The 121,896-nt window shown below is 37.8% G+C and overlaps 7 protein-coding genes and 1 long non-coding RNA gene across 19 annotated transcripts in view; 4 read left to right on the plus strand and 4 right to left on the minus strand.

The window, feature by feature from the left end:
- The window catches only part of LOC128022482 (uncharacterized), a 38,072-nt gene extending 37,624 nt beyond the window's left edge, over window positions 1-448 (minus strand). For all 6 annotated transcript variants that reach the window (XR_008185926.1, XR_008185927.1, XR_008185929.1 and 3 more), the window contains exon 1: window positions 347-448. This is a non-coding gene — a long non-coding RNA (uncharacterized LOC128022482). The remainder of the gene's footprint in view (window positions 1-346) is intronic.
- A 1,804-nt stretch (window positions 449-2,252) lies between these two features.
- Window positions 2,253-7,884, plus strand: LOC128022487 (bcl-2-like protein 15). The gene is made up of 4 exons (XM_052610112.1): window positions 2,253-2,390; window positions 2,944-3,059; window positions 3,422-3,640; window positions 7,254-7,884. Exons 1-4 carry the CDS (start codon window positions 2,288-2,290, stop codon window positions 7,281-7,283), a joined length of 468 nt encoding a protein of 155 aa, XP_052466072.1. The 5' UTR covers window positions 2,253-2,287; the 3' UTR covers window positions 7,284-7,884.
- A 188-nt stretch (window positions 7,885-8,072) lies between these two features.
- LOC128022486 (adenosine receptor A1) lies at window positions 8,073-13,942 on the minus strand. The gene is made up of 2 exons (XM_052610111.1): window positions 13,010-13,942; window positions 8,073-10,560 (listed from the first exon to the last, which is right to left on the minus strand). Exons 1-2 carry the CDS (start codon window positions 13,336-13,338, stop codon window positions 9,900-9,902), a joined length of 990 nt encoding a protein of 329 aa, XP_052466071.1. The 5' UTR covers window positions 13,339-13,942; the 3' UTR covers window positions 8,073-9,899.
- A 37,776-nt stretch (window positions 13,943-51,718) lies between these two features.
- LOC128022488 (small glutamine-rich tetratricopeptide repeat-containing protein alpha-like) lies at window positions 51,719-56,525 on the plus strand. 2 transcript variants are annotated; one of them, XM_052610113.1, is made up of 12 exons: window positions 51,719-51,850; window positions 52,434-52,579; window positions 52,667-52,770; window positions 52,857-52,941; window positions 53,023-53,122; window positions 53,287-53,391; window positions 53,561-53,702; window positions 53,790-53,852; window positions 53,933-53,970; window positions 54,872-55,003; window positions 55,120-55,242; window positions 55,968-56,525. In XM_052610113.1, the coding sequence occupies exons 2-11, from the start codon at window positions 52,480-52,482 to the stop codon at window positions 55,229-55,231; spliced, it is 981 nt and encodes a 326-aa protein (XP_052466073.1). In that variant the 5' UTR covers window positions 51,719-51,850; window positions 52,434-52,479; the 3' UTR covers window positions 55,232-55,242; window positions 55,968-56,525. The 2 variants fall into 2 exon arrangements, with proteins under 2 accessions (XP_052466073.1, XP_052466075.1); XM_052610115.1 differs by having other exon boundaries at window positions 51,733-51,850; window positions 52,860-52,941.
- A 1,699-nt stretch (window positions 56,526-58,224) lies between these two features.
- On the plus strand, window positions 58,225-62,397 carry LOC128022489 (zinc transporter ZIP3). Of its 2 annotated transcripts, none has more exons than XM_052610116.1 (3): window positions 58,225-58,499; window positions 59,031-59,355; window positions 61,456-62,397. In XM_052610116.1, the coding sequence occupies exons 2-3, from the start codon at window positions 59,149-59,151 to the stop codon at window positions 62,191-62,193; spliced, it is 945 nt and encodes a 314-aa protein (XP_052466076.1). In that variant the 5' UTR covers window positions 58,225-58,499; window positions 59,031-59,148; the 3' UTR covers window positions 62,194-62,397. The 2 variants fall into 2 exon arrangements, with proteins under 2 accessions (XP_052466076.1, XP_052466077.1); XM_052610117.1 differs by lacking the exon at window positions 58,225-58,499 and adding an exon at window positions 58,705-58,897.
- Window positions 62,398-74,257: 11,860 nt separating this feature from the next.
- Window positions 74,258-82,559, plus strand: LOC128022490 (excitatory amino acid transporter 5-like). Its single transcript, XM_052610118.1, has 11 exons — window positions 74,258-74,551; window positions 76,168-76,247; window positions 76,361-76,576; window positions 77,270-77,312; window positions 78,983-79,190; window positions 79,279-79,378; window positions 79,923-80,156; window positions 80,268-80,462; window positions 80,738-80,872; window positions 81,099-81,195; window positions 81,868-82,559. The coding sequence occupies exons 1-11, from the start codon at window positions 74,297-74,299 to the stop codon at window positions 82,030-82,032; spliced, it is 1,728 nt and encodes a 575-aa protein (XP_052466078.1). The 5' UTR covers window positions 74,258-74,296; the 3' UTR covers window positions 82,033-82,559.
- A 1,645-nt stretch (window positions 82,560-84,204) lies between these two features.
- Window positions 84,205-99,535, minus strand: LOC128022491 (ELAV-like protein 1-B). 5 transcript variants are annotated; one of them, XM_052610120.1, is made up of 8 exons: window positions 99,376-99,535; window positions 98,723-98,780; window positions 96,479-96,541; window positions 96,155-96,332; window positions 87,715-87,818; window positions 86,800-86,953; window positions 86,486-86,711; window positions 84,205-85,777 (listed from the first exon to the last, which is right to left on the minus strand). In XM_052610120.1, the coding sequence occupies exons 2-8, from the start codon at window positions 98,756-98,758 to the stop codon at window positions 85,447-85,449; spliced, it is 1,092 nt and encodes a 363-aa protein (XP_052466080.1). In that variant the 5' UTR covers window positions 98,759-98,780; window positions 99,376-99,535; the 3' UTR covers window positions 84,205-85,446. The 5 variants fall into 5 exon arrangements, with proteins under 5 accessions (XP_052466080.1, XP_052466079.1, XP_052466082.1 ...); XM_052610119.1 differs by having other exon boundaries at window positions 96,155-96,335; XM_052610122.1 differs by lacking the exon at window positions 96,479-96,541.
- Window positions 99,536-103,326: 3,791 nt separating this feature from the next.
- On the minus strand, window positions 103,327-120,499 carry LOC128022492 (calcium/calmodulin-dependent protein kinase type IV-like). Its single transcript, XM_052610125.1, has 11 exons — window positions 119,737-120,499; window positions 118,139-118,217; window positions 117,991-118,053; window positions 117,787-117,869; window positions 116,000-116,072; window positions 107,945-108,035; window positions 107,779-107,853; window positions 107,505-107,580; window positions 107,154-107,280; window positions 106,777-106,929; window positions 103,327-105,968 (listed from the first exon to the last, which is right to left on the minus strand). The coding sequence occupies exons 1-11, from the start codon at window positions 119,841-119,843 to the stop codon at window positions 105,489-105,491; spliced, it is 1,407 nt and encodes a 468-aa protein (XP_052466085.1). The 5' UTR covers window positions 119,844-120,499; the 3' UTR covers window positions 103,327-105,488.
- Window positions 120,500-121,896: the final 1,397 nt, after the last annotated feature.

Consider the following 121,896-nt stretch of genomic DNA (forward strand, 5'->3'; position numbering starts at 1 on the left):
TAACAGAAAAAAAACTTACTGTGTACATCTGTTCGTCACTTGCATTGGAAGCAGCCTACGTTTCTACTGAATCTATCTGGCAACCTCGAGTCAGGGGGTAGGGGATACACCACTCTACAGTATTTTTATAGTGAGTGCAGTACCAGTTTAGGCCACAATCCTACATATGGCTCCTTTAATGTAGGCCTCTTTGTTAATATATCAATCTATCTCTCTCCGGATGCTTTGCTGAGAGATGGAGAGGCAGTGACAGGAACCTCTGAACCAGGAGAGGAACTTCTGGGATCACGACAACCATCAAGCTCCCCCAGGAGCACCATATCGATACCGAACTTAGTGTGGACACCTGATCAACATAGTCCACTGCAGCCCAGAACCCCTGAACTCAAGCGATCCGCCAGCCTCAGTCTCCCAGCAGCTTGGATTACAGGCGCGCGCCACTGCACCCGACGAGAGCTGCGAGCATCAATCTAACGCAATATCACAACCAATTAGTAAATTTTTTACAAGGTGGCTAATTCGTACCGATTTGTACGACCTCACTCACCTAAACTTCAGTGTTGATTAGCAGTATAGCGTAGTCCTAGTCAGTGATCTCTAGATTGAGTATCAGCGCTGATGCTGCAGCTCTCGTCGGGTGCAGTGGCGCGCGCCTGTAATCCAAGCTGCTGGGAGACTGAGGCTGGCGGATCGCTTGAGTTCAGGGGTTCTGGGCTGCAGTGGACTATGTTGATCAGGTGTCCACACTAAGTTCGGTATCGATATGGTGCTCCTGGGGGAGCTCGGGACCACCAGGTCGTCTAAGGAGGGGTGAACCGGCCCAGGTCGGAGACGGAGCAGGTCAAAGCCCCCGTGTCGATCAGTAGTGGGATCACACCTGTGAATAGACACTGCAGTGCAGCCTGAGCGATACAGTGAGACCCAGACTTTTGGGTTTGTTCCTGCAGGTGGACAGGTAGATTAAGAATTCAATGATAATCAAATCGTTTCTCTCTTATCTGTCAACTCCAGATTTTGTAGAATTTTTACAAATTTGCAAGCGGTTTTAAAAAAGAAATTCAGCAATTAAATTTGCCACGTTGCACTTGTTTTCAATTAACCCATTTGTGCCCAAATTTATCTGAATGGTTTCATGCATATAGTCATGTCAATAGTGTCTTATATGTGAACATGTTCTTCATTTATTTTTCCCAGGGTTTCGTTTTTTTTTTCTCTCTCTCTTGAAAATCATATTTGAATATAGTTGCAGGTGGGCATTTGCCCATATTTATGTTGTATTTACCATTTGGCATCTAACTCAAAATAACTGCTTTCAGCAGATCAATCTTTATTCATGAACAAATTTATCATTCATAAAAGTCAAAGAACATTTGATGCAAACCCCAAAAAAGGCTGCATCTAGCTTATAATCTATATGATAAAAGATCAAATCCATTTGTCTTAAAATGGTGGAACATAGTGCAGAACAAAATGCAGCCATTGAGTTGGCCCAACAGGGTATTGTGTATCAATAAGTTAAATGAATGAATAAATAAATATAATTAATAAAATATTATCTATGTTATAAAAAGGGTATTCCTTAATTAAGCACATTTAACATATTTAATATTCAAAACAGAATCCTCATATTTGTCTTAGTCAAGTAGTGTTTACTGTGATTTATCAAGAAGCAACCTTTGAAAGTTTAAGACAGTGAACACATCATACAAACAGGTCATATTAGTATTATTATGTTGTTTGGCTCTATTGCCTCTATTGGTCAGGGGCCACTGGTAGGCTACTTACACCAATTTCTTTAACGGTAATGTATTATGGTTAGATCGGGGAGTTTTATACCATTTATACCGTTACACACACACATATATATAAAGCATAAAAACTGTTTTCATCATTGATAGGAAGAAATGTTGTTTGAGCAACAAATCAGCATATTAGAATGATCACGTGGCACTGAAGGCTGGAGTAACTGAAAATTCAGAGTGGCCATTGGAGGAATAAAATACATTTTAATAAATATTAAAAAAGGAAATTAACTTCTTTTTTTTTACTGTACTCCTAATCAAATAATAGAACATTAAAATTAAACTTTTCATAAATTCACAACCCTCAGTTTGGGAAACCCTGTTGTAGGGTATATAAAATATAAGTTTAAATAAATGTCACAAGGAAAGAAGCACAGCCCCGTTGGTTTGCGTGTTTACGGCGTCTCAGGGACACGCCCCCAATATGAATATTCATACAGACACCACCCAGTGGAAAACAATATATTGTAACACCGTTAAACGCGATGGCGGCAGCTGGCATTCAGACACAAACATACCATGTCATACACTGCCTATTACAAAATGAACACGATATTAATATGATGGAGACTGATGGTCCTGAAGATGGTAAGTGTTCGACTTTGGTTTCTGAGCATAATTCGAGTCATTCTACGAAAAGGCGATGCCTCTTTTGAACGTAGGCTATGTGTAAACAATGACTTGCTCACACCTTAGCTGTCTCTTTGGGTTAGCTCACCTTGTTTTTGAAACGCATCAATTTTATATGTAATAATTTAAACTCAAATAAAATGCACACAAGGCAGTTTTTTATATCAACCTCTTTCAATTCCGTTGTTTAATTGTGAATATTTAAACATCATAATATGTTTTCCTGACAGATTTTCAACACACAATAAATATCACTAACAGGTTAAGTAAAAATATAATGAATATATAACATAGTGCGTGTTTTTATTCAAATGTAACGTTGTGTGACATTGGTTACAAGCTGATTTATTGCTGTTGTACACCGCTGAAACACTGATTTGACGATGTAAGCACCTTAATAAAATTATGTAAAAAAAAAAATGCACACAATTTAACAAAATTGCTGTTATGAAAAGATCACAATAACCAGATGCATTATTTGAAGTCTATCATAAATGTACTTGTTCTGCAGATAACTCATTTGACCCTGTAAAAATAGCCTCTAAGCTCAGGGAACTGGGTGATGATTATGATGAGAAAGTGATCCAGCCACTGATGAAGAATGTACAGAGTGCTTCAGCCGATCAGGTGAGTACAAACGGTCCTTCTTCAGAAACTGATCAACTAATCTGAAGAATGTTTGTATCACTTTGTGAACATTGGATATTTTATTAGTGTAACTTTGTTCCTGGTCCACTCATAATTACAGGCAATAACTGTACAGGCTGCTGTAAAGCAGTGCAGTTGATAGCTGCATGTTTCATTTTCTTCTCTGAACCTACTAGTAAAAGTGAAACTGCTTGAGCAGCCTCCAAAACTATGCAGTATTTCCTGTTTGGCTCTGATAGCTAAGCCTTTTTGCTTTAATTGCATGGCAACTACGTGTTTTTAACCACATGTTTTTTACCACGCTTGACATCTGTAGCCTCTGACATGTGTCTGTCCTCTAGGTGTTGACTGTGTTCAGTGATAGCGTGGACAGCCTGTGTAAGACGTGGGTTGTGGAAAGAGCAGAAGTGGTCTCAGAGAAGCAGCTCCTCAAGGCTGCCATCACCCTGGGACTCTTTATGAAGAAAAACTGCCCTTCCATGACGAATGTAGTTGAGGATGCTATGATGGGATTTGTCAACAACCGTCTAACAAACTGGATTGCAGAGCAAGGGGGCTGGGTAAAGATACTTTTATCAGATTTGCTTTAACCATTTCCTTAGTCCAAGACCAAGAGGCTTGGGTACATCAATGCACTTTCACATATAACCACACACATGGTTACTTGACCTCATCCGGTTTCTCCAATGTATTATATTATCAGAAACACAATCACTGCTTTCTGAAAGCTGGTAGGACTCAAAATCTTCTCAAAAGCTGTTATTCTTAATATTAATGCCAACAAATCCATTATATTCATGTCTTTTTATCAAAACAACAAAAAAAGACTTTACTAAAGAAAATAAAGAGAAATCTTAGTTATAGAGTGCTTTTATTTTTTTTATTTATCTTTTTTTTTTCAATGATATTGCATGCTGATATAGTTACAGTTAGTGTTTAATGATGTCAGTATGATCTTGTCTTCATTTCATCTTAGTCATGGAAAAAAGGTAATTAACATTTTTCATCATAATTTTCATTAAGGAAATTAACACTAAGCCAAAAGTATCTGAAGCAGGGCTGTACAGTCTTGTTCATGGAGGGCCACCTTCCAGCAGGGTTTAGCTCTAGCCCTAGTTGTAGAAAGTGGTACTCCCGGACCAGAATTGGATGTGAAATAGGGACATGTCAACATTCACACATGATTAAGACTAAGTTAACCCGAGAGTTTGGGAGCCAAATGTGCAAAAGCTCTTCCTCTTTTAGTGGACTTTGCTATCCTAGGAACTACCAAAAGTCCAGCATTTTGTGACCTTAGGGAGCGTGATGGGTTGTAGCGTGGTAGAAGGCTAGTTAGGTACGCAGGAGCTAAACCATTTAGGGCCTTATAGATAAGTAATGATAATTTGTAACTGATACGGAACTTAATAGGTAGCCAGTGCTACCTTTTACAGAGACTGTAAAATTGGGGTAATATGATCATATTTTCTTGACCTTTTAAATAAGCCTATAATTTGTCAGTTCACTAGGATCTAGTTTTGGTTTCTTAATAAGAGGCTTAATAACTGCCAGCTTAAATGGTTTTGGGAAGTGACCTAAAGATAACAACGGGTTAATAATATTGAGAAGCGGTTCTTCGGCTACAGGTAACAACTCTTTCAGTAATTTAGTTGGTACTGGATCTAATAAACATGAAGTTGGTTTAGTTAACATAACCGATTCAGATGACCAACTCTTTAGAAGTGAGCTATGAACTGTGTTCAAATAGATAAGATCCCTACGCCATGTTCATTGCTCCCTACTCCCTGAGCAGGGGTTTACTTCACTTTGGAACATGGACGGGAATTGGGAACCACTAGCCGCGTTTCCACTGTCGGGCTAAAAGCGGGCGTGCTACTGCGTGCCAGGGCCAGTCACATTTCCACTGTCACTTCCGGGGCTTGATCGTGCCTCGTCGGGGCTTCCTTGGGGCCAACAGCCAGGGTTTTTTGGCCCGACGAAACATACTTCACACATACTTCATCTACAGTGTATATGCAGTCCGTGTGTGTTACATATGTGGAGCAGAAGCAGCACAGGCTCATTGTGCTTTCACACAGGACCGGTTTGCAGTCCGCCACTCGGTACGCAAACGATCGCTGCGCTGCTGCAGACGCACCAATCCTGGAACGCACTGACGGAACGCAACCACGTGAACGCTGGAAACCATTAACATGAGTGCGTAAAAAAATATTGCAGACGGAGTATGTGTGAAACAGGCGTAAGGTTGTTTGCACCTTGTGCAATGCGGAATTAGTTTACAGCTTTCTCAAGCAAGTTTGTGATGCATTTTGGAAACAGGAGATGAGCCCCTGGTCTAATGCGCCACCTGGCTTGAAAAACCCGTTCTCAAAGACTTAACATTACTTTCATTGGGTAGCACATATACCTACCTTCGGCAGAATTCAAATGAGCCATTTTAATCTAGATTAATTCCAAGATTACAGTGAAATTAGTAAAGATTAAAAAAAAATGTATCTATGACCACCACTAACTTATTTAGTAACTTATATTATCGGTCATAAGTCTTGTCTCGAGAGTTTAGCTCTATTATAAAAATATAAAAACATTTTTTTGTTCGGGAGCTTTTATAAAAATAGAGAAATTATAATTCTTTCTAAATGTGACTTATATTGGCTACTGTGGCTACAAATAAACAAAAACAGACTCGGCTGAAAAAGCAAGCTATTTACATAACGCTTAAGCATTAAAAATAAATAAATAAAACAGAAATACATTTATTTTTGTGTGACTAATTTTGAGTCCTGATAAATTAATTCATTATGATCAATGTAATGTCACAATCCCTTATTCTATAGTAAAATATTGATGCTTTTGAATTTAAATATTGAACAAAGCATGCAAACAAATGGCCGCTTTTATCATGTTCGTTTTGTGATAACACTAGTTCCAGTGACTTATTTCTTAGCTTTCTAATAACTTCTCTATGTTGGTGAAATTATGAGGTTGTATGACGTTGTTGTGAGAGGTGTGTAAAGGGCGTGTTTTAGTGACGCGCAGCGGAGCTTCAGGCTCGACTGTGGAAACGCTGCGCTATTCTGGCCTTGTGCTACTGGCCCGAGGCTATTAGCCCGCCCAGCCCGTTTTAAGCCCTGGCTCGCACTGGTCCGACAGTGGAAAAGCGGCTATTGATGTAGCCTATTGTAGTAATTTTGTCTCCGGTATTCTGATCTGTGAGCATAAATGCATTCAGGGGCCGTGGCTTTTAACGAAAAATTACGCTGCAACTCTTTTTTCCCCTGATTGGCTAAGTATGAGCAGACTGTGTATCAATCATTGCATTGGAGAATACAGTAAACACAAATTAAAAGTAGCCTATAACAAAGTTGCTTGTCATGTTTGTCAATCCAAAAAAAAACAACCCGCCACCCAGGATTTTTTCAACACAACTTTACAAAAAAAAAACAGCCCAAAGTCACGTATAATCAGACCTCTGGCCTTATCAACTCTCGCCCTCACCGTCATGGCACAAAAACACTAATAGAACTTATAGTTTTGGGAAAATACTTGGTATTACAAATCTTTATACTATTTTGATTTCTATTAATATAATACAATGAATCACAGTAAAAGCTAACACCATGTTTCCTGATGATATCTCCCAAGGGTAGCATGTGAAGCTTGAAGACCAGTCTCAGTACTATTATAAAGTCTAAATTTCATCAAAAATATCTTAATTTGAGTTCTGCTGATGAATGAAGGTTTTACAGGTTTGGAACGAGTAATTAATGACATAATTTTCATTTCTGGTGGTGAGCTATACTGAAGTCTTTACAGTGGCACACACTGTATAAATGGCCTGAATCATGTTATTTTCAGACCCTCACAGTCTAATTTTCATTCCTGTCAAAAATTGAAAATAAGGCGCTGCACTGAATGAGCTCAGTGTAGTTCATCTCAGTTTTTTATGTATCACTAAACAGATTCTTATTGTATTCTACACTTTTTACAAATAAAGCTGCATGTTAGGCTCCAAATCCCATCACACGACCATAATAAATAAGTACTGCATTCTTAACTCTGATATACTTCTGTCATACTTGTGGTATATCCATTATGATTCATTTTTCCCCAGATTTATTTTACTATTGGTAAACACACAAATTGTCTAATGTTGTTGTTTTTCTTTTCCAGGTCTCTGTGGCTAAGAACAGCATGTGTTGAGGCCGGAGCTCATTGTCTCATTCTCTGAAAGATTCTCAATCATTTCTCTAAAGTTTGATTTGTAATACAGGATAAACTGTAAATGGTGCTCTTTTCAGACAATCACAGAGTGTAACTCTAATACAGATATTTGTTCGACTGTTTCAACTGATGCATGGATTCTCAATCAACAATGTTTTTTTAAATAATATACTTGTTTATCTTCTGATTTAGTCAGATTCTGACATCATATTTCTTTACATCACTGATGTAACTCACAAGTGTGCATCTGTAGTAAAACCTGAATGCTATTTGAAATCCTTTGAAATGATCACTTTGAACAAATGTATCAGTCTCATAGGGACATGTGTGTTGTAATAAACTTTTATGACATTTTTAAATGTTAGTCTTCCTTCACAAGAGATCAAATAAATATGGGGTGGTCATGTTCAGCATTTTATTCTTAGTAGTTAATGGTTTTATTAGTAACATAGTAACAGTAAGGTAATAACAATTACTCGCTAATGACCTCACTACACTAATAATGACTGGGTCTCTTTGATATGTATTCAAAATAAGCATGGTTATTTTTACTTTAATAAAAATAAGTCAATGTGTCTTATTCTTAGTTATGGACTCTTGAATGATTTCCAATGAAATTATGATCATAATGCGCTTTTCCAAACCTTCACAAGGGGGCACCACAGTGCCGAGTTACCATCTGTTGACTGCTGTTCACACAAGAAAAGCAAATAAAACCCTTGCTTCTGAAGACTTTGTCAGTAAACAAAATCACACATAGAGGAAGTATCAGTTTATCTGATTACACTTTAATCACATCACTTTGTGCTATTACGGGTATCTTTAAGTTACAGTTTTTAACAGGTATTAGATTAAGAGCTTCAACTCATCTGTGTAGGTACTTGTAGCTTTGATTCATTTGAACTAGATATTAAAATAATGAATCCAGAGTGTTTATACCATGACGTATAAACTTAAACTAGTTAAATTCTTAGTTGGCACACACTAAAGGAAAAACAGGTCAGCTAAATAACATTGATGAAGCAGAAACACGAGTCACTGCATAAACTCTGATTCAGGATCCAAGCTTGAGAGAGGTTGTTGCAAGAATTGTGTGAATTGATCGTACTCTCTGAAATTGACCGGTCTGAAAAGGTCAGACCTTGTCCAAAGGACACTTTAATCACTGTCACCTATTTTCAAGGACATCAAGTCAAAAGCAGGGTCCGTTCAGAGGACATCACAATTTCAATGACTCAGTTTTCAGTTTCTTCCAATATAGTTGAGAAATGAGCAATTTCGGTGAAGCTCTGAATGTCCTTACCTTATTAAAACTTAAAGAGAGCCCTGAATATTTGAGAGACTCAACTGCAATCGTCCTCACAGGTTATGCATGATTTATTTTAGCAACACATCTCAATAAAACAAAGACAAACAAAAAACACACACACATTAGACCTCCGGCAGTATCACGCAATCTAGATTTATTTGTAGTTCCTTCTCATCTATGTTTGCATATCTTTTCTCAGGTTCATAGTTTTGAGCAGTCTAAATATTAAATGTGAACCGCCTATTGTTTCATTTTAACATCATGTGGTGAAAATGATGGCTGCATTACTTATTTTCCCACAAAAGCATGCTATTCTTGAATATGATTCGTCAATTTCCAGTGATCATTCAGTTAAGCATACAGTATTAATATGGCAAATAATTTAGCTAATTGAGACTGGAACATCTTAAAAAAGAAATAAAAAGAAAAAAAGTTTTCTAACATGGCAAAAGCAACTTCGCTGATACTGGACCAATTTGATCACGCAAAGTTCTGCTTAAAGGGATAATTCACTTAAAAATGAAAGTTCTGTTATCTTCTATTCAAACCTGTATGATTTTCTTCTGCCAAACAACAATATTTTCATGAATGTTCTGCTGTTCGGAAAGAAATTCAATGGGGTCCAAAACAATTCTGAACCCGACTGACTTTCATTTTATAGACATTGAAAAAAAAAAAAAACTATTCATACAGGTTTGGAATGACACAAGGGTGTGTGAATGATGACATATTTTTTAATTGTCCCTTGAAGACGAAGTGGGCCTAGTTGCCTCCAATGCCTCCAAAAAAGCATTAAGTGACAAATAACTCCATATCCCATATTTCCCAACATTAATGTGTTGGCATACATAAATAACTTCAGATCACATCCTCAATGTCCTTTCTCAAAGTCTTCAGATGCGTTAATGCTACTGACTAAAGACGAGTGTGGTTTAGTGCACTCATACGCACTGAGTCTGCAGTTTTGCACTCATTATATGAAGCCCTTTATGAGATAGCTGCATTCAAATGAACCACAACAAAAAAGGAAATCATAATCAAATAAAGATTTTCCCACAGATGTGAATGCCGGGTGAACTGTGTGGCTGTTCCTCTAAAACAGGCCAGTTTCATTTATTTAATGGTCCCTCGCTAATGATGCAACTCATGACATGCACCATTGACTGAGTTTTCAAGGAAACCTTTCCAGTAATGTTCGATCGTCTCCCTTTCTGTGGCAAATGTATTCTCACAACTGACAGCATACATCTCAGACTGCATTTCCCATTGCCATATTTTAAAAAGTGTCAGATGTCATTGCCCCCCAGTCTTCTCTCTTTGCTATCTATGCGAAAGCTGGACCGTTCACTCAGACGGGGATCCTCTGTGCAACACACATATTGTTTCCAGATCTTAACGAATGCATTCTGGAATTTCTTAATGCGGAATGCATAAACAATGGGATTGACAACGGAGTTGCCATGACTGAGTAAGATAGCCACATAAAGAATTGTCATTGAATATTTACAGCTAGGGCAGAAGAGAGTGATGCAATTCAGGATATGCAACGGTAACCAGCTGAGTGCAAACAAGAAGAGCACCAGTGCGAGTGATTTCGCCAGCTTGAGTTCTTTCCCGTAATATCGAGTGGGGTCGGTCTGGTTGGTGGTGATCTTCTTATTGAGCTGCTTGTGGATCATGTAGAAGATCTCAGCGTAGATGAGCAACATGAGGACGAGAGGTGGCAGGACCCATCCGAAGAAGTTGAAGTAGACCATGTACTCCATGCTGATGACGTTCTCGAACTTACAGGTTACAAGAAGGTCAGCACCCACGGTGCCGTTGGTCTGTCGTAGCTTCTCCAGATTGTTCCAGCCCAACATGGGCATCAGGCCGACTACGATGGCCACCATCCAGCACACAATCACTGCAATTCCTGCACGCTTTGGAGTCACCACTCTTTTATATCTGTGGGAAAGAAATGGCATCTTTAAAACAAGTATGAGACAGTGTAAGTATTTGAAAATTGGACAAAAAGACAAAGGTACAAGATTGTGTAGTGTACTTAATGGCTTTAATTTGTTGCATAATACTCATATATTTAAGTAAATGTTTTTTGTAGTTTCATTAACTGAGAGCAAACTGATGCAAATTAAGTCATTTACACTACTTTATATAGTGAGAATGCTCTTAAGAGTTACCCTGCACAATTATCTTCTTTTGATTTTGAATTCTGCAGTTGAAAATTATTATTTTAAAAATGCCAAATTATGCAGACTGTTAGCTTCAACAAAACCACATACCAACAACCTCGTAGTTCACAGTAAGCATGTCTTTAAAGGTGTAAAAGTTCTTGTTTAAAATCAAACACCCAATATCCTGTTACAATTGATACACTCTTCAACACTGAGAGAAAAGAGGAAGCTTCGTAAAGGATGCTGAACCATGAAACTTACTAAAATTATGCCGGTTTCCGAGGAAGCACGAACCCCAATTTTTCTTTTTTTTTTATATCTTTTTTAGAATATCAAGTGTGATTTATCTGGAATAAATAATCCCTGTGATAAATTGCATGGAATTTAGAAGTGGTCATCTGACTACACAAACTCTGTTGTGAAGGATTACATTTTGATTTAGTCACAATCCCTTCTCTGTGGAGAGCAGAAGGTCTTTTAAGACAACACAATTGAAGTTAGCGAAGCATGCCATCCACTCAGCTGGCAAATTGGCACTAGTTGCTTGTTTGACAAACTATGTATTTGTCCAGTGTAATTACCTCAGACTGGAATGGCATAATCTTATTTGATATTTATAAAGGACGGGTAAGTAATTTAGCTGTTCTTCTATGCAATCATCAGAAGTACTGCTCTATTACTAGTAATAAGCTAGTCTTTCTACCTAATTGTTTTGTCTCATATAATTTGTAAACTATATAACTCCAACTTCACATTAAATGAGAGGCCATGGTCAGGACAGGAAAAAAAGGACTGTGAGACAGTCATGGTTTGAAGGTGCCTTTGAAAGTGGATTCCATGTCACAGCAATAATTTCAGAAACATTGCAGCCCACGGCAAACCCACTCAGGTCAAACTTTATTCCACGACCTGAAAGCAAAGATGCCACGCCTCAGCATTTCTCATTTGCTGCAATGTTTCTTGATTCTCTTTCTAAGATTGTAATGTGATGAACAATTGTGATAACATTCTAATCAAAGAATATGCATGTCTGTTTTCTGTTTTAAATAAATTTGACATGAAGGGATAGTTCACCCCAATATTAAACTCACCCTCATGTTTCAATCTGCAGGACTTTCTTCCGTCAAGAGAAAGGAGACACTTTAAAGATTGTAATGGCAATGAAATGTAAATGAAGATGTCAGGGCTCAAATAAAGAAATAAATCATTATACAAATGGTTCATATGTACTATATTTAGAGTTATAGCACATAAAGTTTTTTGAAGTCAAAGCTATTTTTTTTTAACATCCCATTGCCCTGTTCATAAGAGTTCACAACAATTTGTGATTTCTGAACAAAACATTAACTTAAATAGGAAACATACTAAAATTGTATGATTCTGCCACAAAATAGAGTTATATTAAAAGAAAGAACAGTATGCATTTCTAATACAGCCATTATGTTGTTTCTTTCTAATGATTTGATTGATGGTATTGTCTCAATAAGGTGGTATCCATTTAATGATCTGAATTAAAATGATAATTTACAATCAATACGTTATTACTGCATATTGTTTTATTATGTACTATAATACTGAGGAGCAGATAATTGCCACTATTTGCAGTGTGTAGTAGGCATATAAATAGCAGACAATCCTGCTATTTTGACAGTGTAAATAGAATCTATCGCTTTCTGCACTTAGTGTAAATAACATATTGTTGAAAATAATCTACTGCTATTTTCACTTAATGTAAATAGAACTCACTGCATATAATTCATTCATCACTTAGTGTAAATAGAGTCCATTACTATTTGCACTTAGTGTAAATAGCATTCATCACTATTTGCAAATAGTAAATAGCCTCAATCGCTATTTGCACTTAAAGTAAATAGGATCTATGGCTAAGAATATATGCTATTCTTAGTGTAAATAGCTGCTGCATTTTATTACATTTCGTAGTGATTTGGGATTCGTTTTTGCTCGACATGACAACATTAATTACATTAGTTATATTAACATTCTTTAAAAAGTTCTCATCTGAATGAAAAATATTGATACGGGTTTGGAACCACTTTCATTTCGTTTTGGGTTAAATATCCCTTTAAGAATTGTGATATCACAATCAACTTCAATACAGCCTCGATACTCATGACTCGAAACCATCATGCATAAAAAAAGGAAAACAGAACAGGAAATATGAAATGAAAATTCTTGTGAAATGAATAAGAAACCAACATTACCTCATTGGTATCTTGACCCTAAGATAGCGGTCAATAGCAATAGCCAGGAGAGCGAGTATTGAACTTTGCGTTAGTACCAGTACAGTACATGCAACGAGCAGACAGCTGTAAAAATGAGTCTTCAGTCCGATGCTTATGGTTATAGCCAGAGGAATGACAAGTGCCCCGACCGCAATGTCTGCCAGAGCCAGGCTGACGATGAAATAAGTGGTCGTGTCCCGTAGAGATCGGTTGATTCTCACAGCCCAGACCACCATCACATTCCCAATGACTGAGGAAAGGGCGATCAGCACCTCCATCCCAATGTACAGACCCAGGACACCAGGCATCTTTGCTAGGAGTACACGTCCTTGTGTTGAACAGGATAAAAGATTCCCTTTTTTAATAAGAAGACAGCCGGTGCGTCAAACGAGTCCAAACAGTCGCTTTATTCTGGTTCACATGTCGGTGCCAAAGTTACATGGGGCAGGAAGAAAACAGAAGTTGCGTTTCCTCTCCGAAATGCGTCCGCGGCACCGTGATCATCCATGTCAGCTCCACAGTGAACAAGCATGAGTCACTTCAGAACCAGACCCACCACGAGCATCACAATCAAAGTTCATCAGAAGCGATCTGCGCGTGACAACACCTGTGCCCGACAATCAGTCAAGACAGAGGGCTTCCATTTGGTTTAAAAACAAGACCTTACATAAGTCTCTCGATGTCGAAAAGTCCTGCAAGGTCTGACGGTCACCTTAACTTTTAAACACGGTAAGGCTCCTCGGGCACGCTGGGCCAAACAATGCAAGTTTCACCAATTAGTAGTGAACTAGTGATGTCCAGTTCGCGAACGAAACGTTCGATTTAACCGGTTCTTCTTAGTGAACCGGTTGAACCAGTTCACCAAACAGGACTTAATTGTTTTAAACGGGTCCCATCTCCAGTAAGCACTGATCCATAAATGACTTAAATAAACCTGACTGAAACTCCCTCTGAATAGAAATGAACCAATAGCAAGGAGTAATTCATTTACTCAAACTGCACCACTGACTGAACTGGCAGGGTGTTTTCATGGGGTGGCCAGTCTGGTGTGGCACAGAAATCTTTATTAATATAAAAATGTGTTTGACTATAATGTACTGGACTGTTTAACTGTATTTACCGCCATGCCCTGATGACTGAGGTAATGTTAATTCAGCTCTTAGGTGATGCAGATGTAGTCAAAAGTTTACACACACCTTGCAGAATATACTGCTTCATCAGAGTAGTTATTGCTTTTGTTGATACTGCAAGGTGTATATCAACTTTAAACTGCAACTGTGTCTATTGCTTATGGCTTTATATGTTTTTTGACAATTGTTCTTCTTTCTTTCCTCAAGGAATTTTTTGGATCATTTTTCCGTTCACACAGATTGTAGAGAGATGGTGTGCAGCTTCATGACGTGAAGTTTAGTGCCGATGGAGAGCTTCTGGGACATTGACAGAGAGCACGTCCCAGCAAGTTCATTTGGAGTTCTTTTTTTAATTTATATATTTATTTAGTCAAACTTGCATTCACTAATGCTGGAGTAAGATTTTAGAAGAAAAATTTCAGTCCTGTTTAATAGGTGCTAGTGAAGGTTTGAGAACTAATGACCTGGTTTCACAGACAGGGCTTAGACTAAGCCAGGATCATAGTTCAATAAGGACATTTAAGTAATTTTCCTTGACATGCCTTAGAAAAAACATTACTGGTGTGCATCTTGAGACGAAACAAAGGCACTGGTCTTTTTTAAGATCAGTCAGTGCAAGTTTCTATCAGTTGAAACAGCTCAGAATTACATTTTAGCCTGGGGCTGGTCTTAAGCCTTTTCTGTGAAACCAGGGGTACAAGTAACCCTCTTTGGTAATGTTTTATAATAAGGTCTCATTTGTTGTACGTGGATAGATAATTTTCTTTCTTTTTTTGTATTAAATGTGTGTCTGTTTGTGTGTTAGTAATCCTATATGTTATGGCGACCAAATGACTCCACAAGTATAGTAATACCAGTAAATTTTGACCTTGTGGACATTTTTAGGTCCCCGGTGAGGAAACAGGTTTAAACATCTTACAGAATGATGTTTTCTGTGATGGTGAAATTAGCATTGTTCTCCAGACTCTTTCTAATAAGTGAGTTGAAGTGTTGTAACTGTATAGTGTTGGGTTTTTCTTGTACATCAGCAAAAAGTCTTTTTGTGTATTTGTTTTAGAGATTGATTTGTCAATAAATGTAGAGGGTTTACCATTTTGTGTTTCTGCTTTGATAGTAACTAGGTTATTAAAAGGTTATTTTTATTTAATATACTAAATTTCAACTTAATTGCCAGAGATATATGACATTGAAGTATATTTTACTTCACATTAATTGCTTATTCAGAAGTACATATTTACCATATTTCAAATCACATATAAAATATACTAAAGTCCCACTGAAGTTGTTAAAAAAAAAATCACTCAAAAGTTAAACTTATTGCATTTAATATAACTTTAAAATGTGATACATTTGAAATTAATTACAAATACAATGTACTTAAGCGGCGAAAATAACATTTAATTTGCATTTATGTGTGTTCTTTTAAACTATATTATTTCTGTAATAAGTGAACTTTATAAAAGTATACTGTACTTCAGTTCACTTCTTTTTCACAAGAGCCCCTTTCACACTGCACGTCGGACCCGCAATATTTCCGGAACATTGCCGGGTCGCCTTCTGTGTGAAAGCAACCACGTACCGGGATTAATTACCGAATTGAACCCGGGTCGGGGACCTAGTAACAATACGGGGTTGGACCCAGGACGAGCGCTGTGTGAACAAAAGCCAGATCTAATTCCGTGTCGAAGAGATGACGCGCGTTATCGCTCGACTCTTTTACCGGCTGTTTTCACGGAAGATCAACGTTCGCGACGAAAACATATGTGCAAACTGTAATGAAGCAGAGGTCAGTTAGTTCCTCACTTTCCGTGCTGACGCCATCGTTTGCTTGCTTCAGTGAAAGTATAACGTGCTTAGCGTTTTCGACTCGTACATTACACGTCACGCGCTGATGTCACGTGTCGTTACGGGATCTTCAAGGGTTGTGTGTGAAAGCACGCACATATACCGGGTTATCACTGACAGTGTGAAAGTGCAAAATCTAGCAACCCGGGAACAATTGCAGGAACACTTTACCCCTGTATTTGCCGGAATCAAAATCTCAAAAGTCATAATTCTGACTGTACAGTATTGTTCAAAATAATAGCAGTACAATGTGACTAACCAGAATAATCAAGGTTTTTAGTATATTTTTTATTGCTACGTGGCAAACAAGTTACCAGTAGGTTCAGTAGATTGTCAGAAAACAAACAAGACCCAGCATTCATGATTTGCACGCTCTTAAGGCTGTGCAATTGGGCAATTAGTTGAAAGGGGTGTGTTCAAAAAAATAGCAGTGTCTACCTTTGACTGTACAAACTCAAAACTATTTTGTACAAACATTTTTTTTTTCTGGGATTTAGCAATCCTGTGAATCACTAAACTAATATTTAGTTGTATGACCACAGTTTTTTAAAACTGCTTGACATCTGTGTGGCATGGAGTCAACCAACGTGTGGCACCTCTCAGCTGTTATTCCACTCCATGATTCTTTAACAACATTCCACAATTCATTCACATTTCTTGGTTTTGCTTCAGAAACAGCATTTTTGATATCACCCCACAAGTTCTCAATTGGATTAAGGTCTGGAGATTGGGCTGGCCACTCCATAACATTAATTTTGTTGGTTTGGAACCAAGACTTTGCCCGTTTACTAGTGTGTTTTGGGTCATTGTCTTGTTGAAACAACCATTTCAAGGGCATGTCCTCTTCAGCATAGGGCAACATGACCTCTTCAAGTATTTTAACATATGCAAACTGATCCATGATCCCTGGTATGCGATAAATAGGCCCAACACCATAGTAGGAGAAACATGCCCATATCATGATGCTTGCACCTCCATGCTTCACTGTCTTCACTGTGTACTGTGGCTTGAATTCAGAGTTTGGGGGTCGTCTCACAAACTGCCTGTGGCCCTTGGACCCAAAAAGAACAATTTTACTCTCATCAGTCCACAAAATGTTCCTCCATTTCTCTTTAGGCCAGTTGATGTGTTCTTTGGCAAATTGTAACCTCTTCTGCACATGCCTTTTTTTTAACAGAGGGACTTTGCGGGGGATTCTTGAAAATAGATTAGCTTCACACAGACGTCTTCTAACTGTCACAGTACTTACAGGTAACTCCAGACTGTCTTTGATCATCCTGGAGGTGATCATTGGCTGAGCCTTTGCCATTCTGGTTATTCTTCTATCCATTTTGATGGTTGTCTTCTGTTTCTTCCACGTCTCTCTGGTTTTGCTCTCCATTTTAAGGCATTGGAGATCATTTTAGCTGAACAGCCTATCATTTTTTGCACCTCTTTATAGGTTTTCCCCTCTCTAATCAACTTTTTAATCAAAGTACGCTGTTCTTCTGAACAATGTCTTGAACGACCCATTTTCCTCAGCTTTCAAATGCATGTTCAACAAGTGTTGGCTTCATCCTTAAATAGGGGCCACCTGATTCACACCTGTTTCTTCACAAAATTGATGACCTCAGTGATTGAATGCCACACTGCTATTTTTTTGAACACACCCCTTTCAACTAATTCAACTAATTGCCCAATTGCACAGCCTTAAGAGCGTGCATATCATGAATGCTGGGTCTCATTTGTTTTCTGAGAATCTACTGAACCTACTGGTAACTTGTTTGCCACGTAGCAATAAAAAAATATACGAAAAACCTTGATTATTCTGGTTAGTCACATTGTACTGCTATTATTTTGAACAATACTGTATATCTCGCAATTCTGATTTTGTAACTCGCAGTTGCGTTTATATCATGCAGTTCTGAGAAAAAAAGTATTGAGTGTTGAGATAAAACTCGCAATAACCATTTTTATTTTTTATTCAGTGGTGAAAACAGGCTTGCATAGTTCTGTGGGGGAATTCACATTGAAATGTAAGTATTGTGTTTTCATTCACTCAAATACCTAACAAAAAAAGTGTTAAAAGCCAGGTTCATATGTATCATTACATTATTTAAGTAAGCTCCAAGCCAATACTTGAATTTAAAGTTGAAATCCAACAATGGACACAGCAAACCAGTGTAACTTAGCTGGCTAAGCATGAAGTACATCACCGTCCCCCCCCATTATGACGTAAAACATAAAAACAAAAATGTCCTGGTAGGATTGTCCTCTCATCATCTCTCCTCTAGCACCATTGTTATGGGACAGAGCGCTAATCGGGAACCTCTGGTGGCACAAATAGTATATCCTGTGAAGGCGGAGGATCCTTCATGCACTTCGGCGGTGTGGCCTCCAAAGTCCGTGCTCTTCGAAGTGTGTGCACTTAACTTTGGGACACAGCTTACCAGAGCGTGACAGATGAATGCAACAGCTGATAAACCTATCTACTGGATTATTACAATTAATGAAATGTAATGTAAACTGATATTCCCTACCAACACACTACAGCAAAATATAGAAATAACTCACTTAAACCATTTTTTTAGCTGGTGAAAACACTAGTGTCCTACTAATTTTGGCCACCACTGTATATTACCTTTACATATAAATATATAGCAGTCATTTTTTACTTACATTTTAAGGATACATATTTTTCATATTTTTTTCAGCTGTATTTTGAAGAAAAATGGTGACGAACATGAGAAAGTCAGATGATCAGTCGTTTTTCAATAGGAATATAAAAGTTAGATAATATTGATTTTGAAGGTAAATCATAGTTAGATGCTAATGCTTGCATTTTAATGCAAATAGACAAAGGGATCAGTGCTATCAAGACAATTTTAGGGTGCGGCAATGTGTCTGAAAGAATTACTGCACCACTCGCTTAAAACCTATAACCTACAAAAGATGGGATTTAGAGTGCGTCTTAATTTAAACTTGGACAAATATTTACATTACTGGTTCTTGAACAGGACAAAACTGAAAGTAAAATGTAAAAGTTTGTGCAAATTAAAAAGTTATAATCAGATTTTGCATATCACACATTGTGAACATTATGAATAAATATCAAGTCTTTTCTCCCTCCAACATTTATACAAAAAAGAAAGACAGCGTGGCGTCTATATCACACGATACACACCAGATTTCATGAATTTTGAATAGAATTTATTATATGAGCCAATCACTTTTCATGGATGGCAGGATAGTGCCCACGCATTGGTCTTTCAGTAAACCCCTTCTCAAAAGCCTCTATAACAGAAAAGCAGCCTGGTGTGTGTGGCCGTTCTAATTGTGTCCACCGAAAATTAGATGTTTCGAGCCAGATTCCCCTTTGAGAAGTGATGCTAAGCAGGGTTTCCATCAGCGGGGTACAGATGAGGCACAGCGGGGCTGCTTATAAACAGACAGATCATAAATTTACAACCGGATGTTTTCTTGCCATTCATTACTGTGCCTGTAACCCCGTACAGGAAAATGTTCAATATACCACAGCGGTCAGAGGTGTAATCTAAGACAATGGACAGTGCATATCAGAAAGGATCAACATTATTAGATCTCGTCAGAAAGGATCTTATGCGCTCATTGGCTCCTACCGCAATCAAACAGAAACTGTATGAAGTGGTTGAGAAAATGAATAGAGGTTCATTTTAAAACTCTCCTGGGCAGGAAGACTAAATAAATAAATCACTACAGACTAAATAAATAAATCACTACAGGGTTCAGCTGTTAAAATAACGTAATCACTCTATAGGTCATAATATGCCTTGAATGTCAGAGGTGCTTTGATCATATTGAAGGACAATGAATACAGGTAGAAGAACCAGAGAAAGGGCAGATATTGTGTTTTGTATTTGCCTGACGTCATTCAGTGTTTTTCTAGAGTGGCTACTGTACATTTCATGTGTGCTATTTTGATAGATGGTGTGCAATTTGAGACTTTGTTCCAGGAATTTACATATTCTCCTTTCCAAATGGGCTGCTGTAATGGGCCGTAATAAGCAGAGCCTCTCTGTCTTCACATATATTAAATGGAATGGATTATTGAATTAAATGGAGTTTTAGAGACACAGCAGCCAAAAAAATTTAAAATAAATAATTAAATAAATAGATTAAAAATTACAAATGAAAATTAAGAGTCAGAGAGACGGTATTAAATCTAAATTGAAAATATATAAAAATAAAAATGTAGAGGAAAGATCAATTTTGTTGGCTTTTGTAGAACAACATAATTAGGCATGTTTTATTCAGCACTCACCAGGGCAGCAATTTAATGCCATTAAATTATGTCATCACTGCTTTTTACAAAAGAAAGCTGTTATCAGTCCACAGCATAAAAGGCTTTAAATCAGCAAGAGCTTTGTTACTGACCCTTTGAAGTGTAAAAGGGTTTAAGATACAGGGGTTGGACAAAAGAAATGTAAGCACCTTTTCTTTATTAGGGTGTTTCATCACCATTTGCTACTGTGGCAAGGGGTGGACAGGTAGAGGGAGTTACCAGTAACAAAAGAAACAGATCCCTTACATCAGGACATACATAACATCCCTATGTAAGGGCACACAGGTTCATTGCCAAATGCAGGGTGAGAATAGAGATGTAGATATATAGATAAATCATTTTTATTCAAGCATATCATTTTTTAAATAGAACAAGTCAATCAATACAATTTCACACAAGGTCTCAGAAATCACAGCACAAACAACATAAGAAACATATAATAAGATAAAACAAAAGAGGAAGGAGGCTAGCAGAAACCCTCAGAGGTCTACCCCACACTCAATACCCACAACACACCTGTGAAAGCAAAAGCAAAAATGTTAAGCACAGCACTCCATGTAGACAAACAAGTACAGGATACCATGGGCAACCCATTCCACTTTAAAGACTTAAAGATCCACACACAAACACAAGACGGAAACAAACCATAAAGCACATACAAATCAAGTCAATTCAATGATAATTTAAACACAAAATACTACAAACACTGACACAAAGGAGGGAAACAAAGTATCCAAAAGTTACACGGCCAGATTACATAAATTTAGCCAGCCAGCTAACTCACGCGCTGACCAGCACAATCTTGTGCCAGTCATTCTAACTCAAATAAAACAAAGCAGACCAAGGTGATTTGACAAAACTATTAAAACTGCAACGAAACTAAAACAAAACATAGCAGCAGTGCAGTCACTTTATGTACCCTTTTCTCCAATTAAAATCATTTTAAATCCCTGGACGAACCAAGAGAACTTTACACTACTGCAATGTGTATGGTCGGTGGCCACACAGGATTGGAGCTACATAACAACTAAGTTAACAGATGCTCCTGATAAATGGGATTCCATGTATTGCCACATTTCACCCACTCTTACTGAGCGCTACTATTGCAATTACTTTATCTTTTAGCGGGACATAATACATTCCAGATATAAAACTAAAGCAGTACTCAGATGACACATACAACACATTTATGTCTGGGAATTCAGGCTGTAAGCTTCAGGTTGGATAGTACACTGGACTTTGAACTCAGTTAAAATTGCTTGGAATAACTCATTATTACTGTAAAACATTTATATGTATGAGTCATACCAATGTCTACCAATAGTAAATAACATCAGAGAACATGGCAACAATACTTGTTCAGAGGAATTTAAAGGAACTTTGCAGGTTAAATACCAAGATCAAGGTAAAATCAGAGTGTCTATAATTAAAGAAAAATAATGTTCTAGATTAAACGTCCTACATTCATAAACATTTACTCTTTGTGTTTATGTTGCCATGGTCATGGAAGAATCTTTATATTTTCAAGAAAAAAAATATAAATAGTGTCAAGTTAGGGTTCATTGATGATCCAAAATGGCGTCACTGTGTTTGCCGGTTTGCCATCATCTTCTGTCTCTGCAACGTTTAGTTTGTTTGTCTTAACTTTGATTCTTGTTAAGTGCCTATCAATGCATAATGTGTTAGCATCAATTACATATGATCATCAGTTTCTGCTTGACTTTCAGTCTTTGTCTATTGATTCCATTTGTATGGGCTACGACGAATGTGGACGTGGATCTTCTAATCCCCTATTCGTAGTCGGATTCCATCTACTATGTGTCTTGTGCCTGGCTGTTTCTTACATAGAGAGAGGCGACCGAGAAGATGGGGAAAATGCAGCGGTAACTTAGTGCGGTTAAGGAGGGCTGTGATGACAAGGAGACAGAGGATGAGGGAGTGGTTAAGGGATGACACAAAAAGGCAGAGGGCTACTGGAGGAGGCTTTGGAGGGAGACGGATGACTAGGAGGAATGAACAGAAAATCCAGGGAGGTGATGATGGTGGAGAGCCAGGGAAGCAACATGAACAGGAGAGGACAGATTGAAACACAGGCTACAGCCAGGACTGTGCTCCATGGTGGTGCAGCTGGAGGGAAGAGCCAAGGTGTGATGGGAACCCATGCCCATAGATGAGACCAGACAAGGCCTGTGTGTGAGGTGCTGGCTTTTTGAAGAGTTGATGAGGATCATGGCAGACAGGTGTGGTGATTGTGAAGTGTGTGCAGGTGAAAGCCAAGGGGTATTGTGGGAGATGTAGTGTGCAGAGGTGACAGACAAGGTGACTGATGATCCTGACAGTACTTCCTCCTTCCGGAAGGCATGACTTTGTGCAACAGATTTCATCCTGGGAGAGTCAGAGGGCATCCTGGAGGCAGTTACAGGCAGGTGAAAAGGTAGATATGGGCATGACAGAAAAGCTTTAGGATAGTATAGGCAACTTGCGGAAATGGTGTGTGCCAACCAAACATACCCAATAGCTTATACCTGCTGACTCAAGGCTGCACTCTTTGGACACTGGGGAGAGCTCTGGGAAATAATTGGACTCTAGGTTTAGCTCCTGGACAAGACCTGGCAGAGTGTTAAGCTCAGGAAACAGTTTAGTGAATTGAGTAAAGTCCCAGCTGAGATCGGAGTAGTGAGTAGACTCTTCACTGAGTTTGGAGAAGTGACAGGACTCCTGGCTGTGCTCGGGGAAAAGAGCTGATTTTGTCTGTCTCTAGACTGAACTCTTGAGCTGACTTGTTATTGAACTCTAGAGCATGAGCGGGCTCTTGAACTGACTGAGGGGTTACAGTAGACTCAGGAGAGGACTTGTGGTCTGGAGTTAATTCTCGGATAGACTAATGGACTGGAATAGAGAGAACTCACAGGAAGAAGCAGGCTTTAGAGCAGACTCAGGGGCTGGAACCGACATTGGAGCGGACTCAGTGGTTGGAGCCATCAGTGGGCTGTACTCAGGGGCTGTAGCAGAAGAGGATTGTTTCCTTTTCCTCAGCCTCCTCCTTTGGGCTGAGGATTAAGAGTGTGCTGAGGGTTTGGCTGTCTCCTGCAGGGCCGTCACTAGTGGGGTGAAAGGTGATTATAGGGGCCCATGGCTGAGGGGTAGGCTCCCCAGCAATCTCAACCGTCTGGCTAAGGCCATCCTAAAAAGACAATCAGGACAGTTGACAGGCCACTGCTGCGTGTAGTCATGAAAGCTTATCATTTTCACGTTTTTAAGCCTTGCCTCTTGCCAATTTAAACATTCAAAAGAGTTTAAAGCATTCAAACACACAACGCGGAAAAGCTCTACTGAGTAGCTGGTTACTCGCATGCTGTGTTCAGTGCACATGTAGAGAGCCATGTCTCACAGACATCAACACTGAACCATGCTCTCCTTTGTGAAGTTCTTGTCAAAGTTCCCCCTGCACCTGAACCAACAAATACATATTGCAGTTGTTTAAACAAACAGAAAAGGATGTGAAAGAGAACAATTCAGCACCCGTGGTGTTCTGGTGTTCAGGCCTCATGCAGAGAGTGGTATCTCAAAACGCTTGAACACCGAATTTGAAGAATAAAAGAATAGGGATTCTGATTTCTGACAACTTATAGAGTCTCAGACATTACGCATCTCTCTGGCACATAAATCGCAAGTGGAATACAGATGAAATTTCAAATATGTGCAGTGTTCGAGTCTGCCAGTGGGCATCTGTTCTTTTATTCAATATGGCTCTGTCCCCTTGTTTCATTTGCTGATGAGCTGGCTATATACATTCACTCTGATGTGTTTTATTGCATCAAGCGACATTCACCAATATCCTTAAGTGCTGGATGAAGTACAAATTCTGTGCTTGAAACATTACTCTGTAAAGAATACATTTTCCCTTGCATAATAAAAAATAAAAAAAAACTGATAAGTTAAGTTATATTTGAGTAGATAGGGGTCTAATGACATATAGAGCTTAGGTTAGAGCTCAGTCTGAAATTAATTATCAGCTTTAGCAAACAATATTAAATTAGGAGGGCTTGAATGGATACACAAAACTGGGCATTGAAATGCCTCGTCACAAGCAACTCAATACCCAGATTTCCCCAGTGTTAACTATGTAAATGACAAATAAATGGCTCTTGACTCTTGACTCTAAAACTTTTCAGACCCTAAGGGTCCTATCAATTCAATTCAATTCAAGTTTATTTGTATACCGCTTTTTACAATACAAATCGTTACAAAGCAACTTTACAGAAAATTATGTTTCTACAATATTTATTTGTTGATCCAGGGTTAGCATCCTCTGGGGTCCTCTGAGGGTCAGCATCATCTCTTCTCAGGTGTTCTGGATCCAGACTAGAGCTTTTGGGAGCCAAATGTGAGAAAGCTCTACCTCCCTTAGTGGATTTTGCTATCCTAGGAACTACCAAAAGTCCAGCGTTTTGTGACCTTAGGGAGTGTGATGGGTTGTAGCGTGGTAGAAGACTAGTTAGGTACGCTGGAGCTAAACCATTTAGTTCCTTATAGGTAAGTAATGATAATTTGTAACTGATACAGAACTTAATAGGTAGCCAGTGCAGAGACTGTAGGATTGGTATAATATGATCATACTTTCTTGACCTGGTAAGGACTCTAGCTGCTGCATTTTGGACTACCTGTGGCTTGTTTATTGAAGAAGCAGGACAACCACCTAGAAGTGCATTACAATAGTCCAGTCTAGAGGTCATGAATGCATGCACTAGCTTTTCTGCATCAGAAACAGATAACATGTTTCTTAGCTTGGCAATGTTTCTAAGATGGAAGAATGCCGTTTTTGTAACATGGGAAATATGATTTTCAAAAGAAAAATTGCTGTCTAATATTACACCCAGATTTCTGACTGTAGAGGAAGTAACAGTACATCCTTCTAGTTGTAGATTGTAATCTACAAGATTCTGTGTAGTGTTTTTTGGTCCAATAATTAATATATCTGTCTTATCCGAATTTAATTGGAGAAAATTATTGGTCATCCAATCTTTTACATTTTTAACACACTCTGTTAGCTTAGATAATTGAGAAGTTTCGTCTGGTCTCGTTGAGATATATAGCTGAGTATCATCAGCATAACAGTGGAAGCTAATTCTATATTTTCTAATAATATTACCAAGGGGCAACATGTATATTGAAAATAGAAGGGGACCTAGGACGGATCCTTGTGGCACTCCATATTTTACTGATGATAAAAGAGATGACTCCCCATTTAAGTAAAGCTGATGGCTTTAGAAGTTATGAAATATAGTGCACAAGTTATGTGATCACTTTTTTGATGCTGTTATTGTGCCTTAAAGTTTGATAAGCTCAGTCCTTATTTGCTTTCATTATATTAACAAGAAGAACCAGAATATTCTTAATGCATTACCTTTTGTATTCAACAAATGAAAGTCATACAGGTTTGAAATTACAGAATTTAAGAAAATAATAACATAATTTTCATTTTTAGTTCAACACTCCCCATTAACAGAGTAAATTCTTTAAATTCTGAAAGGTGTCATTTCTCTCATTAGAAATAGATCTGTTTTATAAATAATAAAAATAAATAAATACAAATATATATATTTATAAATTAACTGTGAGCCACACCAACCATGCAATAAGAGTCTGAGATGTATTTCTGTCAGCTGAATAAATGTTATGTGTAAATGTAAAGAATTCAGTAAATGTCCTGCAGACTAAATAGATCTCAGCAAGAATCTTTTTGTTTCAGTGTTTGCATGGATGGACTGCTTGGACTGATGGTTATCTCACATCATCCTATCAGGCCAAGAGATCCAAATCACACACTGAACTGCCTCTGTTTAATAAAGGCAGCTAGTGGCAGTTCACTTTAGACCTTTTCTAGAGTCACATTTCCCACAACAAGCGTGGCTGGTCAGATTTTCCTGCATTATCCTCTGAGCTCCCATACGAGATGAATGCTGAGAGACAGAAGAATCTGTGTTCATTTCATTCATCATTTATCACCCTCATGTTTGTTGGTGATAAATCATAGGGAAAGAGTTTTGAAATTGTGAGGTCGAGATAAGCCTGTATGTTTAAATGAAACAGAAAACAGGATCAAACAGAAGTTTTACTCACCTCATTCACCTCACCCTCATTTGATTCCTCATTTGAATCTTTTTTTTTTTTTTCATGGAAGACAGAATGAATTATAGTTGAATTACACTGAATAATAAAGCCAGTTTTATTTAAGATAAAGTAAATGGGCACTGGAGCTGTCAGGCCTAAATGATCAGAAATTTAGGAAATTCGTATTATATCAGTCCAATTGCATGGAAAATAGTGACCCCCTTCTGTGTTTCACAAAAGGAAACCTTACAGGCTTAAAATTACATGAGGTTAAGAAAATAATGACAGAATTTAGAGTTGAACTAACTACACATTTAGATCCTTGCAATATTTAAGCCTTTTTTAACTAATTGCTTTAATATCTCTCTACTGATTGATTTTCACCACTGAATGCAGTGGAGGTCTGAATGCATTGACCCGCTGAGTGATGATGTGGAGAGGTCTTGTTTGTCACTGTTTGTTATTCTCCACAAAGGATGCAGCTAATGGCCTGCACATATTTAGATGGCACGCCAACTGTGACACACACATAGAATACGGACAGGTAATGACAGCTTTATAAGTCATCACAAAAAGATGGGGACATGAAATTGGATATGTTGCACATTATGCTTATTTTCTATTTCAGATGTAATGCGTCCTCTATGAAATTACTACATTTCTAAACCATTTCACATTGCAAAATTTATAATAGCAGCCTTCAGAATTGTTAGCTGCTGAGAAACTGTTGCAAATTTTCTGAATTTTAACGTTGCTTCACTCTGCACACAAAAAAACTCATGCATTCATGATGCTAGTCAAGAGAATACATCTTCTATTTTACAGATTTATTATTTGATTTAATATTTTTGAATGTTGGTAATGAAAATTAAGAAATTAACTTATCATTGACTTGCTGAAGTGCACGAAATCCAGCTATTTACTGGATCTGGAAATAACGTCTCTCTCTCTCTCTCTCTCTCTCTCTCTCTATACTGTATATAAAGTATATAATATATTATTATGTAAAGTATAATATTATACACTATATTGTAATATAATATTGTATTGTATTACAGTTATTATATCCAAGTTGTCTGTCTGGAACGCAGAATTAGGTTAATAAATTGTGCACAATTGTCCACTGTACAAGTACTACTCCAAATACAGTTTAATTATAATATTTATATCAGTCTCAAGTCTCAAATGACATGTCCGTAAATATGTCAATAGATTTGAACTATACTTAGTATGAAATAAAACTAACACCATAAAGGGTTAAGGTGGTAATATACATATATGTCTAGACATGTGCAGTGCCTTTTGTTTTGATAAATCACTGAAATGTGAAGTTTGTTTGAAGCAGGTTGCCAGCTGTGGTTTGTAAAACTTCAGTGAAGTTGGAGGCCCATTTGCTCAGATCCAAAACTCTCTGGCAACATAATTTACATTGTTTAAAAATGCTTTATTTATTTCCCTGTTGCACTTTTCATTTAAAGAGAGCTTTTAATGTACCATCAACGCAGCCATGAAATAAAATATGCATTATATACACTCACCTAAAGGATTATTAGGAACACTTGTTCAATTTCTCATTAATGCAATTATCTAATGGACCAATCACATGGCAGTTGCTTCAATGTATTTATGGGTGTGGTCCTGGTCAAGACAATCTCCTGAACTCCAAACTGAATGTCAGAATGGGAAAGAAAGGTGATTTAAGCAATTTTGAGCATGTCATGGTTGTTGGTGCCAGACGGGCCGGTCTGACTATTTCACAATCTGCTCAATTACTGGGATTTTCACGCACAAGCATTTCTAGGGTTTACAAAGAATGGTGTGAAAAGGGAAAAACATCCAGTATGCGTCAGTCCTGTGGGAGAAAATGCCTTGTTGATGCTAGAGGTCAGAGGAGAATAGGCCGACTGATTCAAGCTGATAGAAGAGCAACTTTGACTCAAATAACCACTCGTTCCAACCGAGGTATTCAGCAAAGCATTTGTGGTACCACTCATCTCCACTACAAATAGGAAAAAGAGGCTACAATTTGCACAAGTTCACCAAAATTGGACAGTTGTAGACTGGAAAAATGTTAGAGTCAGAAATGGTAGAGTCAGAATTTGGCGTAAACAGAATGAGAACATGGATCCATCATGCCTTGCTACCACTGTGCAGGCTGCTGGTGGTGGTGGTGTAATGGTGTGGGGATGTTTTCTTGGCACACTTTAGGCCCCTTAGTGCCAATTGGGCATGATTTAAATGCCACGGCCTACCTGAGCATTGTTTCTGATGATCCATTCATTGTTTCCCATCCTCTGATGTCTACTTCCAGCAGGATAATGCACCATGTCACAAAGCTCGAATCATTTCAAATTGGTTTCTTGAACATGAAAATGAGTTCACTGTACTAAAACAGTGGCCCCCACAGACACCAGATCACAACCCAATAGAGCATCTTTGGGATGTGGTGGAACGGGAGCTTCATGCCCTGGATGTGCATCCCACAAATCTCCATCAACTGCAAGATGAAATCACATCAATATGGGGCAACATTTCTAAAGAATGCTTTCAGCACCTTGTTGAATCAGTACCACGTAGAATTAAGGGCAGTTCTGAAGGTGAAAGGGGGTCAAACACAGTATTAGTCTGGTGTTCCTAATAATCCTTTAGGTGAGTGTATAACAGCATATATCTATGGGTGGGTTATTGACCATTTGTACGGTATTAATAACAAAAAATAATGGATTCCAAAGTGTGAGGTGTGAAAAGTTCTGCCCAAAAACAGAGTCAGGCACAGATGAGATCGCTGGAACAAACTTGTACAGTACCATATGATGCTGTTCTCCTTACACATTGAAATATCTAACGTTTATTTACACTTAAGCTTGATGAAATATATCAAAAATGTTGCCAAAACCATCGAAAGTCAAGTACAACATGTTAACATACAAATCACACAGTCACTTACGTTGGCACAACTGAATGATATTGATTGTAGTTGTCATCTTACATGAAAACTCTAGATGACTACAGGCTAAGGGTAATTGGCTTGAACATTATTTTATTGTATTTGCAAAGCAGGCAATAGTGTATTGTTTTAGAAGACTGCTTTCATTAACATTGCAACTCGGCATTATAGCAACAAAAGCAATCAATCCCATGTGTTCCCTTGCATGAAATGATAAGTCATTTCCCGATGGACATGTTCTGGAGACAACCCAGGCTCAACCAGTCATCTGTCAGATGGGAAACCATGCATCATAATAAACATCTTCAGTGGTGCCAGACCTATTGAAAGTCTGAAACTGACATTTCCATCCATGTATATTAATTATAGGATGAGAGGAAGGACTGATTTATATGCCTATTAATGAAGAGACTGAATCCCTCTAGCTGCTTCAAAACAGCAAAGATGGACATATTCTCTATAATGTATCACTTAATGATAAAGCAAGAAAAGGTCAAGCAACTTTCAAATAGTGGGTTGCGACCCAGAAATGAATCTGTTAGGATCGCAGATAGCAGGGAAAAAACTATGCAAATTTATAAAGTGTAATATAATGTGCATAGAACAGAAAAATGTATAGGCTCAAACATTTTAAAACTAGCATAAAAGGAAAGCATTCGATCAAACTGGTAAAATCTAGACGCCAACAAAAGCAGGTCGTCCCCTTGGAATTATAAGGTTCTATCTGCGTTCTGAGTAGTTTTGAGATATTGAGCTTTAAAGTTTTTGTGTTCCATAGACTTCTGAAGATAGAACCTTTTTGTTTTTTCAATAAAAAATCCCAAAATGTACATAACTTAAAACATCACATAATGTAAATAAACTGTCACAGAATAAGAATATGTGAATAACTCAATTTTGACAAAAATGTCAGATAGAACCTTATAATTCCAAGGGGACGATACACTTTTGTCAGTAGCATTTGAGGACAATGACTTAAACACATAAAAACAACTGTAATTATTCATTTAGGTGTCAGCTATAATGCACAATTGAATTGAATGTTTAATATTTTTTAAATAAACTGTAAATCATATGTAAAGTATGCTACTTTTACTCATGAGCTCAAACGCAAATTTGAAGCTCAATAGCATTTGAGGAGAAAGACTTGCAGTCATAAAACTATTGTAATGTGTTCATTTAGGTGTCAGCTACAATGCACTCCTTATACATTTTTAATATATATTAAAATAAATTATAAATTATTTAGGTAAAAACGAGGCCCGTTTATCACTTTCAGGCACTGTGAAATTTTTTTTTTTTTTTCAGGTCCCCTTACGAAAATTACCCATGGTTTTAACAATAACACCACAAATCATCGTTCTTGTAGCCATGGTGACTGCAAATTAACCATGGTTTTGTTACTTCAAATAATAATTTACAAAGTATTGATATACGGCAATATGTTTTTGATGTTGTTGTTGCTATAAAAACAGACCTATGTAATCAATAGCCTTTAAAATGACTTAATATGCATTATATAAAAAACAACGAGGCAATAATGATTGGTAATAATAACACTGTTAAAATACATAATGTAGGCAAATACAAAATGAACAATTTATGTATACATGTTATTACAAATGCCATGCAATTGCTGCTGTTACACTTCCAGGACAATCAAATCCTTGTTTAGGCTACTGACCATACATTTAAATCAAATATTCACTTAATCTTTCATATTTGGCCACCTTTTTATTATAGATGACACAGCCTTTATAATTTATTTTCCGGTCTGGACAAGAAAAACTAGATAACCAAACTAAGTGTTAACACACCCTAAACCACATCTCCTCATTTGGACATATGAAGAAAACAGTGCAGTGTTTAAAAGACATCTTGGTACTGATGAGTGAATAGTATCTTTACAGTAAAAAGATGGAACACCATTGCTTTTGTGAACAGACTGTATTATTTACCAGAAGAAGAAAAAAATCTGGTCATTTTAAAGTAATTTACAGTGTTTAAAGTGTGAAACCAGCTAATGACTAAACTGCATCACTGTTTTATTGTCAGAAGGGCAAAAGCCTGTCTAAAATGTTAATGTCTAGTCTGTATTTTCATTATAATTCAAATCAGACTAAAGCTATACACAAGGGATTGACTTGAATGTTGTATGTCCTCTGAGACGGCAGCGGAAGTTAGATGGGAATGAGAGGAGATGCCTTCTATTCACGTATCAATTATTTTAAACAAACTTAACTCCCAGGATAGAAGTGTGAGACAAAACAGTAATCTGTCTCCACCCTGGTCAGCTCGTGTTCATGGGAAATGTGTTACTATAGTGCACACAGAAGATGACATTTTTAAATTTTTAGATATAATGGCTTTTTCCGTCTGAAATGAAATCCATTAAAGATGATTCTCCTGAGGACATTACTGTCAGTCTTATTAACATTCTGCCAGCTATTCATGCTTCACAATTTCATGTTTGGGGTGTCTTAGAAAAAAAATAAGCAATGGTTTTACTTTGATAAATGGTAAGACTTTGACATGTAATGATGGATTAGTAGGCCTCTTTAGAACTTGCTACTAAGTTTATGCCTTATGCATTCATTTGTGCACAGTATATCATAGCAAAGCAAACTTTGCTATCTACATCCTGCTTTATATTTGCCAGTGAGTATAACAAAGAATAAATAAATGAAGTGTCATGTTGAATAATACAAGCACTCTCTCAATTTACATAGTGTTAGCATCCAAGATAATGGGTTAAATTCCCACTGAACTCACCTAATGATAAAATGTATAGCTAAAATGCACAAGACTTGGATAAAAGCTTAAAGGGATACTCCATCCCAAAATATTTTTTTTTTTTTGTCATTAATCACTTACCCCCATGTTGTTCATAACTAAGGTTGGGAACCGAGAACCAGTTCTGAATAAGAATGTTTAGTTTTTTTAAAAGAACCAGAACCTTGAGCAATTTCTTCGTTTCAGTTCCGGTTCTGGTGCAACACGTGACCAGGCGATGTGAGCAGCCTTGTGCCAGTGTTTTTATGACTTGGTGTTTACTGTAAAGGATGTCACAAACCAAATAACAGAAACGCCGCCCTGCCTCTTTAATCACTGAGCACATTGTTTCCAGTGACGTGAACTCCACACAGACGCCTTAGCCCTCAAGGGATTATATTTTCACTATATGCTGAATTTTGACATTGTCAATCTTTAAATTAAGTTGATGTAATAAACAGTACTGAGCATTGAGTAGTTGAGTATTGTGCATTTTTTTTTTAGTTGTTTAATGATTTTGATGGAACCAAAATCAAAACCAGAACCGTTTATAAAATTTATAATGATTTCCAACCCTAACTGACCTGTAAAAGCTTTGTTCGTCTTCGGAAGACAATTTAAGATATTTTTGATAAAAACTGGGAGGCTTGTGACTGTCCCATAGACAACCAAGTAAGTTAAATCACTTTATTCAACAATTCCTTTCCTCTGTTTCTCTCCACATAACTGTAGAAGAGCGTACGCTGCCTGCATTAAGCTCATAAACTCCAAAATGGCACTACAGTGATGTGGAGAGAAACAGAGGAGAAAAATGTTCTTCTTGAACAAAAAATATTCTCCTTGCTTCATAATGTTACGATTGAACCACTAATGGCAGATGGACTATTTTGACAATAATGGGTGCTTTCAAAATGAAGTTGTAAGGAAAATGTTATTTTTACTTAATGGTTACACTACATGACATTAAAAATGTAAATTATTTTTTAAATATAGTTGAAATATTTTTCAAAGTTAAAGTACATGAAACCCACATGAATACAACAAATAGTACATTTCTAATAACCTGGTTACTAAATATTTTTTTTATTTATTATGGACGACTTTTCTTCTTTCTTTCTGTTCTGGACAGACGTGTCTGATGCACAACTAATTCAGTGATTTAGTCAAGGCTTATTTTGCTTCAGCAGTTTTGTATCATTAGTTAATACTGACCAAAAAGAGACAATCAGCTTTCTATGCTTTAATAGTAATAGTCAGTTCCTTGTTCATCCTGGCATTACTTCACAGAAATATTCCAGTAAATGATATAGCAGCTGTGAAAACTTCCTGTACATGCAGTCCCCGAGATAAAACGCACCAAACTAAAATAAAACAATGTTATGCTGTCTGCTTTTCATGACATTTGCATATGATAAACATTTTCATGATTTACATGAATTTCATGTGTATTCTTTTTTTAGCACAATAATGTATTGTACAGGCAGTAAATGCAAATCTAGTTTCTGTTTGCATTTGTTGTTGAACTATATTAGAACTGTTTTAGTAATCATACATTTTCAAAAAAATGTGTACAGCTGTTTTACTTCAGACATTCATAGAGATAAGAACCAGTGTTAATATAGCTAACTAAAACTGAAACTAAAATTAATAAAAATAATTAAATGAATAAAAAAGAAACTAAAAAAACTAAAAGAATAATTAATATAAATAAACACTGAAAACAACTAAAAATGACAAACATTTTAAATTTAAAATGAAAACAGAAAATATATAAACAAGAAACTATTCAAATTATTAATAAAAACGTCTCAGGTTACTTATGTGACCATGGTTCCCTGAGTAGGGAACAAGACACTGCGTCCTCTAGGTATCACTATGGGGAATGCCACGTTGTGACCCGTGTCTGAGGCATACATTGAAAACACCAACAACACGTTCTTGCTACTGGTGCTACTGGTGCGACTATAGCATAAATAGGTGCCGGGAGAACACGTCATCCACTTCTTCTTCTGAAGCTTGCATCTGGAGCATTGCAAGAAACCTAGAGGACGCAATGTCTCGTTACCTACTCAGGGAGCCATGGTAACATAGGTTACCTGAGAAGTTTCCTTTCAAGGGAACTTTGAACTGCGTCCTCTAGGGGTTACTATGGGGAACATTTTACCCACGCCACCATGCTAAGGGGAGTGCAGACCAGAACTATGGGAGCACTCGACAGGAAGCACCATGCTCACAAAAACCCTCAATCCTGAGGGGAGCAATGCTTCGAAGTCTGTTAACAGACACACTGGTTGAGTGGAGCCCAAGGTACCAGGGTCTTACCAACTCAGAAAAAGGGAACGAAGCTAATACGCATGTGTACATACTTAACACTTATGTGGATTTTAGAAAGTGTGCAAAGTGCTCAGCGTGCACACTTACCACTAATGTTGGTTTAGCGTGCAAGCATCTGATTACAGCTACCCAGAGATATTGAACCGAACGGGAGAGGCAAGCTCAAATACAACCCTCTTAGGAGAGGGGAGCGCTGCCTGAGACAGCATTACACAAGAAGGTTCTCACAAATTCCACCTATACTTCCTGCTCGATGATTCAGCAAGAGGGGATATCCTGGTGACCAGTTACTAGATTGAGTTCTCAGACATCTCCTGCTCTTCCTGGGCCGAACCCAGCAGAGCACTGGCCCCTGGATCAGTCAATGTTAGAGAAATAATATCATCCTCCAGCAGCTCTCTCTCGTCCACGGCCAATGAGCGTGAGTGGGAAAGCCTCTCTTTAAACTCGTCGGCCAGATCCACCTATGATCCCCACAAGGTCATTCTCCTCCATACCTCAGCAGCGGTGGGTCTTAAACCACAGGAAGCAGATGGCTTACCCTCTTTTTTTACTCGTCTGAAAGAAAGTCTGAAACCCTAGAGGACACAGTTCGAAGTTCCCTAGAAAGGGATCTACACACACTGGCCACTAGTACCTGGTTGGACCCCCTTTTGCCTTCAGAAATGCCTTTATTTTTCATGGCATAGATTCAACAAGGTGTTGGAAACATTCCTCAGAGATTTTGGTTCATATTGACATGATAGCATCACGCAGTTTCTGCAGATTTGTCGGCTGCACACCCATGATGCAAATCTCCTATTCCACCTCATCCCAAAACTGCTCTATTGGATTGAGATCTGGTGACTGTGGGGGCCATTTGAGTAACGTTAACTCCTTGTCATGTTCAAGAAACCAGTCTGAGATGATTTGAGCTTTGTGACATGTGCATTTTCCTGCTGGAAGTAGCCATCAGAAGATGGGTACACTGTAGTCATAAAGGGATGGACATTGTCAGCAACAATACTCAGGTAGGCTGTGACGTTTAAACGATGCTCAGTTGGTACTAAGGAGCCCAAAGTGTGCAAAGAAAATATGCCTTTACACCATTACACCAGCAGCCTGAACTGTTGAGACGAGGCAGGATGGATCCATGCTTTCATGTTCTTTACGCCAAATTCTGATTACCATCTGAATGTCGCAGCAGGAATCGAGACTCATCAGACCAGGCAACGAGTTTCCAATCTTCTATTGTCCAGTTTTGGTGAGTCTGTGTGAATAGTAGCCTCCGTTTCCTGTTATTAGCTATCTTTTTCTGCAATTTATTGTGACGAGTGGGGCGTGGAGTAATTGGAAATGGGCAAAACCTGCGCCACTCACCGTTCTCGAGTCCCACAGAGGAGCTCCGGAAGGATAAAAAGAGGAGTTACGACATTGAAGGACGAGAGACGACTAGGCCTGGGTTTTATTTTGTGTTTTAGTTTGAGGTGCTGTTGCGCAGTTTTGTGTTTATTTGGTTATTAAAGTTTGATTTGAATGTTCGCTGGTTCCTGTCTCCTTCTTCCTGTACTACGAACGTTGTTGCATTCATGATTAAAGAAACTGATTCATAGGAGTCATTTGCTCATGAATCAGACTACACATGTTGTGTTGTTTTTGCTTCCACTGCAGGGCTGTGTAATATGAAAAACTTTAAAAATCTTTTTTTAAAAAAGAGATGACTGGTTAATGCCCACCAACAAATTAACTAACTTGAATATTTCTATTTCTCAAACTTCTAACATGGCATTAAAAACGCCATTCTACCAGACTGAATCACTTCTCTGCATACAGTATTATTCAATGCCATGTCTTTTGTTGGAACCACGGGCAACAAATGATCAAAATGAGACCTGATGTGATGTGATATTGGAGAAGCAGCAATAATAATATAACCCATAATAATGTTGAAAGCAGGCATATTGTTTACTCCTGAACAGCAGACAGACACACGTTCCTTACCTGCACAGAAGGCTGAGGTGAGACATTGCTCGACCCAATGGGTTTCAGAGGCATCACATCAATGGGCTTTGACAGCTCTCTGAAAGAAAGGCCCTGACAAAATGTCTTGCCAGTTCATTCATTTGTGTACCACACAAGAGCCCCAGTGGGTTGCTTGCCCAGAATTCACTGTAGCTGTGCTGGATGGCACGTCTCTTCAATACCATTACTGTCTGAAGCATCCTCATAAAACCTAGGTCTATTTACTATAGACTATTTCAGGGGGAAAACAGGCATGGATGATTCAGTTCTGTCATAAAGGAATAATGCATATTTACGGAGTTCAGGTATATAACAAATCAAGACTCTCTGTTTTTTCCCCTTCCAGCTCAAACACTGTATGGATTTATTAGCTTAGCGGGATTACAGTTAATAATTCTGATGGAAGCTGAAGGAAACCATGACTGGTTCTTTAAAGCTGTTACTTTTTGAAATAGATATTTTTAGTAGAATTTACATTTAAAAAAATAAGTATTCCAGACTCAGATAGTTAAAGTCACGACGAAAAATGTGAGGCAGGGAATTATGAGGGGTTTTGCATCGGTTGTTGATTGAATGTCAAGATGGAGGCAGATGAATGTAGGGGCGGAGATTGAAGGGGCGGAGTTTAAGCAGATTCAGTAATTGGAGAATTCTGTCATTTTCACTGGAAGATCCTGGAAATAATTTCCGCATGGCTGGCTATATTATATTACATATCATTTTGTACTCTGAACTATGTTATGTCTCTCTGCTAGGAGAAAAACATTTGCACATGAACACAAGATGATTGTACTAGTTTGGTGTTCAGTGGCTGTTTTGCATGAAATTGTGTGTAGATTATGAAGCACAAAAACAGAAAGCAAATCTATTGTGACTTAATGGTCGCTTCACCGATATGAATGTGAGCATTCAGATGGTCAGTCTTTCTGTTTACACAACTCTTTCTGCTTCATTTGCATCAAAGCTGTATACTGTCCTACTTCAGTCTCACGCTCTAATGAGGTTGGTTGCTCAATCATCCTCATTTTTTCTCACATTCTTTCACTTTAATTAACTAAATCCATCACTTTCCATCACTCATGACTTTCTCTCTGTAACTTTCACTCTTTCCTCTTGCTGGCCTCTAAGAGAGGAGTGTTTGTGCATGTTGAGCTACAGTCTGTCTGGACTCAAGCTGTTCTTGGGACATTTACAGTTATGATTATTGCATATATATGAATATATATTTCATATAGATATAGGATAATTCATACTTTTTGGACAGTTCAGCTGAGTTTATGTAACAAAGACATTACCTTAAATATGTGTCTTTTTTGTTAGGCACCTAATCACTTTGATAATGGAACTCGGAACAATATATATATATATATATATATATATACACACACACACACACACACACACACACATATACATTATTGCTTGGCCAAGTTTTGGCACCAAGTTCAATAATAATAAAAATCATAAGATTTTCTATGTTCATTGTAAATTTTTTAGAAACAATATTTTGGACCAATTCGATTTCAGGTGGTGGGGTTACCAAGTTCAAGACTCCTGAAATAGAAAAAAAATTATAATAATTTAAGCAAAAAGACTGAAATAGTATTTTCTCATGAAGCATACACTACCAGTCAAAAGTTTTTGTACAGTAAAATTTGTAATGTTTTTTTTTATTAAAGAATTATCTTCTGCTCATCGAGCATGCATTTATTTGATTCAAAATACAGCAAAAGCAGTAATACTGTGAAATATATTTCTATTTAAAATAACTGCTTTCTGTTTCAATATAATTTAAAATGTAATTTATTCCTGTGATTTCAAAGCTGAATTTTCAGCATCATTACTCCAGACTTGTGTCACATGATCCTTCAGAAATCATTCTAATATTCTGATTTGCTGCTCAAAAAGACATTATAAATGTCTTTATCACAATTATCAATTAAAAGCATCCTTGCTAAATAAAAGTGTTTTTTTTTAATCAGCTTTGAATCACACGACAGGGTTTAGTGCAAAGTGAAGCCCCGGAGGGTGTATTTATTGAACGGTGCTCTGTGTAGTGCTGAATCCTGTAGTGTCCAGTGCTCGTCCTCGGTGCCACGTGATCCTGTTTGCCGGCCGGCTGAGTGCAAGGGAACTTGGTGTCCGGTGCTCGGGTGGCGGGCAGGTCGATCCGCAGCTTTCTAGAGGGACAAGAGACACAACGTTAGTTTCAGTCATCTGAAGATCCTCTCTTCCTTGTGTCACCTTCAGCCACAGCGTTTATACTCCTCTCCTCATCCGCTTCAGCTGGGACCGATCAGCCCGCTGTGATTGCGTGCAGATGAATCTCCCTCATTGCCAGGGCGACGCTGATAGGTGCCCAGGACACGGCTCACACCCCCCCTCCCCCCCCAAAGCGTCGCTCTGGTTCCTCGGGCGAGGGGGGAGGTGGGGGCTGGGGGAGGAAGAGTACCTGACAGACCTGCGAAAGCTGTCCACAGGCGGGAGAGTCCATCCGCATTGGCGTTGGCGGTTCCAGCTCGATGTCGCACGTCAAAGTGGAAGTCCTGGAGCGCTAGGAACCACCGCGTCACCCGGGCATTGGTGTCCTTAGCCCGGGCCATCCACTGTAACGGGGCATGATCGGTGAAGAGGGTGAATTTCCATCCCAGTAGGTAATATTTCAGCTCCAGGACTGCCCACTTGACGGCCAGCACCTCCTTCTCCACTGCCGCGTATCGTTGCTCGGTGGTGGACAGCTTTCGGCTGATGTAGACCACCGGGTGCTCCTCACCGTCTTGCACATGGGTGCAATGATCGATGATCGTCTGTGTCTTCGTGCGTGGGACTACCAACAGCTTGACCTCCTCCCCTCTCCGCTGTGCGACACAGTACAGCAGGCCGTTCTGAACCACGAAGTGTGGGGTTGGGTGTGGTGGTGGTTGGACCTCTTTTCCCTCAACCACTCTCACCCCGGAGCCGCTCCAGATGGTCCTCCCAGGTCTCCGAGTGGATGACGACATCGTCAATGTAGGCTGCGGCGTAGGCTTGATGGGGTCTCAGCACAATGTCCATCATCCTCTGGAAGGTAGCCGGAGCCCCGTGCAGCCCGAAGGGGAGAACCCGGTACTGCCAGTGGCCAGTAGGGGTGGAGAAGGCGGTCTTTGGTTTGGCGGTCTCTGTTAACGGTACCTGCCAATAGCCCTTGGTGAGGTCGAGCGTGGATATGAACCGGGCTCTCCCCAGCCGCTCCAGCAGCTCATCCACACGGGGCATCGGGTATCCGTCGAACTCGGAGACCTCGTTTAGGCGGCGGAAGTCGTTACAGGCCCGGGCCGTGGGGAGAACACATCGGAGAACTGACCGACCAAATGTTGAAGCTCTGTCTTCTGGGCGGCCGACAGGTGGGGGCTGACGTCAACAACCACGGGTGAGGAGGCGGCTAGGGCCGCAAGCTGAGTCCTCGTCCCCTCCCAGCACTTCAGGAGATTGATGTGGTACAGTTGGCTTTCCTTCCGGCGCCCCGGCTGGCGTACTCTGTAAGTCACGGGCCCCACCTTCTCCGCGACGATGTACGGGCCTTGCCACTTGGCGAGGAATTTACATGCCGCTGTGGGGACGAGGACTAGAACGTAATCCCCTGGCTGGAATTCCCGTGGTTGGGCCGCCTGGTCGTATCGTCGACGTTGAGCTTCCTGGGCGGCCGCCAGGTGCTCCCGGACACGGGCATGACGCGGTTGATCCTCTCCCTCATCTCCCTCACGTGCTCGATCGTGGTTCGATGGGCGGTCGGCTGCTGCTCCCAGGCCTCTAGGGGCGACATCGAGCAGGCCACGGGGCTGCCGCCCAAACAGGAGCTCGAAGGGTGTGAATCCAGTGGAGGCCTGGGGGACTTCCCGGATGCCGAAGAGGACGTACGGCAGCATTTGATCCCAATCCCGTCGGTCGTCCGCAGCCACGCGGCGGAGCATCTGTTTCAAGGTTTTGTTGAACCTCTCGACCAGCCCATCGGTCTGTGGGTGGTACACGGTGGTCCGAAGCTGCTTGACCTTTAGGAGGTGGCAGAGGTCAGCCATCATCCGAGACATGAAGGGGGTGCCCTGGTCGGTCAGTATCTCCCGGGGTATGCCGACCCGGCTGCACAGCAGGAAGAGCTCCTGGGCGATGGCCTTGGACGTGGCTTTGCGCAGTGGAATGGCTTCGGGGTACCGGGTCGCATAATTCACGATGACGAGGATGTGTTTGTGTCCCCGGGCGGACTTCGGCAGCGGCCCTACGAGGTCCATTCCTATCCGCTCAAAGGGCACCTCAATGATGGGCAGCGGGATTAGCGGAGCTGGGGGAGGAGTTTGGGGGGACGTCCGTTGACAGTCCGGCCACGCCTGACAAACCGCTTGATCTCCGCCTCCATGCCGGGCCAATGGAACCGGTCCCGGACTCGGTGAGTGGTGTTTTGCGCCCCCAGGTGGCCCGCCATAGGATGGGAATGGGCGAGCTCGATGATCGTCTGTGTCTTCGTGCGTGGGACTACCAACAGCTTGACCTCCTCCCCTCTCCGCTGTGCGACACAGTACAGCAGGCCGTTCTGAACCACGAAGTGTGGGGTTGGGTGTGGTGGTGGTTGGACCTCTTTTCCCTCAACCACTCTCACCTGCTTCCAGCAGTGCTTCAGCCGGTCGTCCCCGAGCTGCTCCTTCATAAAACTTCCCCCACCCCGTACCTGCTGGAACACATCATAGAAAAGGTTAGCACTTTGGGGGGGGGGGGGACTCACCACCTCGGGCGCTGTCCGAAGCCAGGAGGACAGGGTGCTGTCGGGGACCCCGGCTGTTGTTCTTCTGTTCTTCCTCTTCTGGCGGTTCCCGGCAGGGCTGGCAGGCCGGGTGACTTGGGTGAGCAGTTGGTCGAAGCCTGGCCAGTCTCTCCCCAACAGCACGGGCAGGTCCCTGACTACGCCCACTTCCAATGGCCAGGTGCCAGCCCTCGTGGAGAGTGTTACTCGCAGGGTGGGCACGTTCTGGGTGTCCCCATGGACTCAGGTAATGGAGAGACGCGTTTTGGTTCCCGTCTGTGGGGGAAACAGGGAGGACTGGACCAGGCTCACCGCACTTCCAGAGTCCAACAGGGCTGTATACGGTCGGCCGTTAATGGTAACCTCGGTCTGGGGTGCTCCTCGCGGTGGCTCCAGATGGACTGCACAGCTTGCCAGCAAGGCTCGATTGGGAGAGGGAGGTGGCTCCGTGGGCATCGGCTCATCCTGCATGCCGGGAACCGCCGACCTGCTGACTGTGCACTGGGTGCCCTCTGGCGTGCGTCGCTCCTGGTACACCCTCCGGGGAAATGGCGGTGCTCACTCCCCAGCCTCTCGTCGCATCGTCTTCTCTGCTAGCTCCACGGCCTCGACGAGCTCTCCCACGGTGCGTGGATTCCTCATTGCGGCCGCCTGTCGAAGGGGCCGTGGCAGGGCGCACAAATACCGGTCCACGACGACACGTTCGGCCACTTGGGCGGTGCCGGGGCTCCCGGCGAGCAACCAGTGATGGGCGAGGCGGTTGAGTTCGGCAGCTTGGGCACGGTGCTCGACGATCTGCTGCTGGCGAAGGTTTATTTCCGTCAGGTGCTTGAGAAGCTCTTCCATAGCTGGGGAGGGAGTCACCGCCTGACGAGGAAGCAGAGGGGAAAAAAAAACAACTTGGTGAGTCGGTGATTCTTCAGTAAGCTGCCATCTCCACCAGTGTAACGGGCTGAAGAATCACACGACAGGGTTTAGTGCAAAGTGAAGCCCTGGAGGGTGTATTTATTGAACGGTGCTCTGTGTAGTGCTGAATCCTGTAGTGTCCAGTGCTCGTCCTCGGTGCCACGTGATCCTGTTTGCCGGCCGGCTGAGTGCAAGGGAACTTGGTGTCCGGTGCTCGGGTGGCGGGCAGGTCGATCCGCAGCTTTCTAGAGGGACAAGAGACACAACGTTAGTTTCAGTCATCTGAAGATCCTCTCTTCCTTGTGTCACCTTCAGCCGCAGCGTTTATACTCCTCTCCTCATCCGCTTCAGCTGGGACCGATCAGCCCGCTGTGATTGCGTGCAGGTGAATCTCCCTCGTTGCCAGGGCGACGCTGATAGGTGCCCAGGACACCGCTCACAATATATATATATATATATATATATATATATATATATATATATATATATATATATATATATATATATATATATATAAATATATATAATTTTTTTTGCAGTGAGTATAAAGTATAAAGAACTATATTATTGTATTTTATTTATTTGAAGGAAATAGCTTTTGAATCTGGTGCCAACAATTTTATCTGTGAGAAAATATAAAATACATATCTATATGTTTCTTTGATATTCCAGTCAATGTAAAAACAACTCCCGTCAGATCTGTACTTCAATATAAGTCTAAGGGTTTTTACACATTTTAGACCCTAAACGTTTCAGTGTTTTTACATAAAAGTTCTCTTCTACAAGCTGAATGATTTGCAGTAATATCCATGTCTGTAACACAAACACTGCAGGGTGAGATATGCACCAAGGGTTTTGAAACCATCCCTCCCATTAACATAGCTTTTATCATCATTATCATCTTAAGAGCAAAGCTGTCTGCAAACGATATTTTTAAAATGGCCTTGAACTCTGCTGTGACCTCCCTGCATTTGGCAGAGCGTTCAGTCTCAGATGATGCTCTGTGAAAACAGCTGGAGAGCTGTACTTGCCAATAGTGACAGTTCACTGTCCCACTGAGCAGACCTCATCTAAAGCTGAGAAGACCCTTTGTTTCCCCACCATTAATGACCTGAAGATCTTTCTGCTTGGGTGTTCTCTGAGAAACTATTATCCTCAAAGAATGTCAGAGAAGTCAGTGCTTTTGCCTACAATACTAATGTACTTCCTTCAAACCCCTCAAATAAAGCATTTAAAGTCACCATGAATTTAAAGTTGACAGAAATTGACTGAACGATAATTCCTCTCCTTCAGGGACCTGTCAGTCACACAAGATCGCAGTAATTAGCAATTATAGCAAACAACAACAATCTAATTAATTCCCGTCCTACAATTTTTTTTTGTTTTTTTTTTCTCATAAAAAATGCAATTTCACTTACAGTAGGGAATAACAGACAATCACAATTTCTGTTTCATGCTTAAGAACAGAACAAAAGCATAAGAGAGTCTGACCTGTTTAACCAAGTGCCACTCAGAGTATGTCAATAATACTTCATTAATAAAAGCCTGCTATAAAATAAGAGTGAGGTCAACATGGCTTTGATCATTGTTAAATGGAATCTTAATGGTGTTCACCTCCATTTGTGCATGATGGGACTTTGAACAATAATAATTCCATCTTTAAACACTACAAAGCAGTGCATCAGAAGTGCAGCCTGCTCCATCGTCAGGCTTTCAATGCTTTTAGCTGCTTCCTCTGTGGATTCAGGTTAAAGTTCTTCATCTCAAATAAAGCAATATTATTTATTTTTTCCAAAAAAGGTTGATGAGGTACAAGAGAGCTGGTATAAGGTATTTTAATACCTTCTGGTATGGTATATATATTTACTGAACTACACAAGCAACTGACTGACTCAGTAAAACTCATTTGTGTTGTCTGTTTATTGAAGATGAGACTCACACAACTCTTTGAATATGCCTTTTATAAGCTTATTACAGCCTTTTGAAACTTTGTTTGTAATGTAATTAATTCTGATTTAGAAAATAAGCATTTTTACTGTTCTGTTAAATGCAGTCAATCTTAATTTGAGGCAAAAATCAAATCATTAGTCACAATTATAAATTACTAATAATGCCTTTAGGAACAGACTGCTTTTTAAAACACTATGATAGATCATATCAAAGGGCATGAAATGAATTCAAAAGACCACGATTTGTTGCAGTTTATGAAAGTGGTCAGTAGAAACTGTTTATAGCCCATATAATAATTTTATATTATATATATATATATATATATATATATATATATATATATATATATATATATATCTTTATTGTGTATCCCCCCTGGACGAGCGAGAATAGACACATGCCTAGAATGCACATGCATAAATCTGACCCTGTCAGCATTTAAAATTTTGATTTATTTATTATTGACTGCATTTTGATTTCTTTTTCATTCCCCCGCAGTGCACTTGATTTAGGCTATGTATTTTTTACTGATGAAGCTGAAGGTTTGGGATTGTTTACCTGCTGATTTTTGGAGACTGAGATATCACAATTAAAGCATGGTTTAGGATATGGAAAGTGTGCTACCAGAGGGATTTTTTTAATCCTGACAGGCAACCATAACCAGGAACAATGAATCTTGGCTACTAGACAGAGGATATCTCGTTGTAACAAACTTAGTCTGTAAAACTCTCACAAGAAATTAGCAGGAAGCATGCCTCTTGTCAAGGCCGTAGAATGGTTATCAGCTGCGAGTTCTTGAGAAATGCACTTTGTTATCGTTATGATCTCTGTGTGAGCTCTATGTGGGTGATAAACGTCTCAAGGAATATTCACACCTCCCACAAAAGACTGGATTCCATCACAGAGGGGAATCAAGAGATAAGGCTGTCAGAATGATCAGGGACGGCACCAGACTGGTCCAGCACTGTTTATGAGCCTAGTGAATCTTTTTTATGAGACAACTTAAAAACCATGCAGCAGCTGCTGTTGTTTCATGGCAGGTTCTGTGGACCCTTCTACAGTAATGTGTCTGGAAGCTGTATAGCATAGCCTGCAATACTTTCTAAAGTTACAATTAGGCCTATGGTAATGTTCATAGTGTTTATATCGACATAGATTGCACATGGTTGCAAGAGTGCAACATTTAAAAAGTAGTAAAGCACATTTTAAATATGAGTTATGCAAGTACAGTTTTTCTTATATGCATCATTGAATCAATCATTCTCTCAACAAAACGATTCATTCATTCAGCTAAAATGTAAGACCTAAATTAAAACATCTTAATGCTATTTTGTTACAAACACTCAGCTTTTCATTTCACAAGATGTTAACTGACTTTCGGTTCAAACTGACTCTTCAGTTCGAATTTGAGACAGGAGCTCTTCTATACAGAAGTACACCACTAACATTGTGTGGGACACAGTGGCTTGGTTCTTGCCTTAATATGGCTGATGAATGGCAAGAAGCTTTTTACCTTTTTAAGTACTCTGAGCTTTCTCAGAGAGCAAGCAGTAACAAAACAAACACTCCTGCCATCAGAAAATGGTGCATATGACTGAGCAATGAGGAGACTCACAATGTGTAGTGTAAGAACACAGAGATAGAGTTGTTAATGTTTATACTTAAACTAAAATATTTAAATGATCAGGACTTAGTTGCAATGCTTTAATTACAGACTGATGTGTAACAGGCTCAGGCTTTCTTAATATTATTCTCTTAATTTTGACAAAAAAAAATTGCTTGGCAGAGGCAAATAGCAGGGTGGCTGCTTTGTCTTTAATTTAATTATAAAATGGGATATTCATGAAAATTCTAGCCTGAATTCATGTGTCCCTCATTACAGAGCATGCTGATTGTAGTGGTGGAAAGAGTACTAAGAAATTGTACTTAAGTAAAAGTATTGCTACTTAAGGGATAATTTTCTTGAGTACAAGTAAAAGTACTGAAAAATAATATGACTCAAGTAAGAGTAAAAAAGTTGTTTGCTGGAAAACTACTCAAGTTACTGTGTTATAAAGCACTTTAGTATTTTTATTTTTATTTTTACCCAAAATTAGATGATGAGAGCATTATGAAGCAGAGTTAACACTAATCCTAACACTCATGGACTGTAATGTCTGTTTCACAAGTGAGAGCAGGAAATCCCTTATACATACAAATGCATCAGATATCACTACAGCTGCATAACATGCAGATAGAGATGCTTTGACTGATAAAACAGAAGACAATAAACACCCAATTGCAATAAAATGCTACTGTAAATGACAGTACTTGTAAAGATTATTATAAAGAATATTTTCTGTTTCACTGATAAGAAACAACATGAAACCACATAAGCTTACTGTTTCAAACAAGACTGATGCTATTTTAGTGATTTTGGAGCAAAACATGATATTAGTCTCATCAACTGTCATGTTTGACGCTATGTTAATCAAACATACTACCTATCCCTGTTCTCAGGAGCAACTTTTTTATAACTAATTTTGAAAAGTACATTTACATATAAGATTCTGGTTGATTTTAAGAAGGGTTTAGTTAAGTGAGGCTTTAGAAGAAAATAAAGCGCATAAATCAGTGCAAACTTAAATGTGTAAAAACTGAAAATTTAATTAAATGGTGTATGGGTTGGGCATTGTTTGAATTTTTATGATTCTGATTCTTGTCAATTTCTTATTTTGAAGGTAAATAATAACGTTATTAATAATAATAATAATAATAATAATAATAATAATAATAATAATAATAATAATAATAATAATAATAATAATAATAATAATAAATGAATAAAAAATCTTAGATATCATTCACATTTATTCTGACTCTAACTAACATGGGAGAAAGAATGTAAAACAAAAAAACAAAACACTTGTCTGATTGATAGGCTTTATTTTTTCTTATGTATTTTATTTGGATAATAAATCGAATATACTGCTGGATGATAACCAATAAGTTGTATTCTCTACGTTTTTTTTTTTTCTTTTTCTAATGACAATTTTAGGATTGTTTATACAAACACATAATAAGGCAGAATAGCTTCTAAAATGTATTAAATGTTATGCCAATTAGCACTGGATTATTCATATAGGCCTATTATATTTATTACCTTGAAACTACCTGAAATTACCTTTTTAGCTACAGCAACAGTGGGATGCCTTTGTCCATATTAGGGATTTCCTGCATGTCATAATTTATTATATATTACTTCTACTGGGTGGTTTTGGACTTTCTGCACGAGAGCTTCAAGTATGAATGAAGCATGCACTGCACAAGAGTATTTAGTCCTCTGTAATGTCCCTATCATCTTGATTTGGATTATTGTCGGTCATACGTAGATTATTTTATACGCATCTGACTGACAGATAAATTATGGTTCAGATGTACATAAAATGCATGCGCTCTTATTTCAGTGTTGTTGTTAATGTTTGCTTTGTAATATTTTAGTTTCGTACATTTAGTTCAACTGTACTACAACAGGCATTCAACTGTACTATGTGCATGAATTTTAGACATCTACATTGTTCTTGCTCCATCCATGCAATAACTGTGTCCTTCTATCAACCAAGTTTTCTGTCTACTTATACTGAAAATGAAAGTCATGACATTTGCCAAGTATTGTAACCCATACTCAGAATTGGTGCTCTGCATTTAACTAATCCAAGTGCACACACACAGTGAGAAGTGAACACACACCTGGAGCAGTGTGCCACAAACATTCATTGCCAAAGAAGCTGGCTGTTCACAGAGTGCTGTATCCAAGCATGTTATCAGAGAATTGAGTGGAATGAAAAAGTGTGGAAGAAAAAGATGCAAAACCAACCAAGAGAACAGCAGCCTTATGAGGATTGTCAAGCAAAATCAATTCAAGAATTTAAGTGAACTTCACAAGGAATGGACTGAGGCTGGTATCAAGGCATACAGACGTGTCAAATAATTTGGCTACAGTTGTCGTATTCCTCTTGTTAATGCACTCCTAAACCAAAGACAACATCAGAGGCCATGACCATGACCATGCTGTCGGTGTGCTTGACTGGCCAACAAACTCATCAGACCTGAACCCCATAGAGAATCTGCGGGCTATTGTCAAGAGGAAGATGAGAAATAAGAGACCAAACAATGTAGATGAGCTGAAGGCCACTGTCAAAGAAACCTGAGCCTCCATACCACTTCAGCAGCGCCACAAATTGATCACCTCCATGGCACGCCGAATTGAAGCAGTAATTAAAGCAAAAGGAGCCCCTGCCAAGTATTGAGAACATGTACAGTAAATGAACATATTTTCCAGAAGGGCCAGAATGTTTCAGAATGTTTTTTTATTTGTATTATTGGTCTTATGAAGTATTCTAATTTGTTGAGATAGTGAATTCTCACAATTAAAAGAACCGAAAACTTAAACTACTACTACTTAATGTATTTAATGCAAGAGTTTCACAATTTGAATTGAATTACTGAAATAAATGAACTTTTCCACAACATTCCAATTTATTTAGATGCACCTGTACAACGTCTGTGATTGACGGTCAAAGCAAGGCGCGGTTTGAATGCCCCCCCCCCCATCCGCCCCCAACGGCTGACCTGGACGTTTTGATTGGTTATGCACCCGAGTCAGACCTGTCTGTTATTGGCTGAAGAGCAGAGTTCCACCCCAGGAGTTTGAAGTGAAGAGTTTGAAAAGTGCCCGTCAAATTACAGTTCGCTCGTTTCCATTGGTGCCTCTGTCACTTTTTTTTTAAACAAACTACAAAAAAAGAGGGGGGCTGAGGTTCAGAGTTCAGTGATGCAGTCTCCTCCCTGATGGCAGCAGACTGTAGAAGCTGTGTGACGGGTGAGTGGGATCACCTGCGATGCAGAGGGCTTTGCGGGTGAGACGTGTTCCATAAATGTCCTAGAGGGAGGGGAGAGAGACAACAACAATCTTCTCAGCTGCTCTCACTAGTCTTCAAGCAGGACACGTTGCAAGTGCCATACCACACAATGATGGAGCTAGTCAGGATGCCCTCGATGGTTCCTCTGTAGAAGGTGCACACGATGGGGGGTGGGGCTCTGGCTCTTCTCAGTTTGCGGGGGAAAAAGAGACACTGCTGTGCTTTCTTGGCCAGTGCTGCGGTGTTCTTGGTCCAGGAGAGGACCTCGCTGATGTTCACACCCAGGAACTTGGTGCTGCTCACTCTCTCCAGTCGCACCGTTGATGGTCAGAAGAGCATGCTGAGTGTGCACTCTCCTGAAGTCAACACCAATCTCCTTCATCTTCTCCACGTTGAGTGAGACTGTTGTCACTGCACCCCCTGGCCAGGCGTTTCACCCTGCTCCCGTAGATGGTCTCATCTCTGATGCTAATGAGACCCACTACAGTCGTGTCATCTGCAAACTTAATAAAGAGGTTGGAGTTGTGTGCAGGTGTGCAGTAGCGGGTAAGCAGAGTGAAGAGGAGGTGGTTCAGCACACATCCTTGGGGGGCCCCAGTGTTCAGTGTGATGGTGCTGGATGTGTTACTGTCAACTCACGCTTCCTGAGGTCTTCCAGTCAGAAAGTCCAACAGCCAGTTGCACATTAAACTGTTGAGCCCCAGCTTGATCAGTTTGTGAATGAGCTGTTGAGGGATGATTGTGTTGAATGCTGAACTGCTATCTATGAACAGCATTTTGATGTACGAGTCTTTTTTCTCTACATGTGTGAGTGCTAAGTGGAGGGTAGGGGCGATGGCATCATCAGTCGAGCGGTTGGATTGGTATGCAAACTGGAAGGGGTCCATGGAGGAGGGGAGGGCAGGCTTGATGTGGTGCATGACTATCCGTTCAAAGCACTTCATGAGAATAGGGGTAACTGTAACTGGACGGTAGTCACTGAAGCAGGACAGAGACGTCTTCTTCGGGACTTTAATGATGGTGGTAGCTTTGAAGCATGTGGGAACAACAACCTGACTTAGTGAGATGTTGAAAATGTCTGTGAAGACATCAGTGAGTTCCACTGCACAGTACTGTAAAGAAACTATTTGTAATTAGTTACTTCCCACCTCTAGCTGATTGACTATTAACATTTTGACGATCATTATGGTAATAATGACAATAAAGAGTTTCTCAGATGACAGTAATCAGTGTTATCAGGTATTTCAGTTTAAAGAATCAACAGTGTGACAAATGACTGAAAGACCACTAAATTGCTTTCAAAACAACATATTTTGCCATTATAAATATAAAACTGCTAGACAATATATTATTGTAATATAAGTAAAATTATTATATACAAATATTTCACTATCACTAAACAAATAGCATACATAAGCATATCCAATAAAATAAGTTAAATTTATGCAGTATATTTCTGATGAGAGATAAAGCTCTGCTGCCCTCTAGTGTTACCTTCATAAACTGATAAAGGTTGGTGCTTGGTGCATATTGTAAGCCTACGGTATGTTAGTGTTTATGGAGGAGTGATTTATAAATGCAGGTCAGCATTGTCTCAACATCATAATGCTCAGACATTAAGATAAGGTTATTGTCTAGTTAAGCAGTGTGTGATTCTGGGTGATTCCTTCATTTTTCCCACATTACTGTTGTATTGTACACTGTTGACTGCAGGGATTTGTAAAAGTTCACAAGTGCACCATCATAAGACAAATAATAAAACATAAAAATACAATACCTTCGGGCTTGGCCCCTAATTAACCTCAAAATGTGCACTGAAAAATACAAATGCCCCAAAAGGAGCAGTTTGCCTGGCATGAGACAAGATGCTTATTCCGTGTTGATGTAGAAGCTGTCAGTCATGCTTTTCTGACATCCAACAGCAAGAGGGTATGAAAGCTGATGCTGGTTGTTGCTGAGATGCTCCTCTAAACTGCAGCCTGAGGACTGAGACGAGGATCCTGAACAATAGACAAGCATATTGTGCAGCCAGTAAACAACATTATTAAAGTGATTATTTAAACATTGACTCATCAGCTAGTGAAAGATAGGAATACCTATTATCAATCTCATTCACTCTTGAGCAATCTGCATGAGCTAAGAAGTTGACACGATAAATTATTATAATGCCACTACCTGATAAAAGATTACACGTCTTTAAGCAGCATCACATGCACTCATTTTTGGAGACTTAAGTCATCCAGCTAGTGATGGATGGAGATGCATCAGTAACAGATGTGTTGTCATTTCTTGGTTGTAGACAGTCACACAAATTAAATGAATAATAAAAAAAAAAAGTCCAGCATTGATGGATCTCAATCCGTCTTGCTCATATTGAGAGTCACCAGATCAGTCTAGAATAGCGTCCATAACCAATCCACACCAATATTCATTATTCATCACGGCCTATTGTTGCATTCCTTTAACTAATTGGATACAATTATTTGAATAATTTAATTAATTACATAGCCTACTGTGTACAATTCATAAAGTGGCATTCAGATTTATCAACTAAATTGCATTTATGCAGATTTTTTCATTAAATGAATTTAGCATGCATAAATGAATCCTTTTTTTTATTTTATTGTTGCTTGTAGTTATGTATGGTCGCAGCTAGTCACATAATGTTTCATTACATAATGTCAGAGTGTACATAAGCAAATTTGCCCACATCAGTCAGTTTGCATGAGTTTGAGAGGTAACCCAACATGTGACGTCACGCGCGTTACCGCAGCCGTGCTCGCGCGCACGCACATGAATCGTCATTCGTCACACTCTACTGGCTAGAGAGAACACAGAGGGGACTACTGGTGAGTGTGTATTAAACCCAAATTTTAGATTATGTAGAACCAAATGACATCCTGAATTATTTGAGAGTAAATCGTTGAGTGATGGCTAGCTAATTTTCAATCCTCCTCAAATCTACTTTTGGATTTATGGTAAATCACATGAGCGAACTGAAGCTAATGCTAATAGAATTACCACTCACGTTGCAAACCACTGGAAACTGTTAGCATGAGCTAAAACCTAGTCTGTGCTAGAATGTTCCATCTCTCATAATAACTTTGTTTTGACTCCATGAACATATTCACGTGTTAACACGTTCTCAGCGATGGTTACGTAATTGAAGGTTGTTAATTTGTTGCAATCTTACGTCGGAATCTATCTCGCGTTTAAATCATGTGTACTGAGTTACTGTGGACGCTTAGTGTTAAATCCAGAGCAGTATAAACTGGAATAAATACATTCTAACATTCGGAATTTGCTCAAAATCGCTATTATCAATGCTAAACTGTTATATCTCTGATTTACAATCCACTATCATACTATGCTTACTGTTCTGTTTCTATAATTTTGTAGTTGGTAATAATAAGACTTGTCCCTGTCTCGTAGGTTTCCTTCACATATAAATTTGGTGAGGTTTAAGCCTCAAAACAGAATGGCAGACACAAAGCGTCTCGCATTCTCCATCATCCAGTTTCTCCATGATCAGCTGTCCTCTGGAAGTCTGTCATCAGATGCTCAAGAAAGCTTAGAAGGTAAAACATTAGTGCTAAAATCAGTGCCAGACACTGTTATCCTATTGGTGGGTAATTCCTAATTTCCTAATGTACTCTTATATCCAGTCGCCATCCAGTGCCTGGAGACAGCGTTTGGCATCTCTGTAGAGGACCAGAGTTTAGCAGTCAGTCCGTCTCTGCCTGAGATATTTGCCTCTGCAGCTAAACAGGTATGAGCTGTTTATGACATTTTGAGATGTTTATTCATAGTGTTGAATATGTTGAATGTGAAAAGTGTTGACATTGTTATATGTAGCAGATACCTCAAAATAAGACCAATTCATCCATTGGTTCACCTTCAGAGGAGCAGTTAGCAGAGGCAGAGCATCTTAAAACAGACGGTAAGACCCTATTACATCTTTACCATTTCAGGATGCTTCATAAGGTCCTCTCACTCAAGGGTTGCACATATGTACCTGCAGGCAATGACCAGATGAAGGTAGAGAACTATAGTGCAGCAGTTGAGTTCTACTCTAAAGCAATCCAGCTTAATCCTCAAAATGCTGTCTACTATTGCAACAGGTAATTGCAGATTTTCATTAAATCAGAAAAAAAAAAAAAATGCTGCAGTGTTTGCCTTAACCAAGAATGATTTAAAAAGTATTTTTATTAAATGTTTTCTTTTATTTCTTGCTGAATTGTTTTAAATATTTGTAAAGTATTATTATTATTGAAATTGTTTTTAGAGCTGCAGCCTACAGCAAACTGGGAAACTATGCCGGAGCTGTTCAAGACTGTGAACGAGCCATTGGAATCGATCCAAACTACAGTAAAGCATATGGACGGATGGGGTAATTTTTAACTCTCCACCGACACGCCGTATTTGATTTGTGCACGTCTTGAAGCTTAAATTTGATTAAAAAAAAAAAAACTTCAGATACCCTTTTTTTTTAAATAAAAAAAATCTGATATTAATGGATTTTGAAGATGTGGTTTATTTGTGCTTTTCTTAAAAACAAGGCTTGCTCTTGCAAGTTTGAACAAACACTCAGAGGCTGTGAGCTACTACAAGAAAGCGATGGAGCTGGACCCTGACAACGACACTTACAAAGCCAACCTCCAAATAGCCGAACAGAAGATAAAGGAAGCGCAGCCCAGCCCCGTGAGTTCACAGAACCACCCTTATGACAGTTTTGTCTCTATGTGGAAAACAGAGTTGTGCTAAAGTCCTTGTTTTTATCTTTGTTAGGCAGGGGGTTTGGGTGGAGTTGAACTGGCTGGTTTGCTGAGTAACCCTGGTTTCATGAACATTGTAAGTAAAAAAAAATATCTTAAATGCTCATTGTTAATGCTTATGTATGCTCATCATTAACTCACTGTCACTCTCTTTAGGCATCTAATTTAATGAACAACCCACAAGTGCAACAACTGTGAGTAGACAAAACTTAAGCACAGCATTTAATATACACCTATTATACTCATTATACATAGTCACGTTGATTTCATATGGTTTTGAAAGATCTAATCTAGTAATGTTGTGGAACCATCAAGAAGGTGCAAGTGATCTTGTAGCAGCGATGAAGGACTTGTGAGCGAGCCATTGGAATCGATCAAAACTACAGAAATATGTAGTTTGATATATGAAATGTCATGTTTTTATCATCAGAAACCTGCAGAGACTTATATTCCAAAGTTATTCATGTAATGCAATTAACCTCAAGCAAGCAAAACATGCGCAACACATGCACACATTTGTAGTGGTGCAAAATGAGAGAGACCCCCGTGTAGCCTAGTGCATTTCACACACGCTGCTAGTTTCACTTTCACTCAATAATCTTGTGCAACTGTGCTGCCTCATGCTCAATCCACTCAGCGTGCTTTGCTTATCAGCTCACACACATCAGTTATACAGGCATGAATGTTTAATATTATATTAATTAAATACATTCACTTCATAGATTTCCTTAATCTCTAATAACTCCATACTACTCTGTGTTTCTGTGTCTGGACACATCACTGTTCACACTCTTTGTGGTATCAGAGCACTTTAATGAGCACAAGTTCAAGTACAGGAGCACAGTATCTGGCTGATACTGATACCATATGTATTTAATCATCAACACTTCAATTCATAATTTTCAAAAAAGAAAAAAATCATACAGACATTTTAATTGCAAAGGTTTTATATCAAGAAATACCAATTGAACCTCTCTGTTCCCTCTTGTTTTTTTCTTTAGGATTTCTGGACAGTTTTACTAACTTGATGTTGTGACTTTAATTGGTGTAATCAATCAGCAGCAGTTTATATCAGCTGTTTCTGTGCCCATGTAGGATGTCAGGTATGATGTCTGGGGCTTACGGTCCTGTGGCAGGAGCCACCTCTCCAGGAGCAGCAGCAGCAGCAGCAGCTGGAGCTGGAGCAGGAGGTACAGGTGCCAATGACATCTCCGGCCTCATACAGGCGTAAGTTTTAACATCACCATCCTGTGGTTTTCATAGGTTTCCATTTCTACTTCCTAACTGAAGGGTCTTGGTTATATGGAGTGGTGCTGAACTAGTGTTTTTCTGTCACGTGACAGTGGTCAGCAGATGGCGCAGCAAATGCAGCAGCAGAACCCTGAGCTTATCGAGCAGCTGAGGAGTCAAATGCGCAGTCGACCTCCCAGTAGTGCTGGCAACGACGAACAATGACACTCCCTTTGGTACCACACTTCACTCAATTAAAATATTCATCTGAACTCAATTACAGTTGAAAGGCTGGAACATAGCTTTAGGTTTTATACATTAAGGCAAGACATTAGAGGCAAAAACATATATATTATGCAATTGTCAATTATTAGATTTTGGACTATTTGGATTTTTATAATTGTTCTTTTAGAGCAGTGGAAGGAAAACATCCAAAATAGACTAATTGCATTGCATGTTATATGTTTGAGTCTAGATTTTAATATATACACCTCTTTAAAGGCTGTTCTTTTTCCTACACCATCAGTACCTTTTGCCTGACTTTATAGAATATTTCATTCCTTCATTTTTTACAGACTTTTTACAGAATTTTCTAAATTATGAAGTGATAAAAATGTATATTCAAAATCCCTCTGCAAAGCATCAACAAAAAGGGTAAACATGTTGCATTTATTTTTTGTAAATGGATGCAGATTTGTGAATATTTAATTAGACAATGCCTCAGTTGCAAACTTCCCATTTTAGAAAATGCAATCAATCATCCTGGGATGCATGTTCATTTGTGAAATGTTTTACTTTATTCACTTGGTAAACTTGACAACATCACTTATTACTTAATATGTTTTATTTATTTATAATGTTGTTTTTGAGCTTTACAGATATTCAAACAACAGCTTATCTGTCGTTTATCTTATCAGCATGTCTGTTCAGAACTTAACATTACTTCTCTCATTTTCTGCAGAGTTTAACTCTTGACCTGGTGGAACTTTGGAAGATGGGCTACTTTTTTAATTTTTAAGATAAACCTTGTTCCTTGAGCTCCAGGGATGAGACTGTGTCTATTCATCTATAAAAACTGCATGAGTTCCCACTGCCCCACTGGCTGGAAGAAGTCATCAGTGCACATGCACCCATCATATTTGGGAACTGGACTCAAATGTCTAAATAAATGAAATATCACACTGGGTTAACACTATATGCTGAAGTAATAATCCATGTTACGGGACTCTGATTAATGAATTACTGCTACATGGACATAATGCAGATTTGTCTAATAACAAACATCTGTCTGAACTGAAAGGGGTTGACAAGGAACATGTGCAAAACTCATCGACAAATAAATGTCAGATTTCAAATAGGACTTTTGTTTTAGCAACTGGGGTTTCATGTTTCAAGACCTCTTATGATGCTTGCAAACAAAGAGATTTGTCAAAAGTTTCATTAACATATATTGTTGTTAATTTGCTATGAACGTTTTGAATTAAAGGAAATGGATGTTTTGTCCATTTTGGAGAACTGATGAATGTACAGTGCTGGGGAGTAACTAGTTACATGTAACGGCGTTACGTAATTTGATTACAAAATAAATGTAACCGTAATCAGTTACTAAGAAAAAAATAGTAATTAAATTAGTTACTTATGAAAATTTTAACGATTACAAAGGGGATTACATGTAAATATTTACACACATGCACATACAGCTTATTTCTTTCCCGAGTTGCCAAAAGACATAAAGGCTATAATCTCCACAGTCTGAAAAACACAGTCTGCTTCGTAGAATCCAGTCACGAAAATGGAATTCATCCTAATGCGGACGGAATATGCCACATTTTGGATGAATAAATCAAAAGTAGGTCAGTACACGTGAATCAAAACGCAATATGGACTAGTGTCTATGAATATTAAACCGCATCTGTAAATCCTGCACATTCTGTGTGTGGAAATCGGGCGCTGGCCGGCTGGCCATCGGGAGAGTCGGTTTCAGCTGTAAAGATGCTATTGTAGTTTGTCTTTGTTTACGTAGTCAAGCAGCAGCAGCACATTGTTCACACTCACTCAAAATACTGTAAAAACGACATTATAATCTGTCGTAATGTTACAGTAGTAATTTAGCAGACACATAAACATGTTTTATCATAGGTTTAGGGGGAGCTAGTACAGACAAAAACACAACCCTTAGGAAAATTAATGTAGTCTTTGGTATGGCACTAACCGTTGTTTAACCATGGAATTTGTAGTAAAAATGTTAATTAATTTGCCAAAGTACAATTGTTACTTAATGTGCCAAAAAACTAAAATGCTCTTACAAAACATGGTAAAAGTAAAATACAAATCTTCAGTATTAAAGTCATGAGAGAGACGGACAATGGAAGTGAAGGTGCAGTTCAGGATAGAACTCTTAATTATGTTGCATGTCCCCCAACCTAAGGATTTAAATCTTTTTCATGTCAGGTCCATACACAAAATTGGGTTTCAGAATGTGTTTTGGGTGTATGAGTGTAAGATTTCCCAGCCTAATTTTTTTTCCCCCAGTCCGTCCCTCATGGAAATTAATTGTGCAGACATTCGGTTTCTTTTATTACACATAGGCCTACTGAAGCTCACAGTGTTTTCAGCCTCTGCCGAGTACATGAACACATAAACATGATCTCTAGGACTGCTCTGAGTCACATCATGACCATTTTACTTATTTATATCATCATATCATATACAAAGAGATGTCAGTTTCAAAAAGACACCAATGTTTCAGGACTTTAGTACACAAAATAGGACACATGCTTATTAGATAACTGTATTTGAGTTGTGTATATGCTTTTATTTTTATATTAACTATTTTTCCCCAAACCATTGTTAGATCCATTGTTTCCTGTAGTTATGCAAAGATTTGGTTTCAAAAACAGTATCAGTAAACTATTTATTTTGATTTTAAATCTGCATTAAACTTCAGATCAATCTCAAAGTAAAAGGCAGTATAAAGTCTGATTTTGTAGTAGATGTGTTCAAATGTGATCATCTTAATTCAAGTGATGAAGGATTGTGAAAGTATTGAGCATTAAGTTAAACCTGCATGGTGTAAATGTTTGAAAAAGATTAACAGTTAAATAAACATTCATTAGAAATTTAGAAAAGTAATCGAAAAGTAATTAGTTACATTACTTTATTAAAGTAATTAAATTTACACAACTACCTTCCCAACACTGTGTATGTGTGATGGTGTACTTAAAGGGACTTGTCGTCATCCGTAAACATCACCGTCTCAAAACCTAGCGTGCTGCCTTTATAAACAGCAGTAGCAAAGTTTGAAACATTTAAGCCTCTTTTTTTCTTGCCGGTTTCAGAGGCAGCGAACTTTTTTCAGTTCATATACGAATTGAAAAATGTGACAAACGTGCCTATGTTGCGAAGCAAACTAGACAGCTCACTCGTCATTGAAAGAGCCACTGAACTGAACAGGTGTTGCAGCCTTCAGCAGCAGGAAATATCATAAACACTGGTAAAACGCCTATTTTCGTGCACAAGTATATTAATTATTATGTTCTAACGTTTCGCCGTTTGATGAAGCATAATAAAAGACGTATTTAAACCAGTAATAGAGTATAAACGCCTTTTATGTGCGTGCGATGTTTGTTAGCTTAGCATTTAAGAGCTATAGTAAACGACTCCACTTTGAATAGAAATTCGTGAAAAACAACAGGCTTGTTGTCTTAATATAAAGTGTTTTTGTCGTTAGCATGATGTTTTTTTTTTCTTCAATACATGCATCTTATATGCACACTTTTTTCCTGTTATGATAGCTAGCCGCTCACCAGGGTTAGCATGCTAATCTGTACACTGACCTCGACAGTCACCTTACGAACATATAACGTTAACGCCTCAGGAGTTGGTTGTCAGGTGTGAAATATTCTATCATACATGCCTGGCATCAGCTGTCGAACTGATGCTGATTTGAAATTATTATGTGTCTCAGATTTTAATTACGATAATCATGAAACAGTGTGGACTAACGTTTATGATTATTTTCCAGGGATGCTGTCCATGACCTGACCTCAGTAGACCTTAAGAAGAGTCAGTGTCTTTGGCTTCAGTTTTATTTCAGACACACATGCTTTGTTGAAGTGGGATCACAGCCCATCTCCTCAAGTATGGAGATAGCTGTAGCCAAAATCCTGTGTCTGCTGGGAGTGTTTGCCCTGATGTTAACGGGCATCCTTCTTCCTGTGCGGATGATGCATACGGAGTATGATAAGGTCACGAGGTACAGAAGAGTGGTTGCTTTAAGCAACTCTTTTGGAGGAGGTGTATTCCTGGCCACCTGCTTCAATGCCCTTCTCCCAGCAGTTAGGGAAAAGGTATGTTATCAAACATGGTTTTGGAAAATGTTCACTCCAAACTAACATAATTTTCTTTTGCAAGTTTGATATTCTTTCTTTTGTGAAACAAAAGCAGACATTCTGATGAATGTACTGGCTGCAATTAATGGGGAGCCTAAAAAGGATGCAAAAGCATAGGTTTGTCTTCTCAGGCATTTGTAAACTGTAAATAATAACAGAATTTTCAATATTGGGTGATCTATCCCTTCAACTTCAAACTTCAGCCAAAAATGAACACAACAGAAAACACTAATGTTTTATACAAATAATCCATCTCTGAGTCTGTATAGTACCAGTTGGATTGTGCCTTTAAAGTTGATGCTTCAAAAACATGCAAAATAAACAAGATTGTAATCGATGCAGTACAGTCACAGTTGGTGAGTCTATCTTCTGAACAAAATAATAGGTGTGTGCGTGAGAGAGAGAAATACTAATATTTTATACTTTTAATTCAATTATAAACCAAACCTTCTGGTCAGATGTAATTTTGAATTTCAGTAACAGAACAAAGTCAAGCTACATTCAGAACTACAGTAATACAGATAAAATAAAACAGCTGAAGAATCACAGAAATACATTTAAAGGAACACTCCACTTTTATAAAAAAATAAAAAAATAGGCTAATTTTCCAGCTCCCCTAGAGTTAAACAGTTGAGTTTAACCGTTTTCGAATCCATTCAGCCTGATCTCCGGGTCTGGCGGTAGCCCTTTTAGCTCAGCACAGATCATTGAATCGGATATGAATTTAAGCATGTTGCTAAAAAAATGACCAAGGAGTTTTTACATTTTTCCTATTTAAAACTTGACTCTTCTGTAGTTACATCATGTACTGCGACTGAACGAAAATGAAAAGATTTTCTATTCCGATATGGCTGGGTACTATTCTATCATTCCGGCGTAGTTCCCTGATTATTATGCAATGATATTTACAGCGCCTGAAAATAGTCCCTAGCTACTTTGTGCAAGTATAGGTCTCTGCAGGAAAGTAATGGGAGTTATCAGATCATTGTGTTTTTACACCAATTGCTAAAAGTGCTACCGTCAGTCCGGAGATCGGCTGAATGGATTCGAAAACTAAAACTCAACTGTATAATTCTAGGGGAGCTGGAATATTATTTTCAAAATGTTCAAAAAATTTCTTGAAATTATTTTCAAAAATAATGGAATGTTACTTTAAGGATTCACATATTGATACATTTGTAAAATATTTCTTGTTAAGTAAATGGAGAATAGCCTTGATATATGATATATATTTTAGCCTCTTGTTCAAGAGAGTTTGGTTGTACTATTGTTTATGTACATGATATTTAACAAAAAGTGTACATATATGTATATGTATGTGTGTGTGTGTGTGTGTGTGTATGTATGTATGTATATGCAATGCAAACTCCTCACTTTTTTTGAGATCAGAATAGGACACCTACGAGATTCGTTTAGATCTGATGAGAAAGTGAAGGTGGGGGGGCTTTTTACAGTACCATTAGTACTAGTTCAATTCTGTACCCACTTGTAGTCAACCGCTTTTAAAAACTCCTGTGAGAGATTTATTGTGTAGTTATTTATTGATTATATCATGAGTTTTTGTGTAAGTGTGGTCAGCTTTGCTCGGTTTCTCTATATAATCCATTGACAGTTTGAAGAAAAGTTTTGTTTGTCTAAGAGGACAGAACATCCAGGAATACTGTTTCAGAAGTGTCAAATTAGAGTGCAGTAATTTATGAGTGATTGACGGTGATAACTGTAATACTTGGCGGAATGAACTATCTAGAGTAAATTCAGAGTGCAAATCTACAATAGCAACAAGTCTGGGTTGCATGAATGTTTTATTTTTTTTTTAAGATAAAAAAAAAAAATTGGCTTTAAATTGAAAGGTTAAATAAATTGTTACATTAAAAAATACATATATCTTTTAGACTATAGTTTTTGATAATTGTCAAGATTAATGATTTTATTAATCTGTTATACTAAACCAAAGTCATTAATGCATCCAGTATTACCATTAGGAAGTTCACTGTGCTTTTAAGAAACAAATTAAAGTTTACAGTCAGAGAATCTAACTTCTCACCTTTTTGATCTCAGGTTGATGACGTCCTGAAAATCTTACAAACCACCAATCAGTACCCGCTGGCAGAGACCATGATGATGATTGGGTTTTTCCTCACAGTATTTGTGGAACAGGCCGTGCTCACTTTCCGCAAGGAGAAGCCCTCGTTTATCGACCTGGAGACGTTTAATGCTGGTGACTCTGCAGCGGGGAGCGACTCAGAGAATGATGCTCCATTCATCTCTCCCCCTCGAGGTTCCAGAGACCACCAATACCATTCCCATCACCACGGACACTTCAGCCCTTCAGAGCTGATGCACGCTGGGCCGTTGAGATTAGCTGGCCTGGTGCTAGCACTGTCCGCTCACTCTGTCTTCGAGGGTCTGGCTTTGGGCCTTCAGGAAGATGGGGCTAAACTCGGAACCCTCTTCATTGGAGTGGCTATCCATGAGACGCTGGCAGCAGTGGCGCTGGGGGTTAATATAGCCAAGGCAGGAATCTCCTTACGGGATGCCAGTAAACTGGCCATAACAGTGAGCCTAATGATTCCTCTGGGCATCGGGATTGGAATGGGTATTCAGACAGTCCAGCGCTTGGCAGAAAGTATTATATCTGTAGTACTCCAGGGCATGGCAGCCGGGACGTTCCTCTTCATTACGTTCTTTGAGATCCTCTCGCGAGAGCTGGAGGACAAACACGACAGGCTACTGAAGGTGCTGTTTCTAGTACTGGGCTACAGTGTACTTGCAGGGCTCGTCCTCATCAAATGGTAAAAGGGGCTCAAAATGTAACATTTCCTAAAATGGTGTACTGCTCCATCTGTCAAACATCATAACCAAGGGTTTCTGTAAATCTACTGTATAACTTTTGATACTTGACTTATGATGCAAGAGTTTTCAATCTTTTTAAAACCAGTAACCCAAAAATATGATTATGATATTTGTATGATTTGTATCTATAAAGGCTGCTGTAATATCCTTTGTGCGTGTGTGTACATGTATACACACACACACACACACACACATACTATTAAGTGTCATATTATTTAATGTTATTTAAAAAAATTAAATAATTATCTTTATTAGTGTCACTGTACCAAGATTAAATATAAAATCACCAAATATTAAATGTAAAATTATTAAAACATTTACTTTAATTGGTATTTTATAAGTGTTTTGTCAGATGTATAAATCTTTCAAATAAAATCAAGATTTTTTACATTTATTCCCTACTGTTTTAAACAGCTGTAACTATCATTTTGATTAATCTCATGAATTTAGGAAATCATAAAATCAACACATTTGGTAAATATAAAAAAAATAGTTTAACTATTTTACATTAACACATTAACTTTGACAACCCTTAAATTGGTTAGATTATTATTATTATTACGATTACTTTTTAATTATACATTTTCTGTAACTACCTTAAAGCCCCTGAACCCTATTTGGAAAAAAACCTCTTTATTCATTTTAAACTCAAATCTTCTGTATCTGATGAATTTCAGGTTAAGAGACTCTTAGAATTTATGTGAATATCATACATAGTCAATATTTACCAATATTACAATGACTGTTTTGAAGGATTTTCTTATAGATAATAATAGCTGAATGCACATGTAATAGGTGAATGCTGAATGTTTCAGTGAGAACTTTGTGTTGAAATTGGTCAGATATGTTTACATTAAATTGAGTATAGTTGAGTCCACAGAATTCAGTCAAACTGCCAGTTGTTTCAGTTACTTGACATGGCGGTTAACTGTAATTTATGCTTAATTTAGAATGTTCATTGTTACATTAAGCTATATTTGATCTATTTTGTCATGAATTTGACTACTGTCCTCAGTTTGAATGAGGAGTATTTTGCCTCATTATAAGCACCATGCTAAGCTTCAGAAGTAAATGAAGAGAATTTTTTAATTTATAAATTCCACTTATAAGTTTGTGGCACCTGACAAGGATACTGATATTGCAGAGAGTGAGCCTCAGGAAATTAAAGCTTGACCTTTTCATGTATTTGAACAGTCTTTCTTGTGTATCCTTAATTTAGTTTGACATTTGTGCGTACTACAGCTTTATGAAACTATGGTTACATTGTAGATCATGTCTGTGATATCGTGGGGATTATTAATAGTGTTTTCACAGTTATTAATAGTATATCTGGGCAGTTTCGACTAATCAAGCAACGGATCTAAAAGAAAAGAAGAAAAAAGTTTGTCTTAAAGGTTCCATAGAATGCAAAAAGTTGTGTGGCAGCAGAGTGTGAAAACAGCCAGCCTAATATTAAAAATCCACCCATTTGTTTTTGTTTTTTATACTAATAAATCATAAACTGTCTCTCCACACTAGCAGTTCCAGATTTCTCACTACTATGACGTTATAGTTGGGGAAAGTCCTGCCCATTTGTGACGGTCTCTCCACCCTATTAGCATATACACAGCCCTAAGTGAGAAACACCAGTCCGCCATTACTGTTTTCTTAATCTTTTTCTTAAAAGATCGTGGTGTAGCAACCTGTGTTTGTTGTTATGAGAGAGCAATCATACATTTGTGTTGTTTTCTTTATTTGATTTTTTTATATATATTATTATTCCGTTTAATTACTGATAATATTGATATATTCTATATTGATTTATTATTTGATCAGGCATTTTATATTATTTGTACATTACTGTTTAATCTGTTTTGTCTTATGTTTTCATTGTTGGAGATGAAATGTTTTCAGTGTCACTGGACAATATTGAGAAGCAGTAATTTTCCATTGATATTGATTGTGGTAATAACACTGGTTGGATTTGTGCTGGTCGGACAAAGTTTGACTGAGCATTGAAACAAACGCAACTAAGATTATTCTGTATAATTTTACCATCACCTAATCTCCTGCTTACTGCTTTTCGCTGCTGAGAGAAGACTGTTAATACAGATTTGGTCAGTAAAACACTGATTTTGGGTACTGAACAAAACTTTATTAACAGGTGCTATTAACAGGATTTGGGTTTGAGCCAAAATGGATATTTTTCCAACAGAATCTGAGGTTGGATCCAATGACTTGGAGACTTGATCTTAGATTTGTTGGCAGGATGTCTGCACTATCTGCCAATCTGTAGCCATTTCCTGTACATGTTCTTTTACATGTGTCCATGAGATTTAGTATTTGAGTGTTGCAAAATTCTCCTTTTTGAAATGCATATGGGATTCTGTGTAATTAATAATCAGCTTAAAATTTTTGATTTAATAAAATATCTCCTGATTGTGTGATTTTTGATTCTTTTTTTTTTTTTACTTTCTGAACAGGTATAGCCTAGTTGGAAGTATTCCAGATCCACATGTAACCAGTCTGCTCCTTTAGCCTGGAGTGTGCGATAAAGCTCCAAATCTGACGCACACTGTTGCTGACCTATCAGACCCATTAACACTAACTGATTACACCGTATTGTCACATGAAACTGCCTTTTGTCATGACAGGATTATGGCTGATAGGATTACTGTTATATCTAAGGCTTCATTAACTAGCATACTGTTTCCAGAAAACCTGGCCTTGTTTACAATAACAGCTCATTGATAATAAAATATCACATCAAAGTAGGGTGACCATATGCACCGTTCATACGGGACACATCACAGCCAGGATTTTAATAATGCCTAAAACATCCAGAGCAGTTTAACCAATAACATGCAGGTATTGTACATAATCGACCAATCGTGGGGCTGCTTGTGAGAAGGTGAGACCTAGAGGGAACGATCAAAGCGATGCAAATATGTGCATGTGTTTGATCGTTCGATTGACTTGAAGCGTCACAAAAAACAAAGTGTGTCACAATACTTCAAGTCGAACGAAAAGACACGTGAAAGCGAATCGAAAGCTTAAGGAGCCATCTGTTCTGCTCTTTTTAAAGCTCTCGTGAATGTTACACAACGATCAACCTGCACAATGCAAATAGACAAAACCTGGATATTTTACGCAATATTAAAATCCTGGCTAGGACGTGTCCCATATGAACGGCGCATATGGTCACCCTACATCAAAGGCACTTGTAAACAAACTATTAAAAGATTCTGTTTGATTCGAGAAGGGTACCAGAATCCCTAGCAATGCCACTGAGAGTAACTACAGGTATAGTTCAACACAACTCTCTGGGGGATTGCCACCTTGTCATGGTGGAGAGGCTTGCGTGGTCCTGTTATCCCAAGGGTGATGTCTTCTAGAACTATGCTCCTGGTAGGGTCACTCATGGTGGTAAGGACAAGGAGGAGGTTCCTTAATGAAGAGCAATCCAACGAAGACCTCAGCTGTGTTGCAGGTGGAGTATGATGGCTAGACTTACGGAAGTGTCACAATGGCTGGGAAGGCGGATGAAGGCTTCAGCAGAAAAGTGCCTCCAGTTGTCTTGGGACACATACCACTAGATTCTGACCCATTTCTGTCTAGGACCTTGTGGTGACTGTCTGTGCACCAGACTCTCCGAGTTAAAATCACGCATAGGCATCCTCCTTGGAAACCACTTTAACATGCTGGTTAAAGTTCTATTGTCCAGAGAGTGGCGATGGGGGCAGGATTGTGAGGTCTGGAAGCCCCTAGTCATAATCTGACACATTAGGCAGTGAGTGCTAGACTCAACTAAAAGAGAAGGGTGGCTTCACTTTCTTCTGGAAAGAAAAGTTGCTGATGAGCCCAGAATCCGTGGGGTTGGAATTGCCATTAGGAACCAGTTTATCAGCCACCTCTATGAACTTCCTGTGGGTATTAGTGACCATCTCATGACCATCTATCTGGTGCTTGCCAAAAACCAGATAACAACAGTTGTGAGGACCTATACCCCTTCTTAAGACTTTGAAGAGGAAGACACTGACACTGACACTGTCAAGAATCCCCAAGGAAGATAAGTTTATTCCCCATGAAGACTTCAATGCAGGGATCAACACTTCTTAAAGGACAATAAAAGAAAGGAAGGCATCTGAAACAGAAACACTAGTGGAGTTATGCTTCTCAGCAATCATGTTAAGCATGATCTCATCATCACTAATTCTCCCTTTAGCCAAAAAACAAAAATAATTTTTTTAAGGCATCTTGGATACATTCCCACTTTTAACAGTGGCATCTCATTGACTATGTCATTGTACTAGCCAGGGACCGATGTGATGTGAACATCGCAAGGGCCATGGTCACTGATCTGCACTGTCCATGGCCCTTGCGATGTTCACATCACAGTGGTCACTGGCTTGTTCTTGACTGCTGAACAGATCATCACCTCATCCACTCCACAATGTCAAACTCAAGAGGAAGAGGAGAATTTAAAAAAGCAGATACGAACAAGACTGAACCTTGACAGCAACATCAGGCATCTCTTGGGGAAAGCCTCCAACAAGAATAGCCTTGTGACATTAAAGGGCATTGGAGTCAGCTAAAGTCTACCATCTTTGCTACCTGCAATACCATTCTAGGGTACAAGTCCAGAAAACACTTGGAATGGTAAAGGAAAAAGGAAACTAAGAAAAGGCTCTATCACTCCAGAGCCAATGCAGATATCCAGAGATGGGTAGTTAAAAAACTCTTGTTGGACAGAAAGGGCTCTTGAAATCTAGAGACTGGCATACTCTGGTGATACCAGGGGTTTTTCAGTGCTACCAAGGCTGTCTATAGTCCAAACTATCATGGCCTAAACCCCTGGTGCTCAAAGGACAGCCAAGAGCTGCTGAAGGACACTGAGTCCATTAATGCCCAATGGAAAGAGTATTTCCAAGAACTCATCAACAGTGACAGCTCAACTGAAATTGACATTACCAATATATCCCCCAGTCCCATCAGAGAAGAGATGGGGGAACCTCCAACTATAATAGTGGTTCAAGACGCCATCAGGAGCCTTATAGGGCAAGTCATTTGGTATTTTAAAGTGTCCTAATATTGTGTTGGAATACCTTACAACAGGTTCAAATGCATCTAAGATCACATTTTTTCTTATTATTATTTTGAAATTATTAGTTTGAAGCAGTAAGGTCTGTAAACACCTCTCTTCCATAAGCCTGCTCTGCTCTGATTGGACAGCTGGCCAAGTCTGTAGTGAATGGGATTTCCGTATATGACCCAGACTGCCCAGTGAGGCTGAAAACATACGTCTTCTCGACATGATTTAAACACACTAACTAGTGGAAGTGTTTGTGGGCAGGTCAATCTGTAGCTATTTCCTGTCTGTGCTCTTTTACATGTCAATGAGATTTAGTATTTGAATTAGGGCTGTGGCGATATACCGGTATTGACGATAACCGTGATATTCAAATAAACAATTATCGATATCGTGTTAATTTAGTGTATGAGGGTATACCGGTATTAGTGATAACTAATATTTAAAATGAACAGTTCTCTTATGATGACACCACTTGTAAATACTTGGTAACAGTACCTGGTTGAGTGCCCAGGTGGCAGTATCGTGCCTTAACTCTGACACCTGTCACACAAGAAGAAGACGCAGCACTTGCAGCTACCATAGACAGTAAAAGAAATGGACACAGCGACCCCATTGGAACTCAATTGAGAGTTTTTTAGCTCTTTCGTTTCTGACGTGCAGACTCAAACGAAGCTTGACGACGTCAGCAACCTGTCTGACAGATGTAAATCTTCTAAGTGGCTGTGCATGCAAAGTGCCATCGTTAATCTTGCAGAGACGACGAGCTTGAGCGGGGAGTTCTTTGTCGTGACTGAGCAGGAGTAAGTATTCTGATTAATTATTTTGTATAGTATTTTAAAATGTAACGCCAGTACGCCATATTAAGTTAATTGCCTGCGAGCTTCTCCTCCTGTCTGTACGGTAATGCAACAGAGAGTCAAGTGGTTATGACGCAATCGTTAGCCTATTTTTTACAAAAACTGTTTATACTGTTTATAATGTAACATAGAAGGTAATGGACAAACTGAGTCTTTAAACGCCTCAGATGTAAAGTTATTCGCTGTCAAAGTGACGCCAAAATGAATGGGAGTCAATGGGAATGCTAACGCAAGTGAAGTTCTGCTACAAGATGGCAGCCCCCAGCCGACTTCAACTTCCGGTCGACTTCCTTGCTGCCTGGCAGCTACTCTGAGGAGAGCTGTGTTCATCAGAGTAAGTTGTTATTATTTTACTAGTCATAGACTGGGAAATATTATATAACCTATTAACAGCGGTCTTCTGTGTTCATATACTTAAGTACCGCGTTTTCTTTACTCGTCTTATTTTTGTATTTGTAATCAATACGGCCTGTACGTAGTAACACTTTATTTCTTTCTTTGTTCAAATCTATGAACAGTTACACGATTAAAATGGATCTTGAAAAATTGAGCGACCACATTGCTACATTAAACTCTGTTAATTGTTAAGTTAGTCACAGTGCCATGCACTTAATGCCTCATCTGTGGTCAGTCTTCAATAAGGTTCATTAGTTAACATATATAAATAACATATAATAATGAACAATATTTCCACTGCATTTATTAATCTTGGTTCATGTTAATTTCAGCATTTACTGATGCATTGTTAAAATCACAAGTTGTGTTTGTAAACATTAATGTACTCTGAACATTGAATAACTCAATTTTTATTAACATTAACAAAGATTAATAAATTGTGTAATAAATGTATTGTTCATTGTTCATTCATGTTCATTAATACATTTAATGTTAACAAATGGCCTCTTATTAATATTTATTCATCATATTGTTGAACTTGACAGTATTTTCTCTCTTGATATTTCATAAGAGCTTCAAAGAAGATGGAGAAAGCCAGAGTCTTGTGCCCTGCGTTTATCAGTATCAATATTAAGCTCGTTCGGTGAAAAAGAAAAACTCAATAAACAAAGTAAAAAATAATTTGACTGATATCTTCCCCACCCCAAGGTTTCTATAGATATCACGATATATCGATATTGTGAATTCTCATGGCTACAATAACCGTGATATGAAAAATCTAATATCGTGACAGCCCTAATTTGAAAGTTGCAAAACTCTCCTTTTTTAAATGCATATGGGATTCTATGTAATTAATAATCAGCTTTAATTTTTTATTTAATAAAGTGATTCTCCTGGTTGTGCTGTTTTTGATTCTCTTCTTAACTATCTGAATAGGTATAGCCTAGTTGGAAGTGTTCTAGATCACCATGTTACCAGTCTGCTCCTTTAGCCTGGAGTGTGCGACAAAGTCCCAAATCTGACGCACACAGTTCCTGACCTATCAGAGCCATTAACACTTACTGATTAGATTCTATTGTCATGTGAAACTGCCTTTTGTCATGACAGGATTATGGCTGATAGGATTACTGTTATATACAAGATTTCATTAACTAGCACACTGTGTCCAGAAAACCTGACCTTGTTTACAATAACAGTTCACTGATAACAAAAGATCACATCAAAGCCACTTGGGAACAAACAAACAATATTTTAATTCCAGAATAAAAGTTTCATTTCAGAAGGGGTCCAGCATCCCTAGCAACGCCACTGAGTGTAACCACAGGCATAGTTCATCACTAATTTAGGGGCTTGCATGGTCCTGTGACACCCAAGAGTGATGTATTTTGGAGCTATGCTCCTGGTATGTTGCTGTGATTTTGCCAAGTAAGACATGTTCCTGTATCAACATCTTTTGATGAACCTGTATCCACATTATTGTATAAAAATATAGACTTAACCCAATCCCTACCCCTAAATCTAACCCTAACCATAATTTATTACTAAAATCAATGGGATTAACAAGGGTGTAGAAGCACCTAACCCTGACTGTAAGCCTAAACAGATATTTTCTAAAAAGTTAAAAAGTAATCTCAATTCTGATTGGTTGATTGGAATTTTGTTCCAGGATCAACAAGGATGTTGATACAGAAACGTGTTGTAGTTGGTGAAATCATGATCACCGCTACGGGTTGGGGGTCACCCATGGCGGTAAGGGCAGGGGAAAGGTTCCTTGACAGAGCAATCCAACCAAGACCTCAACTGAGTGCAGGCGGAGGGTGATAGCTAGCCTTACAGGAGCGTCACAACGGCCCCCAGTCATCTTGGACCACATGCAACTAGATTCTGAGCAAATTCTGTCAAGAACCTTCTTGTGACTGTCTGTAAACCAGACTCTCCAATATAAACAAAATCAAGCACAGGTGTCCTCCTTGGAAACCACTTTAACATCCTGGTTAAAGTCCTATGGCGACAAGAGAGTGGAGATGGGGGCAGGATTGTGAGATCTGGAAGCGCCTAGTCATAAACTGGCACATTAGGCGGTGAGTGCTAGACTCAGTCGTCGGCTCCTGCAATGAGGCAGAAAGAGTCCTTCAGCAGCTGCACCCACAACTAAACAGCCCTGTTCAGGATCCACTCTGCTCACCACACATTGGGAAGGCGCTAGAAAAGGTGCCCTAAAAAATAGCCTGCACTAACCTCCTGACTGGATTACAACATCCATGGGGATCACCATTTTTGGTCAGAAACACAAAACTGTGAACTTTGGAGCCTGGAATGTGTACACACTGATGAATAGTGCCACCAGTGATCTACCAGAGAGGAGAACTGCAATTATTGCTAGAGAACTGAGAATATATCGGATTGACCTAACCACCCTCTCTGAAACCTGGCTAGAAGATGAAGGACAACTGATAGAGGACACTTCCTGTGGGGATTAGTGAGTGTCTCGTGACCATCCGTCTGGTGATTGCCAACAACCAGATAGCAACAGTTGTGAGTGCCTGTGCCCCTACTTTAGATTCTGAAGAGGAAGTAAAAGAAACCTTATATGCCTGCTTAGATGAGACACTGTCAAGAACCTCCAACCAAGACAAGGTTATTCTCCTTGGAAACTTCAATGCCAGGGATGGCAGGGATCAACCCCTCTGGAAGAGCACTATAGCAAAGGAAGGCATCGGAAACATCAAAACTAGTGGAGTTATCCTTCTCAGCAATGGTCATTGCAGATGTCTGCTGGACAGATCATTACCTCATCCACCTCACAATGTCAATCCAACTCAAGAGGAAGAAGAGGATTTAAAACAGCAGATCCGACCAAGACTGAACCTTGACAGCCATGATGACACTGCCACCCAGCAACAGCTTCAGGCCTCTCTTGGGGAAAGCCTCCAACAAGAATACTCTAGAGACAATAAAGGGCCCTGTAGTCAGTTAAAGTCTACCATCCTTGCTACCTGCAAAACCACTCTAGGTTACAAGACCAGAAAAAACTTGGACTGGTGAAAGAAAAAGGAAACTAAGAAAAGGAAAGCCCTCTGTGCCTGTCAAAATGATGTTACTTCCAAGGCCAAAAGGCTGGCTCACTCCAGAGCCAAGACAAATATACAGAGAATGTTAAGGGAGCTAGAAAACACTTGGTGGACAGAAAGGGCTCTTGAAATCCAGAGACTGGCAGACTATGGTGATACCAGGGGCTTTTCAGTGCTACTAAAGCTGTCTATAGACAAGCTATCATTTCCTAATACCAATATGTTCAAAAGACTCCGTCAAGAGCTGCTGAAGGCTAATGCATCCATTAATGCCCTATGGAAAGAGTATTTCCAAGAACACTCATCAACAGTGACAGCTCAAATGAAATTGACATTACCAAACATATCCCATCAATACAAGTCCCATCAGAGAAGACGTGGGGGAACCTCCAACTATAATAGTGGTTCAAGATGCCATCAGGTCATATGATATTTTAAAGTGAAAGTGACATGAGATACATTCTCGTAGGGTGACCTCTACAAATTTGTGCATTTAACCCATCCAAGTGAACACACACACAGTGCATTTATGCTGCAGCACCCATGGGTTGGGTGCCTTGCTCAAGGGCACCTCAGTCATGGTATTGCCAGCCCAAGACTCAAACCCACAACCTTAGGGTTAAGAGTCAAACTCTCTAACCACTAAGCCATGACTTACCTGTAAAGTGTGAGTGTGTGTGTGTGTGTGGGGGGGGGGCACTTATAAAGTGTCCTACTTTGTGTTGGAATCCCCTACAACAGGTTTGCATCTAAGATCAGAATATACATTTAATATTAAAATAATTTTTTCATGATTTCAAAACGATTCATTCACAGCAGTTCTGAGCTTCAAGTTCAAGTTCAAGTTGAGCTTTATTGTCATTCCGCTACATGTGGGGACATACAGTGGAACGAAATGTCGTGCCTCACAGGACCACGGTGCTACAAAAATAAAAACATACAACAATGAAGTAAAACAGTATAAACCCATACACAACTAACCTACTGACAGATTTTGACTATAAATATACTATATATATTCGTATTGTCTGTATTTTTTAATGTTTTAACATTTAATGTTTACCTATACATAAGCTAAAAAATACAGGCTATACGAATGCTTCACAAAATACTATACCTATACACAACTTACCTACTGACAGATTTTGACTTTAAATATGTTATATATAAATGTTTACCTATACATAAATTAAAAAATACAGACTATACAGACTTATGGTCTGTAAACGCCTCCATACCATAAGCATTCTCTGCTCTGTTTTTGACAGCTGGCCAAGTCTGTCGTGATTTACCTTTCCGTATACAATGCGTGTTGGAAGCAAAACAGTCATTACCATAATACATTTTTGTCTTCCGAGGGGTTATTGTAAACAAAGATGCTATAAGGTTACAAAAATGGCATGGATATTACCTTATCAATTCAAGCCGCTAATACTGATGCAGTCAATCAACCAGAAACTCCATTGCAAGCATGACTTTATCAGGACGTTTCTCAGTGGTAAGTTTAAGCTTTGTGTGTGATATTTTACATGATGTGACAGCAGTTTTACTGCATTCATTATTATTATTATTATTTACTTACTTGGGATGCACGTGTGGGAACTGTGTTAGAATGTCCACTGAGGCTGAAAACACACATCTTGCACAGAAAAACAGATAGCCTTAATTCAAACCTAGTCCAGAGCATCCAGAACCTCAGACTGGGCAGAAGGTCTACCTTCCAACAGGACAATGACCCTAAGCACAAAGCAAGAGTGGCTTATAAGACAACTCCATGAATGTACTTGAGTGGCCCAGCCACAGTCTGTGCTTAAACCCAATCAAACGTTTCTGAAGAAACCTGAAACTGTGCGTCTGACCACATCCAACCTGACAGAGCTTGAAAGGTGAAGAGGTGAGGATAATAATGGCAAATAATTGCCAAATGCAGATGTGCAAAGGTATTAATTATTAAGTATTAATACTTATGCAATGTACTTATTTTTTACTTTTGAATTTTAATACATTTGCAAAGTTGTCAAAACACTTTTTTTTAAGCAATTCCATATTACTTTGAGCAATTGTGAACACAGTGCACTGGACTCCTGGAAGAAATCTGTGCAGGATGGTGCAGCACATCACGAAACAGAACTCCGCCATGGTGACACTCAAACCTGGGAAATGCCCTTAAACCACAAGACAGGCTGTATCAAGTGTACTCAACTTTAATAAAGATGACAAATTCACCTGTGCCAACCTATTCTCCAGAGAACAATTATTTAATTGAGCCCGTGCGTAAGGGATACTCTTAATTTTAATGAGATCGTGAAGACATGTGCTGACTTTGCTAGTGGCTTTAGAGACAGATAATTTACTCACTATGGATTAGTTTCAGGAACAACGCAGTGCACTACTATTTTACCCTTTGCTACAGTAGTAAATACACAAAAAGTGGGGGTTATCTAACATCACTCCACGCCAAAAATCCCGAAGTATGGCACAGAGCCACTGTCAACAGGGAAGTGTTAGATTTTATTACTCCATCCTAATCCTCTTAGCCTCCTAAATCCTCCCGGTCGTGGTCTTGAGATGCTGGATGGATGCATGATGGCGTAATCCCTCGTTAGAAAAGGTTATGCTTTGCCCACCTGCTTTACTCATAGCGTCTCGCCATGGAGGAGCTACTGATACCCGCAGATGCCGAAGAGGCACCTCCCGAGCCTGGCATCTTCTTCTCTCCGGCGGGACCGGCTAAATCCCCGCTGGAGAGAATAAAGGACTTCATGGCAAGCACGTTCTCGGTCAGCGTCAGAGAGTATGTGAAGGACTACATCAGGCACAACGGGTTGCTGACGCTCTCGGTTCTAGCCGTGATGACAGGATGTGTCCTGGGCTTCACTCTAAGAGGTCTGGACCTCTCCACACAGGTAAGGCTTATTCAAGGTGCATTTTAGAGAAATAAATTGCTATGGAAATGTTACTGAAAATGGAAACAAGGAAGAAATTATGCAAATGTACACAAGTTGCAGTTGTTGTAGTGATGCATTTTAATAGGTTAGGTGCACATCAAACATCTTATATGTTTCTATGGTCAGAATAATTTGTCATGCTTTTAATCAGTTAAACACAGATGTAGTACCAATGTTAATAAGTTATTTGTAGACAATAAATGCTTCATATATGAAGCTCTTATCTTAGAGATGTGTGTCCTGTCCTGTCTATAAAAAAAAAAAAAAAAGTGGTATAAAATACTAGCTATAGTCACATTGTGTCTTCATACATTTTTATGTATGATTTATTTTTTGGCAGTCAGATAGTGGATGGAAAGTGAAGTAAGTCGGGCTGTTTGTCGGAGCTCTCTATTGGCTCCAACAATTTAATTTCAGTTTTGGACAGTGTCTTAATAGAGCATTTGGCAGAAAGATATATATCAATATAAGGATATATCAAAATTTCCTGTTGTGCTAAATGGGTTTTAACTGAAATAAATTACTTTATTTATTTGCATATTTTTATAGATATAAATCACTAATGCACAGAGGTCACGTCATCATAAACCCCAGAATTATATCTGTACAATGTGAAATTTTTACTATAGCTGTGTTGTGATGGAATGAGGTATGTAGGTTTGAATGTTAGTAAGCACTTAAGGACATCTGTGCTCAGGGATCTAATCCCAGACAGACAGCATTCCAGCCGAGATAAATGGAGGTTGACGTGAGAGTCAGTCTCACCACGCGTGACGTCTGACCCTGCTCAGCAGAGCAAATGCCAACAGTCGGTCAGGGGAAGTAGCTCAGATGGGCTGCTCTCAGATAGCAAATTCATAGAAGGGCTTCTTACTGTTAAATACATATGTATGTTTAAATAAATCTGTCACGATGACAAGTTCTTATGTGCAGTTGAGTTGTTGTATACAAACATTTCAATTTTCATTTGAGTACTTGTGATTATTATTTCTGAAAATTAATAGCAGTTGAATTTAACTTTTAACTTTACAGTAATCCACTAAATGAGAGGGGGTTTTATCTTAACGAAAAGCAGACAATTGGCATTGACAGTAATGTTTTGAAATATTACAGCATTACAATTTAAAATAATTGTTTTTAATTGAATTGTTTTTAAATTGTAATTTATTCCTTTGATTTGAATTTTCAGCATCGTGGCTCCAGGCTTCAGTGTCACACGATCCTTCAGAAATTATTCTAAAATGCTGATTTGCTGCTCAAGAAACATTTCTGATTTAGTGTTAACACTACAGTTTGATACACTACTATTCAGATCTGGTCAAAGAATCTAGTGCTCACTGCAGACACAAACAACAACAGCTCCCCCTCTGTGGACCTAATGAGATAAATTCAGACAAATTCATTATTTATTTATTTTTTGTAAAATATGACAAAATATTACATTGTAGTAAAACTGGATGACATTTAATCCTGTGTTACAGACATAAATCTTTTTTTTTCTACACTACTAAAAAGTTGAAATTGTGCAAAATTGCTTATCTGAAAAGCTCTTCCTCTGTTTTTTTTCTAATCAGGCAAAAATATATTTCTCCTTCCCTGGTGAGCTGCTCATGAGGATCCTTAAAATGTTGATTCTTCCTCTAATCACCTCCAGGTGAAGATTTGAATCACTCTCATCTTTATATTTTATAAATAATAATAATAAGTTATCTTACATAAAGATTGTGTGAATATCTTCTCATATCAACTTGTACTGTCTGCTTGTAGTTTAATGTCTGGACTGTCGTCTATGGAGTCGAAGGCCTGCTGCAGGATGGGGGTGCTGACAGTCACTTACTACCTTTGGACCACATTCATTGCAGTAGTGGTCGGCATTGTACTCGTTCTTATCATCAAACCTGGCTATGGGACACATGCGGAGAACAGCAGGATGGGAGGTGGACAAGTCATAACGTCTGCAGATGCACTGCTGGATCTGGTCAGGTAGAACTGTCCAAAAAAATAGTGAAGTAGCAACAGCATTCTTCTTGAACTAACATTCATATAAGCCAAGCAGATTTTATATCGGCTAGATACGGGGTTAAAGGCTTGGACAACTCAAGTTCATCTGATTTTTAAGGTCATTAATGGTTCATGTTTAGTGGGTTCGGCAGTGTCCTGTTTTGGTACTATTGATCCAGGAACATGCACTGCTTGGAAAATAAATAGGACAATTCTAGTTTGCCCTAGATTTTCTTAACATGTTCATGATTTAAGAATCAGTTGATCCAATTCACAAAATCATTCCCCCAAAGACATAAAATGTGTCTCTTGGACACTGTAGGTGCCATTCACAGAAAGAGTTCCCCATGTCTAGGGATTTTAGGCCATCGCATACAGTGCAATCCAATTAAAGCAGTGATTAGGGTATTCTGAGTAATCTGCACAAAGGGCCAATTAAGAAGAGCAGGACCCTTCTATTCCCCTCTGCCCATAAACACAGCAAGCTGCTGTTGGTCTTGTGCTGCTATACTTGAAAATAGCTGGCCTAAGGGTTCAAGTCTCCAGGGTGTATGTCATATCTGAAAGTATAAATGTAGTGTGATATATTCATAAAGACATAGTAAATGAATTAGCATCATATGCTTTAAATATGGCCTTTACACTTTTAAACTCATACTTTATTTCCATCCCCAGGAATATGATCCCCTCCAATCTCATTGAAGCCACATTTCAGCAGGTGAGTAGACAGACACCGATCAGCTGATAAGTGAGCTTATAAATGTACAGTGTTTGTACTAACAGCATGAATAATACCCGTCAAAGTTTGATGCTGATTTAAAGTATGTTTATTTAAATGTGAGTTTTACAAGAAGTTTTTGAAATTTCTGTATTGGCTCGTTCATCATGTAGGTCTTGAAAGCACAAAATAGCTACCTGGAGACAATCCCTTAAATGTGGTTTATTATTCTCAAATAGTGTTGAAAAGCAAGGTGGGTCCAGCTAGTGTGCTTGCCAGTCCTAAACGTGCGTGTCAGGACACTGACTTTTTCTATGGATCCGTCAGTTGTAGTGATGCTCATTGCCATCACATTGACAAATGGCTCTTTATTTAGAAAACGGGACTTATTCCATCATAGTGCATTAGTGGCCGCCCACTTTTTCAGCAGCATTGGTTTTGTATTTCTCCCATGAAGCATTGCGAATTAGTTAAATTAGAAAAAAAGATGAAGAAATTATGAATTTTAAGAATTTAAAGCTGTTGATTGTATCTATAGAACCTATAAGTTTTTGCCAAATATGCATAATATATATTTATACACACACACACACACACACACACACACACACAAATATTTAAGTATTCTCATAGCGTGTGGACACTGACTCTATTACGCGGTGGAATTTTCTGTACAGCATCATGGGTAATAAAGCTTTAATTCTGCTATTAAACATGATTATTGTAAGCAATGGCTTCCCCAAAAGCATATGCAAGCAATTAATAATCACAAGGCTCGTGACAGGTCTGTCCTTAATTGTGTTGGGTAAAGTTACTATTAATAGTAATGCATTACAATATTGCGTTACTCAATAAAAAAGTAGTAGTATTTGCATTCAAGGAAAGTAATGAATTATGTTAATTTTGCATTAATTTTTGTCACCTGGTCTAGACTTGCTTATTTGTTTTTTTTTATTACAATAAACTGAAAAGTTATATTTTTGGCCCTTTCACACCAAAAGTGAAATTAATAAATCTCAGGCTGAAGGACGTGACTCACAGAAAATTTCTCTCAGCACCAGGAGAGGAATGGTGTCAGTGATTAAATAGGGAAACAAAGTAACTTATTTCATTGTAAATTGAAAAGTAATGCATTACTTTACCAGTTACTAGAAAAAATGATTTGATTATGTAATTAGTATTACTTGTAATGCTTTACCCCCAACACTGCTCCTTGAACATTTATCAGTTATTGTAAAAAAAAAAAAAAATCAATCAATCAATCAATCAATATCTCTAAGGAGATTTTTTTTTTTTTTTTTTTACTTCTGGAACCCAAATATTGCACTCTATTGCATTGCACTTTCTCCCATTCATAGTAATGTGAATAAACCATTTTATGTATAAATATATGCATCCTTTAATGATACCTCAAATCACGTGGCTTATTGGCGACTTTCACCTGGTGGACAATAAAATCTATTAGACTTGCCTCGTAGGATCAGGATAGAATACTTAGAAAATTGTTATAACCAATTTTATACAAGCAAAAACCACACAATTTCCTAAGAAAAAGTAAAACCTAGTTTTGCATTATCAACACACGTTTCCCCATTTAACACTGTAAAGCTGCTTAAAGTGGCATACACATAAAGTTGTATTTATTTGACTTTTATATTTTGTTGTTTCAGTATAAGACGGACATTATTCCAATCATAAAAACACCGGTGAACACAGGACGCCCAAACTCTGTCTACTTGATGCCTGATGAAGACAACCCAAAGGGTCGGACGGTGCAGCTGGAACTAACACCACCTCCAGACATCGAGTATAAGACGCGTCCAAGCAGCAGTCAGCAGATGAATGTACTCGGCATTGTTATTTTCTCAGCCACAATGGGTAAAACATCTGCCTTCGCCTAATGAAGCATCTTTACGAAGTAAAACCATGATCAAATGCATAACCGTAAAAATGACTTTTCATTTAGGTCTCTTACTTGGTAAAATGGGTGAACGGGGAGCTCCTCTGGTGAACGTTTGCCAGTGTATCAATGAGTGCGTGATGAAGATCATTAATGCAGCTGTATGGTAAGAGAAGAAGTACTGGTGTGAACACTGTCATACTAAAAAGTATGGCGATCAAAATACGCATCAATTCGGCACACACAGGATTTACAGATCACCTGCGTTTAAGAGCTGTCACACACTACAACATGCTGCTATAGTGTGGGGTAACAACGATGTCACCCCATGTGTTACACTCTAAAAAATATTTAGGCCTAAATTTAAAATGTATCCATTTGAATTGCTTAAAAAAAATCGCATAAACTATTAAATGAAACCGATTTCTAGACTCAAAATGAAATTAAAATTAATAAATCACTTTGTAAGTAACATTTCTTTTGTTCAGTTCTCAGTAGACAAAAAAGTACCTTCCTGCATTTTTTTTCCACTGAATTTCCAGTTTTACTTGAAATGCATCACATTAATGGAGTACAATAGAATTGCAACTTTCATAGTTAAACATCGTTTATCCAAAAATGTCATTTCTGTCAGACTGAAGAATTTGAACAGCAACGTTCTTGAGAATTATATAATTCATTAATAATTCCTTCTCTGTATTTTTCAACAGGTATTTTCCTTTTGGGATCATTTTCCTTGTAGCTGGCAAAATCCTGGACATGAGTGATCCCTCCACACTTGGGAAGAAGTTGGGCTGGTACGGGTTGACGGTCATGGCAGGCCTGTTTGTGCACGGCCTCATCCTGCTCCCATTCTTTTATTTCATTCTGACATGGAAAAATCCTTTCACATATATCAGAGGGCTTCTGCAAGCCATGGTCATCGCCCTCGCCACGTCATCCAGGTAAGATGAACTCCTCAAAAAAATCTGTCAATGTCCCATCTCAATTAAAATAAGTAGATATGTATTGACTTCATGACCTTGTAAGTGTGAGAGATTCTCTCTGTTTGACAGTTCTGCAACGCTGCCCATTACAATGAAATGTTTGCTGGAGAACTGCCGAGTGGACAGGCAGATTGCCCGGTTTGTGCTGCCAGTGGGAGCCACCATTAACATGGATGGAACGGCGCTTTATGAAGCAGTCGCTGCCATTTTCATTGCCCAGGTCAATGACTACGAACTGGATTTTGGACAGTTGGTCACCATCAGGTACTTACAGAAAGACAAAGATGTAACCAAATATAATCAGGTTTAGTGGTCGACCGATATATCGGGACTTTTATTTTGACAGAGCTCAGAATTCCAACACCTGAAAGCAAAGGGCTCCTGTTCTCTGTCTTCATTAGTTTACTGTCTCTGTTTAACAGTTCTAATAAATTATTACACGGAACAAAGTTAGTAAAGGGCATGCGAAAAAAAAATATAGCCTTTTCTTTTCTATTAAAGTAAAATCATAATAATCATACTATTCTGATTTCCTCCAGTATAACAGCAACCGCTGCCAGCATCGGAGCCGCTGGAATCCCTCAGGCAGGCCTTGTAACCATGGTGATAGTGCTGTCATCTGTCGGATTGCCAGCGGATGACATCACGCTGATTGTGGCCATTGATTGGATCTTGTAAGTTGACATAACTGCCATTTCATCTGCTGGAAACAAAAAATAGATAAAAAATAAAATAAATACAGTTCATGATAGATGTAATCAATGTATCAACAAAATTAAATTTAAATAGTAAATATTATAAAAGGAAATATTAAGAGTAAATTAAATCATAAAACAATGCATGAGGGAAATAATAATAATCGAATCAAAAATAAAGTCTTCTACCCTTTCTGGTTTAAAGAGATCGCTTTCGAACAATGATCAACGTGCTAGGAGACGCTCTGGCAGCTGGAATCATTGCCCACTTGTGTCGAAAAGACTTCCCACCTGACAAAGCTGTAAGCTAACATTTGTTTCCTGTTTTCTTTTTCTTTTTTTTCGGTCAGTGACATGACAAATTATTTTTTTTCCTCATCTGCATCTGTGAATTTATTTAAAAATACATTCAAACTAAAATGTATGCGTATAACCTTTCTGTAGAACAAGAAAGTATAGCATGGAGCTAAAATGTATACCTTGAATGCATTGTAAGTTGCTTTCGGATAAAAAGGGTCTCTCAGATGTATAAATGTGATGACTAGCTAAGCATGCTTGTAATGATGCATGCTTTTAATTTCTAAATTAGTATTTTTAAACTTTATGACAAGGCAAGGAATTTTAAGGTTTTACATGCAAATGTCCTGAAAGCCTTAATGGTATTTATTATTCTCAATGTGTATATAAAATATACCCTTAACCTTGAAAATATATTAAAAATATTTGTTTCTTTTTTAAATAATGATTAAGATTAAACTCAGTTCTGAACTGAGTTCTTTTTTTTTTTTAACGCTTTTTTCATCTTTTTTTTTTTTTTTTTTACTCTTTTCTCATCTTTGTTGTGGACAGTCTTACATGACATTGACCCATTTACAAACCTTTGTGGTGGAAGGCTTTTGTAGCATCATGCTTAAACTTGAGTTAATCTCAAAATACCACAAGCTTATTGATGATGTGACCACCTTGTTTTTCAGGCGAAAGCAAATGGAGCTGCACAGGACAGCCAGACTGCTCAAAACATGGAGAATGTGCCTTTAACTGAAGTACCACTGCTGGGTGGCAAAGACTGTATACTGGAGGTGGTCGGGGACACAGTTTTTGAACGACCCACTGTCTACTACAATATATGTCAGGTCTGAGTCACCAGACGGATGCCTTATACATATCCAAGAACCTCCTTTCTACCACTGTGCCACAGAGAAAGACAGAAAGAACACATTCTCTAGTTCTTCCATCTCTGCTTTTTAAAACAGTAATGTTTTGTACAGCTGAATACATTTAGGCAGTGTTCCTTTCCCTATTCAAAAGGAAATACTTCTATTCACAAGAACAACCCCACATTTTTATTTATTTATATTTTTATTCCTCTGCTTTTATGGCCTCTTTTGCTAAAGGTACAAAAGTTATTGCATGCTGGCATGCATTCGGGGATTTTGTCCTTCAGATTCAGGCTGATGTTACAGTCAAAACACGATCCAGAACTGCGATGACATCATTCAACATCTTGAAGGTGATTGGGAAGGAAACTGAGTGACATTTCAAAATGCAGTCAAAAGCCAATTATCCAGGATCACGTGCAACAACACGTGTATTTAATTTTTTTTACATCAGCATTGTTGTGTAATGAATTTGCAAAACGTTTGTGATAATAAAAATATATATATATACTGAGATAGAAAAATGGATGTAATATTTGCGCAGTGATGTTGTGAGAATCGGAAAGCACCTGTGGACAGATGGTTCGAGCGGTGACATCGGATTTAGTTTCGGAGAAAACAAGCAGAGCTTACGTCTAATTAGACAGAGCTGCTTGCTTCAGGTTTAAAAGCTCAGGATGATCAGTCCAAAGAACATTAATGACAAATTAGCCATTCAGAGGTTATGACCACTTAAACTTATTCAGCTGGGACAAAACAGACGTACAACCATGTTCCAAAGCACAGCTGACCCAATTATTACAGCCTTAATCCTAATCGTATTCGATTTACAACTTTTTTTACAGAGTATTTCAGGGTTTCTGCAGTTTTTTTAAGGGTTCGTTTAAGATCATTTCAATACCTTTTTAAATCCAAATAAAGTAAATTAAAGGGGACATACATCAATACGTTCTGTAAGTGTAAATGTCTACGGAGCAGAGAAGGCACATTAGCAAAACTTTAAATCTTGAAAATACACATTCCAACAGAGCTCCATGGAAATAACTTCTATTGTACCTTCTGATCACACTGCAAAAAGCGATGAGCATCCTTAGTATTTCTGTCTTGTTTTCCAGTGTAAATGTCTAAAGAATCTTAAATCATGATATACTAACAAGCAAAACATTTTTTGATTAAATTAAGTGAGTTTGATTAAAACAAGAACCAATATCTGCCAATAGGCTCAGAAAAATGTACTTAATTCCAAAGAAAACTACTTTTCTTCCCCAGTTGACATTTATTTCTTTAATATAAACTAGAAGAAAACGAGACTTAATATACTTAGTTTGAATTTCACATAAATATAAGTTGATTCAAGGATGTTTAGATATTTGCACTGAAAAACAAGACAAAAGATATTGATGCAAAGCAAAAACATTTAATGCCATAACTTCATGAATTTAATACCTTTTGCTTTGAGACTTAATTTGTGAAAGGGTGATTTAGGATTGTTGCGAACCACATAAGCCCTGTATTTGCACATGCAAAAAAAAAGGGGATATTAATATAATTATAATTTTAAAGCAAGACATTAAAATACTTCACATAAATAGACAGCGAACAACTGAACAGTAAACACGAAGTATGCAGTGGTAAAAATGATTGCTGCAGTCAAACTGGAGCAGCAAGGGGCTCTGAATTTGGAATAACTTTGATACTATTGCTTCCAAAATTTTTCTCTGGTAAAACTTTGAGAATTTGTCTGCATACAGTAGGTCTGGCAGACTGAACCAGTTTAACCTCATGACTGCATGAATGCTAGTGTAACTTTAACTCTTTTTTTTACCCAACAGCTTTGACAAAGTTATACTGTAATCATAATTTCACAGGACTCCTAAAAAGAAACATTCTTATACTCCACAAGTCGAATCAAATCGTTTTTTCCAAATCTGCTCATCTATAGTTAAACATGACAGAACTCAAAACAATATAAATCAGATAACGTAGTAAAGTAGGTTAGGTGAAGATAATCAGCAAATGAAAGGAGAATTAGTTATCCAAAATTGGCCCATTATAAACACTTAACCATTAAGCTAATTTGAAGTCCTTTTTTAACTGTTAACTCTAGAAATACATTTTAAATAATGAAAAGTAATGCATGAAAGTAACAGTACATTTTTACAACAAAATGGCATTTATTTGAATGAAAGACATGGAACATCTTGCTACAAGTCTTTAGGACACACTACCAGTAAAGACCCAAAGCATGACGTGTACAATTACTGACGTCAAACTTACCGACAAATGAACATGCACACAAAGTACAGTGCTGATCTGCAAACTGGATGTTTACTAGTACCATGTGATATCTTCAGAACAATAAAACACAATTCTTCACCTTTGTGTGGCTTTACATGACAAGGTCTCAAATAGAGATTTCAAATTTCACATTAAAACGTACCAAGCTGCATTTAGGATTGACTAAGTACAGAATAAAACACTACATTAAAATGCACTATTAATGTAAATTTCGCAAGCAAATGTGTAATTCTAGACTTAAACTTCCAGCCATGTGCCTACAACTCTGCTCCTATCAGCCTCAAATGTATACAGAATTTGTCCCAGACCTTAAACACGATTTAGGGAGTGAATTCAATGCTGCTTAAAAAGAGAATTAAAACAACTAAAATTTTAAAATGCTCCTTTCAACCACCTTTCAAAAAAAACAAGACAGACAAAACACAAAAAGAAACATGCTGTTAAATGCAAAAAAAAAAACCTTTAATATCAAACAAAATAACTATTTTGCTATTATAAGCAATGCTAACTGCAGTGGAGAAAAAGAAAAAGAGAAATCCTAGATTTAAAGAAGACAATACTTGCGGTTTTAGATTTAACTTCCAAACAGGAAAACTAAAACACTTAAAAGGCATTTGCTTTACACTCCAAGTTCTTTGGTCCTTCAAACGTTCTTTTACCTTACAGATGGGTGAGCGAGAGCACTGAAGAATGGGACTGGTTACTATTTACAAATGTCTAGAAGAGTCTGGGATGTGTAGTTTGTTTTGACAATAAAGCTTAAAGCTTTCATTATATAATATAAGGAACAAAACAGGACCAAGAAGTCCAGAGGGAATAAGGGAAGAGGGATTAGAAGGAAAGAGCAACAATGCCATGATATCTTTAAGGCATCATAAGTTATCAAAAAAAACAAAAAAAACACTAGATATATATATAGATATATAGCTTAAACTTTTCAAATGTCCAGGTTTTTTCCTCAACCTCCAGAGTAAAACACTAGCACTTATTTCACCCCAACACAATGTATGAGTATGTTTATGTAGACAGTCAACAATGAAATCTTCAGACAAACCTTCTTTCAGGTTCTCTTATATGACAAAAAAACCACCAGTCCCTTTACTTGTGAGACTTGCTGGTTTTGAACGACACCTGTAGGACTTTGTCTCCCATGCGGTATCCATTCAGGCTGGCGATGGCCATTGCTGCTTCCTCGTAATTTGTCATGGAAACAAACCCAAACCCTTTGCATTTGTTGGTGTTAAAGTCACGGATGACCTTGACATTGGTGACAGCGCCAAATGGACCAAACATCTGCCATAGGATGCCTTCGTCTACATCCTGACCCAAATTGTAGATGAAGATACACCATCCAGAAGAAGAGCTGCTTGACGCATTCATACCAGAGGCTGTGCCGCCGCTCATGTGGTCAACACTCATGGGTGAAAACCTGCCAGAGCAACAGATGAATCACCTTTATTTATATGCAAAGCTTTATTACAAAAGCTTTTCTCACAACCAGCCAATAATCTAAAATATCTGATGCAAAAACTACAACTTACAGAATGATTAACATTAAAGGGTTAGTTCATCCAAAAAAGAAAATTATGTCATTAATAACTCACCCTCATGTCGTTCCAAACCAGTAAGACTTCCGTTTATCTTCGGAACATAGTTTAAGATTTTAGATTTAGTCCGAGAGCTTTCTGACCCTACATTGAAAATATATGTACGGTATACTGTCCATGTCTAGAAAGTAACAAAAATTACGGCTTTACTCAGCATTGTCTTCTCTTCCGGGTTCACAACAAACCCGAAAGAGAAGACAATGCTGAATAAAGTCGTAGTTTTTGTTATTTTTGGACAAAAATGTATTTTTGATGCTTCAACAAATTCTAACTGACCCTCTGATGTCACATTGACTACTTTGATGATGTTTTTCTTACCTTTCTGGACATGGACAGTAGACCGTACACACAGCTTCAATGGAGGGACTGAGAGCTCTCGAACTAAATCTAAAATATCTTAAACTGTGTCCCGAAGATGAACGGAGGTCTTACGGGTTTGGATTGAGGGTGAGTTATTAATTCATTAACAATTTTAATTTTGGGGTGAACTAACCCTTTAAAACTACAGGACGCGTGTTTGGCTGTCTCACCTGAAGCGCTGTGCCTGGTGATGAACAGGTCCACCGAACCGACGGGATTGAGTGTGGTACAGCTGAGAGAGCAGCTGGGAATTCTTGGTCTGGTTTGGATTGGCAGCAAACTTTACTGTGATTGGTTCAGAGGCACCAGCTGGTTTGGAACCATTAAGATCTTTGATGGCTTCCTCTGCTTCAGACCTCTTATCAAAACGAATGAATGCAACTCCACGCGACAATCCTGAAAAGTAAGAAAAGCCCCCAAAATGAGTTGAGACCTAGAATACATTCAAAATGGAAAATTGCAGAGTGAAGGACAGAATTATTACCAGAGGCCTGATCAACCAGTATGCGGGAGTTTATGATATGCCCATACTGGGTAAACATGTCCTCTACATCCTTCTGTGTCATGGTCTTGGGTAAACCGCTGATGTACAGATTGGCATCTTTGATGCTGTCAGAGCTTGGCCGGGCATACGAGACCTAATTTAATGAAAGAAAATAACTGCATAAGAAACTAATTTATTAATCCATCGTAAAAGAAAATGTAAGTGATCATGTTTGCCCCCATTACTGATAAAACTATGTAGTTCCATTGTGTATCCAAAACATAACCTCAGATCTGAGTTTCACATATGAAATAAAAATTAAAAACAAACCCAGAAAAATAAAATGACTACAATGTGACTACTATTGTGCACTTCATATAGGGTATGAAGTAGCTTTTATCTGTGTCTAAAAAGAAAAACAAAAGTTCCAATTTGAACTAAACTACAATGCTCAAAAGTAAAAAACAAAAACGATAATAAATGAAATAAAAAGAAGTGTCTGGGACTTCAGCACAGGGGTTTTTGTTCGGCACAATGTCATACTCAAGCAAATGACTACAACAACCACACAAGCGAAATGAAAATGGCAGATTTCGATCTTGAACTCCAAAATAAAAAGATCACTGACTTCAGTATAATTCTGTACCGAAATTAAACCATGCTAAGTCAAAGACAGCCAATCATACAGATCATAAGAGCAAAAGTCTTGAGACAACAAATGTCAGGAAAAAGAAAACTAAACTGAAAGCAAAGAAAAGAAAAATAAAGGAACAATTGTTGAAACTCATGAAGTTGTTCATTCCTTACAGAAAGCAGGCAGGACTGGAACACTGTCCTAACTGCTTTGAGTCTAGTGTACCAACATGGCATCTACAATTTAACACATGGATACAAAAACACCTCGTTGCACGTTACCTTGATAGTTTTAGACTGTAGTCTCAGGCCATTGAGTGTATTGATTGCCCTTTCTGCATCATTAGGGTTAACATAGTTAACAAATCCGTACCCTAAACTGTGGCCTAGAGAAAACAAAAGGGAAAAAAAACAAAATAAAATAACAAACGTTCGTCCACATACTGCAGACTATTCTTTGTGCACAAAAGAAACAATGCAAGCTATTCTTGTGAATGACAATTATAAAATAAAAACAGTTACATGTGCATCAAAAACAAAGTTTTGACATCGGGCAAAGAAAACTGTTAGGATACAGAAATAAAAACCAAACACCAAAGAGTCTTCATAGAATATTTTCTAGAAAACAAACAAACACATATACCTTCCTTCACCTCCTTAAAAATAAAAACAAAAAAACATTAGTAGGCATTTATAAACTTTTAAGTAAATAAAATAATGTACACTAGAACATCAATTATACGTCATATTTCTATGTATATTAAATTCCACATAGATAGTGGGATGCTGTGGGCAAAGAAAAAAAAAAAAAAGTAAAATAAAGTCAATGGCAGATGCATGAAGATGGCACCAGGCTGACATCATAAGCCGCGTTTCCACTGTCGGGTCAAAATCGGGTTTGCTAGTGTTAGGGGTACTCTGATTGATCGGCTACCATGCACAACCAGCTGATAATCGCTTGTTTGTTTGACGGTCTCTAAAAAAGCTGATCTCAAGCTGATGACGCACCTGCCTTGAGAGGTTTGTCTCAACATGCAGTGGCTCCTTCTCAGTCTCTGTCCGGCATGGGTGAAATAATTATAATGCTTTGGATGAAGAACAATTTATATTTCTTCATTAAATAACTGCTAAAGTAATTTGAAAAGGTTGCACTATAAGTAAGCTTTCACATTGCACACTGGACACACACTATCGAGGCAGTGTCACACTGTTACTTAAGTTTATACAATGCATTTTTTATTTTTTATTAATGCCAGTGTTTAAACCAATGCTTGAGCGCTCTCCTGGAAACCATGCACTCATTAACACGATACAGTCAGGTTCACATTACTCAGTTTGCAGTGCATATGTGGTGTGTATTTTTTACACGCTCATGTTAATGGATTAAAGAATTCACTGCAGACACTGTTGTGGTCAGGCAGTGAGCTCAGGAGCGGTGCATCTGTGGCAGGGCAAAGATAGTTTTTGCACACAGTGGCTGCACTGCACATGCTGAATTAACGTAACAGCGCATTGTTTGCGGTAAATATGAAAATGCATTGACACAAATGTAGTAATTACACCATAAATGCATATCATTCAATTCTACTCTTTCAAAGTCAACAGTTGTTTTAGCTAGGTTTAAAGGAAAAGAGCATTTTTAGATTTAAAGATTTAATTTGAAAAAGTTAACGTTATTTATGAACAGCAGGATTGCTTGTATTAGTTTTAATTTAGAATGTTTGTGATAACATAAGAAAAGTAGTTTCAATGTTTTGCTTTAGCAACTTAATATATCAATCTACAAGTAAATGCAAAAGTAAAAAGCATTGAATAATTGATGAAATATTACTGTACGGTGTAAAAGAGAATCACAACGTTAAAAAAAGCATTAAGTAACAATGGATTTAACATTTTAATAATGGATAAATGTTGTGTTTGTGTTAAACAGCCTCGGATTAGGAGCAGACTCCTGTGTGAAATGACAGTTCGTGCTGCTTCTGTACCACACATTAGTGTTGCATGGTGCAGGATACTTCAAAAGTATCGTCATTCTCGGAAATTAAAAACGCCACGATTTTATAAATTTATTAGTATCGATTAGGTACTGTAGCGGTACGTGTATTCGTACCGGACCGTTTCAGTACAGGGCTTTCGGTACGGTGCACGTGTGTACCGAATGACAATGCAGTATTTTGTTTGGGGAACATAGGTACATTTTCGTGTTTCAAAACGAACATATTAAGTGGCGGAAGTCTCCATGTTCAGCGCAAATCCCGCCCTGCAGCTGATTCTAAAGCCGGTGACACACTGGCTGCATGGCGTGTGTGTGCGTTTCTGCTGCGTGTCAGTTGCTTCGCGTTTTCTGTGTCTTTACACACCAGAATCGTGCCTGATGCGGCGCTGGTGCACTGCTGCTGCTGTAGGTGACATAGAGGGCGGCCGCTGACAGACCAGGAACTTGTCTTCACGACAACAATATTTATACTTCATGTCGAGCATAAATATAAAGCCTACTGATAAAGGACACCGTCAACAGTATTGACGGCAAAATAGAGGTTTTCAAAAGGCATCACGCGAGTGTGAACATCACTACAACTAGGGAAAAACAACCGTAATTCAAACGCAGCTCCCGTCGCTATAACGAAATCTGAGCAGGTCTAAAAACTGAAACTGCTGATGCTGCACTTTACACTTTGGAAAAGTTATATATATTTTAAAAACACTACAGTGAGATGGCTGCATTAGTGGCTTTACTAAACTGATTTGGCTTTACTAAAATGTGTGCGTAATCGCATTAAATAGTTTAAATAAGTTGTTCAGATGAACAAAGCATGATTTTTTTCTTGCATTATTAACATTTTAATTGTTTGGTCAGACAGTTCATATATAATATTCACATTAATCGGGGATTAAACGTGGAGTAATGTTTTGTATGTTAAATATGAAAACGAGAATATCTGCACAGCACCTATAACTGTGCTTTGTATCTGCTGATTGAGATTTACATGCTTGGCTCACTGACCCTGTATACTCATTCATTTAGTTCATTAACAAGATGTATCAGTTCATTCAACTCGTTCTTGAATGAGATGATATCTCCATCTCGTTCAGTGAAGGGCGTATGGGTTCACTACATTCAACAAATCACATGCTCCGTCACATCTTGAGTAACTATTTGACAAAAGAAACCGTTCACAGAGCTGTTCACGAGCTGTGCATGCACAGCTAATAGCACAGAGCTCACGCACTGCTGTGGAGGGAGGAACTTCAGTGAACGAGAAATTTGAAAATAAATTTTACTTTACTTGCGGGCTGGGGCGGGCCAAATAATTTTGTAAAAGCGGGACCAACGGGGTGAAAAAAAAACCTGACCCGCGCACCACTAGGCTGCATGTGTGAGCACAAGTGATACTGTGGCCGCCGGTCCACGACTGGTAGAAAAAGATGACGCTCATTAAAGCTCACTGGCTGTGTTTTCTCCTCGAAGAAAAGGTTGCACAACTGACAGAATAAGTTACAATATCTGAGATATTGCTGCTAAATTTGATTTACTTTTTTTTTTTTTTACTTGAATGCCATTGCTTACATTGATATTATTTATCTTTTGACATTTAATCTTCAGAAAAAGAGTTCAGAAACATTGTTTAATATAAATCACTGTTCATATTTTTATTCAAAGTTCAGAATCAAGATAAATTACTCTTTTTGTGTCTTATAACTGAGATAATGCTGCTAAATCTATTGAATGTCATTGCTCTAATTAATTTTTTATATTTTGATATTTCATATTTTGTTTAAATTTTTAATACATCTGCTGTTCATATGTTCATTTATTAGTGTGTTATATGATTAGAATGTTGTCCCGGTTTTAAAATAAAGCACAGCGATGATATTTGAGAGTGTATTTTCCCTTTTCAGGAAAAGTATCGAAATCATAATTCTTGACTAGGTATCGAAACAGTACTTTTGGTATCCTGACAACACTACCACACATACTACATATGCACTGCAAACAGAGTATGTGTGAACCTCACATACAGCTCACAAAATCAGGCTTGCACTGTGCAAGCTATTGTACAACAATTACACAATTGTAAAAACAAAAATACAGTGCATGATCAAACATTTTGTTGAGAAATATATATTTTATAAAAATGTCTTAAGATTGCCCCCTCCACCGCATACAAAAAAAAAAATCCTCACAAGAATCACCTAAGAGGAATTCATTTTCAAAAATGAAATTCAGGCCCTGAATAAAAGTCAAAAAATTTTGATTGGATCATAAATATAAATAATTCTATATAATAAAAAGGCAGCTTTAAAAAGATTTGTGTCAGTAACAGGCTGTGATCGGCCTCAAAATTTATGATAGGAGCAACCCTAGCTAGTGTGTGGCAGGGCCAGTCGCATTTCCACTGTCACACCCGGGGCTTGATCGTGCCTTGTCTGCGATTCCTCTGGGACAACGGGCCAGGTTTTTAAGCACGACGAAAACCTTAGGCCAAAGCGGGCGAGTTAGGGCTAGAGGAGCGTGAACAAAGGCGGAGTTTCTCAGAATCTGGAAAGCATAGTTCACGGATCATTTCATAAAGTTAACAGTAATAACACCAGTATTAAAGACTTGTAAAATAAGTTAAGCTCAGAACTAGGGATGTCAACGATTAATGTTCGATTAATTGATTAAAGCTATCGATGGTCAGTTAACTGATTGAATGTTGAGCTGCGTGCAGCTCATGCGCACGTAACACGTGCGAGCGGCTGTGACTGACGGTGACCGTACATAAATGCATCATCATTTATTTATAAATGTACAAATTAGGCTTTTAAAGTTTCATTTGCATTAAAAATACATTTAAAATAGAAAAAACACAAAGTTCTTCAACATGGAAAGCAATAGAAATGTAGTAACCGATTAATTTCACCAGATAATTATTTAATATTGTGCGCTTTGCAGTGCTGCGGGAAACAGGACATATATAGCTAGGCTATTCATTCCGACAACTTATTAATTTGTGGCAAATGTTCACGTTTCATTAATTTTATTCCTTAACCCAGGTTTTAACTGAATTGAGGAAACAAATTAATAAATCAAACAAATTCTTAATTCATGAAGAAATGGGGACACTTTAAGGAATTTATTAAAAATGGGATGCTTTAAAGAAAATGCACACCCTATGTAAGTAATAGGCCTAAAATAAAAATATGCTGGTTTATGACATGCAATAAGCAGGTAGGCTATGTTCATATTGCTTTATTTCTAAGGGACATATTTTTCAATCCTGATAAATTATGATCAATGCATCACTTATTATTGTAAAACATTGATGCTTTTGGATTTAAATATTTAACAAAGCATGCAAACAAACGGCCACTTTTATCATGTTTGTTTTGTTCGTGCTAGTTCCAGTGACTTATTTCTTATTCGTTTTCTGCTAACTTCTCTTTGATGGTGAAATGATTGTGTTGCATGACGTTGTTCCTGAGAGGCGTGTAAAGGGCAGGCTTTAGTGAAGAGCAGCGGAGCTTCTGGCCCGCTGGAGGAAATGCAGCGTGATACAGGTCCATGCTATTAGCCCCGCCCGGCCCATTTAAAGCACTGTCCCGACAGTGGAAAAGCAGCTATTAGAACTCTTCCAGGTACTCCACACTTCAACTGGAAATTGACAATTGTCCTCGAAAACAATAGGAAAAAACAACAACAGCCAAAAGAACAAAAACACAACAAGAAAAAATAAAGCACATTTGCTTATACACTTTGCACAGGACAAGACAGGATTCCCACACCATTGAAAAAAAAGAAAAAGAAAAAAAAAAGTTGTTTTTTCAAAATGTGCCAAATTAATTTTTGCAATCTCCACACCAGAGTATGTGAGTGGGAGCGGCGTGATTCTTGACTGGAGCAAGGAGTGGATAAGTTGTGGTTTTCACTCTCTCTGAGATCGCTCCATCATGAACACAATTAATACCAACAGTGCATATTATAACTGCATTAAATCAAGAATTCACACATTAGCTAGCTTAACATATGTGGATCTCAAATAAGAAAGAAGGTGATGGTTATATGGGGTGCTTTCACACTTCGATTGCTGGTCCGAACTAGGGATGGGCGTTTTCCGCAAATATCACATTTGAATATTTGAGCTCACAAAAAACTAATATTCTAATATTTGTTCATTTATTTTTCTATTGTTTTACATGTTCTTGTTAAGAAATACGGGCATGTAAACATGATCGGGTGAAAGTCGGCTCCTTAGTCTGTTAACAATAAGGCCGGCCACAGAGAAAACACGCTCTGAAGGCACAGACGTTGTCGGGACTCACAAATAACGGTGTGCTCAGCGAATAAGTTTTTTGAAGTGCTTCGTGTTTTCGTTTCACCACTGAATGGGACCCTCATCTGGTGGAATACATGGCTCCAGCAAGAACTGTTCCCACTCGTCTCAGCTGGACTCTCTGTAATCATCGCTGAAGAACTGGCTCAACCTTTTCCGACGAGTGGGCATTGCATCCTCTTCATCTTTGGTGGCTGCGGCTGCATCCGCACCACTCGCATCAAGGAAAATGTTCTGATAATGTTCAAAAAATATTTTTTTTCTTACTTCCCTCATGTTTTCATCGAGAAACCTGAGATGGTTGTGCCGAGGGTCTAGTGCAGACGAGAGAAGAAGAGTTTTCACTGCATTCTCCAAGTTAGCAGTGTTTTTTCATTGCTTGAGAAATGCCGCAACAATGTTTTTGAATTCGGTCACTTTCTGTGATTCTCCACGGCATATTTGAAGTACTGTAGAAGACTGCAGTTCTTAGGGGCCGTTCACATATTGTGTGTTTTGCGCGCTCAAGCTCGTTTTTTTTTTTTCAATTTAGGCGCGCGGTATGCACACTCATAATGGAAACGACGTGGTCCAGTGCACACGCGGTGCGACGCGCCCGTTTTAGAGTTAAAAACATCTCAACTTTTCAGAATGCCACAAGCGCACCGCAGGTCATGTGACAAGAACTAACATTCAGCTTCATCCTTTCCCGTAACAACGTTGAAAGCTCAGCCAAGATGAAGGAACAGCTGATCATAGCTGTATATGGATTGCCATTTTGAAATAAATTTAGTAGCAGAGCTAATGAATGCGATTTTTTTTGTGCTGCAAATCCATTTATCCTTTGCTGAAATTTCTGGGTCTTCATGGAGAGAGCGCTTCATTGTTGCTTAGCAACGGCAGGCACCTCAGGATCACTTCTGCCCAAGCGATTTTGGAAAGGAGAAAGCGGCGCGCCTAGCGTTTTCAGGCGCGATTTGTGAATGGCCCCTTATTTATTCATTAATTATTTTTTTCTTGCATACATCTTCAAATATGCCGTGAAGAATCACAGAAAGTGACCAAATAAGGTTTTATTGTGAACTTTTTTTTTTTTTGTTGCAAAATTCAAATATAATTTTTATTTATCGAATAGAGGAGAATTAATATTCGACTAGCTGTGCACACCCCTAGTCCGAACCAGAGCACAACCATCTCTTTTAAGTGGACTCAGGTACGGTTCACACCTGAGTTCGGATGACAGCTTTCAAATCATCCAAACGTATCAAACTGTGACATCAAATTAACCCAGTTGAGCAACAAAAGTGCTAGTGTGAAAGCACCCTTAATGACAGCAAGGATGTGCAGGAGGTCATATCTTAAGCATGTTTATATGTAGCATATGGACACTCAAAACTGATTGGGTGAATTCACATTTTAAACAGTACAGGTACACTGCTGCACATGCACACAATACACAAGCTCGCACATTAACGTACAGATTGCATGCACACAGGAACATTGAGTGCAGAATATTATTGTCAATGTGGTCCTGTGATTTAGGAGCTTAAAAACTGAAAAGTTACATGATGTTATTTCTGTTTATAAAGTAAATCCCTCAGCTTCGACATAGTAGAGAGACGCTGCACAGACAAGCAAGTTAAAAAGTCATTTAATTCATATACTTTAGCTAATTGTAGTGTTCCAATAAACCACATTAAAACTATTCTTCTAGTATCGTGTATTCATTTTTTGTTTTATAGAATTTCTGAACAGAACTTTGATATATTTCAAAACGTACTAAAATACTTTAGCCGCAAACTTAGTCATGGAGCTGAGGGGTGTTTCTGATCAGTTGAGCGAGGAGTGGAAAATGGTGAACTCTGAGCAGAGCTGGAACGGAGTGATTATTGAACGCTTGGGAGTGTGAAGGGGAAACTGTTGCCGCTCCACTCTGTTCACATACTCTGATCCACATCAAGAAAACATTTACAGAAAAACAAATGTGCTTGACTTCAAAGTCAAATCAAAACTCAGCACATTGTGGGAGGACTCCAAATCTAATCAAAAGCTCATTATTAAATCGGACCAGTACCATCTTTACACCTTTTTATATAGAGGTGAAAAAAAAAGAACATTTGTGACCAAAATGTTTACTGGAGCATAAAACATACCACAGTGGACAGTGAAAACCTGCCACAATCCTGACCCAAGTTTCAATAAACTGGTCAAAAGAAGATCAAAGATTTGCCTTATATATATATCTATAAATAAAATAAATAAAACTTCAAAATACTGAAAAAAATAAAGCGCAATCCCAATAGAACTTATAATTGTGAAAATACAATATTCCTCACCAATAAAAAAAACGCTGGTAATATAAACAAGAACTTATGAAAACAAACGACCTCTCTCTTCATGTATCACTATCACATTGTGTGGAGACGTACCTGCCATCTTGTCTCTTATGAGTTTGGCTGACTCCACCTCGCCAATGCTGCTGAAGAGACTCCGAAGCTCCTCCTGACTCATGTTCTGGGGCAGGTAGTTGATAATCAGGTTGGTTTTCGCATCGCTCGGCTCATCGCCCATGTGGTCCTCGTAACCATTCGGCATGTCGTATACTTCCTGCTTCAGAAAAAGTAATGCATTGTGACCAATCCATCAAATTTACACTGGCAGACTAAACCTAAAAAAAAGAAAAAAGAAATGCAAGTAGAATGACCAACAATATCTGACATTAGTCTACACATAAAAATAATGGCCAATTTTACCTTTACTGAGCTGGCACCCTTGTGTGAGTCTCTGTCATTACCCTGGTTCTGAACCTCACAAACCTGCAGCAACAAATCAGTTGCAACATGATGTAAATATAGACCTAAATAACACCATGCAATATATAGCTATTTGCTAACTTTAATTCCTGGCCTTTATACTTATACAGGGCTCCAGACTGTGAACAAATAGTTGCATTTTACGACCATTTTTCCTGCTGGTTCAACAAATTCTTTTAGAGGTTGCACTGGTGCAACTGCAAAATTGTAATATAATTATATGTAAAATTAATGCACAGGCGATTTCGTTAATGGGGCATCCAGTCAGTCTCTGTTTTTATGAGAAACATCAAACGGCGAACAAAACAAAGCTTAATGAAGCCATGCTACCTGTTTGAATGGAGCAGCGCTTAGAGTGTAGAGCCTAGTTTATACTCACTGCATCGGCATTAGTGCGAAAGTGCACACAGCAAAAATGACAAGAATATTGAGAAAACGACGGATGGTTTTCAAGCTAAAGTAAAGTAAAAGACCACTTCTTAAACCAGCGAAGGTCAACATGTTTATTCCCCCCACAAAAATACCAACACGCAAGCACCATCACCGACAAAGTTTAGTTTTACTTCGTTTTCATTTTGAAAAACTCTTTATCTTTGCGGTTTAAGTCGCGTTACGCCATGGAGGCTCTCCTTTATTTTATTTATTTATTTTTTATTTGATTCCTCAGAGTTTGTTTAACGTTCTGTAATGTATTAGTCAGTATATAATACAGCATGTGGTGTATGCCATGCCTCATTTTATTCGTTTTTGTTAATAAACATTTTGTAAGCTAGTTTGTCATTCTATCTTACTGTTTTATTGTTGGTATGCTTTTTAATTAAGAATAACAATAAATCCATCTTTTGTTTTAGTCTTTAAAAGTGAAGTGTGTAAATGTATACAAGCAAAACAGACAGTTATCTTTTCTTATAAAATGTGACAAGATCTTGAATTCGAAGTGAAAGCACCCGAAGTGCAGCTTATAAAAAAGCCAAAGAGGAACTCTGCTAACTACTTTAGTTTCCATAAATTTGATTAATAGTCCACCTGCCATCAGTGGTTCAATCTGAATACTTTTTGTACACAGGAGTTGAATTGTTGAATAAAGTCATCATTTATGTTTTCTTAGTGTACAGAAAGTATTCTCGTCACTTCATAAAATTCATATTGAACGACTGATGACAGATGGACTATTCTGACAACGCCTTTCATACTTTTCTGGACCTTGACAGTGTAATTTACTTGACAGTCAATGGGACAGTCACAAGCCTCCCGGTTTTCATCCAAAATATCTTAAATTGTGTCCCGTAGATTAACAAAACTTATATGGGTTTGTAAGAACATGGGGGTAAGTGATTAATAACAACATTTTCATTTTGGAGTAAAGTACCCCTTTAATGTTTTCTTCTTTTTTTTTTTGTGGCTCTTTTGTTTTTAATTTTTTTTTAAAGTACCGGTTCAGGCACTGGTACCATTTAAAAAGTATCGATTTAGCACTGATATCGTAAAAGCTAATGAATATACAAACCCTAGCAACCAACTGAGAAAGTTAGACCAGTGGGAAGAATGAGTCTGGAGCCCTGTTATACTACACACATAACCAATAAAGTTAAAATATAATAAAAAATTACAATTTTGTGATTTTTTTTTAACCAAAACTTAAGTTTTCATTTAGCTGTAAACTGATTAAGTTCTTATAATTATATTTGCCCTGTTCAAACTTGGTCTGCTGTTCAGGTGTTGTGTCCAAACTGATAAATGAAACCTATAATAGTAAAGTTCCTCGGCAACAAGCCAATGTTTTATATTTTTGATGAACATTTTTCTACTCTTGTTCATGGTGAAGTGCATCTTCACTGTTAATGTTTGGTTGATATCGTTGTTGCATGGATAAAACAGATGCTTTAACTGTCAAAACCTATCAGAAAAGTGCTAATTAAATATCACTGTTTTGGTCAGTAACTTCAGCCCTAAAAAACTAGTTTTGGCCATAACCAAAATGTATTATTTTACTATAATTCCGGTGTACAACCACTTGCAATTCTTTCAAATTATCAATCAAATAAATGAATAAACAACCCAATAAACCAAAACAACGACCGTTCAGGGAAACATAAATTATTAATATATTAATATTTAATTGTTATAAGGTAACTCACCATTTCACTGAAGAATTGGAAATAAAAGTGGATTATAAATACTTACTTTTAAATATCTAATGTGTCCTCTTCTGACGGCCATGTAGACACTTTACAGCTTTAGTCTGAAAAAGAAAAGAGTAAACAGTAAAAGGCCTTGCAGTAAATAGCACATTCTCTATTAAACGATGGCTCGTTACGAGCCGCAACGTTACATCAATCGGTTCATAGCAATATTTCCCACAATGTTTTCACTAACTTAGGAAAACACACACACACACACACACTTAAGCCTACTCTATACAATGAAACAAACACTTACTTATCGATTTATTTCTCCTACAAACAAATACAAGCGCAATGCTAAATGTTAAACGCTTTGCTAAACGTACGCATGGATGCTAGGCTAGGCTAACCACAATAAGCTAGGCTGCAGACGGACAGCGCGAACAGTTATAAATAAATAAAAAATAATAACAACAACATTGCAATAGCACCACAGCCCACATATAGATTGGTTTCATTATTAGCTAAACTCATTTTACAGATTATAATGATACTTTCAACGCTTCAGGCCGCTCTATTGCTCTATTGAGGCCCGCGAGTCTTGGCGCTTACAGCGCGCGCAGTCCGCACATTTGAAAAAAAAAATGATAAAAAATAAAAAACACAGACTATAACATAAGAATTGCATAATTTTAAAAAAACAAATATACATACCTTCCTTTCCTTTGTCGTCGACCGCCGTTGCAGTAGAGCGAGTCACAAACCTCGTACAGAACAAAGCGGAGATCTGCTCTAGTACTTCGGGAGTCGAGCGCTGAAGCGGAAGTGAAGCCACGCCCCCTCCCGTCTGGAGAAGAGATGCTTGCTGCGGAAAGTCACAGCCCATCTGAGCTTCAACGAAACATCACACCACCTTTTTACAGCATTTCCACATTTGCCAGTTTATTTATTTATAATGATCTATTATGTTAGATAATTATTAGATAATTATTATTATGTAACATAGGTTATTATTATGTAACATAGGTTATATAAATGAATACAGAAATGTAGGAAAACATTTAACGTCTGTAGCTATCATTCTGTACCCCATTCCTCCTAAATTGCGATGGTATTAACAAACTACCAAAATGAGACATTTACATTTTGTGTCTGACAATTATTTACAATTATCAACAAAAAAATTTGAATATCATGGAAAATTAAAAAGCAAACTTTCTTATATTCTAGTTTCATTGCACACAAACTGAAATATTTCAATAAGAGTTTTGTTTTTGTTTTGTTTAAAAAAAAACTAGTGGAAACTAATCCCGTATTTTCTAATAATATAAAAAATATTTTCAAATAATATAAAAAATATTTTCAAAAAAATTTGAATATTCCATTTTGAGCTTGATTAGTTTGATTAATTTTGAGTATAAATACGGTGTATCTCTTGGGCTAGTTTAGAACATACAACCACAATTATGGGAAAGACTACTGACTTGACAGTTGTCCAGAAGACAATCATCAACACCCTCCACAAGGAGGGTAAGCCACAGAAGGTCATTGCTGAAAGGGCTGGCTGTTCACAGAGTGCTGTATCAAAATATATTCATAGAAAGTTGACTAGAAGAAAAAAGTGTGGTAGGAAAAGGTGCACACGCAACAGGGATGACAACAACCTTGGGAAGATTGTCAGGAAAAGCCGATTCAAGAACTTGGGAGAGCTTCACAAGGAGTGGACTGAAGCCAGAGTCAGCGCATCAAGAGTCATCACACTCAGACGTCTTCAGGAAAAGGGCAATAAAAATCATTGCAAAACAACTTTACAGACAATTAAGTATCTACAATATTTAGTAGTAGCTTAAAAAAAGTGTCATGACATACAGCCAAGTATGGTGACCCATACTCAGAATTCGTGCTCTGCATTTAACCCATCCAAAGTGCACAAACACACACACACCCGGAGCAGTAGGCAGCCATTTATGCTGCAGCACCCAGGGAGCAGTTGGGGGTTTCAGTGACTTGCTCAAGGGCACCTCAGTCGTGGTATTGCCAGTGCAAGACTCAAACCCACAACCTTAGTGTTAGGAGTCAAGCTCTCTAGCCACTAGGCCACGACTTCCCCTAGTAGTGGTGACTGTCAGTTTATGTGCATATGATAGGAATTTTCTGAAAAATTGATAAAAGACATAGTCAACCAGACGATGAACACATAGTAAGAAGCAATATTTGTTGGTTCTGTATGTTGTTTCAGGTTTGGCATCATCTGAGGTCCTCTGAGGGGCTGGCTTCATCTCTTCTCAGGTGTTCTGGATCCAGACTGGAGCTTGAGGATATCCTAGTTACCACGGGATGTAAATCCTCTGTCAAAACAGAGAAACAAACAGAGACATAATAAGCGTAGCTGCTGTTCCAACCCAAGCTAAAGAATAAGATTGCGCATTTGATCAGATACAACTGCAGTCACAAATTATGAGATGCATTATTTGAATGCTTGGCGAAAGAAATGTGTTTTTAGTCTAAATTTAAACAGAGAGCAGCATTTTGTGTCGAGCGTTTTGTGTCCTTAGGGAGCGTTATGGGTTGCAGTGTGCTATAAGGCTAGTTAGTTACACAGGAGCTAAACCATTTAGTTCCTTATAGGTAAGTAATAATAATTTGTATCTGACGGAACCTAATAGGTAGCCAGTGCAGAGACTCTAGGATTGGTGGAAAATGATCATATTTTCTTGACCTGGCAAGGACTCTAGCCGCTGCATATTGGACTACCTGTGGCTTGTTTATTGAAGATGCTAGACAACCACAAAGAAGTGCATTATAGTCCAGTCTAGAGGTCATAAATGCATGACCTAGCTTTTCTGCATCAGAAACAGATAACAATTTTCGTAGCTTGGCAATGTTTCTAAGATGGAAGAATGCTGTTTTTGTAATATGGGAAACATAGTTTTCAAAAGACAAATTGGTGTCTAATATAACACCCATGCATTGACTGCATGTAGAGGAAGTAACAGTACATCCGTTTAGTTGCAAATTGTAGTCTACTAGATTCTGTGGACTGTTTTTCTTAGTCCAATAAGTAATATCTCTGGCTTATCTGAATTTAATAGGAGAAAATTATTGGTCATCCAATCTTTTACATTTTTAACACACTCTGTTAGCTTAGATAATTTAGAAGTTTCATCTGGTCTCGTTGAGATATATAGTTGAGTATCATCAGCATAAGAGTGGAAACTAATCTCGTATTTTCTAATAATATTACAAAGGGGCAACATGTATATTGAAAATAGAAGAGGACCTAGGACACATCCTTGTGGCACTCCATATTTTACTGGTGATAAATGAGATGAATCCCCATTTAAATATAAAAATAAATAAAGATTCCTAGAACCAAGGCACTCCTGAACCAGAAAAAAACGGCAGAAGCATTTCATCTGGGTAAGGAGAAAAATAATTTGACTGTTGCTCAGTGGTCCACAGTCCTCTTTTCAGATGATGAGTAAATTTAGGATTTCATTTGGAAAGCAAGGTCTGAAGTCTGGAGGAAGAATGGTCAAAAGACCAAAGTCAATGCAGCCATCTACTTGGAGATAGTATTTTCGAGCACTTTATGCTTCCATCTGCTGACAAGCTTTATGGAGATGCTGATTTCATTTTGCAGCAGGACTTTAGCACCTGCCCACAGTCCCAAAACCACTTCCAAGTGGTTTGCTTACCATGATATTACTGTATTGATTGGCCAGCCAACTCCTGACCTGAACCTCACAGATAATCTACGGGTATTGTGAAGAAGATAAGTAACATCTGACAAACAATACAGAGGAGCTGAAGGCCGCTATCAAAGCCACCTGGGCTTCAGTAAAGCCTCAGCAGTGCCACAGGATGATCGCTCCCATGCCATGCCACACTAGCAGTAATTCATACAAAAGGAGCCCCAACCAAGTATTGAGTGCATAATTAAACCTACTTTGGAGATCCTGAACATTTCTGTCTTGTAAGTCTTTTTATTATTATTATTGATTGATCTTTGAGAAAATATTCACATTTTTTAAGATACTGAATTTTTTTATTTTCCTAAGCTGTAAGTCATAACCATCAGGATTAAAAAAACCTCTTGAAATATTTTAGTTTGTGTGCAATGAATCTAGAATTTAAAAAAGTTTCCTTTTTTTAATTAAATTACAAAAAAATTGAGAACATTCTCATGATTTTCAAATGTTTTGAGATGCACCTGTATTTGTTATTTGTTAAAAAAGTATTATTATTAAAACGTATGCATATAAGCCTATGCATAAATTACACATATTATGCATAACATGGTGAGGTGGGAGAGTTGTAATCGTTCTATACATTCTTTTTTGATAATGATGTAATACATTTTATGTAAATTTGTCATTTTATGTAATCAGTTTGACATATTCAGATTATTACACTCTGACTTAAAATTCAGTTCATATTTTGTATCATTAACTTTTAATGATAAAAAAAAAATCTAAATTAACATCAGTAGAAGCATTTTTATTATTATTTATATACATATATATATATTTATCAGGAAAAAAAATCCATTCCATTTTTTTTTACACTGGCCTACAGATTTAGTGTCTTACAATATTGTGCTGCCAGTTAGGGACAAAATATTAGAAACACTGAGGTCAATAAATAGCCTTTCTTAGACTCCTATTAAAGCATCTGATAGTATGATTTATTAATCTGCAACAGAATATACACCGGCTTGCAGGTGAACACAGAATCAAGTGCAAAATATTAATACTATTCATACACAGTGTTGGAAAGTTTACTTTGGAAATGTAATAGGTTATAGATTACAAATTACCCAAGGAACATAAGTATCTACTTTATGAAAGTAATTTAACTGATTACATTTGATTACTTTTTTCTAAATTTCTATGTTTTCAGCTTTTAATAATTTTTCAAACATTTAACCTAAAAAAAAAAAACACATATTTAGTTATATTCAAGCGAAAAACACAATTCTAGATAATTTTACAGTAGTAAAAAACATGTTTTTCTTCTTATTGATATAAAAATAGTAAACATCTACATACTATTCGTTTTACCACTATGTGTGTGTGAAGGGACACCATTTTCACATTTCTCAATATCAGAAGCAAGAATAAATTCTAGTTTCATATTCACTGGCAACTGAAACAGACTCCACCAATGAATCTGTAACACCCATTGTATTGTTTTTTTTTTAATAGTTATATTTAATGGTCAATCATTGTTTAGTTAAATAGCTCTATTTTGCAAGTCAAAACTAGAGAGATTTGTCCACTAGGTTGCGATTAAGGTTAAAATTCATCATACAAGAGGCATTCTCACATATTTTGCAATGAACTGTTATATTTCTGCCCATTTCGAATTTCTGGATGAACTGACTTTTACATTTCCAGCACTGGAACACATTTTTATCACTTGCGCTGGTGGCAACTCTCAGACAGTTTGTATCCTGGAGCTTTCAGCTGCAATGTGGATCGATGGAATTGGCAGATGTGTTTCACTGTGAATTCAAACAAGAGAACCAGTTGAAAGCAGCAGAATAGCATTGCTTTACTAAACGGCCTTTAAATGGCTGGAGACACAATGCACATCAAAAACAGGCAAAGCAATAAATTAATGTTATTCAACTGACATTTCCTAGCTTTTTACAGAAATTAATCAGATGTTTTAACATTTTCATAAGTACCTGTAATTTGATTTTTTTTCTCAGTAACTGTTACATGTAACTAGTTACTCCCCAACACATTTCATACATAACCGTAGTGTTCCAGTGATGTCTAATTAGGCTACAGTTAATGTCAGCACAAAGCATTCTTGTTTAGCAAAGATCAAAATAAAGTAGAATGAGAGAAGCAACTGTATAATATATACTTTCTGCAATGCAGTTACATAGAGGCAGATCAATTTAGCCTACATTAAGTTCACCAAAAACAGCCCTTCAACATTGAAAAATTTTCTTCCATGCCTTCGATCCCAAGAGTAGATCTCTGCAGAATTTCCAGTACAGTAGAAGAGGTAGACAGTGTGGCTGAAGCATACTGCGGAAGTTGTTTTAATTCCACCTCATATAGAAGATTTCTCATAGTACAGCGGCAGGTTAGGTGCGATTTCAATAAAACATTCCCAGATGTTTAAGAGAGACTGAATTTGACATCAGTGTGGTAACCCTGAATGACATCAATTCGATTTGATGGGCGATAAACTGCCAAAGATGAGCCGAGAAAAACATAATCCTTGACTGCGGCATTCTGTCATATCCTTCCATTAGTCTGAGCTTTTAGAAACCATTGAAGCATTTTTTTGAAATGTGCTAATACAAAAAGGTTGAATTAAGTTGGGGGGAAAAGACATAAAGATACACTTTATACATATATTTATCTATATATATTAATTTCATGAATAGTGTATGCAATACAAATTTAAGGGTCTTTTAGCAGTCATTCCTAACCAAACATATATTATCACAACATCAAAGATACATGATCCTCATTAAATTTAGAGAGAGAATAAGACTGTATGAACAGTTGCATATGATAGCAAATGAAGAAAGAGCAACATGGATTTCAGTTCAGATGAGAGACAATCTTATCCACACTGCTTGTGCAAAGAGAAAACAGCTATGTTTGCTGTGTCGCTAACCTACAGTTGCCTTTAAAGCCGCATGCCTCTATACGAAGAGCTTTAAGAAACAGTCAGTCCAGTATCAAAATATCACATGGCAAAAGTGGAAGAGGAGAAGAAGAAATTCTCAGTGTATTTTAAAGCATTGTCTTTATCCTCCTTTGTCTTCCGTGAGAATCCTAATCTATAGATCATCCAGGCTACTGACATTCTGCCGTACTGCCGCCTGCCTCCACACTCATGGAGAAACCATTACTGAGGTTCTTGGGACTGGGTGGGCTGGTGCTCACCGGCGAAGGCTCGTGTTTGCCTCCCGGATCCACTGAGCAGCTCTTCTTGGGCACCCTGGGCCGAACCACTGGAGCCTTTGGAAGGACGGAGGTCTGTCTGTGACCCTCTGCTATGAGGGGTGGGCGAGTGGGCATGGGCCCAGATAGGACAGAAGGTTTAGATTTATGGGTGAGGTGGAGGGGGGGACATGAGGGACTCAGGGCACCATCTTCAGCCTGCTCAGGTCCCTCTTTAATGGGAATGGGCTCTCTTTGAGAATCCACTGTGTTGTCCTTCTGTATGCTGCTCTGACGCGAGGTCTTGTCTGCATTAGGCATTTCGCAGCTGTCCGTCCGCCGCCGTGAGCCCTCGTGCATCCGGCTTGTGGCGACCACAGCTTTCATAGCAGCCTATAGATGGAGAAACTCCTGAGTAATGTGCACTGGTTCAGTAAAATACTCCTGATTCTGCTCGTAAAAAGCACAGAAATCATATTCTTGAACAGCATAGCATCCTACATTTAACAAAATTTTATTATAAGGGACTCAAGAATGTAAATCCTGTCATCTCACCATCAAGTTGTTCCAAATCTGTATGAATTATGTTGAACAGAAAATTAAGTTATTTTTAGAAATGTGGGTAACCAAACAGTTGCTGGGATCCATTGACTTCCACAGTATTTTCTCCCATACAATGGAAGTCAATGGGGACCAACAACTCTTTGGTTACCAACATTCTTCAAAATATCCTATTTAATGTTACACAAAATAAACTAATACAATTTTGGAACAACTCAAGGGTGAGTACATGATGACAGAATTTTCATTTCTGGGTGAAATTCCCCACTAAAGTCAATGACATAATTGTTTTTCCCTAAAGTTATCTGCCAAAATGCAAAAAAATAAATAAAAAAAAATAAAGGTAACTTATTATACTTATTAATGATTTAATAATTCCTGATGAAAATACCATATACCTTGAAAAAGATATTTAATGATTTACACTTAAATATACACATAAATGCATGCAAGGTACAAATCATTTAAACATTTCTTAAGAAAAGGTATAAAAGTTAATAAAATATTGAAATATGAATTTATTAAAATTAAAATTAAAAAGCAACTTCAATACAAAGAGGACATTTCTAAAAAAAGATTTTATTTTTCTTTATTGTGGACACTCTTTTCATCATAGCCAAAGGAGCTATTGGTTGCTGACCTTTAATTTGCGTCGAGCATTAAATTCCTGTAGTTTTCTTTGTGTTGTGTCCATGTGGGAGAACCGTGCTACTTTTCCAAGCACCCATGGGTGCTCCAGAGCCTGTTTGACTGTGAGACGTTTATGAGGGTCCAGCACTATGAGCTTACTAACCTACAGACGACATCAAACAAACATAACCAACAGCTAACAGTGAATAAACAAAGAGCCAGAAAGCTCAGATGACTGAATAATCAAATCAGCATATGATGTGGTTCCTGTTGATATTTGATGGAGATACTGTTCTCTCTCATCTCATTTAAAATAAATCATCAGTCCATGAACATCATCAGCATTACAAACAGGACAATAATGGTGTGTGAGCACGTGGTACTCACCAGATCCTTTGCATTGAGAGACACTTCATCCCACCAGGGGGAGACAAACTCGTAATCACAGTTCAGAATGCGACTGTACATGTACTGATCCCCCCTTGGATCGAAAAATGGTTCAAACCCACACAGCCTGAGGGTGGAGAAACCAAGAACAGAAGCAGATGGCATAGAAAAATCAATTTATAATTTGAATAAATGAAGTGAAGTGGAAACACAAGAGTGAAAATAATACAGGAGATCAAAAAATACATTAATATGGTATATGGCATATTACAGAGAAATACCAGAATATTATGCATTTGCAAGTCAGATAAAACCGTCCACTAAATGAATATACATTAATGTATTACTCACAAAATATAAAGGATGACTCCCACCGACCACATGTCAACCTCAGGACCATAAGCATTTCCTCTGAGGATCTCAGGAGCTGAGTGGATGTGAGAACAGAGCCAAATGATTGCAAATGAATTGGCTGATGAAACTTTATTAGTCATTCACTGGAATGTGCTTGCTTGTGGAGATCTAAATGACTTTTATATTAGTAGTGCGTGTAAAAATAAGGAAATCAGTAAGAGGGTGCTTAAAACGCAACACAAATAATGTCTTTTATAAAATTTTGACTCACCACAGTAGCCGGGGGTCCCACATACTGTCTTCATCGTCACTTGCTCATCGATTATTTTAGAAAGACCAAAGTCAGCTGTGGACATAACAGAAAAGATTGAATCAATAAAACCCATTCATCAATGAAAGAGTTCACAGTTCAAGTGTAAAAAGATACAGTTTGTTACCTATCTTAAGAGGTGCATCTATTGACAAGTCAGCATAAAGGAGATTTTCTGGTTTGAGGTCTCTGTGAACAACTCCATTCTCATGTAAGTACTGCAACAGAGACCAAACAGAGGTATCACGACCAGGAGGTCCAAAACAACATTTGACTCACTGACTTTCATTATATAGACAAATGCGTTCAAAACATTCCTTAAATGATCTTCTTTTTTATTCCACATGAAGAAAAAAGTAAGTCATACAGGTTTTGAACATAAGGCATAAGGGTGAGTAAATGAGGACACAATTTTCCATTTTATGTGAACTATCCCTTTAAGACAAAGTTTCCTTGGTGAATTTCAATGGAATCTGCGGGATTTCGCTAAATCATGAAAGGAGCATCATGGATTAACTGGGTCAAAAGTAAAAACCTGCCAAATGCGATTGTAGCACCATTGAAAAATTTTGATTTTTCTTCATCTCAGAGAGTAATCAGCATTTCTGCAAAGCCTCCACCATCCCCCATTTAGTAAAGCTGCTCTAATAGGTAATTTGTTATGTTTAATGAATTGATTAAGACTTATTATGCAGCTCTAAGAGCATGTGTGTGTGTCTGATTGCGTGTGACTGCTGATGACATCCTCTGTTCTCTGAAGTCCTGATGGAGTGTAGGTGGGGAAGATGAGTTCACTGAGACGGTCTGGAACAGTTCTCTGTTAACACAGCTGTCATGAAGGCAAAGACAAACATAAGAGGGATAGTTCTCTGTTCTCATCAATTCACCAAACCTTCATGATTTCATTCTTCTGTGGAACATAAAAGGAAACATTTTTAAGAATGTCCTGGTTGCTCTTTTCTTGCATTTACAATAAATGGTCTAGCTTTGAATGAAACAGCACTGTGGTTCAGTCTTTTCTTCTGTATTGTAAAGTAAATCTGAGTCAAAAAGATTTTTGAAAAAGAAAAAAATTTTTTGGCAGGAATGTGGTACTATCCATTGGTTGTTAATTGGATTGAGGCAGATCTGTATGTGAGCTTGCAGTTGATTGAAAGAAAGGGACTAGTTTCACCAGAAAACGGAGTTATTACACATGATGAAAGTATATATCATTCACAATAAGATCAATAACATGTATTTAGAAAACAGACAGGGTGAAATTTCATTTAGATTTGAATGGAAAATTAGTGAGTTGAACTCAACAAATAGATGAGTTTTTACTAAACTTTTAGACTTTTTTCCACATTTCTAAAAGCATATATTTTAAAGACATTTTTATCGACAGTGACAATACATTATATTCACGACAGTGTTATTATTATCAATGAGATTCTATTTCAATTTTTATTTCAATTTTTATTTAATTTAAAGTTTTAGTGATTGTGTATTGTGTTTTTGTATTTTTTTAATTATTGTTTTAAATATTGCTTTAGTTTTATTTCTCAATGTGAACTAGTTAAATTAAAATGTTTACGTTTGTTTATATGTGATTTAATTTCAATTTACAAAAATTACAATAATCATAATTTTATCAATTATGAATTTTTATAAATTATATATGTTAATGATTCAAAATATGCATTTGTATCAGTTAATGCATTCCCTGGGAACTGAACACATTACCTAAGGTTCAATTAAACTCAAGGTCAAGTGATTCTTTAAATAGATCTAGATTGACCTTATAGGAATAATAATGTAAATTTTCAGTCTGTTCCTCATATATTTCAGAGAAATTTGGGAACATAGTGCAAAAGATTTATGGATCATAGCTCTTGTCTTGTAAAAGACAGAATTGTACATTCTTCAAAACTTCTCCACCTGTGTTCCACAGAAGAAAGAAAGTCATGCGAGTTTGGAAAGGCTTGAAAGAATAATGACAGAATTGTAATTTTTGGCTGAACTACTTCTTTAACAAATCATCTCTTGGCTCCAGACAGTGATGCAGAACATACAGACATATTAGCGCTGTGAATTGCAGACTGTCTCTGGGATGAGAGATGCCTGAACCTTTCAAACCTCCTTTCTTCCCTGAAGTGGTTTTTCTAGCACTCTGTTGAGATCATGGGGTCGTTCTCCATTATCAGGGCATGGGCGTCTGTGATCTGCAGTCTGATTAGAGCGGGGATGACTCATACGGTGTCAGGCCGTGTTAATTAATTTTGTGTTCATATGCACAAGACAGATGTTGTTCCTTTAACACAATTCCAAAAATAGGAGACAATGATTTCCTGCTAAATGTGAGCCCAGCAGAACTCGACGAAGTACAGAAAGTGTTTGGCAGATGACAAAGTGTAAATTGAAGGCGGCAGGAGTCACTGTGTTTTAACACATGACTAGTGTGAAAACCGGAGATGAGTCAGTCCTACTACAGACTCATATGTTCGAAATAAGCTTCTGGAGTTCTTTAAACATTTAATTAAATGCTCTGTTTGATGGTCTGAACAGGGCTAAGACGGTTTATTTTTATTTGATGTTTAAGTTTCAATCATAAATGATTTAGCAAATTAAAAACAAAGCCAGACGTTTACATTTTCTAAAGAAAATATGAGTCGAAAATTCTAAAGAAAATATGAGTTCACGCTCACACTAAGTGTTTGCCAGAGTGCTGCTTTGTGATTGCCAAAGTGATGTGACTATTAAGCAGGTTGCTATGCAGTTGTTAGGGTACTCAGTGGTTGCTAGGTGGTTTATCAAGTCAATATAGGATTTATGAGCTAGCTGAGCTGAGCTGAGCTAGAGCTGGGTGATACACGATCTCAGGCTGCAATTGTGATACAATATGTCAATCAGAATGATAATGATTGTCAAGAAAAATTATCATTTTTACTTGATATGGATTAATCTAACAGCTGATCACACAGCAGAAATGAATGGTCAGTCAGTGCATGTGGTTTATATGTCTGCATGTTCTGTGTGTCTCTCTGTGAAGGAGTGGTGTAGTTGTTTCTACTACACAAGCTCAAACACATGATGCTCACGTTGTTTTCAACACCTGCTTTCTCAATATACGTGAAATTAAATTCATCTCCAAAGCTGCTCCGAGAGTCACTTCATCAGCTTTACACCATTACATATCAGAAAACTACCATCAAACATTCAGAGGGGCTTCACAACAAACCAACACAATAAGTTTGGCTTACCCTGAAGAAATTATGACAGAAATACATTACTATTTTATACTATAATTTCTTACCGTATTTTTTGGACTATAAGTCGGACCTAAGTATAAGTCGCATCAGTCCAAAAATACGTCATGATGAGGAAAAAAACACATATAAGTCGGCACTGGACTATTAGTCGCATTTATTTAGAACCAAGAACCAAGAGAAAACATTACCATCTTATTTGACAAAAAAAAAAAAAAATGACATTAATTGTTATATTTTCATTTGATTACATTTCAAAAGATTACCTAAACTGTTAGCATTGTAATAATTTATTTCATTAGCCACCATTTTTTATGATACATTTAATAGTTAAATATTAATAAATAAAATTTAATATTTAATAATAAAGCTGTAATGTTATGGTGCTGTAAAGAGCACACAACAAAGGATTCCAGAAAAGTCTTTTAATCATAAATCCAAGCGCAAACAAGGCAGGGGTAGCACAAACACAAATGTAGGCATAACAAATAACCGGCAAAAGAACTGAATAAAGCACGGAGTATAAATGATGAAACACATGAGAGTAAAAGGTTACCATTGATGATGAGCTAATCAGAACTAAACAAGGCAGGAGAACAGGAACCGAAATGAACACAACAGAAAAGTTTGTAACCCTGAGAGTAGCACAGAATCCAGAAAATAAAATAAAATGAAAAACACATTATTTAGAAAAAAAGAGAAAAACAGATTTCAAATTAAATTATAAAGGTAGCTTAGCTACTCTGTGGAGTTTAATTGTGGACAAACAAGTTATGTTTACATTAATTTTCAAGGTCTAAAAAACATGTTGAAAGCGCTCCATACCCAATTATTGGTAAATAAATACTGTGATCAGTAGTGACATTGTACGATATGGAAAATAAATTACTGTGATAATATTTTTGGTCATATCACCCAGCCCTGAGCTACTGAGGCCCTGATGAAAACAAGTCAGATACAAATACGAAGATTTGCCAAAATCGTTATATATGCACAATTGCACATACATAAACCTCATGGTCACAATCAACTCCTACAGATTATGTCATAGACAATGAGGATTAAACAGATCCGGTCAGGACACATCGAAACGACATTCCACACATAAATGTGGCCTCCACATTGTTGCTTCATTGTCAGATTGCTGAGCTGTTATGTAACGCCAGCCCACATTCCTCCTGCTCAGGAAGATTAAAAGCTGAGGGAAAAAAATGCAATATTTTTTATTTTTTTGTTCTGAGAAGATTATTTTTCACTAGCAGCTCTGCACACATATCCGCTTACTCTACCGTTCGCTTTTGAGTGACGACAAGACTGACCCACATATCCAAACCCCTCCACGTTCAGCCCATCGCTGGACATGTGTTCAGCCACGCCAACACACACACAATAATCCTTCAGCTGAGAACGCATTAAAATAACTGCTGTCCCTCATGACACACATCATCATATCATACTATTTGGTCATATTATCTACATATTATTCACCACAGATTAAAGGCTCCGTATTATGCACTATTTGTAGCATTAATTTTTCCCTGAGGTCTTGTAATGTTGCTCACGATTGTTTTACACTACATTTTCTAATCTCTCTCTGATCCTCATGAATAAACTTTTTTTTTTTTTTGGCTATTGTACTTTAAGACTTTTATAGCATAGTTAAAGGGTTCGTTCACCCAAAAAATTTAATTTGTCCGTAAATTACTCACCCAGTCAGAGTTATTGAAAAAGTTTTCTTTGATCTTTCAAGCTGTTGGATGCAACTCAGCGGGTGTTGCACTGCATCGGTCCATGAGAAGTTTGATAGAAAGTTTAATAAAAACACGGCTCCAGGGGGTAAACACAGGCCTCCTGTAGCAAATCGATGAGGTTTTGGAAGAAAAATATCCATATTCAAAACGTAATAATCACTTTAATCTAGCTTGTGTTCCCTGATGTAAAACAGAAGCAGTCTTGTGAAGTCTCGTGAAAACCAATGTTTGTTAACAGGAGCGAAGGAAGCAAAGTTTCATTACTTTAGCAAAGGAAAACCAGTCTCCTCTTTGCTTATATCGAAATCCTCCGACATTTTTCATTTTGTACTTCTTATTAGTGACCGTTATTTTGTTTTGATCTCTTGTTTTGATCTCTTTTTTTAATGGATGAGCTTTTTATTAAACTTCTCATGAACCGATGCAGTGCAACACCCGCTGAGCTGCATCCAACAGCTTGAAAGATCAAAGGCCATTTTTAAAATAACTCCAACTGAATTTGTCTGAAAGAAGGAAGTCATATGCACATATGATTTTGAACAATATAGACCTCTAAAGACAGACCTGTTGTGAGTTCTGAGGCTTTTAATCGACTGTATATGCTTTTTATTAACACATCTGCTCGCATTCATTGAACTGTTTTTGTAAATATTAATGTTTAAAAGTGGAATTTGCAGTGTGAAACTACACTAACTATGATGCTGTACAGAAAATTCCACCAATCAGAGTCACAGCAAGCAAACCATGTAAAAGAGATGATCCCCCATCTCACATGAGGCACCATAAATGAAGGATCGAGTCAGTCTCCTTACGCTCTTAAAATACTTAAAGGTGACGTATGTAGGATTGACACCGAGTGGTTGAACTAGGTTTTGCAGTCTAAATTCAAAATATTGGAGATGCTTTTTTTTTTACACCTGATCCCTCTTTCTCAGAATTAACGCACATGCAGTTTGCCATTGCCATGATTGACGCTCTGACCCCACAACGACACCGCAAAGTGTAATATTTCATGTAAAATGTAATGTATTTCATGTAAAAACTACTTTTTAAAATGTTAATTTCAGTTTTATTCATATTGAATAACCACAGTGCTTTTACTTAGTTTATTTGCATATTGTTTTCAGAGTCTGTGATGTTCAGGCCCTGTGATAAAAGACATCAGCCAATTATAACAGTGGGCAGATACACTGAACTCTCAAAGGGGAAAACCCCCAAAACTGACTGTCTGAGTCAGATGGGGTGAGAAGCGGGGTGAAAAAAGGTAATAAATCACATAAAATTCTTACGTTTTTCGTCCAAAACTATAGTAATATTATAATTGCACTAATGGGAACATAATAAAACAAACCAAAAACTTCATGTTATGACCCCTTTAAAGAATTTAAGTGATATATTCAAAGTATTTGAATAAATTGACACCAAAATAAAATGTTAAATTGACAAAAGAATGTGGTGCAAATGACTTGATTTTGTTTTTTAGGAATATCACGATTCACAATTTTTTCATGATTCTTTGTCATGTTGGTTTTACTATTTCGCATGTTGTCTGAACATTATAGCCAAACTAATTTCCCTATTATAAAGAAAAAGCCTTTCAAGGTAACAAAAAGACAAAAAGGGCGAAGATAAAAATGACAAAAAGACAAAGATACACATTACAGCTACAAAAAACATATAAATAAAACAAACAGTGCTTTCAAGAAATTTAATGAACAAATATACAAATAAAATACTATGTGAACTGATTCCAAACCCAACTGTATTAAATTTCTTTAGTCAAGAGCAGTGAGCGATTTTTCTCTTTGTGTTTTGTTGTTTTATTAGGGTTAAATAGTTCACCCAAAAATAACAGTTCTGTCAGCTGTCTGTCAATTCTGTCATAGTGTTTTATTTTTATACCACTATTTACTAACTAAAAAGTGTTTTTAAACCTGAATGAGTTTCTTTCTTTTTCTGAACATAAATGCTTTTTTAAAGAACGTGGAAAACATGATCTTTTTTATGATTATCAAACTTCAACATGTATAATTCATGCTGTTACTCTTTAATGTGGACTAAGGATTTTTCACTGATGATTCAAACCTGAGTTTTGAGCAGTGTAGAGTAGCGCTTGTCGTTTGTCTTTTTTCTCCGATCACAAATGCAGACATGGTTTTATATTTATTATGCGGTGCAGTGCAACGCAACATGTAAAAAAAAACGTATAAGTAATTATAATCCGCAATTATGTCCTCACTGGATGCAACAAATAATGGGTTAATATCATTTTCAATGGGTTTTATTGTCTTTGTCTTATGTTCTGACTGGGACAAGGCATGACAGTATGATGAGGGGTGTTACATTTCCGTCACACGCTTGAGGTATTCGGCCAATCACAATGCACTGGATAGCTGACCAATCAGCAAACACCTCGGTTTTCAGAATGATGAGCTTTGTGAAAATCGACGCGTTTCAGAAGGCGGGGCATAGAGCAGAAACAATAATGTACAGTATGTGGAAAATAATGTTTTTTGAACCTTAAACCTCATAAACACAATTCATTACACCAAATACACAAAATAATGTTCTTTTTAGCAACATCATATGACCCTGTTTAACAAGGCATTGGCATTTGAGCTTGGGTAGTAATATGTAAATGAGTTATAACATCAAAACCATGGCAATTTCTGAAAGCAGCATTTTTGCATCTTTTGTATTTTGAATAGTGGGCCGTGTGTCCACCAAAGCACCAAAGTCCAGCAATATTAACTGCTCCATTGTTGATTAATTGTCATTCAAGCAGGACGGTTGGTCGGAGTGGTATATGTTCCGCCCCTCCTACACTATGATTGGCTGGCTGAATTAAACGTGACAGTGATGAGCACTGAGATTTCCTAAGGTTGAACATTCTTCAGCTCTCGGCAGTGAGAAAAATAAAAAAACGCACCTCGTCATGCTCCTGGCAAAATAATAGAAAAAATACACTAGCCATGAGAAAAAATGCTTTAATGGACACGCGGCCTTAAAAGTATGTCTACCCAGTACATCAGACTCTTTTACTTCAAAAGAGCCAGGAAAAGCTGTGTTCCTCTTTAAGGGCTAAATATGCACATTGCCTTTCTAGCCTTTCAAACATGAATAGAAAATCTCTGTGAGGGTGAAAAGCACAATTTTTATATCCCTTGATTTATTTGGTCTTACCGCCACAGCCTCCAGGATCTGTTTGATAACGTGAGCTGCATCTCTCTCACTGTAGTAGCCCCTCTCCACAATCCTGAAACAACATACAATCATTTCAGAGACAAAATCATCATTAAAAAACAATCCACAGCATGTATATATACTATCATATGTTTTAAGACATGAGCAGCTGATGTTTAGACTTCTGTGTGTGGATCTGGCAACATTTAATGCTCTGTTTAGCAGTGTGTAGGCACACACATCCTGCTCCTGCTCTGCACCAAACCCACTTAAACCAATTATCGGGAACTTGTTTCATTCAATTACATCTCACTGCTGGGTAGAAGAACAGATAGAAAGCCTACTGAGCTGTAAGAACTTGAGCCAGGAGATGTTGACAGTAAAGAATAAATTAGATTCCTGTGCTGGAGACCACTGTAGGATCTAAGGAGAAACATTTGGCTCTCATCGTATGAATACATGGTGGAAGATCATCGCTTGATAGTCTTTAAGTAGCAAGATCATTATATATTATCTTATTTAATGAGTTTTCCATGCCATCATTTCCTGACCTCCGTGTTGTTCCAAATCTGGATTGTCTTTCTTCTGTGCAGTGTTGTTATTGTTAATTAAAACTAAAACAGTTAAGGCTGAATTTAATTTTATATATATATATATATATATATATATATATATATATATATATATATATATATATATATATATATATATATACACTGTAAAAAATAAGTGTAATTTTAACTGTAAAATTTTGTAAAAACGCTACGGAAAAAAACTGATAATAGGTTAACAGTAAGTTCCCGTACTATATACAGGGAAAAACTGTAAAAGATCTAACAAAGCATTTAATGTAAATTTACAGTAAAATTCTGTTAATTATACAGCTTTTAGAAGTAAAAAAAAGAACAAATCGATGTATAATTTACAGTCTAAAACTGTAAACTGATATTCCCGGAATTCCCTGCGTGACACTACACGTTTGAAAGTATTTTGTTTAAATAATCATGTTTTTAAATAGTTCTTGTTATCAGTTATGTACATTTGAGCTTTATGTTACATCTTCTGTTGCTTAATGAAAGTTTTTTGCATTATTTAAGTATCACGTGTGTTACCATGATGGTGTTTTGTGTTTCCATAAATGTGCACCTTCTATATGTTAATATATATATACTTCTGCTTGTGGTGAAGCTACTTGTGATGAGCTTTGATACTTCATGTGGCTTTCTCTTATACAGTACCATCTTTATTATTATGGTGGTTGTCAGTATTTTCAAGGTACAAAACAGATTTAATTTTGTGTGTTGTTGAATTTACTGGTTTATATTCACATTTTCTTGTTTGTAAATTACAGCTTTATATTGTAAAATTAACAGTTTTTGACGTAAATGTGTTTACAGTTTTCTGTGTGACGTAAATGTGTTTACAAATTATTCTGGCAACCACAGCTGCCAAAAAGTTTTTGTAAAAACAACAAGAATTTTTTTACAGTGTATATATATATATATATATATATATATATATATATATATATATATATATATATTAAGATGGAGTACTACAACTACTAAAACTAAAACTGAAATACAAAATAAATCTGAAAACAGACAAAATATGAAAACAAAATTAGAAAAAAAGTCATAATCGAGATATTAAGAAATTTTGTGATTGCATAAAAATAATGTCAAAATAACATTGCTTCTGTGGAACACAACATAAGGTATTCAGATATTTTGTATATACAGTGGAAGTAGATTTTTTTTGCCTCTCATTAATGAAGCTCATCATACCTGTCAAAAAGCTCTCCACCTGTGACCAACTCTAGGATAAGAAAGATCTCTGTCTCCGTTTCAAAAATTTCCTTCAAACGAATCTGAATGAAAACATAGTGAGAACAGTAACATCAGAACAAGCCCATCTATATTCCCACAGAACACAATGAACATTGAATATTTCATAACAACGTGATGTTGCCAGGAACATAAATATCTTACAATATTTGGATGAGAGAGACGCAGCAAGACTCCGATCTCTGTCCTCACAATTTTCTTGTCAATCTGAATTGACGACACAACCAACATAACAATCATTCTGGGATTTTAAGAAGAATGAAAACATCTTTATGATCACAGCTCAACTCACGGTTTTCTTCAAGACCTTCACAGCGTAAGGTTTCTCAGTTTGCTTCTCTTCACAGCGAAACACAACAGATGTGGCACCCCTGGTGGTTAACACAAAAGCAATCTTTATATAGTAATACAATTTGATAATCATGTATCATAGCAATTACCATACACAAACACATTGCATAAAGAGACAGATTGGAAGGTGCTAATAAGACCAAGACATTCAAAGAAAAAAAAGGTTTGGCATTTCACTACTGTGACCTCCACCGCTCATTTAGTCATGGAGGTTCTTACCTATATTCTATCTCTCCATCACCATTTATATGTTCATGGCAACTGAGTCTAATAATAATAACAGTGTAAATAATGACAGAAAATACTGAAAAAAATAACTATATAGAAGAGAAGGCCATCATTTCTCTATGTGCTAGCTTGTTATCCAACACTTCAACAAATCAGTGTCTGACAAGCAGTCCTCAACATAATCAGCGATAGACTTCAAAGTACTCACAGTCACACGATGCAACTAGATACATTAAAAAAACTGTTCTGTGAAAATAAGTCTCATAGAAGTCCTTCTCTCTGCTGAATTTCACATGACCATGATGCCAGACTGAAATCAGGTAACAGCATCAACAGCTCAACATTTTGCATCCCATATCCTGGGAGGTAATGATGACATTTTAGAGCCCTTTTGCAAAGACTTTGACATTTGCAAAGACTGGGTGCTTCCTTAATGTGCGCAATTAAGTGCATTATAATTAGTTTACTAAAGGGAGATTACATTTTAGCTCAATTAGTTTAGACGCCACCTATCCCTAACTGCGACAATTACATGCAACAAAGACTCTTAATTAGCAGTCAATAAATAAATAAATAAATAAATAAACACTTGATTACCACACAAATCCTGAACACTTGCTCACATATAGACAGACATGTTAGTATTTGACACTAGAGCATCCATGTTACATGTAAATACAGGTAAATACAAATTAAGTATAAAAACAGACCAATAATCGATGTAACCGATAATGTTTTATCAATATTAATTTTTTATTTTTTTGTGGCCATGGGGTGGATCTCTAAAGTATATCTCTCAGCATCACCATTGCATCACGTTCACCAGGAAACAGCTTACCTGTTCACAGGTAAAATAACTTGCATGTTTATTTCTGCCACAACAGGGATGAAAAGCAATTATATTGTATTTATATTTCATAAGAAACGTAATATATGTATTATGAATATTTGACATTTTTATTTGACTTATGGTGTACAAATATTTCACTGACGTTTTCGCAGAACTGATTAAGTACAAAAGTTAAAATAAAAAAAAAGGTATATCGGTCAAACCGATTTTATCGGTCAACCTCTAAAAAAATAGGCTACAATTATGTTTTAATTGTTGCAATCTTTATGATCATTTGTGCCAAAAACAATTAAATTAGACAATTAAATATTGGTTCTAGTTTACATATCAGGTATCAGTATAGAATAACCGTGTCAAACAATATAGGGTGACCTGCAATAATCACATTTACAGTGCATGTACGCATGCATTTACACAATAACATAAAAACCAATGCAAAGTGGATAAAGTAATGTACTTACCTGCCTAATTCTGGGCCCATGTTATAGAAATCCTCCACTGTCGCATCTCGGCGCGAGCCATCGACCCAGTATTCCACCGAGCACGCGCCGGACCGAGAGGTGGGCATGATGGACCCTCCGAAGACTGTTCTGTTGTTATGACGAATAAGTAATCCCTCAGATCAGGGAAGCCCAGGAAACGCTATCACTTTCACATCTGGGTGTCAGCTTGAGCTGGGATATGGTTGCTAGTCTATGTTTATGAATCTGTTCCAAGTGATCAATGATTTAAAATGTCCAGGTTTCCTTTTCCGTCTGAGTGCGCATATTAAAAGTCAGTCCAGACACTGAAGCATCACTGCGGGCTTGAGTTGATGTCCAAAATCAGTATATTTTCAATTGATCTATCGATATCCTACCCTAACGCGAATATATGTCTTTAATATTATGATTTTTACTCGGTTTGTTGAAATGATCTTGATCGAAACAATAAACAAAGGCTGTTTTCAAAGTGGGTCTTCAGCTTCCTAAGGGCGTCACATATACCATCCCGAAACCTCCCACGAGACACAACATTCAAGAAAACATCATAATCCTGCGATTCCCAATGTCACAAGCGACATGACGATGCCAGACTCCTTGCTTTGGTCCTCGCCGGAATGAAAAACATCAGATCAGCGTCTCATTTCTCTGATGCTTCTCTAAAAGATGAATATTGTTAGCAGGGTGAAGATGAAGTAAATGTCGTTTGAAATGTAAATATTTGTGCTGGTAAGAGGTGGAGAATGGGAGGGGTCTGTCACACACACACGCAAACGCGCGCGCGCGCCCGCACACGCCCTCTCAGCCTCTCCTCCTATCCCTGGCTTTCTCTGCGGACTGCAACGAAATGCTTCTGCTTTATCGCTAGGGTTGAGAACCAAGAATCGGTTCACATTCAGAAATACTGGTTGACGAACGTGCAGTTTATCACCTGACAGTGTTTCCTGCACTAATCAGCGACACCACAACACCGCTACTGAATCTACAGTGTGACCGGTATCTACTGACGAACGAATGAAAAAATGAACCGGTTCTTTTTAATGAATCAGCGTGATTAAATAAGTCAGATGTAGGAGCAGCTCTTGAACCGGTTATTTTTGGTAAATCAAAACACTCAGCTCGAATAGTTTAATCAGTCTCCCGAACTAATAGCTTTACAAGGGACTATTCTCTTCAGTAACTACAAATACACAATGCGGCATATAGTCAAATTCCCGTGCCTTATGAGGTGACTCTTTAAAATGAATCGAAAACACTGAATTTCTCGGAGTTAGTAACTCGATAAAATCAAATTCACTTTGTTAAGGTTCGTAAGACTAAATTGTAGTTATTTGTTGTTCTTACGAGAATGTATAATAAAAGCGAAAAAAAATGAATTTTGTTTAATATAACTGCATGCATTTTTTCACAAATGTTCCTCAGCTTTTGAACCGTTAATGTAATCATTAGGACCCCGAATCGTTAAGGAATCCTGTACTATCTTGTCCTTAGGTATTACGTTTGAATCATCTTTAAAAAATCTGAAAAATCGTATAAAATCGTTTCATGTAATCAAATATAAGTGCATTTGCTCACAGTCGCTTGTGCCCAGTTATTTCAGCACCTCGGACAGCTCAGTTCTTTTCAGTTTCGTTTTAGCAAAAGTTTAGGCGCGGATGAAAACGGGACTGGGAGGGATAGACAATGACACGCACCGTATAAAGGTCCTATATCATTCACCATACATCATTTTCATATTTCTATGAAGTTTGTGTGTATACTGAAAGCATTTTTATTTTTTTTTATTTTTTTTAGAAAAGACGTTCATTGTATTTTTCATTAAAAAAATGTAAGATGGTCACTAAAAATATAGTGTAGATTGTATTAAATAAATTGTTGTTCAGTTTGATAGAAAATATTGAGAACTTTTCATTAACAAAACAAGACATACATTTAAAAAAAAAAAAAATTAAGAAAAGTTTGAGGTTTTTGAATTGAGGAACTGATTTAATTGAAAAAAAAAAATAAGAAAAAAAGGCTACCTATTTATTTTAATAGAATTAGCTCAGTTGTACAGTTTTATTTTGGCATTGACTGTTAGTTCCCATCATGCTTTGCATATGGCTGGATATGGAAAGTACATATTGAAATCGTCATGAT

Source organism: Carassius gibelio, chromosome A11 (assembly GCF_023724105.1).
Source record: "Carassius gibelio isolate Cgi1373 ecotype wild population from Czech Republic chromosome A11, carGib1.2-hapl.c, whole genome shotgun sequence".
Classification (NCBI taxonomy): Eukaryota; Metazoa; Chordata; class Actinopteri; order Cypriniformes; family Cyprinidae; genus Carassius; species Carassius gibelio.

What these genes read in the sequence shown, in the direction of transcription:
- LOC128022487 (XM_052610112.1), top strand. Translation starts at nt 2,288, where the DNA reads ATGGCGGCAGCTGGCATTCAGACACAAACATACCATGTCATACACTGC. An exon ending in AGAGTGCTTCAGCCGATCAG is followed by an intron (nt 3,060 to 3,421) that starts GTGAGTACAAAC and finishes TCTGTCCTCTAG; the next exon opens with GTGTTGACTGTGTTCAGTGA. An exon ending in TTGCAGAGCAAGGGGGCTGG is followed by an intron (nt 3,641 to 7,253) that starts GTAAAGATACTT and finishes TTTCTTTTCCAG; the next exon opens with GTCTCTGTGGCTAAGAACAG.
- LOC128022486 (XM_052610111.1), bottom strand. Translation starts at nt 13,338, where the DNA reads ATGCCTGGTGTCCTGGGTCTGTACATTGGGATGGAGGTGCTGATCGCC. An exon ending in AGGGTCAAGATACCAATGAG is followed by an intron (nt 10,561 to 13,009) that starts GTAATGTTGGTT and finishes TCTTTCCCACAG; the next exon opens with ATATAAAAGAGTGGTGACTC.
- LOC128022488 (XM_052610113.1), top strand. Translation starts at nt 52,480, where the DNA reads ATGGCAGACACAAAGCGTCTCGCATTCTCCATCATCCAGTTTCTCCAT. An exon ending in ACCCTGGTTTCATGAACATT is followed by an intron (nt 53,853 to 53,932) that starts GTAAGTAAAAAA and finishes CACTCTCTTTAG; the next exon opens with GCATCTAATTTAATGAACAA. An exon ending in ATCTCCGGCCTCATACAGGC is followed by an intron (nt 55,004 to 55,119) that starts GTAAGTTTTAAC and finishes GTCACGTGACAG; the next exon opens with TGGTCAGCAGATGGCGCAGC.
- LOC128022489 (XM_052610116.1), top strand. Translation starts at nt 59,149, where the DNA reads ATGGAGATAGCTGTAGCCAAAATCCTGTGTCTGCTGGGAGTGTTTGCC. An exon ending in TCCCAGCAGTTAGGGAAAAG is followed by an intron (nt 59,356 to 61,455) that starts GTATGTTATCAA and finishes TTTTGATCTCAG; the next exon opens with GTTGATGACGTCCTGAAAAT.
- LOC128022490 (XM_052610118.1), top strand. Translation starts at nt 74,297, where the DNA reads ATGGAGGAGCTACTGATACCCGCAGATGCCGAAGAGGCACCTCCCGAG. An exon ending in GCCCTCGCCACGTCATCCAG is followed by an intron (nt 80,157 to 80,267) that starts GTAAGATGAACT and finishes TCTGTTTGACAG; the next exon opens with TTCTGCAACGCTGCCCATTA. An exon ending in ACTTCCCACCTGACAAAGCT is followed by an intron (nt 81,196 to 81,867) that starts GTAAGCTAACAT and finishes CTTGTTTTTCAG; the next exon opens with GCGAAAGCAAATGGAGCTGC.
- LOC128022491 (XM_052610119.1), bottom strand. Translation starts at nt 98,758, where the DNA reads ATGGCCGTCAGAAGAGGACACATTAGATATTTAAAA. An exon ending in CATAAGAGACAAGATGGCAG is followed by an intron (nt 87,819 to 96,154) that starts GTACGTCTCCAC and finishes TGTTTTCTCTAG; the next exon opens with GCCACAGTTTAGGGTACGGA. An exon ending in CACCAGGCACAGCGCTTCAG is followed by an intron (nt 85,778 to 86,485) that starts GTGAGACAGCCA and finishes TTGCTCTGGCAG; the next exon opens with GTTTTCACCCATGAGTGTTG.
- LOC128022492 (XM_052610125.1), bottom strand. Translation starts at nt 119,843, where the DNA reads ATGCCCACCTCTCGGTCCGGCGCGTGCTCGGTGGAATACTGGGTCGAT. An exon ending in AGATCCTGGAGGCTGTGGCG is followed by an intron (nt 108,036 to 115,999) that starts GTAAGACCAAAT and finishes TCTCTGTTGCAG; the next exon opens with TACTTACATGAGAATGGAGT. An exon ending in AGATGCACCTCTTAAGATAG is followed by an intron (nt 107,854 to 107,944) that starts GTAACAAACTGT and finishes TTATGTCCACAG; the next exon opens with CTGACTTTGGTCTTTCTAAA.